Source organism: Paroedura picta, chromosome 1 (assembly GCF_049243985.1).
Source record: "Paroedura picta isolate Pp20150507F chromosome 1, Ppicta_v3.0, whole genome shotgun sequence".
Taxonomy (NCBI): Eukaryota; Metazoa; Chordata; class Lepidosauria; order Squamata; family Gekkonidae; genus Paroedura; species Paroedura picta.
Window position 1 is genome coordinate 73,484,272 of NC_135369.1, and position 144,179 is coordinate 73,628,450.

Consider the following 144,179-nt stretch of genomic DNA (forward strand, 5'->3'; position numbering starts at 1 on the left):
TTGCTTCCACTTCCCCTCATTTGTTCTGATTTTCCCTTTCCATCGTCAGCCACAGTTCATCATTATAGCTGAACCAGACGAACTGTGATTTGCAGTTCTAGTAAACTCTGGTTCACCCAGTTCAGATGTAATGACAAACAATAGTTTAGAATCATTGAATTGGAAGGTGTCATACAGGCCATCTAGTCCAACCCCCTGCTCAATGCAGGATCATCCTAAAGTATACAAGGTAAGTGTCTGTCCAGACACTGCTTAAAGACCACCAGACAGGGGGAGCTTGCTAGTTCCTTAGGCAACCAGTTCCACTGCTGAACTACCCTGACTTTGCTGTTCTACAAATCAGAAATGTTAAAAATATTTAGACTCAGCAAAAAGAACAAAGGAAAATCTCAGAAAAACATTCTGGTATCCTTATTTCTGGAATGTTCTAGACCAGGGGTACTCAAACTGTGGCCCTCCAGATGTCCATGGACTACAGTTCCCATGAGCCCCTGCCAGCGTTCTTTCATGGGAATTGTAGTCCATGGACATCTGGAGGGCCGCAGTTTGACTACCCCTGGTCTAGACACTTCCCCTGTTCTAGACACTGCCTTTGAATGGCTTAAGATAGCAACCACGTGTAAAGCTAGCATATCTCAAAGACATAAGTGGAAGGTACACCAGCATTCCCTCTGGTATATTTTGTATCTGTGTTTGAAACTCTTCCAGAAACTTCATAGTTGGAGAGCTGGGTGAATGAGATCTCCCCACAACAAAAATATGGTCTTTTTTTGTGCAGCATTTGATGAGCAGAAGCATTTAAGGACCAGGGAGAGGACAATGCATCATTATGATCTCCCAGGACTTGCATCAATCACTCACTGGTGCCCTTTAAAAAAATATCCTAATGTTTATTTTATCATATTTTTTCTTATTAGGCTCTAGGGCCTCATCAGGCAGAAAGCTGACATATAAATTATATATATATATATATATATATGATGACATCATTCCTTTTAGTAGCATACCTGATAGTCCTGTGTCTATTATGGAGTATATGAGAACTGGCCTGCTTGAGCCACCAACAGTCATCCTAAAAGGGCAGATTAGGGTCAAGGGAAGCAAGCCTTGAACCCTCCCAAATTCTAATGTCCTCCATAGAGATCCAGTCAAGGATCCTACAAACTTTTTAACAGACAACTTTGAAGGTGAGGATGAAACTATTTGTGCAGCTCTATGATCCATTGTTAGGATGTTTTTGCACTTCAAAGTGTTGGCTTCCAAGGCGTCTTCGTCTTGAGGTATACACAGGTTTTTCCTCATAGGATTAAAGCAGTTTGGGGGTAATTTTAACATGAAACCAGCTTGAGGAAAAAGTCATCCATAGGGCTAGGACCAGACTCCAAATGGCATCTTGAAATTGAACTGCACCCACTGTGGAATCTAAGTCACCACAAATAAAAGCAATTTTATCCACTATATGCATTGCAAAAGTATCTCAGTGAGCCTACATGTTTTCTGGTTCTACATTTTCAGAAGCCTGAGACAAGAGCCCCTTCATGACCTGGAAAAGCTCCACTGGACAGCAGTGCACAAATACAATGATGGTGGAGGAGTCAGCTCCCTTTGCCACCAACACCTCTACAGAGTAAGCACAGTAAGGTGCTCTCATGTGATTGGCCATATTCATTTTGAGTTTGTTTTCCTTCACTTCTGCTCCACCCATCTGCCCAACTACGCAAAATACTGTAAATAAGTGGGAAGAACAAGGAATGGAAACAGGTTAACTTGCTTTGCAGCAGAGATGCAACTGTGAATTGGACAGTTACAAAGGGTGTAAACAGGCTTTTCCCTTGTAATGGTATCTTCTGTTCTATTGTTCTAGCTCCAAAATGGTGCCTCTTGAGGTATTCTATGGGCTTACTTGGATCTCAAGACAGACACAACAGCTGCCTAACATAAAGTTCTTAAAATGTTTATGAAATACTTGTAGAAACATTTTGGATAGGACTGGCATTTTCCAGTGACCATTGCCTTCTCCCCAATGAGTCAATAGTGAACGTCTAGGGGGTGTGACTTTTTCTGCATCTGGACATTCATATCCGTGGGAGTCATTTGTTAAGCTATATTCTGGCCTCATAGGAAATCTGAAGCCACAGTCTCATTCTACATTCTCTGGTTGAATAAAGCCTTTTCTCAGTGATGAACTCATCAGAAAAAGGTCAGGCAGTGATTACTAGTATCAAGTGCAAAATGGGTCCTGTATGTGGCATATGCAGCATGAAGGCACATTCGAATGTCACACAAGAACTGTTATTCCTGCATTAGTAGACGAGGGCTGTGAATCAGTGGTACAGAACACATATTTTGCATGTAGAATATCTCAACCGGAGATCCCTGAAGACCCTTAGTCCCTAGTATTTGCAACCAAGAAAATAAAGCTTAGTGTTCGTTCCATATCAACCACCTGGCCAGATGCAGAACATTAGCAAATGCCAGCATGAATGAGTCATGTTTGTCTCTGAGGGCTGCTGTAACACATTTCCTCCTTTATCCTAATGCCAGCAGCACAGTGTCTCCTCCCTTCGGATGAACGCATTTGGCCCTTCCCTCAGTCTCATGTCTCCTGCTTGCTCTGTTGAGCTGATGTAACTGTTTAGATGCTGAAGATGCTAGATAAGGAGAATACTTCCTTTCTGTCAGTGTTTATGATACACACTGTGGCTTGTAGGATCTTGAGGATTCAGGGCAGTCACTCAGGGGTGTAGCTATGGCTCACCTGGCAGGGGCTCGTGGGAATTGTAGTCCATGGACATCTGGAGGGCCGCAGTTTGACTACCCTGGCTCCAGTTAATACTCTGCCCGAGAATCTAGAGAGATGCTGTCCGTCAGAGTAGACAATACTGACCCTGATAGACCAATGGGCTGACTTCATATAAAGCTATTTTGTTTGGGTATACTTTTCTGCAGTCATCTTTGCCTTTCTCTTCAGACACGTTCTCACTTCATTTGCTTATTTAGATTGGCTACAGGCAACTTTAGAACCCTGCTGATTCACCTACCACAGTCTTCATCACATTACAAGGAACAGTGAAAAATCCAATGAATAAGTTCACCTCACTTTCATTAGTAATGGAAAGTAAAGGAGAAATGAATGCAGTGAGTTCCATTTGGTCAAAATGAAACATATTCCACTTGGCAGATTATCCAAATCAGTGTATCACTCTACCAAGAAACTTTGTGCTGCTGTTTCCTTCCTTGCCCACTTGGAAGCATTTATATATTAATTTTTAAAAACTCTAGCTCCCTCCAATGCAGAGATATAAAGGAAAAGACACATCTCTGTGACAGAAGGAGAGACTTCTTTTTATTAATGAAAGCTGGGGATTCAGTGAACCTGAAATGCTGCTATATTGTTATATCAATATAATATGATTCAGTTGTCAATTTTAATTAAGTGAAACACTTTCTTAGATAACAAAAACTTTAGCTTTAAAAACCATTGGAGTTATCTGCACATTTTACTGTACAAAAAAGGAGCAATTGGGTGGATCCTGTTTCAGAGTAAGGCCCATGCCCAACTACAATATGGAGTAGAAATCTGCAGTTAAAAGATGAGTAGCTTCAAGCCTAGAGGCTGTTCAAAATACTTTTGAAAAGGACTCCAGTTCTGCCTCAGAGTACTACAGGTGCCTTGATGTAGGCTGAACTTAGACTCCTTTCAATTAGGGCTCAAGTGCATGTGGCCTTAATCAGTTACTGGAGAAAACTGAAGACTTCTCCAACAAGCCAACTTTCAAAGCACCATTTTAATCTGTTGCAGAAAGACACCTTCTGGGCTGCAGCTATAACACAGTTTATTATTATATATTATTGCCTGAATCCCTGATTGTCCCTTTGGACAACTCTACACTTTAGACTGGATACTCAATTTCGATACTGGGTCAGACCGGCATACCCTATGGTTTAGACTGATTAAGAGGGATTGCATCAGTTCTTATCTGTCTAGGTTCACCTTTTACAAACTCAGAATTACTTTTACAGCCATCTTCAAACAATGCCAACAGCCATGTAGCCACATCCATATATTCCTGTTGTCCAGTGCCTATTTATTTGTTCTATCCCAGAACTGGAATTTGTTCTAACCCAGAATTGCCCTTCACATCTTGTGCTGCCCCCTTTACCAGGAACCTAAAGTCAAAATCTTTGCAGATATGTTGGCTCACCTAAATCCAAGTCTAATCGCCAAGAAATTATTTATCATTCAGATGACATTTATTAATGGAAAAATGACAATGGAAAAATGGGCAAATAAGAACAAGATGCAATTCAATAAAGATAAGTGTAAAGTTGTGCATCTGGGTCAGAAAAATGAAAAGCATGCCTACTGGATGGGGGATACACTTCTAGGTAGCACTGTGTGTGAACGAGACCTTGGGGTACTTGTGGACTGTAAACTAAACATGAGCAGGCAGTGTGATGCAGCGGTAAAAAAGGCAAATGCCATTTTGGGCTGTATCAACAGGGGCATCACATCAAAATCACAAGATGTCATAGTCCCATTGTATACGGCACTGGTCAGACCACACCTGGAGTACTGTGTGCAGTTCTGGAGGCCTCACTTCAAGAAGGACGTCGATAAAATTGAAAGGGTACAGAGGAGAGCGACGAAGATGATCTGGGGCCAAGGGACCAAGCCCTATGAAGATAGGTTGAGGGACTTGGGAATGTTCAGCCTGGAGAAAAGGAGGTTGAGAGGGGACATGATAGCCCTCTTTAAGTATTTGAAAGGTTGTCACTTGGAGGAGGGCAGGATGCTGTTTCTGCTGGCTGCAGAGGAGAGGACACGCAGTAATGGGTTTAAACTTCAAGTACAACGATATAGGCTAGATATCAGGAAAAAGTTTTTCACAGTCAGAGTAGTTCAGCAGTGGAATAGGCTGCCTAAGGAGGTGGTGAGCTCCCCCTCACTGGAAGTCTTCAAGCAAAGGTTGGATACACACTTTTCTTGGATGCTTTAGGATGCTTAGGGCTAGTCCTGCGTTGAGCAGGGGGTTCGACTAGATGGCCTGTATGGCCCCTTCCAACTCTATGATTCTATGATTCTATGATTCTATGATTATTATGTATGTGCCAAAGCTTTACTGGACGTTTAATTTGATGTGGAAATTTTAATCTCACTCTTTTTAATCAACGTTTATAGTTATTGTTCCTATTGCTTTTGGTTAATAGTGGCATTTTATACGTTACATTTCAGTTTGAGTTTGTAACGTATGCTGTAAACTACTACTTCTACTACTATTACAATAGACAATTTTAAAATAAAAATTTTAAAATCCAGCAAGGGAAGAAATAGCTGTTGGTCTGGTTGATCTATATTGATGCTGTGTTTTATTGTGATGTTTTTTAATGGTTTCATTATTTTTAATGGATATGATGTAGTATGTCTTGTAAACTGCATTGAGTGTACTTGTTGGAAGCAAGTCATTCATTAATACTTTTAAATAAAATAAATGAAGTATAACATAAGAAATGCATGCAATTATAAACCAGCAGTAAATTTTAAAGAGTATTTTCACAAGTATATATGATTGGGAGCAGGGATTTAGAGCAGAAAATAGCAGATTTAAGCACATGCTCTCTACATGCCATGTCTATGTTCCAAATCACCTTTTTAAAAGCATAATCAGGCTACTTTCATAAAGCACTATCAGGCTACTGTTGCATGCATAAACTTTCTATTATTGCTTCATATATTAGATAAAGTTAAATAAGTTTATATAATGGATAAGGTTCCACATGATATTCTTGTTGATAAGTTGGTAATATATGGTATGGATCCTAATTCAGTCAGGTGAATCGATAACTGGTTGACAGATCGTACCCAAAGGGTACTTGTTAATGGTTCAACATCCTCTTGGAGAAAAGTGAGGGATTAGAGGGGGTACTTATTAAATTTGCAGATGATACTAAACTGGGATGGGTGGCAAACACAACAGAAGACAGAATCAGAATACAGGATGATCTTAATATGCTCGAAAAGTAGGCTAAACTGAATAAAATGAAGTTCAATAGGGACAAATGTAAAGTTCTGCATTTAGGTAGGAAAAACCATAGACACCAGTATAGGATGGGAGAGACTTGTCTTGGCAGTAGTGTGTGCGAAAAGGATCTAGGAGTCTTAGTAGACCATACATTGAACATGAGTCAGCAGTGTGATTCATTGGCTAAAAAGGCAAATAGGATTTGGGGCTGTATCAAACGGAGTATCATGTCCAGATCACAGGAGGTGATGGTACCACTTTACTCTGCTCTGGTTCAGTCTCACTTGAAGTACTATGTTCAGTTTTGGGCACCCCAGTTGAAGAGGGGTATAGACAAACTGGAGCATATCCAGAGGAGGGCGACAAAGATGGTGAGGGGTTTGGAGACATATGAGGAAAGGTTGGGGGAACTTGGTCTGTTTAGCCTGGAAAGGAGACAACTGAGAAGGGATCTGATAGCCATCAAGTATTTAAAAGTGTGCCATATAGAGGATGGAGCAGAGTTGTTCTCTCTTGCCCCGGAGGGATGGACCAGATCCAATGGGATGAAATTAATTCAAAAGAAATTCTGTCTAAACATCCGGAAGAAGTTAAAGCAGTTTCTCAATGGAGCAGGCTTCCTCGGGAGCTGGTGGGTTCTCCATCTTTGAAAATTTTTAAACAGAGGCTGGATAGTCATCTAATGGAGAGGCTGATTCTGTGAAGATTCAAGGGGGTGGCAAGTTACAGTGGATGAGCGATAGGGTTGTGAGAGTCCTGCATAGTGCAGGGTGTTGGACTAGAATCAGGGGTAGTCAAACTGCGGCCCTCCAGATGTCCAGGGACTACAATTCCCATGAGCCCCTGCCAACATTCACTCATGGGAATTGTAGTCCATGGACATTTGGAGGGCCACAGTTTGACTACCCCTGGACTAGATGATCCAGGTGGTCCCTTCCAACTCTATGATTCTATGATTCTAAGAAGAGTTATACCCCACTTTTCTCTACCTGAAGGAGAAAGCAGCTTATAATCACCTTCCCTTCCCTTCTCCACAACAGGCATCCTGTGAGGTAGGCGGGACCAAAAAAATCTCTGACAGGACTGCTCTGTGAGAGCAGCGCTATCAGGGTTGTGACTAGCCCAAGGTCACCCAGCTGGTTGCATGTGGAGGAGCAGGGAATCAAACCCAGTTCACCAGATTCGAAACCACCACTCTTAATCACTACAGCAGGCTGGCCAAAGCCTGCTGTTGCCCCCAGCAAATGGTATCCACAAGTATATTTATCTAAACATAAATTTTATTAAGCCATTGTGGCCAACAACCATTGATGGCCCTATTATTCATGAACTAGTAAATAAGCCCACTGCTCTTGGAATGCAGCGGGTGCTAGTGGGGCTGTGGAGTGCGCCTCCCAATTAGTCAGTCCAGCGGCCAGGGCCCAATGGCGAGCCATGCTGCGAAGCGCCTGCCGATTGGGCCCTCCGATTGTCAGTCCGGGGGAAGGAGCCTATGGGCACCCTTCCTCATTACGGATAGGGTCTGCCGCCATGCCCTTAACGAATTATTTAATCCGTTCCGCGGGTTAAAGATGTTTCATGCCTTTCTAAAGCCAAGGCAAGTGGTCATCACTGCATCCTTGTGTCTTATTTATTAGATTTATATATTGCTCTCCCCTGAGACTCAGGGTGGTTCGCATGAAACATAGCAGAACAAGAACGATACAGAGAAATCAATAACCATAAATAGTAAAATAACAGGAGCATCATCATATAGCTGCATTGTCATAAGGCCTGGATGCTGGTGCTCTCATCCAAAAGTAATAATCATAAAATCTGCAGCTCTACCTTGACTGTAAAACTGGGGGGCATGTAAGACAATGCTCTGATTTTTCTACCAAGTATACATTTCATGGTGAGCATTGTGCCTCTATTTCCTTCTTGCTCCTTATGGAATAGAGTCAGAACTATTTTATTACAGAACTATTAGAATCACTCTTATTTCAAAAAGAGTGGATTAACAGGCCTATTTCCTTATGTTTAAAAAGTAAAATATGAAAACAAAATTCGCTCTATAATATGAAAGAATCAGAGTCCAGTATCATCTTTAAGACCAACAAAGATTTATTCAGGGTGTGAGCTTTCAAGTGCAAACTCTCTTCCTCAGACTAAGAACTCCTTACATGATTGTGGGAATATATAGCAAAAATTAATTCTGTTACATTAGTAAACTGTGTCACACATCCAAATACAGCCAACAATAATTCTTTGCCAAAACAGCCAATCAATCCCCTTGAAATTCAGTTGTTATTCACACAAACATGGAAGAAATAAAACTGTCCATGAAAGTGATCAAAAGCTATCACATCACCATATGCTGCTTGCCCCATCTGTTCCCATACCAGTGTGAAATATAATATATTTAAGTGTATAATATAAAGACATTGATGTGATGTAGATTCATTTAGAATATTGATTTAGGATGCTTTGGGCTGATCCTGCGTTGAGCAGGGGGTTGGACTAGATGGCCAGTATTGGCCCTTCCAACACTATGATTCTGTGATTCTGTGATTGATGCTGAACACAGAATTTGTGTCTTCTTGGAGCACAAGAAATTAGACGTAAAAACAAGAGAATCTGAGTACTGAGCAGCAGCCTTTAAATGATAGTCTGTCATGAGGACTATGTACAAAGCACTGAGCAGTAGTGTGAAGCCTTCAAAGCAACACATGTTGGCAAGTGCATGGCCTGCATGACTCCATCTTTGTTACATGCCGGTGCTTAAGTGCCGAAGGTCTTGTGGGTAAACACTCTTTGGCCACTCCCAAGGGAACTTTCTCTCTCATGCTTGTTAGCAACTCTTATCTTCAAAGCCTGGGTTGTATTTTCCACCCATTGGATGCAGGGTGCAATATGGCCTGGCTCATCCAAATATCTGGGATAGCTTAGGTAATAAATATTTGACTGATAGCCAACATTTAGGATAAACTAGTTTCAGTTATGCATGTGGTCTCAGATCCTGGCAAGCTGCACTGTGTGCATACTTGAGGTCCAGCTGACAGAAGTTCAGCCTGCATTTTCTGTAAGTGTTGATGCTTTCTTTAAAGTCTTCTTGTAAGCAAACTTGTATCTTCTGTATCATTTCCTTGAGATTTCTGTGAACCATGAAGCCCCTGGCCAGGGCCCCTTACACTAAGCATACTGTGAAGCCATTTCACTTTCTTCTGGCGGTTCTCCAATGGTAATGAGTTGCAATATGCAAGCCTAAGGGTATAATTTCATAGCAAGATCTTTACCCAATAAGATACAGTCAAAGCACAATCCTTAAATTGTCATCCTTGGCAGGGCTAGGAAATATCGTCACTTGTGCGTATCAGTGTTCTTTAGAAGCCAAGTGAGCAATTGATTCTGACTTCATTCTCCATGCACAACTTGACAGAAGGGCCAAGGAGCAGAGGAAAGTTGAGTATAAACAGTGCTCCTGGAGTCAATGGACTTTACATCATATTTCTGCTAGGCACACTCTCTATTCTGTAGTGGAGAACAGGAGAAACGTCAAACTCGCATAGTTCAGTCCATTGCTTAATTCAAGTTTCCTTCTCTAGTACCTTGGAACAACCTGTCAAAAGTCCATAACTGTGGTGAAGGATTTTCAACTTTAATTACTTAATGGGATATGTGATTAGCTGTATTTTGGGGATCTATCAACTTTTTTCCAGCAACTGAAATCCTTGTGCATGTTTCCAATACGGAACCTGGTTTGCCAGACATCCACTAGCCAAATGCCAAATTTGCCAGCTTCCATTCTGCTAATCCAAACATACTAGCAGAATTAGCACAGGGGAATGGCAACTGCTACAGAAAACCAGCAACAGTTGGAGCAAATATCTTGTAAAAAAAACATCTTTGCTTTAAGGTGCTCCCTTTCACTTCTTGATTGGCTGCAGCTGTCATTGGTTAAGCTGATCTCTAGAAACTCCTTTATACTGCCTCTTGCTCCCTCATGTCATGGAAAACATTGTAATTATTGAAGAACAAACAGTGTCTGAAATTCTGGCATATGTTAGACGATGTTGGGTAATAAAACATTTGTCAGCTGAGATGTATGACAAGCAGGCTGGAAGAAAAGGACTTGCTAAAATGGTCACTTCTGTAACAATTGTTAAAAATGTCACTCATCTTACAGGGTTCCCTATTGAAAGATGTAAATGATTTCAATTAATACAGCAGTTGAATGCATATGAAGGTTTGTTTTTTCAAATGCCACTATTATGCTATATTGAGGACTTTCAAGGCATCTTGTAATAAAGCTCCAAGTCAAGACAAATTTCACCCAGTACCTTAAAAGAGACTGCCAAGTAAACATCCCTAAGAGGGATTTCCAAAGGGAGAGTGTAACCAAAAATGCTCTGCCTCCAACAGAAACCAGCCCAGTTCTAGAAGGAAGAAGCACTAGCAGAGAAGCACTTCCAAACATGATACAAGCTGACAAGCAGGCTCAGATACCTCGGAGGCAGACTGTCTGGAACTTTACAGATCAACATGTCCTCTTTAAATCAACTAACTCTTTAACCCATGTCATCAGGTAGGTAGCCATGTTGGTCTGAAGCAGCAGAATAAAGCTGAAGTCCAGGGGCACTGAAGAAGTGTGCTTGCACAAAAAAGCTCATACTTAGAATAAAATTTTGTTGGTGTTAAACGTTGTTCTTTAGCCTATATAGAAATTATTAGCACTTATATAGCACTTCTCTGCATTCAAAGTGTTTCAAGCATAAACCTTACAACCGCACTGTAAACTAGGCCCATATTATCACCCATATTGTGGATGGGAGTGGGAGGAGGAGTTTACCTAAGCTGCCCATCTGTCCCGACTCCCGCGGGACACTCACACTTTCCTGGTCTTTGTCCCGGGTCCCGTCTGGGTCCTTAAAAGTCCCGCCAGCCGGAGCCCCCTTCCTGCCCCCCGGCCAGCAGGATAGCTGGCAGTGGCACTCTGCCCTGGCTGGCCATGTGGCTGGCCTGCACAGGCACACCAGGCAGAGGCCCACCCTCAGCCTCCACCTGACCTGCGCCAACGCCGCGCAGGCACACAAGATGGGCTCGCGAGAGAGGCGTAGGGGAGGTGAGGTGACCACAGTCGGAGGGAGGGAGGGAGGGAGGGCGAGAGGGAGGGAGGGAGGCCACCGCCACGCCACCGTCGCATCCGGCCTACAATCCATTCATTCTGGTCACCTTAAGTTTACCTAAAGTTTGTGGTAAGGATAAAATTTTAATTAGGAGCCTCCCAGATCACAGCTTCTTCTCTTAACCATTATACTAGTTCCATTTTATATGCTTCAATAACACAGCAAGGAAAAAACTACAGTGAAAGAGAACATGCTCAATTAGAGTATCAAATAAAGGAACATTTCATATGCAATCAAAACTACAGAAGGGAAATAATAAAAAAAACTTGGTCGGGTTCCATATATAAGTCTCTGCAGCTCTGTCTAAACTCTGCAGATTTCTTCATATAATCATAGCATATATCATATATAATTTTAAGAAGCAGGTATCTCTTTGTGAAATTGGTACCTCCTTGTACTTGAGTGCCCCCTAGCAGCTTTTTGTGGCATTCTATATTTCAGTAAAATAAAAATAAAAAAGCGCCGACTGTTGAATCACTAATTTCTCAAAACATGGCGTCTTAATTTTAAAAATGATTCAGATGGATTTAGCAGGGGAAAATGCCAACTGCTGAATCATTAATTTCTTGTAAAGTAGCATCTTAATTTAAGAGTGACTCAGAACAAAGGCTCATAGAAACCACAGCCCAATTCTTGTTTATTTTATACATGTTCTTGCTTTTATGGAATTATACACAATAGATATCATTGTAGCCCTACATTCTGAATAACTGCATTGCACATCGAGCTTAATGCATTCAAATTGAAATCCCATTCAATTGTCTGGTTGGGAAACTCCAGATTCCCCAACTCAGAGAGATAAGTAGACACTGAACTCATGATGGTGAACTTCTATAACGTTGTATATCAGAATCAGCTGGAAGAGACCACAAAGGGACACCCGGTTCAGCCCCCCACCTTCTTGCCAACTTAAAAATCACACATTACTGACAGGAGCTCATCCAATCTCCTCCTAAAAACTTCCAACAAAAGATATTCCACCACCCTCCGAGGCAACATATTCCATCTACAGGCAGCCCTCACAGTCAGAAAATGCTTTCTAACATTTAAGTGGAACCTCCTTTCCCGTAATTTGAATCCATTGCTCTTAGTCCTTGTCTCTAAAGCTGCAATAAACAAGTTGGCCCCTTCTTCATATCACTCCCTTCTCCAAACTACACATACCCAACTCTTTCAACCCTTCCTCATAAGGCATGGATTCCAACCCCTCACTCATCCTAGTCGCACTTCTCTGAACACATTCCAACTTGTCAAGTTGGCATTTTCTCAGACTTGAAATGTAAGAGCAAGATCTACTAGACCTAGATGCATGGTTTCTGAATCTGGGAGCAAAGCCAGAAAGGAAAAGAAAAATTAATATATTTCCCTTTTTCTGTATTCCTCACCGAAATAATCAATGTCAGATGAATCGTGCTATCCAACCTGTATATGTCAATTTCCTGTTATCATCTAATGCTTGTGAAATTAGCAATAACTAAAGCACTAATTCCACATTCAGCAATAAAATACTGTATTTATTTAATCACTCTGTTTCTTCCCAGATCCTGAAATAGGTGAATTTTAGTTAACTGTTTGAGTTGTACTGCAGTACAATAACCCTTGCTGATTTCCAGGCAGCACATCTACAAGGTTCTTCTGACAGCCTATCATTTGAGAATAGCTGAGCTATCCAATGACTTCCAGATAGATGTGTGTCTCCCCACAAGCCCATACTGTGGCCAGTCAACCCCAAGAGAGTCTGAGAAACCAGAATGAATGGAGAGAATAACAACCTCACAATAATTGCTTTGTTTTTGTTAGGCAGAATACACAGTCTGCCCACAAACCCAAATCCATTCCCTTTAGTATTTGAGATGGTGACACGGTTGCTGCCTTCATGGTCTGTGTGTTGAACCATAGATGCAGGGGGAAAATTAATATGGCCTTGCTGCCAACATACAGAACTATTTTAAATGATACAAATAAAACACTAATCAGGCCTTGTTATTTCTATTGCAAATTTCCTCTACAGAACAGTGAAGATGAACAGTAAAAGACCCAACTGGCAGCCCATATAATGTACACACAGCAAAACATATAAGCATACTAGTAATACTGTTTTTTATAATCACAGAATCATAGAAATGGAGGGGGCCATACAGGCCATCTAGTCCAACCCCCTGCTCTACACAGGATCAGCCCTAAGCATTCTAAAGCATCCAAGAAAAGTGTGTATCCAACCTTTGCTTGAAGACTGCCAGTGAGGGGGAGCTCACCACTTCCTTAGGCACCCTATTCCACTGCTGAACTACTCTGACTGTGAACATTATTTTTCCTGATATCTAGCCTATATCGTTGTACTTGTAGTTTAAACCCATTACTGCGCTTCCTTTCCTCTGCAGCCAACGGGAACAGCATCCTGCCCTCCTCCAAGTGACAACCTTTCAAATACTTAAAGAGGGCTATCATGTCCCCTCTCAACCTCCTTTTCTCCAAGCTGAACATTCCCAAGTCCCTCAACCTATCTTCATAGGGCTTGGTCCCTTGGCCCCAGATCATCCTCGTCGCTCTCCTCTGTACCCTTTCAATTTTATCTATGTCCTTCTTGAAGTGAGGCCTCCAGAACTGCACACAGTACTCCAGGTGTGGTCTGTGACATCTTATGATTTTGATGTGATGCCCCTGTTGATACAGCCCAAAATGGCATTCGCCTTTTTTACCACTGCATCACACTGCCTGCTCATGTTTAGCTTACAATCCACAAGTACCCCAAAGTCTCATTCACACACAGTGTTACCTAAAAGCGTATCCCCCATCCAGTAGGCATGCTTTTCATTTTTCTGACCCAGATGCAGAACTTTACACTTATCTTTAAATAGGACAGGGTCCTATTAAATAAAAGAGTAAGGCCACCTGGGGAGGAGTTAGGGCGGGCCCTGTCCAGGATAAAAACTCAGAGGGCCCAATCAGGAGCTGCTTTCCAGCTCCTGATTGGGCCCTCTGAGTGTCCATCCAGGGCCAAGCAGCCAATGGGGAGGCGCGCAAAGTGCCTTCCTATTGGCCCCTCACCAGGACAGACCAAAATTCCATTCACCCAGCCCAGTCTGGCTGCCAGTCTGCTCCTGACCACCAAAGGGAGAGGAGGTCAGTAGGGCTGCCAAGGGGGATGAGAACAGAGGCTTGGATAGGCTGCGCCAGCTCTTTTTGCCCCAAGGCTGTCCTAACTGTCATGTCCAACTGCAAATTGCCTCAGAACCCTGACAGAGCTGGCAGGAGGCTGCAGAGTGCTCCCCCTCCCCCCTTTCAGGCCTGCTGCGAAGGAGCCTCTGACAGCCCCTGACTGAGGGGAGGGAGGCCTTTTCAAGAGCAACGCAGGGGAGCCTGAGGGCCTTCCTTTTGAGGGGGGGGACTTTCCCCTTCTGCCAAACAGTTGGCTGACAGGGAGGCCACAGAAAAGCCCCTTTTCACTTAAAATACTGCTCTGACTGGAGGTTAGACACAGCCAAGCCATGTGTATTTCTTCTTTGCAACTCTCTGCAGATTTGAGGCCACTGCACAGCGTTATTCTGCAGAGGAAGCTGGCTCTTTTGTCTCCTGTTTCATCTGCACAACAACCCTGTGCAGTAGGCCTCAAGTCTTTCAATTCAACAACAACCTGTGTGGGAAGCCTTAAATGTTTCTTCTCTACCACAACCCTGTCCAAAGTAGCCGTTTCTGCCTGGGGAGCTGATCTTTATACTCTGCAGGTGAGCTGTAATTCCAGGAGCTCTCCAGGCCACACCTGTAGGTTGCCTCATTTGGCCTCATTTGCCACCAGGCCACCACAACCTCCCACACAACACACATGACAACCCCATGCCCTTACAGACTGGACAACTCCTCCCCTTCCCACTGCCAAGCTCTAGCGCCCGTTGTATTCTTGGAGACAACGGGCTTTGCCCCTAGTCTTTATTAAATTGCATCTTGTTCTCATTTGCCCATTTTTCCATTGTGTTCAGATCTCGTTGAACTCTGTCTCTATCTTCCGGAGTATTTGCCAGTCCTCCCAATTTGGTGTCATCTGCAAACTTGATGAGTAGTCCCTCCACCCCCTCATCTAGATCATTAATAAACATGTTAAAAGTACCGGATCGAGCACCGAGCCCTGAGGTACCCCGCTACTCACCTCCCTCCAGTCTGATGAAACACCATTGACAACAACTCTTTGAGTGCGGGTCTTTACTATCTGAAAATCCAGATTGCAGTCCTTCAATTTATCCATCAGAACATCATGGGAAACCTTCTCAAAAGCTTTACTAAAATGCAAGTAAATGACATCAACCGAATTTCCACAATCCAGCAAACCTGTTACTTGGTCAAAAAAGGAAACCAGGTTGGTCTGACAGGACCTTTTTATGTCAATAAATGATTTGGATTTGGATATAAGCATACTTTACTCTCTCATGACTGAGAGAAGTTTACTACTTAAATCAGAGTGCCATGCCCTGAAACAGGCCTAAACCCTTGGCTTGTAATTATTTTATTCATTGCACATTAACTGCTCAGATGATGTTGGTTGTGAATATGTGATCTTTCCTCCCCCCCCCCCATCCCTTTCATGTATATGCAGGACCAGCCAGATCATAATATCCTTATCTCAATGTGGCTATTTTTCAGGGTAGCCTAAATATTCTTGATGTACATGTACACAAGAGAGAAGTTTGGAAGGCCAGGTGATCTACAGGAAACAGTTCTCACTGTTTTTTGCCCATCTGGATCAACCCAGATCCAGTTCAAATATATCTTTGGCAAATCGCCTTCCAACTCCTTAAAAATTCTCCCACTTGGGGCTGCTCCTACTTGGTGGTTCCCACCCAGCTTAACTGGATTGCTTCATCTTGTTCCTTCAGTTGTGTTTTATAGGCTTTGTTTTTATGGGTCCTTAAGGATGCTGGCCTGGGCCCATGTCTTCCATGCATTCAGAATGGAGGGGAAAACTTCACATTGCAGGTTCTGATCCCTACGTTCCTGAGCAGCCAGGTAATGAAACTAATATAACACCTACTTCAAAATGGATCCATGGTGAGGGTGGAAATCAAAAGCCCACCAGCATAATATATTCTCAGTAAGCATAATTAAAGATTTTTTCTGAGGAAGATTTAGCACAGATCTAATTAAACAGACCTCAACAACCTTAAAATGCCTTAAGTATGTCTCAAACATGTAGATAAGGATGACAAGTAGATACTATATAACTAGACTCACAAAAAGCTTTTTAACAAAAAAGACAAATTCTCTTGTGAATTATAAGCTGGTTAAAAATAGGAAACAGAAAGTAGGAGTAAACTGATAGTTTTTTCAATAGAGGGAAGTAAGCAGTGGGGTTCACCAAAATTCTGTACTATTTGGTTCTATTTGAAAAAGGACAGGTATATGGTGTTTCATCAGACTGGAAGAAGGTAAGCAATGGGGAGCCACAGGGCTTGGAACTGGGTCCGGTACTTTTCTGCATTTTTATCAATGATCTGAATGAGGAGGTGGAGGGACTTCTCATTAAATTTGCAAATGACACCAAATTGGGAGGAATAACGAACACCGCAGAAGATAAGAGATAGAGTTCAACGAGATTTCAACAGGCTGCAGAAGTGGGTAAATAAGAAGAAGATGCAATTCAATAAGGAGAAGTGCTACATCTGGGTCACAAAAATGAGAAGTATGCTTACTGAATGGGAGATACACTTATGGGGAGCAGTGAATGAGATCTTGGGGTACTTGTGGACTGTACAATAAATTTGAGCAGTGTAATGCATCAGTAAATAAGGCAAATGCAACATTGGGATGTATCAGCAGAGACATCACAGCGAAATCGCAAGAGGTCATATTCCCACTGTATACCACATTGGCCAGACAGCAACTGGGTGCAGTTCTGGAGGCCTCCCTTCAAAAAGGACATGGACAAAACTGAGAGGGTGCAAAGGAGAGCAACAAGGATGATTTGGGGCCTGGGGACCAAGCCCTAAGAGGAAAGGCTGAGGAACTTTGGAATGTTCAGCCTGGAGAAGAGGAGGTTGACAGGGGCTATGATTGCATTGAGCAGGGTGTTGGACTAGATAGCCTGTTGGCCCCCTTCATCTCTATGATTCTATGATTCTATATCAACAAATATTAGCCACAACAGCTATATGGTACCTACATGTTCGTAGTCATTATACCTCTAAATAGACTGTTGGAGAGCAAACAACAGGAAAATAAGCACAAAAGAAGAGTTGCTGGAACTTTTCAATGACCCATCTAGTCAAACATTCTATCTTTACATAGTGGACAATCACTTACTCTAGAGGGCCAACAACAGGGCATCAGGGCCAAGGCCTTCCTATGATGTTGCCTCCTCGCAGTGGCATTCAAAAGTTTACTGCTTCTGGATGTGGAGGTTGCCTTCACCCACCATGGCTAGTAACCACTGAGACCATTTCTGCATGAGGAATTTTCCCCTGCCCAAGCTCTCATTGTTAGCGGGTTTTAATGCAGCTTCCTCATGACGTCGGCAGCAACCAATGGCCATCCACTGGTTGGACTGACATTTTGTCCCTGTCCTGCAATAAGGAAAAGCAGATAAATCCTCTTTCCGCCTTCTTGTCACATCACACAACGAGGTAGGTACTGGGGCAAGCCTGTCAGGAAGAAGAAACACATGACAGTCATGCTAGCGTTTTGCCCACCTTCACACCCTCCCTCCCCTCTCCATTTCTGGAACACCAATTTTTAAAAATTTTAATGGTGAAGTCCACATTGCAACAGGAACACAAACTGATGTTCCCATGTATCTGTGGAAATATCTACGACCATGTTCTCGTCAGTGTGCACACTAATATTGGAAGCAGCCAGAAACCCATATAAACCACATTCATGTTCTTGTTTTCTGGTGGGAGGGCATGAATAGAGAAAGTGTGGGGGGGGGTATTATAAAGCAGACCTCTCCTTATCATTATGGCGTCTGTGTTCTGTACTTTTGTTCTGTATTCTGAACACAGACGGCCATGTTATAAAGCAGATGTCTCCCTATCAGTGTGGCATCTGCTTTATGCATTTTTATTCTGTATTGTGAACACACAATACATTATGGTTTACTTCAATGGCCATAGCTAAATGACCACATAGCTTTAGTCATCTAAAATGGCAGCCACCGCGTGCTCTGTGGAGGGGAGTAACTTTGATAGGACAAAATGAATGCACCTGCATGATCCTCAGGATACAGTCACCTTGGCCAACATACATGTCAAGCCAATCAGGAATCTAGATTCCCAATGGGCGGAGCAAGGTGGGAAGAGAAAGTCAACGTTCACAACCTGTCAGCCATTTTGAATGAAGATATGCCTAGCAAAAATTGAGTCAACCTTGTCCATCAATAGTGTCCATCCTCATCACAGAGACAAATAGAACAAATATCCTTACATCACCATAGTTTTGTCTTTCTTTTAAATTAAAAGCAGTTTGTTGATGGGATAAGCAATGATATCATTTAGCAACCAAAATATGAATACAACAATTGTGGAGGAAAGAAATATGGATGTCTGTGGGCATGGAAATGGAGTTGGCTCCCAGCTTTTTCCTGGAAGATCCTCAGACCTCACACTCTTCCAGGAGTTCTGATGCAGTCAAACTGTTTCCTTGGCCATTAGGCAAACATGCAGGCACATGGCTGGTGGCACTAATCTGGATTCCTGGTTAACCAGAACTTTTTAGAAGCACTCATTGAACTCTGTGGTCATTGCTGTAGTGTGAGTCCATGGAAGCAATTTGTGGTAAGAAGAGAGATGCAGCCTCACATGTATTCAGATAAAGGATGTTGCTACATTATCTCAGCTTTTCTAAGTCTCCTGAGGCAGCTGTTTTTTCTCATTTCCATGGTTCCAACACCACTTTGAGCCAAGCAAATCAGCAAGCTGACTTAATGTTCTTCCCCCACCCCGCCCCCACCGCAGAAAACTTCTGGAGCTACATGATACAAAATTTTGTTTCAAATTCAGAACCCAAATACAAGATTAGCCTTACCTTTCTTCTTCTTCTTTAGCTGTGGTCTGTGATGAATATCAACATACAATGGAAATCCTTCATTAATTGTAAGTCTAGAGGTCAGGAGGAAAGAAATACAAAAGGCCCAGGAACTATAGCACTATAGGTGGCAAAAACATGCACTATCTTTGAAAAGGAAGTATAATTGTAATTTTAAAAGCATTCTTTGATTGGCATCTTTTCAACTAAACGCACGGGCCAATGCCACACAACGGTGGCCGCGCCAGGCTACTGCCGATGTGATGTCCCCACAGGAGGCACATTTCAGTGGGGCACCTGGTCCCATGCTGAAATGTGCCCCACTGGGAAATGCAGTGACAGTTCTGCCACACAGGGGGGCAGCGCGCGGGGGGTTATTTTGCAGGAAGGTGAGATTGCATGGAATCTTGCAAAATAAAAAAAAGCCCCGGTCCACCCCGTGGAGAAGCACTGTGAAGCTGACCAGACTGCTGATTCTGGAGGACTTCAATGTCCACGCAGACTGGCTAGCCTCCAGTCATGGCTTATGCAAATTGTTGCTGGTCCTACCCATCAAGCAGGCCACACCCTGGATGTAATCTTTGACACAGGGATGGATGTGGATCTGATGGCAGCTAATCACTTTCCATGATCTGATCACTATGCACTGAAGGCCCAGCTTCATATACCATCTCCTCCCTGTATAGGTGAAGTCCGTATTTTAGCCCTCCCATAAAGACTTATGGATTCAGATGGCTTCCTCAATGCTCTGCAGCACCCAATGCCTACCAGTAACTCATTAGATGATCTGGTCAGCAACTGGCATAACTGGGTGCTGGCCACCATCGATGAGATCACTCTCCATCGACCTCTCCACCCCCACCTCAAATGAGCTCTGTGGTATATCAAGGAGCTGTGTATGAGGGAGAGGGAGCTGAGATACATAGAGTGAATTTGGAGGAAAACATGATGAACCTATGAGAACATCTTCTAGCAGGGGTAGTCAGCCTGTGGTCCTCCAGATGTTCATGGACTACAATTCCCATGAGCTCCTCCAGCAAACGCTAGCTGGGGCTCATGGGAATTGTAGTCCATGAACATCTGGAGAACCACAGGTTGACTACCCCTGTCTTATAGGATGCTTGTGAGATCCTATGAGATGGCAGTGAAAATTGTGAAATGTGAGTTTTATGCAACTTCCATTGCATCAGCGAGCTCACACCCAGGATAATTACTTAGGGTAATTTGATCTCTTACTGCCCAACAAGAAAGGCATTCAAATAGTGGTAAATTGGATATCAACTATGAGACATTTGCAAACCATTTCGATGATAAAATCTCATCATTCCACCATGACCTCCCACCAACCTTGGTATCACTAAAAGGAATGTGAGGCCCCTTGGCTGCCTTTGGAGATTACGTTTGAGGGCTTCAGATGACTCTCACTGACCAAAGTGGATAGGTTGCTTACAAGCTGACCATCTGTCCTCTGGAGCCTTGCCTCTCTTGGTTGCTCATATCAAGAGAAGAGAGGATAGGAGGCTCCCTCCAAGAGACTATCAATCTCTCCCTGTCAACAGGTGTTCCCAGAGACACAGAATGAGGCAGTGGTTCGACCACTGTTGAAGAAACCATCGCTGGATCTGTGGAGCCCAGCCAACTACCACCCCATTTTGCATCTCATGTTTCTGGGGAAGGTGGTTGAAAAGGCTGTCGCACACCAGCTTTAAGCGTACCAAGAGGAATCTTTGGGTTCAATTCATTCCAGTCGGGCTTCCAACCTAACTACGGGGTTGATATGCCTCTGATTACCCTGATGGATGATGTTCATCACCATTTGGACTAAGGCGGGTTGTCACTGCTCATGCTGTTAGATCTCATGGCAGCATTCAATGTGATAGATCAGGAGCTCCTTGCTCACCACCTCACTGATGCTGGAATATGGGAGACAGCCCTTCAATGGCTGAACTCCTTTTGCCAGGGTTGTGGACAGTGTGTTGTGGTGGGGGATAAGCAATTGTGCCACTATCACCTCCCTTGTGGAGTCCCACAGGGTGCAAGGCTATCTCCCACATTATTTAACATCTTTATGTGCTCTCTTGCTCAGATGGTCCAGAGATTTGGACTTGGGTACCATCAATATGCAGATGACACCCAGCTCTAACTCCTGATAGATGGCTGTCTGGACTCATTCTGGAAACATTTGGCAGTTGTTTGGAAGCAGAGATGGCTTGGATCAAGCAGAACTGTCTGAAGCTCAACCCCTCCAAGAGAGAGGTCCTGTGGCTGGGTAGATAGGGACCAGGAGAGGAAGTATGATTACCCTGTCTAGACAGTGTACAACTTGAGTGTTGTACAATTCACCAGGAATCTGGGTGTGATTTTCAATGCCTCTTTATCTATGGAGGTGCAGGTCACTAGAGTAGCACAGCAGTTACTTCCAGGCTAAATTACTATAACTCAGTCTATCCAGGCCTGCCCTTGTTCCTGACCCAGAAATTACAATTAGTCCAATATGAAGTTGTGTGGGTCCTCACCAGAACACCTTGAGTGGAGGAAGCTGCACTGCCTTCCAATTGAATTCCAGATTAGGTTCAAGGTGCTGGTATTGACTTTTACAGCCATCTACAGACTGGGTCCAACATACCTGAGGGACCACCTGAATACATCCCCCTGAGAGCTCTCCGCTCTGCCAATACTAATAGGCTCGTGATCCCTGACCCAAGAGACATGTACTCAGTCAGGGCCAGGCCTTCTCGGTAATAGCTCTGACCTGGTAGAATGAGCTCATGGAAGAGCTATGGGCCTTATAGGGGCTACCTTAGATCTGAAGGGCCCGCAAAACAGAGCTCTTCCACCAGGCATTTGGTTGAGGCCAATGAGCTGACGGAACACCATCTGACAGCCTCCTCCGTTATTATCCCCCATCCTGGACTAGAAGGGAGCTGTTTAACAAAACCTGGCAGCTATATTGACCCAATATATTTTAATGATTTTAATGTTGCATGGTTTTATTATGATTGTATACTATATTTGTTGTAAACCACCTCAAGATGGCTGGGCCAAGAGGGACAGTCATAGAAATCCAATAATTAATTGATTGATTGATATGAAATTCCATTAACTGGAATTTTCATCCATGCTTAAAACCTATACCTTCTTTAAGAACCAGTTACCTAGGAATGCAGAAAATATAAGCATGATAATCTAAAGAAAGTACCCTAAATGTCTGAAGAACACTGCAACTGCTCCAGAAGAGACAAAGTATTGAGAGCAGCTATGAATCTGTTTTTAAAAAAAGGGAAGATACACTGGTTCAAACTGTGAGACAGTCTTAAAGAGGGTGATTTTGGAATGGAATGGACCAAGTTTCCTAATTATGCCCTCCCCCCCCCTCCGCCCCACAATCTGTGACTTCTCATGGGCATCCAACTTCTATAAAACTATTTTCTAATTCTATGTGTTTTGACTGTGTATGCACATCACATTTTGTACTATATATGCAAATGTGACATGACCATACCTCACTACATGTGTGTTTCTGTTTCCAATAGGCTCTTTGTTTAACCAAAGGAGGGGAAGAGGAAATCTGTATGTAATGAATCTGTTTATTTTATGGAGCTCCCCTAGAGAGAGACAAGGGAGCAAAAGTTATGCAAAGCTCTGGCAGTGGCGCTTGCTGCTGCTCAGAAAGGTATATCTGGTTTTCATTTACATTAATAAGTGGAAGTGGCCACATAAGGCGGGACCTTGTAAACTCCCTGCTGGGAGCGTAGCCCACTTGTGTGGACCTGTCAGACTTTATTTTAGCCATTAGGGCTGAGCAAGTCAATCTTCATGGTCACAGGCTCATTCTGTTGAATCTGTTGTTATTCATTGCTTTTCTTGCCTTCCAGCTGTTCTAGGGAGCTTGAAGGCTAATAGGTAGAAAAAGGAATGCAGAAACTCCCAAACACCCTTCATTTGGGAGTCAGATGTTGTGCTGCAAACTGAAGCCAATTCCAGGAATAACAGAACTGTATTGTCATTAACAAACTCTCAACAAATTGTATGGAGAAACTGCAGGTCACCCCAACAAATCATGCTTCAAAACATGCTTGGTATGTCAAGTGGAGAAGCGGGATGCAATTTAAAGCAAGAAAATGAGCATGTTGGTGGCTGAACTCTTTTCCCCAAAGTAGTGCATGTGGGCACTGATCCCTTTCTGACTTCCATCAAGTGCTTTTAGGAAGTGGTGTAGCCAGATAGAGCTTTGGCCCAGCAAGACTTCTGATTGAAATGGTCCTAGGGGTGGGGTGGTCTGAACCTATGGAAAACAGCTCCTCGCTGGAGGAAGGCAAGGTCACTAGCAATTTTGATCCCCTAGGGGGAGGAGCTTCTCCCCAGGTCCCAGTCTGGATCTGAAGCAGTCCACTGCTCATGAATGAAACTCACAAAAAGGACTAAGCCCCACACAGCCCATAGCTCAAAAATGAGAGAAGAACCCCACAGAGAGAAGGTGAGAGTGCCTGGAATGGAATCTAGTAGTATACCTATGGGAGACCCACCAACCAGATTTGGACCCCAGGACCTGGTGGCACACCTTAAACAGGTCGCAGGCAAAATCATACGAACTGGCTCCACCCCAGAAAGGGAAGAGAGTAACCCACTCAAGGACCACCAAGAAAGGAGATTCATTGTAAGTAAAACAAACCTTCTGTTCTCCAGGGAAGAATGGGGCAGTCTGAATCTATGGGACAGAAAAAAGCTGTATGCCTTGGGGGGGGGGGTGACAAAAAGAACCTTAGCCTGAAAGGGTATGTTGCAAAACCTGTCCAACAATGTGGTAGTGCTTGGTGAAAGAATGCACTGACCTCCAGGGGGCTGCACGACAGGCCAACTCTAGGGAGGGGAAAGCCTGTTAAGCCACAGAAGCTGCTATTCCCCTTACTAAATGGAAGGCCCAGTTGGGGAGTGGGTCAAGGTCTCTGGCATTGTATACTAGCTGAATACACCTCTGATCCATCTGCTAAGTGTGGAAGTAGATACTTCTTTCCCCATAGAGCCCTTCTTCAAGAACACAAACTCAGAATCTGTCTTGTGAAAGGATTTTGATGTTGTTGTTAGTTGCAAAGTCGTGTCCATCCCATTGCGACCCCATGGACAATGATCCTCCAGGCCTTCCTGTTCCCTACCATTCCCCAGAGTCCATTTAAGTTGGCACCGACTGCTTCAGTGACTCCAGCCAGCCATTTGAAAGGACTTAGTCCTTTCAAAACTCAGTACTCTCCAAACGTCTAAACAATGCCAGTCTCTTTCTTGAGGATGTTTTGGATAAAGACAGAAGGATGAGAGGACTAATTCCTCATACCTATGAAAGGTCAAATTCACCTCTAGGACAAAGGCTGAGTCAGTGTACGACTACCCTGTCATTATGAAAAACGCAGAGCTCTTTATCTACAGAGAGTGCCCAAAGCTGTGACATCCTCCTAGCAGACATGATGCCCACCAGGAAGATAGTCTTAAAGGTTAACTCCTTAAGCTTGCATGTAACCACGTGCTCAAAGGGGACTTGAGAGAGAGCTTTCAGAACCATGTTCAGACTCTTGGAGGGAAACAGATAGAAGCAAGTAGGTTTCAAGTGGGACATTCCTCTACGGAATCTCCTGATATGACGGTGATGGGAGAAACTGCACCCCTTCTTATTCCCTCTAACTGTGGAAATAGCAGCTACTTGTCTTTTAAAGGTGTTTGTACTCAAACCCTTATCCAGACCTGAATGGAGAAAGTCTAAGATGTCATCCAGTCCTATAGGGATCTAATCATTTGCCAGAAACCTGTCAAGTATTATTGTAGGCCCGATTGGTGGATTCCTTCATCTGAGGAACCTATTTCTCTAAACTGAGACCGTTCAACCTCCAGGCTGTAATTCTTTACATCTTGGACTGTGGATGGAGCAGGGGCCCTTGATGTAAAAGGTCCTGCACCATCCTTTGTATTAATTGGGTATGACACATGCAGATTAGATCTGGACACATGCAGATTAGAGCATCTACTCCTACAATCATTGTAGGAAGGAAAGCTGCTTTGAGACTCCTTTGGGTAATGAAAAATGGGGTATAAAAACCAACTCTATTTCCTATTATTTGAGAACATCTCTTCCTTGTCATGAATTTTGGAACCAGGTGGTTGATCTCTGATGCAAAATGTGCACCTTTACAGAACTGAATATTTGTTGATTCAGGGACGCCCAATTAAACCCATTTGCCTGGATGCTGGATGCTCCCGCCACATGGACATCTTTGCGGGACTGTAAGGGCGTCTCCATATAAGGCAAAATCCGGGTCACTTCCACATGAAGAGAGCTGGATCTCATGATGCACGGGTGACTGATGTAGGATTTGGCAGTCTTGTTGTCCTTGTGAAAGAAGATATCCATTCCAACCTGGGTTCCAGAAAGCTGATATTCCAACTGGTTGTCTGGAAGTTTGATCCTCAAGTGCCTCTTGTGTTCTATCACTTTCTGTAAGAGAAGAAGGCATTTCTGGACAGGCTGAGCATGAAATCTTGCCCATGGAATTACATCCTGACAGGAGACTAGCATTCCCAAAAGCCTCACCAGAAGCATAACTTCTGAATGGGACTGCTGACTGATCTCCCACATCAGGGAAAGGATATTTTCCCTTCTCTCCTGAAACGATAAGACTTGTCCTGAATGGTATCTATGATGACCCCCGGGTAAAGTATCCTCTGGATAGGTAACATATGGCTCTGCTTGCAATTTATAACAAAACCATGGTCCTGGAGACATATAGAATCATAGAATCATAGAATCATAGAATTGGAAGGGGCCATACAGGCCATCTAGTCCAACGCCCTACTCAACACAGGATCAGCCCAAACCATCCTAAAGCATCCAAGAAAAGTGTGTATCCAACCTTTGCCTGAAGACTGCCAGTGAGGGGGAGCTCACCACCTCCTTAGGCAGCCTATTCCACTGCTGAACCACTCTGACTGTGAAAAATTTTTTCCTGATATCTAGCCTATATCATTGTACTTGTAATTTAAACCCATTACTGCATGTCCTCTCCTCTGCAGCCAACGGAAACAGCATCCTGCCCTCCTCCAAATGACAACCTTTCAAATATATAAAGAGGGCTATCATGTCCCCTCTCAACCTCCTTTTCTCCAGGCTGAACATTCCCAAGTCCCTCAACCTATCTTCATAGAGCTTGGTCCCTTGGCCCCAGATCATCCTCGTCGCTCTCCTCTGTACCCTTTCAATTTTATCTACGTCCTTCTTGAAGTGAGGCCTCCAGAACTGCACACAGTACTCCAGGTGTGGTCTGACCAGTGCTGTATACAATGGGACTATGACATCTTCTGATTTTGATGTGATGCCCCTGTTGATACAGCCCAAAATGGCATTTGCCTTTTTTACCGCTGCATCACACTGCCTGCTCATGTTTAGCTTACAATCCACAAGTACCCCAAGGTCTCGTTCACACACAGTGTTACCTAGAAGCGTATCCCCCATCCAGTAGGCATGCTTTTCATTTTTCTGACCCAGATGCAGAACTTTACACTTATCTTTATTAAATTGCATCTTGCTCTCATTTGCCCATTTTTCCATTGTGTTCAGATCTCGTTGAACTCTGTCTCTATCTTCTGGAGTATTTGCCAGTCCTCCCAATTTGGTGTCATCTACAAACTTGATGAGTAGTCCCTCCACGCCCTCATCTAGATCATTAACAAATAAGTTAAAAAGTACCGGGCCGAGCACCAAGCCCTGAGGTACCCCACTACTCACCTCCCTCCAGTCTGATGAAACACCATTGACAACAACTCTTGAGTGCGGTTCTCTAACCAATTCCCTATCCAACTAACTATCTGAAAATCCAGATTGCAGTCCTTCAATTTATCCATCAGAACATCATGGGGAACCTTATCAAAAGCTTTACTAAAATCCAAGTAAATGACATCAACCGAATTTCCACAATCCAGCAAACCTGTTACTTGGTCAAAAAAGGAAACCAGGTTGGTCAGACAGGACCTGTTGGAGACAAATCCATGCTGACTTCTTTGGATCACCAAATTGTCCTCCAGATGTTTGCAGATCGCTCCCTTTAATATCTGCTCCATTATCCTCCCCACAACAGAGGTCAGACTCACTGGTCTGTAGTTTCCCGGGTCATCCTTCCTCCCTTTTTTGAAGATCAGAATAACATTTGCTCTCTTCCAGTCCTCCAGGACATCTCCAGTCCTTAAAGAGGTCCCGAAGATGATGGACAAGGGTTCTGCAAGTTCTCCGGAAAGTTCTTTGAGCACTCTCAGGTGCATTTCATCCGGCCCAGGGGATTTTAACTCATCCAGTGCAGCTAAATGCCTCTCGACAATCTCTCTGTCCATGTCAACCTGCCACCCAGACACTATCCTTTGGCTACTGCCATCTCTAGATGTGCCTAAACCCTTAGACCTGTGGGGAAAAACAGATGTAAAATAGGCGTTGAGCCTTTCTGCTTTCTCTGCATCCTCCGTTAGAGTTTGTCCATCTGCACCCAACAGTGGGCCTATTGCCTCCTTTACTTTACGTTTGCTCCTCACATAACTGAAAAATCTTTTCTTGTTACACTGGGCTTCCCTGGCCAATCTTAGCTCACTCTCAGCTTTGGCCTTTCTGATGATTGATCTACAGTGCCTAGTAACCTGTAGGTACTCTTCTTTAGAGCTCTGTCCTTCCCTCCATTTCCTGAACATTTCCCTTTTCTTTCTTAGTTCCTCTTGAAGTTCTCTGTTCATCCAAATAGGCTTCTTAGAGCTCCTGCAGTGTTTTCGTCTTTCTGGGATAATCATGGATTGAGCATGCAATAGCTCTTGTTTGAGTAGTGCTCACCCTTCACATGTTCCCTTCCCTTCCAGCATTCTCGTCCATGGTATGACCAACTGATTAGGGCTGCCAGTGGCACTTGGAGGATTCAGTTAATAACTAGTGTTTCTCTTGGTGTCACAAAAAGAATGAAAACATTTCTTCAGTTTAGCCTCCTTACTGCCATATTGCAAGGCTGCTTTCAGACTGCTGTCACCTTCCATTGCCATGCTGCACCCAATTGGGAAGCTCTACAAGCCTCAGACTGAGGGATGGAGTCAGCTCCTGGGTATCTGTTCACTTGCTTCCCCCAGCAGAGTGATCTGTTCCATCATAGGTTTCACCCAACCTGTATCCTCCCCAGCTTGCACAGAAGCTGTTTTAAGTCCTTTTAAATCTCGGTTCTTCATCTAGCTCCACCGACTTCCCTTCTACCTCCCCCTCCCATTGGTCCTTTGCCAAACACTGATGGAAAAGGAATTACAAAAAGGGTGGAACACTCCCCCCCCCCCACTCCCGCCTTGGAGAAAAGCTCTTGTCAAGCTTGAAGGCCTTGACAGGTCTGGCTCTTCTACTTCTTTCTTGCCATATGGAATCTCCAGAATTCAGAGCATCATGGAAAGAAACATGTAAAAGACTTCCTGTGGAAAAGGCAAGTCTGCGTGGTGGTTACTAATGGCACTTTCTTATCTGAAAGTTCTCTCTCCTCCCTTGGGGAGGAAGGGTCTGAAGAATCAGAATTATCAGACTCCTGGCCAATTAGAGAGCTCAAACTTCTAGAGCAGTGGTTCTCAACCAAAGGGTCGGGAGCCCTCTAGGGGTCCAATGACCCTTTCACAGGGGTCATAGCAGAGCAAGCAGCTGGGCCGGGGGGAGGGGGGCACCATCTACACAACAGCCTTGTAGGGTAGATCAAGATAGAGCGTTCATCTGTCTGGAGCAATGGAAAAGAGCGAGATCGGCATGGTGGGACAAGAGGCAGAACTGACCTGAGAAACCCCAGATGATTTCTATACAATCATCTACACGCCATTGGTCAGTTTTGGTTTAATTTCTGAGAAAGAACACTTGCATAACTTTATGGCTGTGGGTCACCACAACATGTGGAACTGTATTAAAGGGCCGTGGCATTAGGAAGGTTGAGAACCACTGCTCTAGAGTAATACTAAGAAGAGATCTCCTTTGGTTTCTTGGAAGGGAGAATAAGAGGATCTTCTTCCCCCACCCCCAGAGTGAGTGGCATCTACCTCTGTCTGGGGGCCTGTTGAAATGACGAAGGCTAGATAGAGCCTCCAAGAGGGATGCTTTATTCTCCTTTTGCATCTCACCCTTAATAATCTAAGATAAAATGTTGGCTAGGGCATCCCCCCCCCCCCAGAGTTCCAGAACAGAGGCTTCTACTGAGTCTGACCCCTGCGAAGAACCTTGGGCAGAAGTAGGAGAGGGGAAGAGAGATCTAGGCCAAGAGCCAATCCCTCCTGAGTTATGTTCTCTGAATGGCCGGCTGCACTGCCATTCCTGCCTATGTTTCACAGGCATTGGAGCGACTGGTGATGTCCCTAACTTGAAAGTTAGAGTCCACATAGCTGTCCCTCATTAAGAAGAAGGTCTTCTGAGTCCATGGATAGGGAAGAGTCGTGTGGGGGGGTTGCACCTGTGTGATTCACCTGCAATGATGATTCCACAGCTTTCTGGACTTGTTGGCCTCCTTTACTTATGAGGAGGAGCCTCGTGGATCAATTTACTTATGAAGAGGAGCCTTGCAACTTGATTCTCCACTGACTCAGATTTTTAAAAGGGGAGCTTGGAAAGACAGGAAGGCCCCAGCTCCCCCAGCTCCTGCCACAAGGCAAGCACACTCTTAGGAGGGGGGGAGAGGAAATACCCCAGGGACTACAAGAAGGGGAGAATGGAAGAAAGCAGATGACACAGTTTGGTGTAGTGAGAGCCCGTTTGGTGTAGTGGTTAGGAGTGCGGACTTCTAATCTGGCATGCCAGGTTCAATTCTGCGCTCCCCCACATGCAGCCAGCTGGGTGACCTTGGGCTCACCACAGCACTGAGAAAACTGTTCTGACCGAGCAGTGATATCAGCGTTCTCTCAGCTTCACCCACCCCACAGGGTGTCTGTTGTGAGCCTACTTCAGGTAGAAAAAAGCATATAAGAACCAACTCTTATTCTTCTACAAGGGAAAAAATAGAAGAGAATGAAAAATAAAATCAGAAATTAGCTGTTATTTAAGGGAATCACAGAGCTCATAAGGAGCTTAGCCATAGACATCTAACTACCCTGCAGGCAAGGCATGGGGAGAAGCTCCTCCCCCAAGTGGTTCAAAATTGCTAGTGACTGACTGCCTCCAAAGAGGAGCTGTTCCCCATAGGTTCAGTCTGCCCCACCCTGAACCATTGGAGAATTGACTGACTGTGCAGATTTTTTTTTAATGTTGCTTGGGCAGCAGCTGCCACCACAGCACAAGCATCTACTGTATTTATGAAGTTAAGCTGGCACAATCTTTTTGTGGCTGACTCTGCCTCCTTTTTTGCAACCATCTTGTTGCAGCACCATCATGACATGCTATAATTCCAGATATTCCCTCAGATTGAAAAGGTCGGGAACCTGCCCTGAAGGTATAACTAGACACTGGGATATTTGTGATTGGTTCTTCCTAGGGGTAGGGTTTAACTTGTCCACTACCAAATGGCTTTTCCAACTAACACGTTAATTCTTACTAAGCTTCCGCCTATGTTGTGTGGTTATGTGTGTGTGTGTTTTACTGATGAAATATTTTATATATATATAAAATATATACCATATTTTAAATGCTATTTTGATGTTTTCATGTTTCAGCGTTCACTGCCTTGTGAACCCTGTTTGGATAAAATGGCAGTACAGAAATATTTTAAATAAATTAAAATCAACTCCTCAATGGAAGAAGGCAAGAGCGGGCAGAGCGGCCTGCAGCCTTTGTCCCAGGAGATGGCCACGGAGGAAAAGGAGGCCGGGCCGCAGGTGGCAGCGCAGCAGCAGCTGCCTCGGCTAGAGGCATCAATGGAAGACTCAGGGTAAGTGCCAAGGTGCCAAATCGCACACTGGCCCCACCCCCCAAGTTGAGGGGTCGCATCTGCTTGCCTGGAACTGGCAATGCTGCTAGGTGGCAGGCGGGGCTTGGAGGTGGGCGCTCACTGAAGCTCCGCCTCCCACAGCCCTTGCCTGGCCAGAAAGAGAAGTGGCCGGCAGGCCCCTGGCCAGCTGCACGGTCCACGGGAGAGGCCACAGACAGACAGCTTGAACGATGCGCTCAGGCCTGGCCTGGGGTGGCTCCAGCTCCTTCCCCCCTGTGTTGCCGGGCCAGCCGCCCTACCCTTGCTGCCAGGAGGATCTACTCCTGGACTGCCCGCCAAGCTGGGTGGGGAGGGAGGGAATGGGGGGGGGGGGAACTGACAGGAATTTATTTTTGCAGAATTGTCTGTTAATTGTCTTTGGTTGTTGTTAAAATACTTTCTTTTTTTACTGATCTGCGAGCAAGATCTTGACGGGCCTGCTTGTTGTACCTACAACTCCCCTTTCTCAGCTGTTACTAGTATTTGAAAGTTTAAAAGATGGGCACTCTCTCTAGATACTATTTCTATTTTTAAAAAGCTGGGAAGAGTCACTCATGGATTTCCCACCATTTGATCTACTTAGACCCTAAGGCTCAGCAAAGTAGCACACTTTCCCTCAGTGGATTCACAATAATAAAAAAGAGCTATGAAGAAGAAATTACTTTAAAAATGGAGCTCGTTGGAGGTCATGTACAGGGCAGAGCAGTCCTGGGACTAGAGTACTGCATTCAAACTTAGTATGCTGCAGCGGCTCCTCTTGCCTAAGTGCACAACAAGTAGCTTACTGCCCTACCTTGCAAGACAGAAAAAAGGACAAGAAAGAGGTGAGTCAGAAATTGCAACAAAGCCTCAGAGGAAAACTCCGAAGGTTTCATTGAGACCAGCCTTTCTCTCTAGACCAGCCTTTCTCAACCTTTTACCCTTGAGAAACCACTGAAAGATCCCTCAGAAACCGTAGAAGTGATGTCAGCAGGCCTCATGTTCTTGTCACACCTACAGAAGTCCCATGTCAGCAGAAGCAATTTCACCCAGACACTCCCACGAGATATGATACCATGCTCTCTTCCCCCTGCCCCCTGCCCAATGCAATTAAGTTAAAATGAGAGTACTTACTGCTCTGGACTCCAGTCACTACCACATGTGACAAGCCCTGGTCAGCAAGGAATTTTATGGTTGGGGCACCACCCCTTTCTACTCCCTCCTGGCCCATCATTGGCCATTTTGGGAGAAGGAGGTGGGTCAACATAATCATATATGGTCAAATCACCTGATAATTAAAAAAATTAAAAAGAAATTAAAAGTAATTAACCAGTCCCCAATTGGTGAAAAATTTCCAGGGCCAATAAAAAACTCCAGAACCATTTCCGCATGAGGAATCTGCCCCTGGAAAGCCTCTGAATGTTGGTGGCTTTTAGAGCCCCCTCCACATGACGTTGCCTACATTCCATGGCTGTCCAGGAACTAGGTCAAGTTTTCGCCATTTTTAAATCGCAATGAGGGAAATTGCCAAAACTGGATTTACCACTTAAATCACACGTACCATTGGTGAACAACCAGGAATAAGCCCACATGGAGGGGGAAACACACAATAGTCTAGGCAGCTTTCTCACACCCTTGCACCCACCTCCCTCTTCCTAGTTCCCAGACACAGATTTTTTTTAAATGGTGCTGTACACGCAGCAACATGTACAAGAATCCACATATAAGTGAAACAGCAAACAAAAAAATCATTTTAAAATTACAGTGGCATGCAAAGCGAACATTAACACATTGCATTGTAAATGAAATGAATTCACAGAAAATTAATTGTTTAAGAGAACGTGCTTATGCTGGGAGCAGGCAGCAGCAATCACCTGTACACATTTATTTGTTTATGTTTTCTTGGAAGAACATGAACAGGTCAGGAGGGAGATTTTATGTGGGAGACCTCTCACCCATCACCATGCTTCTGTGTTACGGGGGTATTTCTCCCATGCTTAGAATAGGGGGGGGGGTCACTCTACTGGCCATGGCAATGCATATGCATTGCTCTAGCACTACATGAAATGACAGTGGCCACATGCTCCATGGAGGACAGAAACATTGCTGGGTACAAATTAAGCTAACTCATGGCCCTTGTGGTCCAATCAACTTGGCCAGCAACACTCTCAACCCAATTGGGGGATGAGAATCCCCTTGGGCGGAGCGAGATGGAAAGAGAGAAGAGGCAACTAGATCAGCTTGCCAGCCATTTTCTGCGAGCAGCTTCATGGATGAGATGGATACTAGCTCACAGGTACCATCGTTTCTCTCGACCTCAAAGGTCACCTCTTTCCCCTCCACCTCTCAGGCTTCCTCCATGCTCTCTACCGCTGGTGTGAGGGGACCTACATAGAGGGACAAAGAGGTTAGAGACCTCCTGGCCATCTTTTCCAATGAGAAAGTGCAAGAGGCTCTCAAAACCTCTCATCAGAACCAGGAGGTGTTTGAGGAGGTGGCACACCAGATGAGAGCTTTGGGGCACAACCAGACAGGGCTTGAATGCCAGACCAAGACAAAGACCCTGCAGCAGGGGTACTTCTCTTGTGTTAACCACAACAAGGTGTCCAGAGCCACACTGGTGACTTGCCCCTACTTTAACATCCTTAGGGGCATTTATGAAAAGGGGGGTGGCACTAGTCGTCCTAAACACATGGCTCATAGCCTGAAGTTAAAGGTGAGGAAGCCTGCCACCAAGGACAGCAGGCGGAGGAATTAGATAAGGGGCCCTCCAGCTTCTGAGAGCAGCCATAGAGGCAAGCCACCTTGGAGAGGGACCCAGGGACTGATTTTGTCACTGTGGACCTCATCCCCATACAGCAGGGGGAACTCCATGGCTATCAGTGCCCCACGCCCTTCACTCCTCGCTGCACGTAAGCCCCAGTGTAGGGATTGGGTGGCCATACCCTTTGATGTGTGCCCAGCATCAGTATGTGGATTTGTTGCTCCGTTGAGAGGGGATACTGAAGGGAAAAAAGCCATTACCTGTCCAGGGTTCTTTCATTTCCAGCTGTGTGTTGGGTCACTGGAGGCTGTGGTTCCCTAACCCTCCAAATCTCTGTATGTCCAACTGGCAGCCATGGGAATTTTTCTGAGCAGCTGGAAACAACCTCTGCTTTTAATTCATAGCACTCTCTCTCACACACACACACACACATAAATCCCAGGAGATGACTCCATGCAGGGAAGACTTGGTGAGTGCTGATGCTCACCAGCTATCCTTGGGAGGGGAGTAGGAAGGCATTGGTTCTCCTGAAAGCTCACAAGGGAGGTTTCTCTGACCAGGAGAAGGCTTCCATTTGAAAAAGAGGCTTCCCCAAACCTCTACTGTGCTCCTCATTGCTCGCTCTGAATTGTTTCAGATGTCTGACCAACCTTTTTTCACCAGACTACATCCCACCAACACCTGAAGCTCTGGCCAGGAGGGATCCTGCCTAGCATGCCCAGAGTTTCCCCTTGGTAAACATCCCGCACTCTGTACAAAACTAAGCAGTGGAGGTCATTCCACTGGATTCTGCCTGAAGTCACACAAGGGGTGACCACAGCCACTGAGCCTGCCCTGCCATGGAAGGGCTAGTCTCTACATTGGGAATAGGCCTGCTGATGGGCAGAGGAGGGTGCTGAGTGCCAACACAAAGAGCACTGGTGTTGAGGATACCATGCTCTGTCCCTCCCCTCCCACCCACCCTGCTTTTTTCTTTTTGTTCAAGTGAACTCAGGAGAGGAGGAAGATGCGGCTGAGTTGCACCTGGAGTAGCCACTGAGTGGCTAGTCAACCAAGTAGTGGCTGCAGAGGGGGAGGGGGAGGCAGAAGCACATCTCCCTCCTCACCCCACTGGATTGTAGCCTCTTGGAGCAGGGGAAAGAAGACATGTGCCAGGCCAGGGAGTTGGGGGAGGAGATGCTCAAGCAGGAAAGGGAGCTGTTTGACCAGGAGGACAACAGGGCAGACGCCATGCTGGTCAGGAAGGAGTTAAATCTTGCCAGGGAGGCCTTCAGCACCTCCATGCACAGGAGCAATGCAGTCCTCATAGGAAGTGTGGAGTCCCTGAACAGGATGGGGGGCCTGTGGAGGGCAGGGAAAGGAGCTGCCACACTGGAGCTTCACACAACGCCCCACACACACCCCTGTACAATCAGCCCTAAACCCCCCCCCACACACACACACACACACACACACTCCTGGAATGAGCCATGGCACCCAGACCAGACATATGGTATGGCCAGGGATCACAGCAAAAAGATGCAGGCCCATAAAGCCAAGGGACAAATATTCCCTTTGACCCCTGAAGCCAGATCTCCCTTTTGTTAAAATAAATAAATAAACTGTTAACTTTTTCCTTACAGCATTGTTGTGTGATTTATTTCTGGGGCAAAGTGGGATGTGGTGGTGGGATTCTGCTCTCAAAGCTGGGGCAAGAAAGGGACAGGCAGTCAGAATCCCTTGCCATGCTTCCTGCATGTTTGATGGTGGTTTGAGGAGGGGACAGGGTTTGTTTGTTTTTTTAAATAAGGGTTCGTGAGGCACTTCTGATTCAGTTTTAACAATTCTTTATTTTTAAATCAGGATAACAGTAACAAGTAGCCCCAAGATCAACTCCAACCCATCCACTCAACCACCCACCCACTCCAAAAATCCCACCACTAACATTAAACATGAAAACAGAACCAACTAACACAACAAAAAATCCTGCCAAGGAGGGTGTCCATTAACTTTTCATGGAAGGGTGTCCTCCAACTCTCCCTTGGGACGCCGTGCCATGCCTCTTGAATTTTGTCCGACATTGCTCCCAGGTCCGGTGGTAGCCCCTTTCTGCCAGCTTGCAAGTCATTTGCACATATGCCCTCCTGGTCTGCATATTTGTGCTGGCCATCAAGCAGGGAAGGCTCCTGGAGTGCAGGACCATGTCCAAAAGAGCCTCGATTTCTGCCCTCTGCCCAAAGGCCCTGACATGTTGGCAAATGGCAGTTTTTCTGGAGAATAATGCATAAACACCCCTCCTGAGATTTAAAACAAATGTATCCATTTTTTTTGTCTTTTGGGGGGGGGGATTAACAAGCTCATCAGGACCCCAGACTACCTGCCTTGCCAATCTCTTCTCCTAGGCACACCACCTTGCTGTGTAGAGCTCTGCCTCCATTGCGAAGCGGAGCTCCAGCACAATCTCACCAACAGCATACTTTGAAGAAAGGCTGGCTCCAAAAGGACACTGATTGGACACTGGAAGTGCTCTTCTGGACCAGGGCCTGCTTTAGAAACCTAAGAGGTGTCAAAGAATATTATCTGGCCTTCTGGTCCATAGAATCGATTAAGGCCCTTAGTGTCCTACATATTTAACATATTAAATCACTGTATGTAAAGGAACAAACTGTATATTTAACATAGCTGTTCTTGTATTTTATGTATGCTGCTTTATTTATTCATGCCTGACCATTGATACAGGCAGGGATGCCAAAATGCATCTGGTAAGTGGTGGCATTAGCATGAATGTATATTTGGATTTTAATGAGTCTATATTTCAAACTATGGATATTTAATATTAATAAATATTACTATTTAATTTTACAACACATTTTACCCTACAGAGGCCTGAGCATACTTTTCCTATTTTGACCCTTTGGGGTGAGCCAAGAATAAGGTAGAACAGGTTGCATCCGGCTGCAATTCTGTCTTTAGTACTGGGTATATTTGGAATATTGCTTGTAGAAAACTAAGGCATTTATAATTTTTAAATTCCACAAATATGGCAAATATTGCAATTTTATAGGCTAAGTAAAGTATAAATTATGCATCTTATATTGTTAAAGAAGTAAAATTGACTTACCTGAAAAAAACACACGTTTTTCCCACCTTGGCTTCAAAATTTCCAGACATTTTACATCTCTAAGACAGGCATAATATTGGATTGTCAAAACACTGAAGTTATGTTTGGGATGAAAAATGTTTTATTTGCATACAAAAATGCTGTGCCCAAAAGCCATTTATTCATAGACGTGGGGTAGGGTTTTCTGAGGTTACTCAGGGGTCGATCCATTTTATTTTATCCAATACTTTTCTAAGGAACTTTTCGAAGGAACTCAGGGCAAAGTACATAGGATTCAATCTAGATTAAACTGGCAATTTTCACTGATTCCCTTTACCACAACATACCTATGGCATGTCACTCTGCTGATGGGAAATTTTGATGGGATCCAACTCTTTGTTCTCCCAGTCTCAGGTAAAGCACAATCAAGAAAGAGTAGTTGGTCTAAGGTTCCCCAGTGAGCTTTATGTCAAAAAGGGTCTGGAAAAACATCTCCCCAGTCCTGAGCCAGGATTCTCAGTATACCATATCACTGTTATAACCTTGTGGGAGAAGAACTGAAGTTACTTATGAACTCCCTAAGTAAATGGAAGATATCTAATTATGTAGCCAATCTATTGAATGTGGTAAAATTAAACTGTACTCTCTGACAATGGGAGAATTCCCGGAGGGATTGAAAGAGGCTGTGGTACGCCCACTGCTGAAAAAAACATCTCTAGATCAGCGAGAGCCTAATAGCTACCGACCCGTCTCACATTTAGCGTTTCTGGGGAAGATGGTAGAAAGGGCAGTCGCAAAACAACTGATGGAATACCTGGAAGAAGCTTTGGTCCTAGACCCATCCCAGTCAGGTTTTCGGCCTGGCCATAGAGTAGAGACAGCGCTAGTCGCCCTGACGGACGACCTCCGCCGCCAGTTGGACCAAGGCGGGTTGGCACTGCTGATATTACTTAGACCTCTCAGCAGCATTTGACACAGTCAGTCATGAGCTTCTAGCTCAACGCCTCATCGATGCCGGAATACGAGGGACAGCCCTTCAATGGCTGATCTCTTTCCTCCGGGATCGTGGACAGAGGGTTGCAATAGGAGAGAGAACATCAGATCGCCGCCAACTTACTTGTGGTCCCACAGGGAGCGGTCCTCTCTCCTATCCTATTCAACATCTTCATGCGCCCTCTCGCACAACTGGTACAGAAGTTTGGACTGGGTTGCCATCAATATGCAGATGACACCCAGCTCTTCCTCCTGATAGATGGCCGCCCTGAATCTCCCCAAGAAGCATTAGCCAGCTGCCTGGAAGCAGTGACGGGATGGCTCAAGCAGAGTCGTCTGAAGCTCAGTCCTTCAAAGAAGGGGGTCCTGTGGCTGGGTAGGAAGGGCCCATGCGAGGAAGTGCGTCTGCCTGCCCTGGATGGTGTACAGCTCTCTACGGTTCACTCCGCCAGGAATCTAGGTGTGATTCTGGATGCTTCCCTCACAATGGAAGCCCAGATCACAAAGGAAGCGCGGCTGGCATTCTACCATCTCCGCCAAGCCAAGCTACTAGCGCCCTACCTGGCCCCGGAACACCTAGCCACAGTGATCCATGCGACAATCACCTCTAGACTGGACTTTTGTAACTCATTCTACAGAGGCCAGCCCTTAGCCTTGACCCGGAAACTACAGCTGGTTCAAAATGCAGCAGCCAGGATCCTCACAGCAACACCATGGAGGTCCCACATCTGGCCCATTCTCCACCAACTGCAATGGTTGCCAGTTGAATTCCAGATCAGACTAAAGGTTCTGGTAATTACCTTCAAGGCCATACGCGGTCGGGGCCCAGTGTACCTGAGGGATCGCCTCCCCGCCTATGCCCCCAAAAGAGCTCTGCGCTCCACCACTACCAACCAGCTAAGGGTCCCTGGCCCTAAAGAAGTCCGCCTGGTCTCGACCAGGGCCAGAGCATTCTCTGTTCTGGCCCCCACCTGATGGAACGAGCCCTGACAGAGCTTAAACAGAAAAGAGCTCTTCCGCCAGGCATTTGGTTGAGACCAGACATAAACAACAGTGACTGAAGGGCCCTTGCTCCCCCCGCCCCCCCCCTCAGAACTCCACCAATATTCTCTGGACCTGTTTGTACTGTTGCATTGTTTTAATGTTTATACTGTTATATTGTTATATGGTTACAACTATTAATATTATTATTGAATGGTTATTCACATGTTATAGACTGTTTCATGTACTGTTCTTATGTTCTTATGTAAACCGCTCTGAGCATCCGGGGAGGGCGGTATATAAATATAATAAATAAATAAATAAATAAATGCTGGCACAGAAATTTATAACATAGCAAAGTGAATGTTTAATTTGTACTCTAAAAACAATCCCAGGGTAAACTAAGATAACTTCTACTCAGTGAAAATGTTCTGTGGTATTTTCCTTACCAATGTGGCTGTGAAATGGAAATAAAACTGCAGAGGTGAACTTCTCATTGAGGTCTAGCAGCTTGAGATCCAGGAAAGCTAAGTAATTTAAACAGACCTCATCACAGTAGAATAAAGCATCTCAAAGGGCTCTTTTACCACAGCGAAAAGTAATATTAGTGCTGTATAATGACTGATGTGCTGAGCGTGGATGTGGAAGACTCAATTCCTATTCGATACAATTAAACAATTAAGTCCAGTGGCACTCTAAATAACATGATTTATTTCAGCATAAGATTTCATGAGCTCTGAAAAGCAAAGATAGTCAAAAGGTATCATGTCCCATTTCCCAAGCCATGCACAGACCACATTCATAATACTAACAGATGATTACTGCTGTGTATCTTCAACTACGTAAGCATCAGCGTCACACTGATAGAAAAACAACTGGTGCTCTTTTAAGAAAACTTTCCCAAGCTTGCTCTTCGCTGCTAAGTTTAGAAAACTTCAGGGAAGGGGGAATTTTCAGAATCCTGAATTTAAAACAAAAGTATGAGAACTAATCAACAAATGACAGCAACGATACAACTGATGTTTTAAGTACCGTACAAAAGCTCTACTAGTACTAGTGATGGGTGGTGGTCTTTAGGGATTTCTGCAGCACCCTTGTTGAACTTGGAAAAGAGTAGGAGGGAAGAGCTGAATCTGCTGCACTTCTTCCATTGATTCCTCCCATTTCCCCCCTCTCAGAACATCTTCTCAGAGCCTTACCGGCAGAAAATGGCTGGAGGAAGGCTGTTGCCTCCTGGTGGTGCCTGGTGAGCTCCCAAAGTTACACGTGATCTCCAAATCACACAGATAATTTCCCCTGAGAAGAACTGCTGCTTTGCATGGTGGGCTTTATGATAGCCAAGATGAATGCTTCTTTGTTTTGCTTGAACAAGGTTCACTATTTAGCATACTGCACACACACAAATGAAACTAACTTATTTAATAAGCATCTTATTGTATTAGTGATGCCATGCACACTGTAAGCATGTGACTTCCAGGGACATGGCAGAGAGGCGTGGCCAGCTGACATAACTCCCAGGGCTACTTGAAGCCTGAAAAATATTTCATGGGTTACTCCATGATCAAAAGGTTGAAAAAGACTGATCTAATAGAACAGAAACTGCTTCTAAAAAGGGGCAAATAAATTTTTGAAAGAAGGAACTTAACAGTGCAGTCCTAAGCAGATACACCCTTCTCTTGACATTGATGGGTTTAAAAAGGTAAAGGTATCCTCTGTGCCGGGTCATGTCTGATCCTTTGGGTGACACCCTCTAGCGTTTTCTTGGCAGCCTCAATACAAGGTGGTTTGCCATTCCCTTCCCCAGTCATTACCGTTTTACCCCCCAGCAAGCTGGGTCCTCATTTTACTGACCTCAGAAGGATGAGTCAACCTTGAGCCGGCTGCTGGGATGGAACTCCCAGCCTCATGGTCAGAGCTTCAGACAGCATGTCAGCTGCTTTACCACCCTGCACCACAAGAGGCTCTTTTTTGATGGGTTTAGAAGGATATAATTCTGTAAAGGACTGTAAAGCACCATAGCGGCATCATCAGAGGGTATAAATATGAATTTCTGACAGATTGTTTGAAAAGTGTTGATTTCCAGTGGTAATTAATCTTATCTTTATGCTAATAAAGGTTTCCTGAATCCTCCTAATTTTATTTAAAGTGGTAGTGATTTCATATTGCAGTCAGCTCATATTAGTTATCCTTAATTTTCATCTTTGTCTCACACATTTTGCTTCCAATTTTCCCAGCTCTAATTTCCTTTTCAGTCTATAAAATGTACATTCCACCTTCTCAGAGCCACCAAAGAGGCTAACAAAACATGTATAATAAAAATAAACCATAAAAACACAGCAAAATATACATATTATTGGGATACATGGTTAATATAGTAGAGTTTGCCCAGTTATAGAAGCATGATATTGGTTGTAATAAATTAATCTTCCAAAAAGATTACTGCAAAAAAAGATAAACTTACATTTATTCAAGTAGATCCCGTTCACATCCAGGTTGCAGTCAAAAGGAGAGAGAGAAGCCAAATCTAAAGAGCACTTTCCCTATCACAAAAGGCCAGCTTGTCCAGCGTCATGTGTGTGGGAGTATAAAGGCATAGCACCTACAGGAGAGGTATGCAGAGACTTGTATCTCCTTAGAAGGCTATGTGGCAAGAGATTAAGAGGACAAAGGAAGAGAAAGGAGGCGTCAGAAGGCAGATCCCAGGTTAAGACAGAGAGAGGCATCCCATTCAAGAAGATAACACCCATATGCACTTATATGTCCAGGCATGCTGAGTCTCTCACTCTAACACATATTAAACACAGAGCAGAAAATTAAAACTTACAAAAAGGAAGGGTCTCTCCCATATTAGCTTCCTTTAAAGTAAAACAATGTTTATCATTTAAAGTTCACATACAAATTAAGTGACTTACAAAAGTAGTAACTTTGAATAAAGATGTGTTCTGTTGTTTTCAACCTATTCAACCCTGGCTAGGATATTACAGATCACAATTTTTCAATTGCCTCAATAAGTCTTTATTGATGGTCACTGTCAACTCCTCCCCTACCTCAGTTCCTCTGCTACATGCAAACAGTTCAGCAAGGTCTTCTCAGTTTGCACTGAGTTTTGAAGCAGTCAGAAGCTCACGTTATTTCCACCTGTCCCAAAGCCCAACATAATATGAGAGAGCACCACTCCCCTTCTCTTCCCACAATGCTTTGGCAGAGGGCGGGGGAAGACTGAGATTATGCTGAGCTTTGGAAAAGCTTCTGCCAGCTCCAATAAACACAGCATGAGAAAACTCTCCTATGGCCTCAGTAAATCACTTGCAGGGAAGGGATGGGAGAGCCATTTGCCATTAAATAGCCTGGAGGGCAAGGGAGATCATCAGAGACCAGCAGGAATTGTCCTAAGCAGACGCTTTGTGGGGCTCTAGGTTCAGAGACTTCTAAGATTACAAGGAATATATCTTATCTCTTGTCCACATTGTCTGAAGTCTCTTGGAGGAAGAACCATGCAGCCATTTCTTATTGCAGGATTAGCTGATAGAGCATTTCACTCATCATGAACTGTAATAGGACAGTGGGAAAGAACAGTATCCTTGAAAGCAAACCTTGCAAAGAAACCAGATACTTAATGTCAGAAGAAACAAGAAACACTTAAAGGCGTCAACAGTGCAATAGTTTTGGGTGGTGCATCCTCTTTTTTTATATATATATATATTTATTTTCATAAAGATAGAAATATAGAATACAATATAAGTTATTAGTACAGAGAATAGTAAAATATAGTCTTCGTTTGAAAATATAAGGCTACACAATGGTATGAACTTTTGCCCAAAGCTTATAAACTTATTCACGTTTCCGCCACGTTTAAGAAGAGAAACCTACTTTGTTACCACCTTTCCAACATTTGTTTACATAGTTTTTAACAATTTTAACGGTCATTTTTGGTGTCCCATAACACCTATAGAACAATTTATACTTAACACAGTCTAAGAGCCATCCACATTTCCACCACATTTAGGAAAAGAGGCCTACTGAGTTGTACAGAAGAAAAATAGAAAAGATTTCAAACATTGCTTCTTCTTTCCCTTCCCCAGTCTTCTATAAAAAAAAGAGATAGTATAAGTTGTTAATAAAAAAATGGTAAAATAAAGTCTTCATTGGTTACATTTACACCTCCTCCATTAGGTGCCTCCTTTTAGTTATGCTTTAAGTTTGGACTGGGAGTGACTGCGGAAATATATTTAATAATTCAGATTCAGCTTGCATAGTAAATCAAAGACCCCGCACTAACTACATAATGGTATAAACTTAGAATAAACAGTAAAATATAGTCTTCATCTGTTCTACTTAAACCCACTCCATTAGGTATCTTTTTAGTTAAGCTTTAATTTTAGGCTGGAAGGCACTGCGGAGATATATTTAATAATACAGATTTAACTTACTTAGAAGATCTTAGACCCCACGTTAACTGCTTTGACACAGTCTGAGAGCCATCCTGACAGATATTTCCAGATTTAAATTAAATGCTTAACATTAAACATTTCTTGTAGAACGATATGAGCTTTGGCCCTGTATCAATACCCTAATAAAAAAGAAAAGAAAGAAGGGAAACCAGATACTTAATGTCAGAAGAAACAAGAAACACTTAAAGGGGTCAACAGTGCAATAGTTTTGGGTGGTGCATCCTCTTGAGGCTCAGAGCAAACTATAAATTGCCCTAGGGATAGCTCAGGGATATAAGATGCCTAGACCTATCTAATTTCACCAAAAGCATCTCGCAAATGCTTTCTGAGACAATAAATGCACCTGATCAAAAGACATGTGATTTTTCAAATGGGTAGAAAGCAGTGCCATATTTCACAATAGTTTCCACCTCCCACAAGTCTCTGAGTAATGGAAATCAACATACAGTATCAACATTCATTGGGAAATGTGTAATAGGGAGCAAAGGGTATGCACATTGATTGGAAATGAAGTAAACTGGTTTGGATGACTTAATTGTCAACATGAACCTTCACCTAGAAAACCTAACCAAGCCAACTTAAAATCTTTGTTCAATTCTCAGATCTACCATTAATATTTTATGAGATCAAAAACATCAGTATTTCCAAACTTTCTCTTCCAGAGGTCACCAACAAGTTTCCCACTTTGGCTAATTTAGAAGGCTCAGAATAACACTGGGGGAAAGATCAGCACTTGTCCAAGCTGGCAAACATTGAGAACCACCAGTAAACTTGGAATGAAATATTTAAAACTGACTGAGGGAATACTCAGGGTCAAAGTAGGTGCTGGAATATCCATGAATGGACCTCTAGCACATTTGTTATTGCTAAATAGCCATGAGTATCCTTAACTTTTATTGAGACAGCATCACATGGGTTTTTCCCATGCCATTCTTCTGTTCCATAATACCACTGTTTCCTCACTGGAAGAAACATACAGATTGCCTTGTGTTGCCTGTACATATCTCCACAATGGAACAAACAGACATTCAGGGGAATGTCTGAAATCACCAAAAAAAGGCATACAAGAAAATGCATGCACATCAAAGCTTATACTCATTAAAACACCAAATTGGAAGAAGTAGTAAAACCCCCAGAAGATAGAGTTCAACAAGATCTGAATATGTTGGAAAAATGGGCAAATGACAGCAAGATTTAATTCAATAAGTAGTTGTTCAGAGTTCTACATCTGGTTCCTAAAAATGAGAAGTCTGCCTACCAGATGGGAGATACACTTCTGGGTAGCAGTGTGTGTGAATGAGATCTTGGGATACTTGGGGGCTGTAAGCTAAATTTGAGCAGACAGTGTGATGTGACGGTAAAGAAGGCAGTCTCGGGCTGTATCAACAGAGGCATCATGTCGAAATTACAAGACATAGTCTTGTTGTATACCACATTGGTCAGACCACACCTGGAGTACTATCCAGTTCTGAAGGCCTCGCTTCAAAAAGGATGTGGACAAAATTGAGATGGTGCAGAAGAGAGTGATGAAGATAATCCAGGGCTTGGGGACCAAGCCCTGTGAGGAAAGGTTGAGGGACTTGGTAATGTTCAGCTTGGAGAAGAGGAGGTTGAGAGGGGATATTACTGCTCTCTTTACGCATTTGAAAGGCAGTCATTTAGAGGAGGGCCAGGAGCAGTTGCTGTTGGCAGCAGAGGATACAACCCGCAGTAATGGTTTTAACCTAGATGTAGAACAGTAACTGCTAGATATCAGGACAAAGAATTTCACAGAGTAGTTCAGCAGTAGAGGTGGTGAGCTCCCCCTCACTGGCAGTCTTTAAGCAATGGCTCACCAAATTTTTAACATGGATGCTTTAGGCTGATCCTGCATTGAACAGGGGGCTGGACTAGACTGCTTGTATGGCCCCTTCCAAGTCTATTTCAATGATTCGATGTTGTTTTATTGTTCTATTTCTATTTTATATCTAGTGTGTATCGTCGGCAAGCGGGCATAACTTGCTGTCTTATGGGGTTAATGATTTTATCATTATGCTGTGATCCGTCACAAGCCAGCCACACCAGGAGTGACGGTATACAAAACCAATAAATAAATAAACAATTAGCCGCAACAGGTATATGGTACCTACATGTTCAGAGTCATTATATCAATAGACCTGCTGAGGACTGAGTTGGTTTTAAAGATGCCACGATTATCAGGAGTACATGACTGGCCAGGACAAGGTCGTATCCCATCTGCCAAATCCAGTCAGTTTAAGGTGAGTTTGTGTGGGTTTCACAGTTCTGTTTTGGTCCTCTGTAGCTTAGAACTGGGATCACAATAAAGAGCTGAAATGAACTCCTAGTCCTCGGCTGGTTCTGCACTTACTTTGTTTTCTCCGTTGTCGATACTGCTGAATTCAGATCGATCTGAACCTGGGTATTCCTCCTTCCTATCCTCCAAACTGAAACAGAAAGTGTTCTGCACTTGATTGGGGAAGCTCAGAGTGGGGAAGGGAGTGGTGGGGAGATTTAACGTATTTGTGTGGCTGCAATTTACTTTTTAAATTATCAGGAAGTCTCCAAAAGAGAAATTATATGAAATTAAACCATCCTTTTATTTTACCATTTGTGACCCCTAAATAAAACATCCATTGTTTTGTTAAATGTGAGGTTTTTCACTTAATTCTGCCCTCTCATGTCAGGTAATGAAAATACTCATTACCTTCCCAAATTAAGGGCACCTTAACAACCATGAGAAACATGAAAAATAAAAATGCTTAATACAGTCATAATATATCATTTTAATTGTGGGGGGGGGGCAAGTGCCATAGAAATGTTATAATCTTAAGACTCATTTACCCACTTTTGGAGCTTAAAGAAAGCATCCAATGCTTTGATTGTTAAATGATTGGTAATTTATTAATTCTTTGTTCCTTTTAGTACCTCTCTTGCAATGAAGTTTATGTTCTATCCCTAGCGTTTGGTTTGAATTTCCTTCTTTATTTCATGTTTGTTTCCCTATATTTTTCTTTCATGCTGCATTTACTTTTTTCCCATTTAATATATAGCATAGTCAGATCTTTTTAAACTACAGTGTTGTAGCAAAATACATTTCAATTAATTTCCCCATTGGGTTTGACTTGTTTACTCTTAGCTTGTAGGAAACCTAATAAAATTATGACTTGGTTATTTTACTATGAAAAATAACCATATCAACTGGGAAAATCTGGAAAACCTGAAATGTAAACATGTTGTTTTCAAAAGACTTGTGCATTTTTAATCCTGAGGCCTTTACTCCCTTTTCCTTCAAGGTCACAGCAGTTGTCCCTAGTGACCAGATCCGTGGAGTCTTACTTAAAATAGTTTAAGAATAAAATGGGAAAGACATTGCCTACTTCCTTTTTTCCTAAAATGGTTTGCGGAAGGGGCTACTATTAAAATGGATGAATGTATTTATTATATTCTGTTTTTCAACTATAACTTCCTTGGAACAGTTAACAGCAATTTAAAATTAACTTTTAATGTTATTGCAGCCTTCCCCAATGTTAACCCTCATTATGAGTCCAATGCTGCTGTAGCCCATCAAGGCATATTAGAGACTATATCTTCTCACCGTCAACTATTGCCTGAAAACTGTTGTCCTTCAGCTCAAGAGCTCTTCAAATCTCCCAGGAGATAAAGCCAAGAAGATACAGATGCTATCCTGTTTCAGGTCAGTTCTGTTAATACTTTCCTAATGACGGGTAGCTAAAGGTTCTTGCTATTCTCAGGAGCTAAAGATGGAAGCAGCCAAGTGTTATTCTTCAAGTATCTGGATATAAAATAGAATTTTGTGACTTCTTTAACTTTGCTAACTAATATCCATCATAGAGAATATAAAAAGGATAGCCCTCTGGACTTCATATTCAATACACCTATAATCGTGTTTTGCTTTCACAATATAACTTGGGAATTATATATTATTATCATTATTATTATTATTATATTTATTCCCCGCCAATCCCTTGCGGTTCGTGGCGGGTTACAACATCCTAAAATCCCTGTTAAAACCCCATTAAAACAATAATTACATTCCCAGCAAAAATTACATTCCCAGCATGATAATATAAACCATTATCAGCCACCAAAGATGTGTAGTTTGGAGGAAGGCACCTTGAACGTGCTAACCTAGGTCACATAGCTGACAAGCAGAGACACCAGACACCAGTTTGCCTAGGACAAGCCTTCCTCTCGTTGTTGCCCATAAGTTGAGATTTGTTTTCTGTCCCCCTACCTCCCATAATTTGTGGCATTGTATATCACTTAACAACCCTTCCTCCTTCAACTCCATGGTCTCTCATATGGTTTCTTCCAGCTACCATGATGTCTCACACAATGGGCATAGGCTAACCATACACAGTAAGGGGATGCTGGAGATATACAACTGTAACATCACAGTATCATGCTTGTGTAATCCTGATCCTGACACAACTGAAACCTTCATGTAGGCAAGACTCCATTTAACACCAATCAAGGCAAAAGAAAGCAAGATTACACTTCTAGTAGAGCATGCGGCCCTGTGCTCCAATCACTGCTACTGCTGGCCAAACACCTTTTCTTTGCAGGATCACAACCTGGATTCATAAAGGAGCATAAACTGCAGATAGAATTTTACTGCAACTCCCTAAATGAGATAGGTTAATGTTGGTCCTCAGGTTTACATGGAGGCAAGAATGCCTGAAACTGCCTTATACAGAATCAGCTAAATATAACTAGGAGGGGTAGGTTCCAGTGAAAAACAAAATTGTGAAACAATACATATGCACTGGGACAACAATGGCAATAATAAATCAAAGAAAAGGAACGCCATTAGCTAAGAGCTGAGATTAATACGACCTTACATACTGTCCAGAGACAAGGTTTTTTGCATATAAGAAGTGTGTTTGAAACACTCATATTTGTCCCTTGATAAAGCCAACAGGTGAAACGCGTTGGGACTTATATGAAGGATTTTGAAAACCACTGAAATTGAAGAGAGACGACTTTTCTTTGATTTATTATTGCCATTGTTGTCCCAGTGCATATGTACTGTTTCACAATTATACAGAATCAGGCCATTGTGCCATCAAGGTCTGTATTGTCTACTGAAACTGGCAGGGTCTCATGCAGAGGAATTTCACATAACCGGATCACCTTAACTAGAGATGCCAGGGATTGAACCTGAGACCTTTTGCATGCTATGCAGTTGTTCCACCACTGAGCAAAGGCTCCTGCCCAAAACCACTGATTACTGCTGGTGTGAACCCATGCAAGGTGTATTTCATGGAGGTAGGCGGAAAACCAGGGCTAGTGGGATGACCTAGCTGGATTGGTGGGTACTAAGCATTTGGCTGGGGCTAACAAAGCTAAGTCTCAGACATGCCAGCATATAAGGCTGCTCCCCCAACTGATGGGGTACCAAACGCAGAGCAGGCAGGGCTCTGCCCCAAGCATGGCTTGAGGAAGGCTCTTGAAGGAGGGCCCTGAAGCCAGTCTCATGTTGTGTCTCCTTTCACCTATTTTTTATGTGCCCCCTTCCCCCTTTACTTGTGGGGCTGCTATGCTGCTCCTCCGTCCTAATAAAGCCATCCTTTCCCACCATCATGTAGTTCATCACAGGGATGCTCTTATCTCAGATCTGAGAACAGGATGTGAAAGTTCCTCCTTTCATCCTTGACTTCACATTCCTTCACCAGGAAACTGCATCTCACTCACAAGCCTCTGGCTATCCTTCTCTGTAGCATTTTATGTAGCCTCCTTTTATACCATCCTCCCCTTGGTTGATTACCCCTCCCCTTCATTCTATCAGGGTGTTCTCCCAGACATACACACACACCCCTTCCTGGATCTCAGCTTCAGCTTCTTTACATGAAGTAGGCACACCATAGTCACTTTGCCTAACCTCCTGACTCCTGCTGACAGTCTAACAAGGCAGATTATATCCCTATTCATGATTCCAACATTCACAGAAGCAAGCCCTCCCTTTCTGGATCCCAGTCAGATTACAATCCTGTTGCTGAGGGCAGCCTGCTGTAGGACCCTGGTGCATTGACCACCTCCCCTGCAGGTCTCTTGTTGGTTGCCAGTCCTCCTGGGGCAAGACTCAGCTTCTTGTTTAGCAGAAGAGTAAAAAGAGTTGGTTCTTATATGCCGCTTTTCTCTACCTGAAGGAGGCTCAAAGCGACTTACAGTCGCCTTCTCTTTCCCCACAACAGACACCCTGTGAGGTGGGTGAGGCTGAGAGAGCCCTGATATCACTGCTAGGTCAGAACAGTTTTATCAATGCTGTGACGAGCCCAAGGTCACCCAGCTGGCTGCATGTGGGGGAGTGCAGAATCGAACCTGGCATGCCAGATTAGAAGTCCACACTCCTAACCACTACACCAAACTGGCTCTACACCAAACTGGTTTACATGCCAGTTGGCCACTTTTGAGTCCCTTGCAGAGGTGCAGGCCCAAGTGGGCTCTCCACTGGACCCATGACCCGCAGTATTGAGGGACACAGGATAATTGAGAGACTTCAGCCCTAAGCAATGGTACACATGGCCTGGCCCAACAGTCCCATTTATGTTAGATCCTGCCCTTGTAGCAAATGAATTTGACACCTCAGCCCTGGAGGCCAAAAACAGGATACAGAGGACAAAGGCCTTCCTCTGTTGTTGCTTTCATCCATGGTTATGGCCATTTTTGTGTTTTCAGAATCCAACAAACTTGTTTCCACTAATTAACTAACTCCTGGATAAATACAGCACCGTCCTATGCCAGTTTTGTAACATCTGGAATATAGACTAATGTAAATACCTGTCAGCTTCTTACACTGGCATAGACTTCCAACTTCCAGTCTAAGTACAAAGGCCTTCATTAGCACAAAATGGCTCCTTTGGCCTGATTCTATTTATCTTGTTACTAGGAAGAAAGCCCCTTGCAACCAGGAATGCAATGGGTTCTAGGACCCAAGGGACACCGGGATGTACAGTTCTCTCTTTGTGTCTCTTTCTCTCCCTCTCCCTCTTGCTGCGTGTCTCTCGGTGTGTCTTGCACCAGGAGGCATAGCAGGTAATCAGGGCTGGTGTGCAGTTTGGGGCAGCTCTCTGTCTGTCTCTCTCTCCCTCCGTCACAGCAGGGGCAGCTCTCTCTGTGTCTCTCTCTCCGTCGCAGCAGGAGCCATAGCAGGGCTCGTTCTTAGGAGTGAAGCAGGGCTAGTCAGCAGCTTGGGGCAACTCTCTCTGTGTCTCTCTCAGCCTCCCTCACAGCAGGAGGGAATGAGGGCTCGTGTTCGGTATGGCAGGGCTCTGTGTGTCTTTCTGTGTCTCTGGCACGTCTGAGAGGAATGTGGCTAGCGTCCAGGGAGGGAGGGCGGGAACTGTAGGGCCAGGGCCCTTCAGGGTGTAGCCAGTGTTGCTGGCCGCACCCTGACTGGCCCTATTCCAAATTGGACACCCGGACATGTTCCACCCCCCAGGCTGTTTCACAAATATATAGAGGAACCATGGATAAGGATATTCGTGACTATCTTGCTTTTCTTTAATAATTTTTAGTGAAAGTAATAAGCTTTCCAAATTTAAAATCATGAAAAATAAAAAATTTTAATAGGCTTCCAACCCCTGGAAAATGAGAAGGGCTCCTACCAAAGTTGGCATATACTTTGCAGCCTTGGGACAGAATTATCTGCACTCAACAGTTAGGATAAAAAATGTTCCTTGATCAGATCTGGAAGTAAACATAAGAAATATTCAAGTTACCCCATGTTTCCAATTTGCCACAAGAACATTTAATTCACAATAAACTTGGCAGTATTACAAGAGCTATGGATCTAGATTAATTAATCCATATTTGGGAGAAAATGAAGAAACAAGTAGATTGCTGAATAGACTAGACTAGGCCCATAAACAGCCATATGCGTTCACTTGAAGCAAGGGAGAGGCTGAGAGAGAAGCGTTTTTAACAAGAAAGTTGAAAGTATCACTTCTTGTAGTGCATAGATGTTTCTATTCTAGAGTCACTAAGGCTATGCAAAAAAACACTACAAAATCTGTTTGGCCATTTCCACACCAGGCTTCAGGTTGGAGTTGGGACACGTTGCCCAGCCTCTACCCGCTCCCACACAGGGGATCATTTAGCCCAGTGCACCTCGGATTTGTGGTCCCACACAGGGGATCATTTAGCCTGGTGTAACTTGGATTTGTGGTCCCACACAGGGGATCATTTAGCCTGGTGTAACTTGGGGGCTTTACGCACCGGGATCTTTGTTGCAAATTGGTCACTGAATGAAAAATCGCCATTTAAAGTAGTGGAATTCGTCGTTATGCATACCTGCCTTTGTGGTGGAATCCAGTTGCGTTTTGTAGCGTTTCCCACAGGCTTCCGGTCTCGGCAGAAATCGCTAGAAAGGAAGCGCTATTGCCGAGCTGTCCCGCCCCTGGCCGTCAAGCAGCCAATGGGCAGCCGTTAGCATGCTCCCAAACAGCCCCTTTCCCTTTAAGAAAGGTTTAAAAAAAAAAAACAGACCCATAGCAACGAATCTGGGTAGATTCGTTGCAACGGAGAGACCCATCCAGCTGCCTGGTGTGTTTGAGCTGTCATTTGATTGTTTGATCGTTGCCACGCTGCCTCCGAGTGAAAAAAAAAAATCCCCCCCCCCTCACGGGCCCGATTTTCGGCTGAATGAATGTGTAAAAATTAATGGGAAAATACATCAGCAAACGGGCTTTTCTGTGGTTTGTGCTTAGTGACTAAAGGGGAAGGACTGAAGCCAGGGAAGCCTCTAAACAGAAAGAGGCTCGCTGGTGCATTTATCCCCGCTCGCTCGGAGAAAAAAAAATGGCGATCGCTTCGCCGGAAGATCAGAGAAGAGAGCCAGGGGGAGGGACTTTGTAGAAACCGCAACAATGTTAACGCACAGGTCTTTTTCGCTAGTGTTGCAGATTGGTTGCAGGAGTGTATCGCTTTCCGGAGGGTGAATCCACTTTTGGGGATTTCCCTGAAAGCGCTACAAGGAAGCGCTTTTTGCAGATTGGTTACAGGTGTGTGGCAGATTGTCGACGACGTCGTGCGTTATGGCAAATCAATAGCGTTTTCAATTAGCAACCATTGTGCGATTTTGAAGGCGTGCAAAAAGCCCCTTGGATTTGTGGTCCCACATGGAAACTGGAGCAGCAAAGTTTCCAGTGTGAAAACTGTCTTTGAAAATCTGGCAAGTGCATATACGACAACTAGCTATCACCTTTCCAAATTACATTGATTTTTTCAAAAACTAGTCTATTATCTGACTCCATACTTCAACAGTATACTGTTTCCCTCCCCCTTATAACTGCCAAGCCAAATAACATTAAAGTGCTTGAACTGCATGTATTCTTTAATGAGTATGCGATTAAGCCTTCTAATATTTTAATTGTTTTTATTTTGAAAACAGAAATAAGAATATAATATAAATATAGGAGAGATACAAATAATATTTTAAAGCTTTAAATTTAAAAAATAAACTATTATCACTCTGGACAGGCTATTTCACACTGAACAAGCAAAGCCTTCAGAAATTTATTAAGTGGAAAGACTATGGCTATGATTATTAATGTTAAAAGTGCACCTGTCCTGATGCACTTGTGAAAGGCAGGAAAGTATTCTATATTCTTGTGAAACCTAATGTTGCAAAATTGCTAAAAGCTTGCTTTGTGGGGTTCCCAACAACCAGGTTCGGAAATTCAATCAGTTCCCATTGGCCACTGAGCCCCCCCTCCCATGAGAACCCCCACCGACATGTCCATCCGTCAGTATGTTACAGTTAAAATTGGATGTTCTCACTGTGGTTGTTCCATTGTTACTGTTCTCCTGTTATGACTCTTTCACTGCTGTTCAATTTATGTTATCTGTACTGTTTTTATTCCAGTTCCATGTAAACTGCCGTGAGCCTCAGGGGATGGTGGTATATATATATATAAATATAATAAAATAAATAAATTTCAAATCACCCGTCCCCACCTGGAGGTTGGCAACTCTACCGTGGAAAGTAACCAAACTTCAACTCTGGCATGAATTCATAGCACACTCCATCCCATGCAGAGTTACTCTGATCTAATCTTACTGATTGGAGTAATTCTGTTAAAAGATTTCCCTGTGCCTGGTCTTAAACTAGCCACTATAAATCAAACTCAACCTGTATGAAACACGCATTTTATTGAGGGAGAGTATGTTTGTGTATAACATCGACTATAAACTAATCTTACTACGGAGAACGATGGAAGGAAGAAGAACCAAACAGCTGTTAAGATACGACTGTTGCTAGTTAAACACAAGCAAACGTGAGGAACAGCCTCTCAACTACTTCCCGGGCTAGTGACGTAGGTGGCGCCAATCACGCGCCATCACCCTTTTCCCGCCTCGGAAGGCGGGGGGAAGGGGCGTACCAAAGGTCAACGTGCGCGACCTGGAAGCGGAAGCGAAGCGGGGGAGAGCTGTGTGATGGCGGTTCTTCAGCCGGTGCTCTCTGGCTGGAGGCGGCTGGTGGCCGGTCTCGTGTGGGGCGGCTGGGCTCGGGCTCCTTCCCGCGGGCTCCGTGAGGGTGAGTGTGAAGTGTGGCTTCCCCTTCCTCGCAGCAGCTGATCACTGCGTGGCTTGCGGGAAAGGGGAAGGGGCAGTTGTGAGAAGCAAATGGGAGAGCCTCGGGCTTCTCTACTTGTCCTTTGAGCCTTAATCTTAATCTTTGGCTGCTCTCGAGGCGAAGCAGAGTTCCTTTTTAGCTTTTTCTCAGAATATTGCCCAGAAAAGGAGCACTCGGCTTCTTCTTGATGGGAAAGAAGAGAGCACGAGCGCGAGATGCGTCTCTTACAGCAAAGCTTCATGACATCTTAATTTATTTGGGCGTTATTTTGTATATATTTTTATTTGCGTATTAGGGTCCAATTCATCAGTAACGGTTCACCATTGAGGGATCTGAGGAGACACTGACCACTTTTTTCTAGGCACCTCTCATCTGTGTGTGTGTGTGAAGAAGATAATCTTTGGTACAACTTAGCCATCACATTTTTAACCAATCATCAGATGAAGTTTGTAATTCTAAACAGATTTACAAGGAAGCAAATCTCACTGAATCTGGGATTTGTTTGGGATTGGTCTTGCATGTACTTATGTATCCTGTACAGAACAGACATGTATACCTGGATATAAAAACAACAATCAAAACATTGGGCAGTAATGAGTGCTAAACAAACTGTAATGGAAGATGGCAACAGAAGGTGATGGTTATCTGGGGAGAGAGTTCCAGAGGTTTTGTGCCACAGCTATTCTAGAATCTACTACCATATGTACTCAGCAGTGCTGAATGTTCATATATTGATATAAAGGCAATGTGGCTGGCCTGAAGCACCTTAGTTATTCTACACATATGAGACTTCTAGAACTTTGAGTGGGCCTGGAGGTAAGGTTGTTGGCCTCCAGATATGTCTTGGAGATCTCCCCAAATTGTATGATTTCTAGGAATTATAACATTTCCAGGTGCACAGATTGGCTCCCCTGGATAAAAAGGCTGCTTTGGAGTGTGAACTCTTTAGGATTATGCCTTGCTGAGATCCTTCCCAAACCCCAGGCACCACCCCCCAGAAAAAATCTGGTATTTCCCAATCCAGAGTTGTAAAACTATCTGGACGCAAAGTCCAGGATTGGTGGGTGATTTAGGCAGGCATTACCAAAGCTTAGCTGTATTGCTTGAGGTATGTATACACCTAGAAGGAAGGGGAAGAGGGCTGAGCTAAAATGCTGGTTTTTCTTTCTCAGCAGCTGGCCCAAAACAAGAAAGAACTCCAGTTGTTTTGGTTTTGGTTGGTAGGCAGCACTGCCAGCAGGTACTTTTGGGAAGCTCACAAACAGGACTTGAAGGTGACAGTCCTTCAACATTGTTTTTTCCTGGATCCATTATTGACAACATTCCTATGGCTTCACAAGTCCCCCTGATTCAGACGTATTTTGACACATAAATACAAGGTAATCCTGGTTGACATCACAATAGAGGACTAGTCTCTAAGCTTTGTGTTTCTACTAAGAATCAAGAGGTGCTTAGAATAAATGACTGCTAAAAATGTGAGACATCATGGCACCTTGGATTTGTCAAGCTCTGTATTTTCAGAGATATTACTGTTTTTGAGCATGGAGGTACCATTGGTATACCTAACTGTTGCATTGCAGACAGGTGACAATGTATTGCTTGTATCTCAGTATTTAAGAACAGATAGGATTTCTATCTTGAGAGCCAGTTTGGTGTAGTGGTTAGGAGTGCGGACTTCTAATCTGGCATGCTGGGTTCGATTCTGCACTCCCCCACATGCAGCCCAGTGGGTGACCTTGGGCTCGCCACTGCACTGATAAAACTGTTCTGACTGAGCAGTGATATCAGGGCCCTGTCAGCCTCACCAACTCACAGGGTGTCTGTTGGAGGGGAGAGGAAAGGGAAGGCGACTGTAAGCCGCTTTGAGCCTCCTTCGAGTAGAGAAAAGCAGCATATAAGAACCAACTCTTCTTCTGTCATGCATCTGTCCAAAGTTCAGAACTCCTGCCAGAAAAAAATGGCTACTTAGTATGGAGTTGTCTTCTGCTAATATGACAAGGGATGGTTTTCTAACAATTAATCTTCTAGGGAAATACGAGGAACAAAGTATTTCTGACAGCTCACATTTTGATACCTACTCAGGAGAGTAGACATGTCTCTCCCTTCTCTATCGTATCATCATAACAGTTTTATGAGGTAGACCAGGCAGAAGAACATCGCTAGTCCATGGTCATTGAGCTCCATGGCTGAATGAATTTAGAATCATTAAGTTGGAAGGTGCCATACAGACCATCTAGTCCAACCCCATGTTTAATGCAGGATCAGCCTAAATCATCCAGAATAATTATCTGTCCAGCTCTTGCTTGAAGACTGCAGTGAAGGGGAGCTTACCACCTCCTTAGGCAGCCGATTCCAATACTGAACTGTTCTGAAATTCCCCCCCCCCCCCGGATATTTAGCCAGTACTGTTACACGTGGGTTAAAGCCATTACTGCAGGTTATATCCTCTGCTGCCAACAGGAGCTGCTCCCTGCCCTCCTCTAAGTGGCAGCCATTCAAATACTTAGAGAGCAGTCATATCCCCTCTCAACCTCCTCTTCTCCAGGCTTGAATATCCAGGCCCCAGATAATCCTCGTTGCTCCCCTGTAAACCCTCTCCATTTTGTCCATGTACTTTTTGAAGTGATGCCTCCAGAACTCTACAGAGTAGTTCAGGTGGGGTCTGACCAATATGATATACAGAGAGACTATGACATCTTTTGAGTTTTATGTGATGCCTCTGTTGATACATCCCATTTGCCTTCTGTTCTGCTGCATTACACTGTCTGCTTATATGTAGCTACCAGTTCACAAGTTTCTCAAGATTGCATTCCTACACACTGCTACCAGAAGTGTATCTCCTATCCAGTATGTGTGCTTATCATTTTTATGACCCAGATGTAGAATTCTGCATTTCTCCTTATTGAATTGAATCTTGTTCTTATTTACCCACTTTTCCAGCATGTTCAGATCTCATTGAACTCTATCTTCTGGGTGTTCACGACTTTTCCTAATTGGCTGTCATCTGCAAATTAAATGAGGTGTCTCCTTTAAGCCCTTCATCCAGATCATTGATAAAAAACAATGCCCAGCCCTGTAGGCACCCAACTGTTCACGTCCCTCCAATCTGTTGAAACACCACTGACAACCACTCTTTTTCTAGCCAGTACCCTATCCACTGAACTATCCAAAACTCCAGGTAAACAACATTAACTGAATTTCCACAATCTTATAAGGCCATCACTCAGTCAAAGAAGGAAACCATGTTGGTCTGTCAGGATCTGTTGGAGACAAATTTGTGCTGACATCCCCAGATCAAATTGTCCTTCAGATGTTTGTAGATCACCTCTTTTAAAATCTGCTCCATTATCTTCCAGGCAATTGAAGTCAAACTCACTGGCCTGTAGTTTCCTCTCTCCCCCTTTTTTGAAGATTGGGGTAACATTTACTTTTCTCTAGTCCTCTGGCATCTCTCCAGTCCTCCAAGAGATCTTAAAGTTCTTTGAGCACTCTCGGGTGCACAGCATCCAGCCCAGGGTACTAGAACTCATCCAGTGCAGCCTGATGCCTCTTGACCATGTCAACCAGCCACCCAGACACAATGCCTTACCTATTACCATCCCTAGATGCACCTATACTCTTCGTGGGGGGGGGGGAGAGGCAAAATAAGTACTGAGCTTTTCTGCTTTCTCTCTGTCCTCTGTCAGAGTCTCTCCATCTTCACCAAACAGCAGGCCTATTGCCTCATTTATCTTACGTTTGCTCCTCACATACATGAAGATGCTTTTCTTGTTATAGTGAGCAGTCTCTTGTTATAGTGAGCAGACCTGAGCAGTCTCAGGTCACACCCAACTTTGAACTCTCTGATGGCTGACCTACAGTGCCTAGTAACCTGCAGATACTTTTCTATAGTGGTTTGTCCTTCCCTCCATTTCTTGAACATTTCCTTTTTCTTGAATCCATGCCTATGGAGTTCTATAGTAATCATTGCAGTGGCTTGCCTGTTTTTTATGCCAGACACAAGAAAACAGTGAGTTGTGATCTATATTGCTTACCTCTAAAATGGTAAATGTGCAGTTGAATTACAGTCAACTCATAGGCAACAGACTACTTACCAACCTCTAAAAGCAGTACCTTTACCACCACTCTAGTAGAATGCTTAATTGTTGTCATCTTTTAAAATCATCCATCCCTCCTAATGTTTCACGAGAACAGTTTTGTCACTGAATATGTCTCTAACATCTTTTTTTTTCTCTACAGTCATAGAAAATACTGAAAATAACACCACTATCGTAAGTACATTTATCATATTTTGTAGTTCGTAGTTCCTTCTGCTTGAGCTTTGCTCCTCCCCTAATAATACTAGAACTCAGAAGTAATCAGTGACGTTGATGACCAATAAATTCAGGACGGACATTTATTTTGGCATGTAGTGATGGTCTTACTAACATAGATTACTTTAAAAAGGGATTTGGTGTATTCATGGAGAAAAGGTCAATTTGTAGTTCTATTAATACCAGGGCATAGCATGAGAGAAGTCCTTGGCCTTTATGTTCTACTAGAAATAAAGCCTGCTGTCCTAAGAATACAGCGGGTACTAGCACGTGTAGGCTGGGGGTGCAGGGGCCATAGGAAGGGGGTGGAGAGGGTGGCCGAGCGTCCCCAGCGGGTGCAGGGCAGGGGATCAGGCCGTGCGGCGGGAAGAAGGCGCAGCCTGGAGAAGCCGAAGAGGTGCCCCCCCCACACACCGGAGCATGGCTGGGGCTTCTCCAGGCCGCAGGAGCGGCCAAGAGAAGCCGGAGAGCCCCCTACCCCACCCTGGAGCATGGCTGGGAGAAGCAGGAGGAGGAGCATCCCGGGCGGAGGACTAACCGCACGGGCTACCAGTTCAGTCTGTGCGGTGAGTTCCCGGCCGGGCGAAGCAGCCAATGGGCAGCCGCGCTTCGCCCTGGATGGACACTCGGAGGGCCCAATCAGGAGCCGCTTTGCAGGCCCTACGGAACTTAGGAAGCTCTTGCAGGGCCCTCGGCTCTTCTGGGAGCTCATTCCATCAGGTAGGGTCAGGACGGAAAAGGTCCTGGCCCTGGTTGAGGCCAGGCAAACCTTCCGTGGGCCAGGTACCACCAGCAAGTTGTTACCCACAGAGTGTAGGGCTCTGTAGGGGCCATAAGGTGACAGGCAGTCCCTAAGGTATGTGGGTCCCAGACCACAAAGGGCCTTAAAGGTCAAAACCTTGAACCTGATCTGAGCTGCAGCCAGCAACCAATGCAGCTGCCTCAGCACAGGCTGGATGAGAGTTTTCCAGGGTGTTCCTGTGAGGACTCTAGTGGCTACAATCTGTACCAGCAGCAATTATTTTTATTTATTTATTTATTTTATTTCCCGCTGCTCCCTAAATAGGTTTGTGCTGGGTAACAATAGTCTTAAAACCCCACATTAAACTCCCATTAAAAGACTTTAAAAATTCCGAACATGGCAGAAAAAAATACCACTCCACCCCTACCAACCACGGTGATGGAGAGTGGCGATGTATACTTCGAACCCCGGGTGGGGCCAATGCTCTACCTCACAGACCCCAGCCTCAACCATAGACCTGGTGGAAGAGCTCTGTTTTACTGGCCCTGCGGAACAGCTCCTGCAGGGCCCGCAGCCCTGGTTAGAAACAAGGTTAGAGGTTCCAGGTTCCTAGTTAGAGACAAGGGTAGAGCAGTGTAGCGCAAGTTACAGAAGTCAATTCTGGTGGTGACCGTCATATGAATCACCATGGCCAGGTGCTGTGAGGACAGGTAGGACACTAGTAGCCTCATCTGGCATAGTTGGTAAAATGCCTGGCGGGCTACCCTTGTGACCTGCACTTTCCATATAAAGGATCACCCCCAAATTCCTAGCAAGGAATCAAGGATCACCCCCAAATTCCTAGCAAGGGGTGTGGTGTTACATTGCGTCCCAGCCAGGTTGGGTAAACACTCTTTCTGACCCACCTGCTTCCTCCCTAGCCATAGGACCTCCATCTTGGAGAGGTTGAGTTTCAGCCACCCAGCTACAGCTTCGAAGCATCTGGTTAATGGTTCTGGGGGGGAGTCTGGGTGGCCGTCCATGAGAAGATAGAGCTGAGTGTCATCTATGTACTGATGACAGAGCCCAAAGCTCTGCACCAGCTGTGCCAGAGGTACAGAGATTTAGCTGAAGAGGGCTTCCAAGTCATCCTTGACTTGTTCTCTGTTTGCACCCATCCTGAATTTCCCTGTACCCTTATCTCAGTAGGAGCCATTTGTTAAAGGTTGGAAATACCTGAAATTCTGAAAGGGTGTGTAACATAAGGAGCCCTGTCTAAAGAGAACATTGCAGAATGACATCTGCAGCTGTTAACATTATGGCTTGGGAAGGGATCGTGCTGTGGCAGGGCTCACACTATGATTCAAAGCTTAATGTTTTAAAAATTGGTTTGTTTATGTTTATGGCTCAGATGTCTATCTTAATTAATGATCTTTCTATACCACCCTTCCATGAGGCTCAGGGCGGTTTACATAAAATGTAGAGGGTATACATTGAATCACAGTACAATAATAACAATAATCGTTACAATGGATTCCCAGTTAACAGCAGGTTTACAACAGTCTATAGCTATCAGTCTATAGCTAACTTTTATAACTTCTAGTATAAATCCATAGGGAGGTTAGTTTGGATTCAGATCATTGTAGAGGTGACTGGGGGGACCAGCGGATGTTGTTTGGTCAATCTGCCTCAAACAAATACCAGGCCCTACGGAATTGTGGGAGTTCAGGAAAGGCCCTGATCTCCTCTGCAAGCTCGTTCCACCAGGTGGAGGCCAGGACAGAGAAAGCTCTGGCTCTGGTTGAGGTCCGATGTGCTTCTTTGGGGCCATGGATCCTCAGCCAGTTGGTGGTGGAAGACGTAGGGCTCTTCTGGGGGTATAGGCAGGGAGGCGTTCAGATATACTGGGCCCAGACAGTGAATGGCCTTGAAGGTGATTACCAAAACCTTAAAACTAAGTTTGTCATAAATGCTAAAAATTATCCTTACTGATTGATTGTATTGTGAGAAGTATTAAGTTTATTTAATACTTTTAATTTTAATTTTATTTAATAATTATTTAAGATTAAGTTTATTTAATCTTATTCATTTCTTGGCTGGTTGGTAGTTTCAGGTGCCCATTCTCTAAAAGAGAGTGTCTATTTCTTGGAATCAAGAATCCAGTAATTTTACTAACTGGGTTAAGTTTCCAGTACTCTACAAAATAAATGTTCTCTGGTAGACATTAGATATCAGAACAGTTAAGAACATTATGTAGTGCATTAAAGGGAGACTCTTGCTGCCTAAAATGCAGGGTCTTTTGTGTGTACAAGTTGGCTGGGAGAAAACAAGGCATTCTCTTTTTGGTTAATTGTGAGCACTTTTTAGATTCTTACAGATTAAAAGTTACATAAATTCTCTATTTTTTAAAAAAACAACTATCATTAGGCCAAGTGAATGAATTTCAAAACTTGATTACATTGCAAAAGCTTGTACGCATAAAATCTACCCAATAATACTACCCCAAAAAATTAAGACAACAGATTTTTACCAGAGGAACAAGAATATTAGCAATATTTTGGACGAACAGAAATTATATTCTATTTTCACAGAAGACTTAAATTTTACAATAAGATTATCATTCAGAGAAAACTTGTTGAAAAAAGTACACATGTAGCATCTGACTCCTTGTAAAATAAAAAATGTTTGAACTGAAAGCAGAAAGAAATAAATGTTGGTTGGTAGAGAAGAAAAGGCAGTTTGTTTTTTTAATTTATTTATTATATTTTTATATTGCCTTCCCCAAAGGCATATGGTGGGTCTGTGTTAGAACTAAGGTGTATTGGAAGAAAGCAATTGAAATGATTTTGACAAGTTTAGGAAGAAAGATCTGTGTGAAACTAGAAATAGGTAGTGCCCCTCCCCCCTAACTTCATTCCCTGCCAATTAGCAAAAAGGGTAGCTGCTTTTCGCGCTATATGCACACTTTGATTCTTTCAAACAAGAAAACAGCCTCAGGGACTGAGTTGAATGCCTATCCTTGGTGGGACATCGTGATTGAAGCCTGATCCTGTGCTCTGTCTAACCTTTGGTGTTTTTTATGTTTTCCCTTCACCAATCTCACTGGTAAAAACTCTGTTGCCACTGGGTAAGGAAGAGAGATTCCTGCTGTGCTGCAGGGGAGCTCCCTGGTTATGCAGATTAGTGACTGCATCAGAGAACAAAGCGTGTCACTGAGTTTCTAATAGAATCTAGCAAGTGGAGATGGCAAATCTACAGCGAGCAGGGCTATGAATTGTTCAGTGCAGAAATAATTGCAGCGTAGTTTTTCAGCAGAGTATATTCAGTGCAGAATAACGATTGTAGTATAATAAAGCGGTCTCAACTGGTTGTTTTTCAAACTGTTTTATTTGGCTCCGTGCAAAATACCTCCAGCTCAAGACAGAAAACTGACCAATTGTCTCCTCAGCATGCAGCTCTCAAGTCTTCCTCTGTTCAGCTGATGACAACCAATTAGGTCTCTTGGAGCAGCTTGTCATTTTTAAAACCATCACACATGTCAATCTGTTTTCTGTTTTCTAAAAATAAAGTGTCCTCTTTGGGCTTGATCCCAGAAGGGATGCTCTACTAACATGTCTTTAAGAAAGTTTGAGGAAGTGTGTGTGAAAATAATGAAAAATGGTAGACAAAACATCATTTATGCAACTGTCTGGCTTATTCTGGATTATTGTACAAAATACTTTCAAGGAAGCTTTTACTACAAAGATAATTTGTAGTAGTTAGTTAATTGCCCACTGGCTAAAATTTGTATTCTCTTGCCATTGGTCCTACAGGAATATAGCAAGGATGAAATGATAAATACCATGTTAAGAACATCACCATAAGTGTTTATTTCATTGTATAGTCTCCATGATTGACACTTGCAGGATCCAGTTTCAATATCCTTTACAACCATGCTACTTGAGATACCATAATTAACCAGCTAGCAGGGTCTTCTCCACTTCCTCCCATGCCGTTAGAATGTTCTTGTTCCCCCACCCAAAAAAGAAAAAAAAAGATGCAAAGCAGATAAATGTATTTTGTCAGATATGCTCAGTTGTTGAAATAACCATCTTGTGGGAAATGCTATCCCTTCAGGCTGTTTAAAGCTTCACTGGACTAAATTTAAGGAATGTATACTACAGGGAACCATCCTAATCTGTTGCAGAAAAACTGTTTCAGTTATGATAAATGAAAGCTGCTCTCCTCTCCCAGAGCTGTTAATAAAAAGCCAACTCCATTTCTGTGTAACACATGAACACAGGTCTGTTGATATTTCCAGTGGGATAGTCCTGAAATCATGACTAATAATCTTGACCTCAATGAAGTTTAAGAACCATGTTTTTGAAGATGAAAAAGTTTTTGTTGTTGTTCTTGTCCTCAAATGATTGCTATCAGTAAGGTGTAAACTCAAGTTTTTGTATTTTAATTTATATAATAAGGATATACTTGCTATAGATGGGGCATTTGTCCAAAATATATCTGGAAGTTTGGAATCCTGATTCTTCCACCATCAATCTCCTCTGTTTGGTTCCTAGATTGAAGGCAAAATCCTAGAAGATAGGGAAGCCCCTGTTCCTCTGAATCCTTCTGGTCAGTGTCCCATTTGTCGCTGGAACCTGAAGCACAAGTACACATACGAGGTAAGTAGAAGCTGAGGTCTTTAAAAGAGAAGAAGAACTGATATTTTTGTGTACCATGATTTTCCCAGAGGTGTCTCAAAGCGGCTTACAATGGCCTGCTTTTCCTTTCCCCATAACAGATGCCCTCTGAGATAGGCAAGACAGAGAACTCTGTGACTCACCCAAGATCACCCAGCTGGTTGCATCTGGAGGAGTGGGGAATCACTGTTCTCCAGATTACAGGCCACCCCTCTTAACCACTACAGCACGTTAGCTCTCAGCCCCACCTACCTTTCATCCTCAAGAGCTAGCTGACCTGTATTTTAAAAACTTAAGTTGTACCAAACATACAACTACTATGTGTTGTAACTTGCTGTTCTGTTACTCTCTTTCACAGTATATAGTTCTAAATACTTTGACCTTCAGGCAATTTCTTGCTTGCCAGAGATGCCAGGAAGGAGTGGTAGGTTGTGAAGTGGAACTGTCTGTGTAGCCGATATAAAAATCTTACAGTTGACTCAGGCAGCTTCCCTGCCATAGCTTTTACAAATAGTGGTTTGGGGCTTGCACATGTCTTTACCTTCACCCTGCGTGCATACCGCCCTTTTCATGTTTGGAGTCTGTGCAATTTCAGGTATGAAAATTACTTAAATTTCATGCAGTAGTTTGCATATTCAAACCCATTACCGCCAGTGATAGCTGTGCACTCAGGCCTTTAAGTGAAGGAATCTGATTTGCCTTTGTAATGTCTAAGACAGAAGGGCAACTATATAGATTTCAAAGGATCCAAATAGATCCTAGTCACTGTTCTGTTTTCAAATCGCATCAAGTTCTGCATATCACATCAAATTCCAATCAGCTTCTGTGTGTTTACCGAATTCTAAACAATGTTAACCTTAATGAAAGAGATTAAACAATGCCGTCTTAAGGAATTAGACCCTTTCAGACCTATTGAATTCAGTTTTGTTGTTGTTGTTATGTGCGAAGTCGTGTCCGACCCATCGCGACCCCATGGACAATGATCCTCCAGGCCTTCCTGTCCTCTACCATTCCCCGGAGTCCATTTAAGTTTGCACCTACTGCTTCAGTGACTCCATCCAGCCACCTCATTCTCTGTCGTCCCCTTCTTCTTTTGCCCTCGATCGCTCCCAGCATTAATCTTCTCCAGGGAGTCCTTCCTTCTCATGAGGTGGCCAAAATATTTGAGTTTCATCTTCAGGATCTGGCCTTCTAAAGAGCAGTCAGGGCTGATCTCCTCTAGGACTGACCGGTTTGTTCGCCTTGCAGTCCAAGGGACTCGCAAGAGTCTTCTCCAGCACCAGAGTTCAAAAGCCTCAATTCTTTGACGCTCGGCCTTCCTTATGGTCCAACTTTCGCAGCCATACATTGCAACTGGGAAAACCATAGCCTTGACTAAACGCACTTTTGTTGGCAGGGTGATGTCTCTGCTTTTTAGGATGCTGTTTAGATTTGCCATAGCTTTCCTCCCCAGGAGCAAGCGTCTTTTAATTTCTTTGCTGCAGTCCCCATCTGCAGTGATCTTGGAGCCCAGGAAAATAAAATCTGTCACTATCTCCATTTCTTCCCCTTCTATTTGCCAGGAATTGAGAGGGCCGGATGCCATGATCTTTGTTTTCTTGATGTTGAGTTTCAAGCCAACTTTTGCACTCTCCTCCTTCACCCGCATCAACAGGCTCTTTAGTTCCTCTTCACTTTCTGCCATTAGAGTGGTATCATCTGCATATCTGAGGTTGTTGATATTTCTCCCTGCAATCTTGATCCCAATTTGTGACTCCTCTAATCCCGCATTTCTCATGATGTGCTCTGCATACAAGTTAAATAGGCAAGGCGACAGTATACAGCCTTGCCGAACTCCTTTCTCAATTTTGAACCAGTCAGTGATTCCATGTTCAGTTCTCACTGTTGCTTCTTGACCTGCATATAAATTTCTCAAGAGACAAATAAGATGCTCTGGTATTCCCATCTCTTTAAGAACTTGCCACAATTTGTTGTGCTCCACACAATCAAAGGCTTTAGCATAGTCAATGAAGCAGAAGTAGACGTTCTTCTGGTACTCCCTAGCTTTCTCCATGATCCAGCGTATGTTGGCAATTTGATCTCTAGTTCCTCTGCCTCTTCGAAATCCTGCCTGTACTTCTGGAAGTTCTCGGTCCACATATTGCTGGAGCCTAGCTTGTAGGATTTTGAGCATAACTTTGCTAGCATGAGAAATTAGTGCAATGGTGCGGTAGTTTGAACATTCTTTGGCATTGCCCTTCTTTGGGATTGGAATGTAAACTGACCTTTTCCAATCCTGTGGCCATTGTTGAGTTTTCCAAATTTGCTGGCATATTGAGTGTAGCACTTTTACTGCATCATCCTTTAAGATTTTTAATAATTCAACTGGAATGCTGTCACCACCACTAGCTTTATTATTGCTCAGACTTCCTAAGGCCCATTTGACTTCACATTCCAGGATGTCTGGCTCCAGGTCAGTAACTACCCCACTGTGGTCATCAGGGATGTTAAGCTCGCTCTTGTATAGTTGTTCTGTATAATTTTGCCACCTTTGTTTAATCTCTTCTGCTTCTGTGAGGTCCCTACCATTTTGGTCCCTTATCATACCCAACTTTGCATGAAACGTTCTCTTCATATCTCCAATTTTCTTGAAAAGATCTCTGGTCCTCCCCATTCTATTGTTTTCTTCTATTTGTTTGCACTGTTCATTTAAGAAGGCATTCTTATCTCTTCTAGCTTTTCTCTGGAATTCTGCATTCAATTGGGTGTATCTTTCTCTTTCTCCCTTGCCTTTCACTTCCCTTCTCTCCTTAGCTATTTGTAAAGCTTCCTCAGACAGCCATTTTGATTTCTTGCATTTCTTTTTCTTTGGGATGGTTTTAGTTGCTACCTCTTGTACAATGTTGCGAACCTCCGTCCATAGTTCTTCAGGCACTCTGTCTATCAGATCTAATTCCTTAAATCTATTTATCACCTCTACTGTGTATTCGTTTGGGATATGATTTAGTTCATACCTGAGTGGCCTAGTGCTTTTCCCTACTTTCTTCAATTTAAGCCTAAATTTTGCAACAAGAAGCTCATGATCTGAACCACAATCAGCTCCTGGTCTTGTTTTTATTGACTGGATAGAACTTTTCCATCTTTGGCTGCAGAGCACATAGTCAATCTGATTTCTGTGTTGACCGTCTGGTGATGTCCATGTGTAGAGTCGTCTCTTGGGTTGTTGGAAAAGAGTGTTTGCTATGACCATTGTATTCTCTTGACAAAATTCTACCAGCCTGTGCCCTGCTTCATTTTGTACTCCAAGGCCAAACTTGCCTGTTATCCCAGTTATCTTTTGGTTTCCTACTTTAGCATTCCAATCCCCCATGATGATAAGCACATCATTTTTTGGCGTTGCTTCTAGAAGGTGTTGTAGGGTTTCATAGAACTGATCAACTTCATCCTCTTCAGCAGCAGTGGTTGGGGCATAGACCTGGATCACTGTGATGTTGAATGGTTTGCCTTGGATTCGAACTGAGATCATTCTGTCATTTTGGGGATTGTATCCCAAGACTGCTTTTCCTACTCTCTTATTGATTATGAAGGCTACTCCATTTCTTCTGCGAGATTCTTGTCCACAGTAGTATACCTGATGGTCATCTGAATTAAATTCACCCATTCCTGTCCATTTTAGTTCACTGATTCCTAAAATGTCGATGTTCAGTCTTGTCATTTCTTGTTTGACCACGTCCAGCTTACCCTGATCTGACGTTCCAGGTTCCTATGGAATAAAAATCTTTACAGCATCGGACTGTCTTTTCGCCACCAGTTACTTCCACAACTGAGCGTCCTTTCGGCTTTGGCCCAGCCGCTTCATTCATTCTGGCGCTACTCGTACTAGCCGTCTGCTCATCCCCAGTAGCATATTGGACACCTTCCGACCTGAGGGGCTCATCTTCCAGCGTCATATCGTTTAGGAGAAATTCAGTTTAGGAGAATATAATTGCTTCAGAGTTCACTGCTAGTGTCTAGCATCAGATTAGTTTTCTTGTTGCTTAGAACAGTACAAATAACTTTTTGCTAAGGGTATGAATCTTAGCCTGTCTGGAAAAACAATTTTATGTTGTCTTATTCTGAAAAGGTGAACTTGTAAGGAATTTGTACTTACATCAAAATCGTAAGATGTCATAGTCCTGATGTATACTGCATTGCTCAGACTGCACCTGGAGGTATGCAGTTCTGGAGACCTCACTTCAAACTGCATGTGGACAAAATTGAGAGGGTTCAGAGGAAAGTGACAACAACCTGGGAACTAAGCCCAATCAGAAAAGGCTGAGGGGCTTGGGAATGTTCAGCCTGCAGAAGAGGAGGTTGAGAGGGGACATAATTGCTCTAAGTATCTGAAAGATTGTTACCTGGAGGACAAGGAAAGGTTCCTATTGGCAGCAGAGGATAGGACCAGCATTAATCACTTCAAACTATGTATAAAATGGTACTGCTAGATAATTGGGGGGAGGGGAATCACAGAGTAGTTCAGCAGTGGAATAGGCTGCCTAAGGAAGTGGTGAGCTCCTCTTCACTGGCAGGCTTTAAGCAGTGGCTGGACAGATACTTAGGCTTTAGGCTGGTCCTGCATTGAGCAGGGGGCTGGACTAGATGACCTTTATGGCACCTTCCAACTCAACAATTCCACTTCAAGAAGCCTCTGTAGTAGGCACGTATTATCCTGCAAATCTGCATAGCTCCAGATCCATTCAGTGTGACAGTTGTTTTAGTGTAAACTGGCTTTCAGAGAAGCACAGAGAGGAAAAGTTAGCAAAAATAGAAAATCTGGACACGTGATACTGCTTTATACTAAAACAGTTCATTGGGATGCATCAAGGTCAGTGTGGTGTACTCAGACTAGAATCTGCTCACTGGAGTCTGAGAGTATATGAAAGATCTCTGCTAACAGTAATTTTTTAAATTGAAGATGCCAGAGATTGAACCCAGGACCACCTGAATGCCAAGCAGGTACTGTACTGCTGAGTTGCAACCCCTCCCCTGTAAAGTTTAAAGGGGACAAAATGTAACAACAACAGTGACAACTAAACAGCTGCACTATAAGTAAAATTCTAAAGTTAAGAGTTCTTTTGAAAGAGTTAATGTGAGAAATAAGCACTGAATTCTAGGTAGCCATTTTGATAAGAGCTATTCAAAGCCTGAATCAGAAGGGACGGGGGGGGGGGGGGTCTGTATTGAAGATGGAAAGGAAGAGAGCCAGACAAGGACACATTATTATTAAAGATAAGGCAACTAAAACAGTGGAATAAGTGAGTGCCAATGTGATTAATAGGCCAGATCTAGAAATGCAACTGGAGGAAAAGAAATGGCTTGCGAGACAGCAGACGCTCTGATGATGAGGGGGAGAATAAGAAAAATAAGGAGTTAGAAAAAAGCTGTAAATATTTTAGTAGTGATATTCTGTTGAATAAGGTCTCAAGAAAGCAAGTAAGGAAATGCTTGAGACATAGAGTGAATCAGTGGAGCTGTATCACATGTATCCCAAGAGGGCTAACTAAGCTACTGCTCCATTAACATGTTTTTAAGAATGCTTGGAGAACTGAGGAGTGTATGAGAATAATGGAAAGTGACGGACAAAGCACCATATATTTAGAAAGTGACTGTGATATTTGCCACATGGTCAGCATTACTTGATTATAAAATAATGTACATCTGAAGAAGCAAGAATGTTGAGCAGTCATGGTGTGATTGAAATGTATAAGGCTAGTTGGAACGACTTCTTATGATTTCTCTAGAATGGTTGAACCTCAGGGCTGAGCCCGGTACTTTTTAACATATTTATTAATGATCTGGATGAGGGGGTGCAGGGACTACTCATCAAGTTTGCAGATGACACCAAATTGGAAGGACTGGCAAATACTCCGGAAGATAGAGACAGAGTTCAGTGAGATCTGAACACAATGGAAAAATGGGCAAATGAGAACAAGATGCAATTTAATAAAGATAAGTGTAAAGTTCTGCATCTGGGTCAGAAAAATGAAAAGCATGCCTACTGGATGGGGGATACGCTTCTAGGTAACACTGTGTGTGAACGAGACCTTGTGGTACTTGTGGATTGTAAGCTAAACATGAGCAGGCAGTGTGATGCAGCGGTAAAAAAGGCAAATGCCCTTTTGGGCTGTATCAACAGGGACATCACATCAAAATCACAAGATGTCATAGTCCCATTGTATACGGCACTACACCAGTTTAGTGTAGTGGTTAGGAGTGTGGACTTCTAATCTGGCTTGCCAGGTTGAATTCTGCACTCCCCCACATGCAACCAGCTGGGTGACCTTGGGCTAGCCACGGCACTGATAAAACTGTTCTGACCGGGCAGTGATATCAGGGCTCTCTCAGCCTCACCTACCCCACAGGGTGTCTGTTGTGGGGAGAGGAATGGGAAGGCAACTGTAAGCCGCTTTGAGCCTCCTTCGAGTAGAGAAAAGCAGCATATAAGAACCAACTCTTCTTCTGTCATGCATCTGTCCAAAGTTCAGAACTCCTGCCAGAAAAAAGCGGCATAGGGAAAGCGGCATATAAGAACCAAATCTTTTTCTTCTTCTTCTTGGTCAGACCACACCTGGAGTACTGTGTGTAGTTCTGGAGGCCTCACTTCAAGAAGGACGTAGATAAAATTGAAAGGGTACAGAGGAGAGTGACAAGGATGATCTGAGGCCAAGGACCAAGCCCTATGAAGATAGGTTGAGGGACTTGGGAATGTTCAGCCTGGAGAAAAGAAGGTTGAGAGGGGACATGATAGCCCTCCTTAAGTATTTGAAAGGTTGTCATTTAGAGGAGGGCAGGATGCTGTTCCCATTGGCTGCAGAGGAAAGGACACGCAGTAATGGGTTTAAACTACAAGTACAACGATATAGGCTAGATATCAGGAAAAACTTTTTCACAGTCAGAGTAGTTCAGCAGTGGAATAGGCTGCCTAAGGAGGTGGTGAGCTCCTCCTTACTGGCAGTCTTCAAGCAAAGGTTGGATACACGCTTTTCTTGGATGATTTAGGATGCTTTGGGCTGATCCTGCGTTGAGCAGGGGGTTGGACTAGGTGGCCTGTATGGCCCCTTCCAACTCTATGATTCTATGAACCTCTAGAATGGTTGAACCATTGGTCCAACAAGACTGGCATCCTGTGTGCCTCAGTGGTAGACCATATGCTTGAGAACAGGTTCTCCTACATTGTCCCTGCCAACATCTTTCCTTGCATTTGCAAGGTGTATTTAGAAAGTGGGCAGGGCCAGATGGGGTTTTTCCCAGTGGAGATTCTGGTTAGCCCTTGGAGACCTGATTAACTGTGCAGAAGTTTTGAAATATTGTTTGGCAGCAGCTTTGCTGCAGAACTGAGGATGTGTAATATGTTGTATAATATATTGCTTGAAGTATTGAAAATTTACTATTGCAATCATACACGCCAGGTTGGCTCTGACTCCTGCAGTCGTCATGTTGTGACTGTGCCAAACACTCTGGGTCAGAGTTGAAAAGGTTAAAAAAAAATCTGGGGGCTTCTGCTTGGGGAGGCCTATGAGCAGGAGCCAGAAAACAAAACCTTCCTCTGTTGCTGACTCACAGCAACTGGTGGTTTATCTCTGAACGTGGAATTTCCTGATTAATGGCCATTGATGGACCTAAGCGCCATTCCTCTAGTCTTCTGCCGACATCTTTCCTGGCACGTGCCAGATGTGTTTAGAAAGTCACTCCGTTCTATGACCATGAGTTCCACAAGGAAATGATGCACTGTGTCCTGAATACACTGCCCATGAACTGAATTGTGTGCTCCAAAGTTCCAGTCTATTGGAAGGAAGGAAAAACTCACTCTCCACTTTCTCTTCACCAGGCATAATTTTATAAAATTCTAATCATATTCGCACAGTCATTTTCTTCCAAACTGACATGCCTAAAACAAAAATACTGTAACCTTTTGATAATTTATGTCCTCATTGAGCTTGCACCTGCAAAGATTTTTGTAGGGGTTATGTGTGTAAACCACTTTGAACGTTATACATGGTTATATAATTGGCTATATATTACTTTTTAAGTTTGTTATACACATTTACCTGTTCTCTATCATAAATAAGAGAAACATTTCTTTGGACAGGTTAGGCTATAGAATTCCTGGACAGCAAGTGTAGTCTAAATTGGCAGTGTGACGTACCAGATGAGTGCATGGACAAGTATCAGCTCTTATGTAGCCCAAAAAATAATTAGAGGCCTCGCATGAGAAAGAGTGAGCTGGTTGTATAAACAGAACTTCACTACTATAACTTTTCAGTCAAATTATTAGGGCTTGTTAGTTCTCCAGGTGGACTCAGGTGCTGTTTCTTCCCATGATTTCAGCTACCCTCTGATTCCAGGGAATGGTCTGTTTACATTTCATGCTGTTTACCCCACAGAAGAAATCAAATACTCTGTGAAGGTACAGGTATAAAATGTTTCTTCCCTTGCTTTGGATATGATGGGTTTGACCAAGCAGTAAATGTCCCCTCACTTTGGCAATACAAAGTCAGGAAAGAACTACAGTCTTTGTTTATTAGTCCTGGATTAATTCAATTCATGTTTTCATCAGATTGTACAGATTACAGGGTTGAGAATCTGGGTTCAGCCTCTCCCAGGAGCTGTCCAGTGATTAAAGCACAGCTTTGGTTGCAGTTTTGGCTGTCCACTAGCACACAATGTTAATTTCATGGAACATGTCAGCAGTTGTACAGCTCTGCCAGAATACTCCTCTCCTTTAACCCCTTTACTTTCTTGTTTGTTTCTCCCTGGTGCCTTAAAACCTGGCTCTATCTAATTGCACTGTCCCTGTGGTTCTGACACATCTGTATTATTATAATGGGAGAATCCCCAGTCTGTTGAACTTTGGATCTTTCTGAAATTGCTATAACCTTTTGTTAACAAGCAATAATCTTCAGCCAAATGGCTTTGGAGTATGATTTGCAGGGCTGAAATGGGTGGGATGGAAATGTTTTCAGTTGTGAAATGGCATTTATAAGCAAGAAGGCAATGGTTGCTCCTAGTGTTTAGTCAAACAGAAACTGAATTGAGCTTTCCTGGTTCACAATAAGAAAGTTAATCTTTTGTTTCATGGCTTTTTCTGATGTAGCACAGAACTTGTCCACCAAGGGAAAAAATTCCACAGTGTTCCTGCATTACATTTATATTTCTGCTGGATATTTCTTGATCTAAGCACTCTGAAATTTGCCATTGCCTTGTATCTCTTCCCAAACCTTTAAAGTTATGAAGAATCTTTAGTCAAATTGCTATACATATGTCAAGGCCATAATGTGCAAATGTGTCCCTCCTTGTACAGATCAAAGTGTCTATTCGGGGCAATTATATTTTACTCTAGATTATTAAATGTGATGCTTTAAGACTCTTGCTAAAGGACTTTAAACCAGACATTGGGCAACTGGTATCACTTCATCACGCTAAATGACTGTCATCTTGTTGAGATTGGATAAATGTGGTTGATAAGATCTATGAAATTATTCCAATAAAATCAGAGTCCAGTAGCACCTTTAAGACCAACAAAGATTTATTCAAGTTGTGAACTTTCGAGTGCAAGCACTCTTGAATCTATGAATTTATTGCCATTCACAGAACTTATCAACCACATTAATCCAATCTCAGCTATAATTGCCCAGTTTCTTAAGCATCTTGACTGTAACCAGCCCTTCCTGGCAACTGTGGTCCCTGCAGGAGTTTCCAGCTTTTTGCAGGGCTTGCAAAATAGAGCTCTTTCACCTGTTATGGTTGAGGCCAGGGCAAGGAGAAGATCTATGGTCCCCCAGCGGCGTTAGGTGGAGGGTTGGTTGCCGCCGTGTTTTCTTGGTAGATTGTAATTTAATTATTGGTTTTAAGGGGATTTTAGGGGATTTTATTTACCTATTTTATCTGTAACCCGCCACAAGCCGGCTCTGCCGAGAGTGGCAGACAATAAATTTAAGTAATAATAATAATAAACCCCCTTCCCATATGTAATGGTTGAGGATATTTTGTTTTCACTATATCTGAAGAAATGTGCTTGCATAGGAAAGCTTATATTTCAATTAAAACTTTGTTGGTCTTAAAGGTGCCCCTGGACTCAAAACTCTGTCACTCTCTCGATTCTTCAGCGTGCTGGAAGAAATTGTCCTGTAGCCTAGAAGGTGGAGCAGATGATCTGATAACATACTGTGCTGTAGGAATTGTTTGAGCAGAAATATCCAAGACAGCTTATCTCTGCTGCTTATCTGATAACAGTTGCAAAGGTAATTAAAAGGTACTAAATCATTAGCCTATGTTCAGATGCTTATTTGTTTACCCTTCTCTTTGCTTCTAAAGGATGTCTTACTTCTAAGTCAATTCATACGGAATGATGGAGGTTTGCTGCCCCGGAGAGTCACAGGCCTTTGCTTGAGAGAGCACAGGAAAATCGCTGTGTGTGTGCAAATGGCTCATCGAGCAGGTAACTCATGTTATTTGAATCCTGTGCCATTTAGTAGGACTTCTTTGGATAGCCATCCATGAGTTGCAGCAGCAACCATTGTTATAGCAGAGCTATCCAAAGACAAAGTCACCTTGTAGCTTTCTGTTAAAAAATATAATGAAAAGAGGGTGCAAAAGGTCTTGGCCACCAAATTAGCTCAGAATTGTGGAGGTTTGCATTAACAAAATGTTCAACATTGACAGTGAATCTCTGTCCTCTGGAGGAAAATGTAATTAGGAAGGCTAACCATTGGCATGTTACATTGCAGATTGTCCGAGCTTTATAATCTAGCTGGAAATTGCTGGCATTATGGGATTGGTATTTGGTAATGCTTCTTTCTAACACCTTTGGTGGGAATGTCCTCATGGAAGCTATTATTGGAAAATGGTAGTATTGATAACACTGTATTTAGAATCCTTCCTCTCCAGAAGAGGCGGTGTTATCCTATTTGATAAAGGGTCCATGTCATCTGCAAAGTCTGGATTAGTACATTGTTTATAACTACTCACATTGCCTTTGCAAAACAGTGGAGAAAACCTGCTTTCCCAAACAAAGTGTAATGGAGTAGTAAGCGATTATCTTTGTTTAAAAATGAAAGAGGTAAAGAACGTTAAACTGTCCTTTCAGATGATTCAGAAAACAGTTAATGCTCTGTCTATTGAGATCAGAGCCCTGCAGGACTTAAAACTGTTCCACAGAGATGCAAGACAGAGCTGTTCTGCCAGGTGAAGGCCTGAAGATTATCTAATGTCTGTTGGCCTCCCTGCCTGAACTTGGCCAGTTACACCTACTTAAGACACATTTTACAACTCACCATTCCCCATCCCCTAAAAATAGGAGATGTTTCTTATTGAATCAGTGCCATTAATTTAATTTTATTTTTAAATTTTATAATTCTTACATTACATGTGTTTTAATTTTGTGAGCTACCCCGAGTGAAGGGTGGCATACAAACAATAAATAATAATAATTAAAATGAAAATGAAAACAGTGGACAATGAAAGTAACAGGGTCACCAAGGGAAGCTCTACGTCAGAGAGAAGATTTGAATCTGGTCCCCCCAGGTCTCAGTCCTACACTCTTCAATAAGGGGTGGCCAAACTGTGGATCTCCAGATGACCATGGATGACTATTACAATGAGCCCCTGTCAACAGGGACTTATGGTAATTATCATCCATGGAGAGCCAATGTTCGGCCACCCCTGCTCTGAGCACAGTGCCATACCAAGTTTTCCCTTATTAGGACATCCAGCTTGGACAGCAGTCTTGCATACACTTAAAAATAAATCTCCTTGATGCTTCAAGCTCTATTCCTTTTTTTTCCTTTTCCTTCCAGGTTTACTGCCAAATCATAGGCCTCCACTTCCAGAAGGAGTTCTTCCAAGAAAAAAACTCAACAGGTCAGTTGTTTTTGTCTTGGGAAGTAGAATCATTCTGTTTTAGAACTGAAACATGATGTAAAGACCACAGGTTTGTCTAAGGAACAAAACTTACACTCTGGCATTTTTCAAGCATGGAATCCAACCTTTCTGGGCCTGGCAAGTGTGTAAAAGCAGGGTTCGCGTCCAGCTGGTAACTTGCCAATATGTGTTTGACTCAGGGGTGTCCAAGGCCATTATACTGATGGCATTGTTTATAGGAAAGGCTGGTGTTGCTGGTTGGTTAGTGCTGCAGACCTAAATTGCCCAATCTCAGATGAATTAGCAGACAAGGATGTAGTGCAGGGATGGCCAAACAGTGGGTCTCCAGAAGTCCATGGACTGCAGATACCGTGCTGGCAGGGGCTCATGGTAATTGTAGTGCATGGACATCTGAAGAGCCACAGTTTAACCACCCCGATGTAGACTCTAGGAGTCAGAAATTAGGAGGCAGCCTCAGAGCTGAGTGCGCATAAATTTGACAAATTCTGCAGTAAAGGGTGCATCTCTGTTTCTGGACTGAATTAAAAAGCATTTGTTTCATTCAGTCCAGAATATGTTCTCTGTAGTAAGTTTGGTTATATTCTTTCATAACACACCCACCTTAGTTCTCTTGGTGACTGCCAAGAGGCCAAACGTGGTTTAAAGGAAATCATGAGCCATGAGACAGACAGCCTGCCTGGGTATTGGCAGTGGGTGGTGGAAGGGACAGGAAGGTGGAGCTCATTAGATTTGTTGTCCTCTTTGTCCTGTTCCTCCTTATGTACAGTTTGCAGTTCACTGTTTGGTTTGCCCTTCCTGTATAGCACTCTTTCACCCTCGCTGCTGAGCAGCCCCCTTGCCCCTTAATGGGAAACTTAAACCCCCTGTTGCCTTTTTTGCTTTGCTCTGTATTAAGAGGTGCTAATCCCCTATTTATGACCTTCGTCTTCTGTTTCCATGGGGATGTCAGAACAGTTTATGAAGTTCATATTAGCAAGCTGTGGGGTTACTGAAGGCCACTGGCATGTTGCTTGGGAAATCAGGCTTCAGGTTTCAGCCTGAGATTCCTCTTGCAGTGTAGGTCTGGTCTTGCATAGTGATTTCCTTCAGAGACAGTTGTTGTTTAGTCATTCTCTCTGAAACTGGGTTTCTGTGTGGAAATTGAGTCAAATGTGGGTATATCTGACACAAGTAGTATATTTGACACGTTTGGGACTCTGAAAGGGGAATTCCTGTTGAGCTTTGCTGTCTGAAGATCTATCTGGGAGTTTCACACAGTGATTTAATAACTCTAGAGTGACACATCGCAGCTGTGAAATAATGCCTGTTAGATTAAGATGAAGTGATGAACTCCAGTCCATTCTGTGGAACAGAACAGGGCTTTGAATCAGGAAACTGTGTTTTGACAACAAAAATTTATGGTACTTCAGAATGCTAGAAGTTGTGTTTTCTTCTCCTCGGTCCTGTGTCCTTGTTTTTGTTTGCTTTTTCTACCTGCCAGAAAGCTGGGGGGGACAAGGATGGACGATGGAAGAGTACCAGAGAGGGTGTTGCAGGGAAGGGATGGATCTGGCAGCATGGTCAGCTAGGAAAGTGGGGGAGGGAGACCGATAGTGGAGAAAGGTTTGAGAAGGGTATGTTGGTAGCATGTTCTAACTTGGATAACCTGATTAGACTTGGATGGAAGGTTGTCAAGGGAGTCGAAGATTGCCACACCAAAGCAGGTAATGGCAAACCACTTGTGTTTGTCTCTTGCCTTGAACTCCATATGGGGGTTGCCGTAAGTCAGCGGTTGACTTGACAACGCTTTATGCCACGTAGGTGATGGGAAGCAGGGGCTCAGAACTGAGGTACATTTAGGGCATTTTTAGGAATGCTGCTGCCGATCACCAGGCTATTGTCACTAACAGCTAGAGGTAGAAAGCTCTATATTGTTGGAGGCCTGCCATCTCTGAACCATTGTAAGTAGCATTGAGGGGCTTGGCTAAGTGCCTACCCCCATCTGCGCCTCCCACATCGATCTCTGAAACAGCCAGTGATGCAGAGGACAGAAGACTTTTTTAACCACTTCCTTCCTGCAGCCATGGGGGTTAGGTCATGACACTCTGTCCAAACTGCCATGTCCCATTCGCCTCACAGCAGCATCAAAAGAGGCAGTTGTGCTTAAACCACAGGCTATGGGCTTGAATGTTTCAGTTCCCAGCTCTGTTACAGTCTGGTTCAAACATATCCTTCCTTTGGTGCTTCATACTCCTGTCTGTAGTATTATGAACCTTAAATACTTAAGGATTGTACTGCTCTACTAATCTGGGAGGCCCTGAATAACCAGAGTGAAGTATAAGTAAATGTTAATGGCTGAGTCCTTGATATGAAATGAGTAATTTGGATTGTGATGTTAATCAAAAGATTGATTTTTCGAAAGCCTTCAATATGAATTTCTTTTTTCTTTCTAGTCATGGAATCTATTGTTCCTGGCTGCCATTGTGTAGCAATTGGAGATGGTTCAGATTAGGCCAAATGAATAATGAAAGGGAAAGTGTAAGGTTCTTGCTATTCCCAAGAGATGCTGCACTTTCTCTTTGTTTTTTACGGGGTTTTTTTGGGGGGGCATGCTTCTGAGCTCTATCAGAGCTCCACTGATGATTTTATTGCTAGGTGGACTGTTCTTGTAATTGTTAACAGAGCTAACAGAGCTGGTGCATGGACTTCCAGCATCTGGGAAACTCTGGTTTGAATCCCTACTCTGCCATGGTAGCTTGTTTGGTGACATTGGTTCCATCACACATTCTTAGCCTAACTTCACAGAGAAAGGAAGAACTCCATGAGCTGTTTTGAGTTTGTGTTAGAAATAAAAGGGCTGGAGTATAAACAAAGGAAATAAAATGTACAATCTTTGTTTCTTTCCTAAGAAACTTAGAGGAAAGGTTTTGAAGTGCAATCTTCTGGCAATTAGAGGTGGTTGTGCCTAGGGCAAGCAAATGAAGATCTTTACCAGCTAGAGGCAAAACAGAAGGTTCTTTCTGTACTTCTTTCTCTACAGTATGTTTATACCATCATGTAAATGCGTAAACTGCTATCTTTGGGGAGAGATGTTCAGTAACTAGCTCCTTATTCCTGTGCTATTTACATATAAGAGCATATTCTTCAAGATGATGACTATATCAGCATCTTTAATATCATTTTGAGTGGGTTTTTTTTGTTATCCTTACAACAAAACTGGAAGACAGAACAGTATTATACCCATATTTTAGATTTCAGATTAGCGTGGTGGTCTAAGTCTACATAACGAGATCATGGCAAAAGTGAGATTTGAACAGGGGACTTTCACATTTGTAGCTCAGTCTATTTACATCAACTACTTAAAAGTTGAAGTTTTGAAGGAGTAGGTGGAAGATAATCTATGTCTGACCTGGGTGTTCTCAACATCTTTTGAGCTATTACTGCTATCAGCCATACTGCTCATGGATAGAAATTGCTCCAGAAAGCCAATTCCCAAAGTCCATCCTCTGTCCTTACAAAGGAGTTGTGGACACCAGTTTGAAAAAACATCTTCATGTGTAGTATCTTTTATACACTATGGATGTATTTCTGTTGACATTTTTTATTGGCTACAAAGTTCAGCATTTCATGGTAAATGGCTCAGCCTTGCTTTAAAGTTGTCGGTCACATGGAAGGGAATTTAAAGATCTCAGTGGATTGAATACAAAGGACTTTCTGTCCATATATGGCACAGAGCTTGTGAATTTCACACGTATGTGAGATCTCCCCCCTGCTATGTCCTTATGTTCTCTGAGATGGATCATTTACAAGTTGCCAGCTGTGTAGTATGTGGCTTCTGGTATTCCTACTTTGAAAGCCTGTTATCTAAATGGACTGCAAGCTGAGAAACAAAGATTCAGAAGGGCTGCAGTGAGGGAACTCACAAGGCATCTCCGGAAGACAGTCCTGCCATGTTTTAATATGCATTTATTGATGGAGTTCTTCCTATAGACCCCTGCTTGTAATCCAAACAAGAGCCCAGTTGGAAATAGTCCAGTCTTGGTTCAGAAGTTCAGGTTTTAGCTGCCTTTAGATGACTCTTGCCTCAATCATCAGAGCTCAGTGGGTATGTCTGCATGTGTGGGACTTTGCCACAACTCAAAAGCAATCACCCAAAGCTATCTTGTCACCATGCACCATGGCTCTTCAGGTGTTTGTTTATTTATTTTTTATATTTGCATTTATTAACTGCCACTCCTGGACCCCTAGCAGTTTATAGTAAAAACAGTAAAACATAAGGCCCACATAAAATACAGAATACAAAATGCCAGATGCTGACAGCAAAATCCAATCTATATCTTCCCCTCCCCACCCACCCATGCCCAACAGTAACAACACACCATCACCCCAGGGGGCTATCTCCTGCCCAGATGTCTGGCCTGTGGGACCTATACAGGGAGGGTCCCAATGAGATTTGTGTATTGATGAGATCTGACTCACCACCCTGAGTCAGCTCTAGTGGAGAGGGCAATTTATAAATCTAAATAAATAAAATAAAATTCAGTGTTTGAGATATGTTGTGTAAACGGGCACATATTAGAGGGGATTGAGGTTGTTGTTTTTTTTTACATTATTGCGAGTATTGGAAATATATAACAACAGGTTGTTGACAGCTACTAGAAGCCAGAATTGCTTAAACTACCCAGCTGCTGCTCCATTACTATAAATTCTATCTATATCTCTCTTTTTTTAATGTAATCAACTAAAGACTGCAGAAACTTTTATTTCCAAATTCATGATCTCTAGGAAACTATTTGTTCTAATCTGGGTTTTCTGCTTAATCATTTCTGTATGAAGGAAAGCTCATGCAGTTCCTTAAATTATACATCATTACTTTACAGTCAACATAATGTACATTTGAACAGCTGAAAAACTTCCTTTGTAAAATAATTTTCCTTTATCCCTTCTCAAACAAATATATTCTAACTTTGCCATTAGCCTTTGTTGGGTTATTTAAACATTAGATGGCCTTTATTCAATCAGAACCAGTTAGCATATGTCCCACATCAGTGGATATCCTGTATGATACCCTTAGTAGTACTACAGCAAGCTCATAAGTTAATTCACATCCAGAATAGCTGTTCATGTTCCTTCCCTCCAGCAGTACTGGTCACTGATACATCTAGCTGTGCAGAATTCATATTTTATCAATGAGTTTTTTCCTGTATAGTGGTGGGATAGTAAACACAATGGTAACACTGCAGCCAGTGTAGTACACTTGTAAGAACACCCTGAGACCGTATTAGTGCTTCCTTCTACTCCTTCTTTTTAAGGTGTTGGAAGTAGAAAAAAGTTAAAAGCTACTTTGTACCTCCAACTAAAGATGCTGTATGGTAGCAGAGGGCTAACATGGCTCCACATAGGTGTTTCTGCTAAGGAAATAATTGGCATTAAAAGTAAAGTGGTGAACTGGTTCTGCACTGGTAAGGCTAGGTAAAATTTTAGCAGTGAGAAAAAGGAACTATAGTGTTTTGTAATTATTCACTGATATGTTTTATATAGTCACATGGTGTTCTATCATAAGGATTTGTCCTTTCTCCTATGTGAAATCATTGAAGCTAAAAGGCAGCAAATAAATAGGGGGCATTCTTGAGTTTATTGACAAAGCAAGTATTAGGAGTAAAAGTAAAGTATGCTCCAGAAATGGAGTGCTTCCAAAATTCTGTTTCAACTAACAATGAAAAGTCCCAGCCTGTGTTCTGTTCACAATGGCAGCCAAAGGGTTGAAGCACAGTTGGATTAACCTGCTTTTAAAGACAAATAATAAAAGCTTTAAAACCTGGCTTTTACTTAAATGTCTTTTCCTCTCCAAAATTGGAGTGTGGGCCTTCCAAAGCCTCTTTTGGAACTGACGGGATGTCAAGAAGCCACTGACTTCTGAACAAATGTCCCTTGTTGCTTGTACATTTCTTGCTTTCCTCTTCTAGTGAGATCATTTTATCTCAGAAGCCTCCTCCTTTTGCTTCTCCACCTACCAAAAAAAACCTATAAAATGTGTTGAGTATTTGTGATGCATTGAAGTAATCCTGGCTTCACTTCTACTGTTTCTGTTTGCTCCATCAGATTGGATTCCAAATGAATTTCTTGTCTTTAGATGAAACAGATTTGCCTTCATGATGAAATCCCAGAACAGCATTTACTGAATGAGCTAGTGTGAATTCATTTGTGTTTTTGTTCATCTTAGAATGACCATCTAACTTCCTGCACTTCTGTCCCAAATTAAAGATGTTTATATATTAGGCTCACCCTTACTGATCCTTCTTGGGCATGGATTACTTCTACTGCAGGTTCTTTGGAGCATAGCTTTGTTGTAATTGTTCTGAAGTGGCTTATGGAAACATGGACTTTATGTTTAGGGTAGATAGCTGCACTGAACTTTACTTTGGAATAGTTTGGTTTAAGCAGCCCAGCTTTGGATACAGTCTGTTTTTCACTTAGTTTGAAAAGCTCTTAGGGATCCTTCATCCTGAAAAGTGCTGGCTTAGTGTGAGAGGTTTTTATATGTTCCATAACTGCTTGGTGCTTTTGAGATTTCTTTACCATTTTATGGTCCCCAAATGCTTGCTAGGTACTATGCTGAGCAAATAAATTACACCAGGCTCCTCCCAAAGCACTTAACCTCTAAATTTGCACATGTTGCAGCAAAGAAGGGATGGCCAAGCTGTGGGATGAAAAGAACACATTTGGGGTCATATGTCTGATATTGCTCACAAGAAGAGTAAGCACTGCTGAGTTACTTAAAAGGTCATAACAAATTTGTGTTAGACCAGAAAGTATTGGTGCGGATTGCTGTGTGATCTTGACCTATCTGCTTGCTTTAAAGAACAACAATGCCTCCCTTCCAGCCTACCCCTCTTCTGTTTAGCCTTTCTCCCAGAGCGGTGCTACACTGCCCTCGTATCACCCATTCTGCTCCCCTGAACTACAGACTAGCTGCTACACCGTGTTGTGAGTTGGAGCACTAGCTGGCATTCTCTTGAACTCAGCTCACTAACCTGGTGCCTTTGATTTGTTTTTCCCTCCTCAACACTAGCCTCTTGTTTAAAAATTGGGATACCTTTAAAAATGATATGGGGGGGGACCCATTTGAGATTAAAGTGAAAAGTGGTTAAAATTAAAAATCCTAAAACCAACGCAACATAACCCAACAAAAAAGCAGGAGCCTTTAAATCTAAAACTACACAAAACAAAATCAAATTGTTTTTTTTTAAGAATCAGAAAGAAAACAAAGATTTCCCCCCACCCCCATATACACACAAGCCACCAGGCAGAAACAGGACAGGAAAACTTGAAATAATTTAATATTTTGAAACAACAGGAGCGGTATAGGTAGGCAAAATAATCCAAAGCACAGACAGACCATAGCAGCCAGAGGCACACCACTACTCCAAAAACACTTGTCTTGAAAGAGACTTAGCTAGGCCAGTTCATTATCTTCATTGCCCATGGTCAGAAAGCTGATGTAGCTCTTCTATATTTATGTCTTTTTGTAGAAAATATCACACTTATCAGCCTTCTTAGAAAAGAATTAAAATATAACTTTGTAAAAGGTTTTATCCAGATTAGGTGACTGTCAAATTATAAAAATAACACTGTTTATATAAAGTTCTTCTGTCTTTGATTTGTTATATGCACCTTCAGTTTAGGCACCAGCACCGCTGTTACATGAAAATCTCTATACACTTTCCTGGCTGAGTGATGTAAAACCCAGCTGTGATTCTGGGTTATCAGAACATGCCCTACAGTGCTAGTAAACAGGCATGTGAAATAAAGCTTGAAAGCAAGCTATCCTAATGCATTGTTTCCCAAACCTGTAGGTCAGGACCCCGAAGTGGGTTGCAGGCTAGTCCTCCTCAGTGGCCACCCCTGTCTTTTCCATTGTTCATGTTCTCCTTTCCCATTTCTTATGTTCTTGGCCCCCCTTTCTGGGGGGGGGGGCTAGGGGGAAGGCTATCCAGCAACTATGTAATGTAGCTAGAAAGAGAGGTGTAGCTGGAAAGAGAAGAAAAGTCTGGAAAGACCTGGAAAATCCAGGGGCAGGTGATAAAGATGCATTTGGGTGCAGCACCTCGTTGTCCTCTACCTACTGTGACATATTGCAGCAAGCCTTTTGCTGCCTACGCTTCACTGGCATCTGCATCCTTGCACACCTTCACCTGAGGGTGCCTCCTGAGTGTGCCCCCTCAAACTCTGGCCCTGCCTCCCTAGCAGAGGAGGAGATGATAGAGAGAGGCCCCACCACTCTCAGGGGTTTGACCTCAGGTGGATCCTTGTGAACTCCCCACTTGGACGAGGAGAAAACTTAGTTATAGCTCCTTCTCCCCACATGTGACATGGTTTATGGATGAACTTTGTTGCGTAATGATTAATCTCTGAGACAATCAGCAATATGTGGGTTAAATCTTTTCTCTTATCACATTACAGGCACTCAGGGCTACGCTTCAGTCATTATACTTAACTTTAAGTAGATTTACATAAACAGTTGTTGTGTAGCATCTGCCCTCTTGCATTAGTTGATTTTTTTTCTTTGCAACCTATTAAAAATCAAGTAAATAGTTTCCTTTGGGTACTATAGTGCGGGGGTCATCAACCTCCGGTCTGTGGGCCAGTACCGGGCCGCCGGCAGCTGCGCCTGCCTCCCCCCCCCCACCAAGAAGGAAGGGAAGAGGTAGGCGCGGCCGCCGGCATGCCAGCAACGCAAATGCGCATGCGCGCAGTTGCCGCACATGCACGTTTGCGCCCCCTGGTGTCGGAAATGCACGTGTGCGGCAACCACGCGTTTGCGCGGCACCCGGGCCGTCAGCTCTCCCCTCACCCCTGGGGGCGGTCCCTGACCTCGGAAAGGTTGGGGACTGCTGCTATAGTGAGTTTTAGACTCTCAGGCAAGATTAGAGGGAGTAAAGATGATGAAGAGGGTGGTCAAAGGCTGGACTGTAGCTTCCATATGCAAAGGATATTGGAATGCCACTTGCTTGAGGGGAGCTGTTCCCTTCTATGTTTGCTGGTTTCTCAAAAAAATCTGGTTAGCCACTATAAATGGATGCCAAGATCATGGTTTTCCTAGGACCCCAAAATGCCTTGGGCCAGCCTTGGATGGGTCACCATACCAAGTAAATTTGGAGTTGTGGGTCACCCTACTTAAAAGGTTGGGAATCATTGATCTAAACCATGAATGCCATTTGGCCATACTACACCATTTTCTGTTGCCTTTGGGTAAAGGCTTACTGTATACAAAGACAAGGCCAAAGTTTGCCCCTGAGAACCTCATATTCTGTGGCTTAGGGGGAATAATGCACAGGTTCAATTTGATCTATTTTAGTATAGTGTCTGAGTTGGTCAGTTGAATTTGAAGGGCGCAGATGAGACCTTTTGATTGAGGTTGGCGGACAGGTGATTTTACTGTCCTCTGGAGTCAACTGGAGCAGTTGCTCTTTGCAACCTCACCCCCCTGGAAGACTTGGTGGATCTGGCAGACTGGGGTAGGAGAAAGGGGGCTAGAGTTTGGGGAGGTTATGTGATTGTACTATTTGAGATTGTGTTACTGTATGTTTTCTTGTTGTTCGCTGCCACAAGACAGCATGTCTGGGAGTGGTGGCATATAAATATAATAAATAAATGCATCTTCAGACATGCTTTCTGAGTAGCTCTAGGGATGGGCAGCTCCATTAGTAAATGTGGAACACTTGGATCATCACTCATGCAGTCTCACTGCCAGCACCTCTTTGTTTTGCGGTTTCCAACACGAGCAAATCCAAACAGAATTCTACAAGAATATTATTATAGTCTCTTAATAGGCATGTGCAAAAATAAATGCTCCTGCCAGATTCTTATTCCCAAGCAAAAATAAAATTTAGCCTAGTTTCTTAGAAAAATAGACTTACTGTCTTTGGAGACTCTCCGATAAATCTGGTGTTTGTGTAGTTGTCTCACGCCTGCTCCTTAAGCTCATTGTCACCATTGTTGTCTTCCCAAAAAGATTAAACAAGTGGAGTACATTTGCGGCTGGTGACAATCAGAACATATCTAGTCTATGCTTGGCTTGTTAAAATCCTTATCCATTGTTGTTCCTCTATATATTTATGAAACAGCCTAGGGGGTGGGACGTGTCCGGCTGTCCAAGTTGGAATAGGGCCAATCAGGGTGTAGCCAGCTTTGCCCTGATTGGCCCTGCCCCTGCAGCTCCCACCCTCCGTCCCTGGATTCTAGCCTCTTTGCTCTCAGATGCCTCGGTGCCTTAGCAGGTAAGGGGAGAGGGCCTCTCAACAAGGGCCTCTTGGCCTACTAGGCTGAGCCTGCTGACGAGGGCTAAGCAGCTCTGTCTCGACCCTGCTAACAAGCTGCCAAGCCCCCACCTGCCCCACTTGATCTGGCTGAGAGCTGCCGCCCAAGGCCACCTTACGCTGCCTGGCCAGGGACCAGGCGAGGGGGCCCTTTCAAGGCCCATTCCTAGGAACGGGCTTTGAAACTAGTAATGAAATAAAGTTGACAGTGACTGGGCTTGATTCGTCTTCTCTAAAGCAGTGGTTCCCAACCTGAGGTCCGCAGCCCGCTGTCAGGCCGCGAAGGCCAGGGCGCTGGGCTGCAGTTCCCTCTCCCCGCAGTAAAAAACTTCCCAGGCCGCAAGGTTGCGGCCCGGGAAACTTCTTACTGCGGGAGGGTGGGGAGAGGGAATCAGGGCTGCACCAAAATCGCGCACGCACTGCACTTTTGCGCTGCTGCGCGGGCGTGGCCATCGCCCTGCCGGTCCCCAGCCAAAAAAAGGTTGGTGACCACTGCTCTATAGAACAGCACCCTGAAGGGAGCAAGTGCTGTGTTTTTCCTGGCACAGAAATGGAGCTGTGCTATTTGAAGATCCTAATCCTTGTTCTGTTCATTCTTTGGTAAAGCAGCTTCCTGTATATATGTCTAACTGCATGCTAGAATAGGAAAGGTGCTGCCCAAATAGCTCAGGTTCCTTTTTGGCAGACTCATAGAATCAAAAATTGCTGCACTAAGCCCTGAGAGGCCATGTCCCTATGCCAGGGGTTCCCAGTGTGGCACCCATGAACACCATAGCAGCCATCAACACCTTGCCTGGCCATCTCCAAGTATTTGCAAAAACATGGGTAGAGTCAAGTGGGGCTCATGCCTAGCATGGTTTCTGATTGGCTGTGCACACTTACTTCAGCACCTGCTGCCACCATAGTGTTGGTTTTATTTCCCATCTTCTTTTCTAGTGCATTTGTAAAATCATTCCTCTTTTCTCCCCTATTTGAACTTCCTCTGGGGAATACAGCTCTGCTGCCACAACCATTTTGTGCTTGTACCCGCTATGAGTCAGAACTTCAAAGGTGCTAACAGGCTCAAAAAAGGTGGAGTGGCATCTGGGCCTACCTATTGTATCCCAAAATATTTTCACAAGTGCTGATTTAACTATTGGCCTTTTTGTTTCTCCTTTATAGGTATCTTACCCGGTATGCTGTCGGCTCCGTAAAACCCATCTTGAACAAAGGCCGCAAGTGGTGCAAAGTCCCCATGCCTGTATCACACCCCATACTCAAAGATAACATTTATTATGGAAAGCCTCCTCGTTTTAATCACTGATAAGGCAAAATGATGCATGCTTAACAGTGGAACTGTGTAGGCTGCTTTTCCTCAAGTCCATTTCTGATATTTTTATTAGTGTTTTCTGCATAGGATCAAGCTTGTATAGCTTGATGGTTGTTGCTTTACAATGTCTTTTCTTCGTTAAAATCCTTGAGATGAACTCTAGTGTAATGTAACGTCTGTACTTTTATATTCTGCTGACATTCAGATGATGGAATAATTTATAACTCACTGTTCATCTGAAATAGTTCATCTTTAATAATCTTTTAAATTTGTAGCTGGTTCTGCAGTTTCTATAGCGCCACCGGGAAGTGGGCACTGAAATATGGGTGAAAATACAGCAGTACATGCTCACAGGAAGAATGCTTGCAGTGATCACACTCTCATTGTACAGCTTCCTCATAGGTTATCCTTCAAGTCCCCCTGCTCTTGAATACACCATAATAGCCAAATTTTTATGCCAGAACAGACTGATAATTAAACTGATTTGTATACTTCATTGACTTCTGAGTTTTGGATTTTTTCATAGATTGACTGACAGAACATTTTACTGTGCTGGAGTTGCTGGACATTATGAGCCAGGGCACAAGTAGGATTTTATATGGGCAAAGTGGAAGGAAATAGAAGGAAGCCATTATTAAGCTATTAAGCCTCTCCATTTCAGAGGCTTTTAGATTTTTGCAAACAGAACTGCGGATATTAGAGTCCGCTTGTTTTTTGATGCTGGTATTTGGTACTAGACTAGGAATTTACAGAGATTGTGACAGAAGGGAATTCACATATTGCCTTATCCTGAAGTGTGAGTTGTCAAAAGTCATTGTGGAGGGATAAATCCTGGGGTAAAATAATCTAAAATCGGTTAATACCTATAATTCAAGCCCTGTTCTGCCAATAGCAGGAACAAAGTTTTTCCCTTGCCTTACTTACTTCTATAGGTACAAATTAGATATAACAGGATCCAAAGGACTGACCATGATGCTGTCATTTTAAAGAGATTACAAAATGCCATAAAAGCCCAGTCCTCATTGGCCACACAACACAGAGCTGAGGTACTCTTATCACCTTCCTGCACCATTTCAAATGCTGACAGAGCCAGCGGGGGGGGGGGGGGGGGGGAGACCAAGAGTGTCTCAGGTCACCATACTGTAGGCCCATCAGGATTAGGCCTTCACAGAATGGTTAATTTTTTTTTAATCTGACATGTAGATGCTAATAGAACAGAAGATGGGGTCATCCAGCTGATTGAGAACTTGATTGGTTTACTGGGCAGGTTAAGCAGTATTCAGTTTGGTTGGCTATAGAAAGGCTTGCATAGCACAAGCCTTTGATGAAAGAAGGGGTGTGACAGTGGCTGTCTCATAAGGTGCCATTTCATTGCACTTAATTCCTCAGGTTTGATCCCTTTTGTCTTAATAGGCAATAACGTTTAACCAGCAGCAATAGTTGAACATATCTGTGACCAGAGAATTTACCAGTGAAGACATTTCTGTCAGCAAACTACAAGGTCTGCTGCTATTGCTGAACTAGTAAAATATTAAAGCTAATGTCCTCCAAGGAACTGTTCTGGGCACTAAGCTCAGCAGGCAGAAGAAATATTCTTGCTGTATCATAACCTGGAGGTTCCCAGGTTCTCATGGATGGCTTCTTGAACAATAGGGTATCAGCAAAGAATTATAGAATTCTAAGGGACCTCCAGGGTCATCTAGTCCAACCCCCTGCAGAATGCAGGAAATTCTGCCCACCCATAGTGGGCAACTACCTGCCCACCCATAGTGACCCCAATTCCATGTCTAGATGATGCCCTCCCCTCCCCACCAAAAAAACAAACCTTGGTCAGTCTGGTCTGGAGGGAATTTGCCATCTGACCCCAAAGTGGTGATTAGAATTTCCCTGGGCATGCAAGAAAGGGTCACAAGAGCCAAGCTCAGACACAGTTCCTTCTGTCTACCCACTTACAGTCTGCCTAAGTTAACAGTATCAGCATTTCTGTCAAGTGGCTATCTAAACTCTGCTTTAAAAGAGTCTACTGGGGGGAATGGTTTCAATTATTAAGCTGCTTCTGTTCGGGCTCTTAGCTTAGACATCTAAGTGAAAGTGTATGATCACCCCAGGATAATATGCACATGGTACCAGTCCAGAGTTATTTTAAAGACTATTGTACGGTAGGGCTGCATTGACAAATAGAATGATTTTGCATTTATTTACTAAAACAAAACATTTTAGAATATAAAGTTTTCCTTCCAAATTTTCAAGTACAAAGTACATAATTTTCTTTCCTCGATTTGCAGCTGAATGGAATCTTCACAACATGAAGGGCAGGTCTAGGTTCTTTTCTCCAGTGCCAAAGTAGATGTAGCCATGTTGCTTAGTATAGGGAACATGGTAGAATGTGAGTCCAGGCCACAGCAGGCTTCTCAGTACCACTATTCTGCCTCCTCTCTCCACTTGGATGCTCCAGGACCCTGCACAACAATAAGATGCTGGATTTTTACCAGATCTGACTAAAAGGCAAGTGTTCTGCTGTAAGACTAATATAAAATCACAGCTGATCATGCCCACTGAAATTTAAATCCAGAACTGAACAGCTGCTAGTATCCATTGCTATTTTATTTTTTAGCTCAAGCGCATCAGGCAGAAGAACCATTGTATTGCCCCCATACATTTATTTATTTATTTTGGGGTGGGCCCTGTCTGTGATGGGGAAGGGTGCCCATTGGCCCCTTCCCCAGGACTGACAAGCAGAGGGCCCAATCCCCGCTTGTCTGGCCGGGGATTGGCGCCTTGGCCCTGGCCTGACAAGTCAGGAGGCACAAAGCGCCGCCCGACCTGCCCACCCCCCCACGTCCGCCGCCTTCCCCCCACACCGCCATTACCAGGATGCCCGCCACAAGGACATACATATACACACACCACCATTCCCAGAAGCTCAGAGTGGTTTATATATAACATATAAACAATCCAAGAAATAATCCATAACATATAAATAACCATAACATTACTACTACTAACTGATAATTGTAACAGTGGGAACAGTGCAAACAGGTCCAGGAGCAGAACACATTGATGGACTTCTCTGGGAGGGGGCAGGGGCCCTGCAGGTGTTGTTGGTTATGCCTGCTCTCAACCAAATGCCTGGTGGAAGAGCTCCCTTTTGCAGGCCCTGTGGAAATGTTTTAGCTCCGCCAGGGCCCTGATCTGGCTGCTGCTTTTTCCAGTAATACAAAGTTGGTTTCTCAATCAGGGAGATACTAAGAATGATAAAATTACTAACACATAATATTAATACTCTCAAATTGTGATGGGATAAGTGCTTCCTGCCATCAAGCCTTGAGGCTGAAGGCATGTTAGTTTTTCAAGACATGTTAGTTTTTGATAGTTCCACAAGTAGACTGGAAATAGCCAGCTGTTCCTTCCTCATATATTCCACCAAGAAGCTCAGAATAGGGTTCTTTCTCACACATATAGACCCATTCATAACCAAGCTGCATTGAGAAATAACCCAGTGTAATTCCTAGCCCAAGAAGAGTTTCAGATCCATGTATTCCCTGTCAATGTCCAGCATTGACTTCTTTTGTTCATTATCAAGATGAACTAGTGGGACTCTTTCTAATGCTATAATTCTAGTCTTCTGTAGATTCCTCCCTCCCCATGAATAACGGAGGGTAATAGCTATGCATAAAGATGCCTAAATCAAAGTGTGATGATATAGAATTAGTTTAGCTAGAGGAATTCCAGAAGGACAGCAGTGAAAACTCCTATTTTGGGGCTTCTTAATGTTCTTCTCCATCTGATGCCACGCTGCTTCAGTTTATCCTGATTTCTGGGCACATTTTTGTGCCTTGAGCTTTCACTCAAGAAGGAGATCCTTTTGTGCCTTTAGTTTTCACTTCTGCTGGTTTGCTTTGTCCTGTCCACTCACACACCCTAAGCATCTTTGTCAACCACTCCGTCTCCTTCCCCAATCCTGAAGATGGTTTTATTTTTAATTGCACTGAAGTATCAATGACATATTGTTGTTATAATAGGTCAAACAGGTTCTCTGAATTCCCAGCTTTCTCTTTTTAAAATGTCTAACACTTTTCCTTGCAAATATCCCCGCAGAGGAAGGGACTATAGACTTAGTTTTCAAAAAATGAAAGCTAAAAATTTAGAGAACCTGACTGACCTAACATTACAACGATGAAATAAAAAACCTATCCCTCAACTTGTGACAATTTAAATATTTAAACAATATTTTAAACTATTTTATTTCTAAGGACCAAACCAAAACAATGTATAGATGTGTTCCGTTTTTAATTATTACTTTTTACCAGTGGTAAAGTCCTCTCTTTACATGATAATTGTATGCTCTCTAATGATTTTCATTCAACAAATCGTCATTTTGACAAATATCTCCATCCCTGTGAGAGGCAAGGGCCAGAGTATGCTATTAATTGTATTTTGAACTATTGAATAATAAGGAATTATTCATTGAATGAAAATCCTTAGAGAGCATACAATTAGACACCATTTTGGTTTGGCCTTTACAAATAAAGAGAACAATATTTGTATTTTTTGGGAAACACTTATTCTTTAAAATATTTCAGTTGTCACAAGCCGTGGGATAGTTCTTTTGTTGTTGTATTCTTACTGCAAATTGTTCCTTGTTTGACCTACCATTACAGCAGTACATGAACACAGCAATATTTTTGTGCCATTTTGGAAAAAGCGCAGCCATGATATCAATAGAAGCATGCGCAGAAAAAGAAATGGAGGGTACTGTGATGTCACCAATGATAACTGCATCCTCCCTCAAAAATGCTGATTATTTAACGTGTGTACAGAAGAAAACAATCATCTCCAAAACTGTGAAAATGCTGAGGGAGAGCAGACATGCAGAAGAACTGTTTCCAGACTGATTCCAAATGCTTGTGGATTGACTCCCAAGAAAACCAGGAGTAAGCTGAGCATGTGGAAGAGCCATTTAAATGTAGAGGAGGAATACTACTACTTCCTCTCCAAAACAAGGCTCAGAGTGAGCTTGATATCATGTATTTTTAATTAAGTCTAGAGGGGTTATTTTCCATAAGCCAAGGCAATAATGGTACATACTCACTGGTTATCTGCATATATTCTCAGGAACAGAAGTTGTCCAGCAGACATCCTTAGAAAAAGAACTGAGATAAACGCCCAAAGTAGTTTACAGAACTGATTGTCCTAGGAGTAGAACTTAGCTCCACCTTTGAGTGGTAGTGTGCACTGAGCAATAAAGGATTGGTTTCAATGCTAATTACACTTCAGTGCAGCTGAGCAAGTTCTGAGAGCATTAATGATTTTTCAGACTGCAGAGGCAATGGACGGCTCAGTATTTTTCTTCTTGAGTGGATAGCCTGAACATGCTGAGTGAACAAAGCATGAATGTTAAAATTGTTTCAGTAATATGACACTATTACGAGAACACCACATTCTTGCATGGAAATTCTTACAAGGATAGGACAGAGTCACATAAAAATGCTTCCTTCTATTCCAATAGGACAGTACAGAAGCATCACAGTCAATTTAGAGATGTTTCTTGGAGTTGCTAGCCTCCAAGGAAATGTGCTACAATATAGATGGGTTATGTGTGTGGTTACTTAGAATCTAAGATACTTAAAAGGGACCATTGACCAGTGAGTCTGGTCATGTTCTGAAGCCAAGTTCCTGTGTCCTCTCCAACTAAATTCCAGCCAATTATCTGTATTTTTCTAGATAGATTTCCACAACACTCTCTGGATATCCTCATGGGGACTGCAATTAAAGGCCGTTCAGAATTGCAGCTGGTGCACAATGCAGTTGTTATCTTTCAAAGAAAGGACAGCTTAACAGTACATTACATTCCTTGTCAATCAAATTTCGGAGCTTCCATAATGTTCTGCTTCTCCTCTTTTAAACTTTAAGGAACTGACTTGAGGCATCACATACCCCAAGACAGCCATTCTCTCCATACTTTACCATTGTATTAGCCATCAACAGTGTTTTGTCTAAGGAGGCTAAAGAAGATTTTATGGAAGATGTGGGGCACATTTTCTATCACAAAATACATTCTGTGTTTCTTCCCTGAGGAATTTGCTCAGCTAAGACTCTTACATTTCAGAGATCAAAGCAAGATCTTCTGCAGGATTTTTCAAAAAGTTTGCTCACATTAAAATGTTCGCCTGTGGTTGGCTACAAAAGGTAGCCAACAGAAACCCCACCTGCTTTTTAAGGTAGTCCTTTAGAACAGCATCTAATAATGTATTACAGTAAAACAGGTCAAAGCCTGAAGTCCTAAGAAAACAGGAATTACTGATGAGCTATCTGGAAAGAAAACTGTCTTCTTAAAGCACAAGCAAAGAACAGAAATAAGGGTCTCTGTTTGCAGTTTTAGCAATACATGCTATTTATCAATCAAGGGTCTCAGATTCTTCCTTAACTGAAAAACAGACTCCAGTTTCAGCAAAGTTTGGAGATTTCATGATGAATTTCTTAAATACTTTAAAGTTCTCAAAAGGTGTCAAAGGAATGTTTTAATGGTAATTATTACAGAGAAGACAGTTTCATATTGCTTTATACCATCCTGAGCCTGGCTTGCTAGGAGGGCGGTATTGAAATTTAATAAATAATTGTGCAGAATCATGCTGCTAAGGTATGAAAAAGTTGTTAATTAATGCTTCATAATGTAATCTTCAAAATGAATTCACCAAAGCTCCTGATTCAGCTTAATTTCACTCATTGACTGAAGCAAATGGACTAACAATATTTTTAACAACAGGTTCTTATTTTCCTTGATTTTAACCATTATTTCTGGATAACCATTCCCTGCCTGTGTTACCAGCATTAGTTTGTTTTTTGGGCAAAGTTGGTTAAACTGCACCAAGCACAAAGCCTTATCTGAGGTGTTGGTTCCAGGGTATTGAGAAACACAGTACTTCACTGATGAGGCAAACTTTCACTAACAGGGATCATGCATACAACACATTCATGGGAGAAGGTTTGCACTGTTATTTTTCATTTTTCAAAGAAGATAATTTGCTTTTTAAGCTGCACCCGCCAGAGCTAGCTAAGCCAGCTGCTGTGTGGACTGGAGAAAAAATTGCTTGTCAGGACTCCAGAAGGGAAAAGAGATGTTGTGTGGGAGGAAAAAGCCTGGGAAAAATATCCTTTGGATGAAGATCTGGAGCTTCCCATTCCCCTCTGGAACAGGCTGCGATCTCCATCCTGCCAAATACGGGTGGGAATTCTGAGGAGGACCTAACAATTTCTCAAACACAGCTCTTGGAACACTTCGCTGTTCAACCAACCACCCGCTCTTTGATGGTCTACCACAGTCGTCAGGTCCCCTGTGCTATATTTTAAATGTCAATCTATCTCAGCTTCTGCTTTCTCTCCAGTATGCCATCAGAATCCACATGTTACCCCCATATCCCAAATCTCTATCTGGGCTAAACTTTGCCCTACATGTAGGCTGCCGAGTTGCTGAACGACTAATTATAAAATGAGAGGGTCTTGAAATAACACAGCTGATCCATTTCACATTCACTCTTCCACAACACTGCTGTTTTGATGTATTTAAATGCTTATTTGAGGGGAAAGCTCTAGTAACTTGCTACTTGGTAAAACCTGCAAAGTCCAAAAGGCTACTACAGGGTAATTTAAAAATGGCATTTATACTACTAGATTAGTAGTAATGGAATTATATCAAGCACAGCTGTGGCAGTGTTCTTTTTTTGCTCCTCATTGTCCTACCATGGCAACTGCAACAGGAGTCAAATGCCAAAGCATCCACATCTGCAGTTCCACAGAGATTTTTAACTACTCCTATTTTCCCTTGCACATTTAAAGCTTCCAAAAACAACATGGCTATCTCCATGATCCTTTGCAATATGTGTAAGGGTGTTGTACTTGAAAAAGTACATACTTGCCAACTATTTGTGCTCAAGACAACAGAAGTATTTGAAAGTAGTAGTGGATCTTACCAAGTGATTTCATTTTATTGTACATCAGATCACCTGTAAAATACAAACATCCCAAACTCTTAGCATTCTGTTTCATATCCAGCAGAAAGACAGCAATCTACAGCATCCACATTCTTGACATCCAAATACATTTTAAGGAGATCTAGCAGCTAAATTAACAACAAAGTGAGTGTTCGTATATTGTGTCTGAAAATTTTTCTGAACAATGAGATATACAGGATCCTGTACGTATAGATGCTAGATATTACACATCACTTATTAAAATTGTAGAAAGATTACACAGTAGTCACTACAGTACTGCTACATTTGAAACTGGACACTTCTGGAGTTTTGAGAAAGCAGACTGGGAGCCACCACAAAACACCTACCAAAAGGAACAATCCCAGAATTGTTGGCTTGGGGTACTGGGTCTAATGACAGAAGGTTGGGAGGCTGCAAGCCTAGCATCCTCTTTTGATGGAGGCATTTGTTTCTGAATGGGTGCTCCCTGCAACCGCAAAGGTGAAGCCTCTTGGGTCCTTTCAAAGCACTTCTTACTTCAGTGAGCAGAAGAAAGCCAGGACAGGGTATATACTTTGGTGAAGAGATGCTTGCTTGAATAAGCAAATGGGTACCAGGTGGGCCCTTTGGGTGCAATTTATCCTCTCAGCCAGTGGGTGCAGTGGATCACTGCATTAATCGGGGGGGGGGGGGGTTGAAGCTGCACAGCTAATACGGCACAGCATATTTTTCCCTGCTAAGTCTTGCAGTTCATATACTCTGGTAGTGAAGTTCCCACCTGGAAATATTCAACTAAAGCATAAACATCAAATTTATTCTAGAAGCAGCGTGTCTGCAGACCTAACTTAACTGTTGGTGTTCTATTAGTTTTTGAGCTCATCTGAGAGTAATAAACTTAACCCATTATTTTAAGGGGGTGACACTGATAAAAAGAGTGAAGAGTTCCTTTGTTATTTTCTTTTAGTTTTGAAACCTTATTGTTCATTTCACCAGAGCTACTGAAAAAACAATCATAACAAACCCTGTGGCACCTTACCTCATCTCCTAAACAAGGTAATTTAATTGTTCAAAAAATAGTAGAGCTATGTTATCTAGACAAAACACAGTGGTCATTTGAGGAAAGAGAATTCTCCAATCAGTTTACATGGGGGTGGGGGTGGGAATACTAGAGAGAAAACCCTAGGGGGGGGCCACCCTAAATTGGGTACAACTTAACAGCACTTTACCTACATGCACAGGCTTTTGTGCAGCTACTATGGATCTAAGCCTCATATTCTTTCTCATCCTGGCCATCATTTCACAGACATGCACATGTGCACGCACACACCATAACTTAGATTCAGGTAGGTAGCTGTGTTGGTCTGAAGCAGCAGAACAAAATTTAAGTTCAGTGGCACTTAAGGCCAACTAAGTTTTATTCAAGGCATGAGATTTTGTGTAAACACACTTCCAAACTATCTGTGAAAGTATGCTTGCACACAAAAGCTCATACCCTGAATAAAGCCTCATTGGTCTTAAAGGCCACCCCCTCCTTATTTCAGCACACTGTCAAATGTTGGGGTTGTAATCACACAACTTCAGCTTTCATGGGGGGGTAGCCATTCTGTAGGAGGAAGTACATGTGTTTCGGAAATATGCAATGATTAATTCCGGATATACAAGTGAAATGAAATGTGACAAGAGTGCTGGGGTAGAAGCACCTTAATTGGCCCCAGTCCAGAAAAACCTCAAGGGGGGGGGAAGTAAAGCCACACAAGGGCAATTATTGCTTTGATCATTTATAATCCAATGTATACAGCACATGGAACAAAAGAAAGAGATGCTCTAGATCAAAGTGGGTGGGTTTTTAATGAGAATTCCATTATAGTTTATCCAGTTTGTACTATGTACATAAACTTGACCCCAACCTCTTATTTTCCATCACCATTTGTAATCTAAAAAAAGAGGGTAGAATGGTGCTATGGCTGGTCCCCCTTCCCCCTAAAAAGCAGAGTCATGTTCACACCTTAAAGACAAACAGGTTTATGGTAGCTGAAGTGTTTGTGCCACTTTACCAGATTCATGAAGGGAAAAGTTTGTAACATATTCTTCCAGAAATTCTAGAGCTACTCAAATGAGATTTCTTCTTTCGGCACCTTTAAGTTATTAATGATTCACTTCTTTCAATTATTTTGGATAGATAGATATCATCACCTTCAGATCATAGCAGCCTAAATAGCCAAGCTTAGCCTGAGTATGTTGGAACTGAGATGCTAATCAGGGTTGATTGTAATTACTTGGATGGGAGACCTTCAAGAAAGACAGGAAATCTTATGCAGAGGAAGACAGTGGCAAACCACCTCTAATCATTTCTTCCTTGGAATGCCCCATGGTCGGCGTTGCTATGAGTCAGTTGAAACTTGATATTCTATTCTCATCATATTTATACTCACAATCACCAACAAATATGTACCTCAATGAAGCGAGTAAGTCAAAGAATTTAAATACTTTGGCTCAAAGAATGAATCCAAAAGCGCAGACCACAATGGTTTGGCCATGTCTGCAGAATGACCACCAGCAGACTCATAAACTCCTCTGGCGAGAACAATCAATTAAATGGAAGATCCAATGACTGTCGCCAAAGAAAACATGGCTTAAAAAGATCGAGGATACCTTAGAGACCAGCAATTGACTATCCACATGGCCAAAACTACTGCCACCAATCGCCAAGAGTGGAAACATATTATAAACAATCCAGTGGCACCTAAAGCAACGTATTGGCTAACCTGCTCTATTGGATAACCTGCTCTACTAACTGCCAGCTAGGATAAAAAGACCACTCACAATAACTGGGTTAATTTTTTCATATTTTGTAAATTCGGATTGAAAATAAGGCTAGGCACTGAGCCCATGGTAGAAATGAAATTTGATGCAAATTCTATATTTGTCCAACATTTTGACTCATTTGGATTATAGTTCCACAAGTATTAACCCATCTCCAGTTTCTAGCATATTGGCAGAATGTGTTACTACAGGTACTACAGTTCAGCAAAAACCATTATCTGGATGACCAGGCTAGCCCAATCTTTTCAGATCTTGGGAGCTAAGCAGGATTGGACCTGGTTAATACTTGGATGAGGAAGGAAGTCCGGGATTGTTATGAGGAGGCAGGCAATGACAAACCACCTCTGTCCATTTCTGGCCTTGAAAACTTGACAAGGTCACAATTAACCAGCTACAACTTGACAGCGCTTTACATACACCATTGCAGTAAAGGTCATAGCAGCTAATTATGCCTCTCAATAGCAAGGCATTAACACAGCTCTCAGCTTACAAATATGTTTGAGCCAATGGGGTGCAGTAGCTGGACTGTCAGCCTAGGATCTGTGAGATCCAGGTTCAAATCCCTACTCTGCCATAGAAGTTTGCCAGGTGGCCTTGGGCCAGTCACTCACTACTTCACAGGGTTGTTGTAAGGATAAAATGGAGGACTAGAGATCAATGTAAGCCATTTTGGGTAGAAATGAAGTAAATACATATTACTAATATATTGATCACAGAATGCGACATACATTATGGGACTATGCTGTGTTGATGACAATGGGTGACCATTCAACATTTACATAGCTTGTGAAGGATCAGAAACACTCTCCATAAGGTTAAACAAGGAACAACAGACAACAAGTACATTTTATCCATACTAACTGAAATGGAAAAGAGTTACAGTGAATACTGGCAATTCTGGAGAATCAATCATAATTATAAAAATGCTTTGCAAATATCAGTACTACCTAAGAGAAATCACTTTCTAAAAATTATCCCATTCATATTGAGGAGTGCCAGCAACTTCCTTTCACTACCTAATGTCCCTAGGCAGCTGGGGTAACCAGGAGCTGTGATATTATAAATCTCAAATTCAAAGGAAGAACATGGCTTAAAAACCATATGATGATCTTAGATCTTTCGAGAATATGTTACCATCATGTTTTTAAGTTCAATTTGCAAATGATTCATCCATAAAGCTCATGTCTGCTGCCAAGCCACATATTCATATATTCTTCTTTGTTATATATAGAAGCTAGCCTATAGACAACTTAGCAACCTTACATATAGTCAACTACTACTAGAGACAAATGGTTCCTAACAAGGTCAGGATGTATTGCATTCTGGTTTTCTGGTCACATTATGTTTCATCATTCCCTAGAATAAAATGTATACCATAGTGGGCCTTTGCAGTGAAATAATAAATTACAAATAATATTTAATTTGGAATCAATTAAAAGGCCTTTAAGGAACCTGAAAAAGAAACCCTGAACTTACATATCGAGTGAGAAAATATTTTTATCCTTTTTCAGCATTTCTAAAGCCTTTAAATAAACTTCCTGGAATATGTGACAATGATTCTGCCCACATTTTCTCTTGGCTAACAATGGGTACATTCCGCCACTAGTCAGAAATGATAAGCAACCTCCTTCAGGATGAACAACCAAGGGTTCTGGATAAACAGGACTCTGGAAGAACTGTCAGGTTTGACCCCAAAATACAATGAATACCCTGATTTATTACATACAGAAACAAAGCTCAAGACACTTTATAGGCATTGTGCTAGAAAAATGGGCATCTTGTGGGTGGTCAGAAAATTAAAAGCAATAAAACTACCTGGTTTGGATCATGTTACTCTGTTCCATAAGAAAAGGCACACCTTGAGGAACACCCTATGATTGAAACAGGAACCTACAGACTCCAGTTGCGACCTCTGATACGAAAAATTGCAAGAGAACCTTCTCTGGACACAGAATGCGATGGTTTTAGGAAAATTACTGAAAAGGCCAGCAAGCCTTCCTGGAAGTTGTGTGAATACGAGCAGGACTGACAGTCTCCTCTTCGCATCCACAGTTCAAGAGGTCAGTATATACCACACACAGTGTAGTTTTTCTGTCCTCACTTCTGTAAAGAGTCCATAGCTTTCTCTCATTACTTCATCCCAGTTTGCTCTTTCTGCCTTCTTTCTCTGAATGCTGACACCACAGTGTCCCCTACTGGAAAACATAGTTGATGTACTAAACAAATGATTCTCAGGCTTTTTGAAATGGGACCCATTTCCAGCTTGCTGTATTTTTCAGAACTTACTTCAAAATGTTGTTTACTTTTGGGGACTCGCTTGTAAATTAATTCCATGTTACTTTTCTCCAACATGCAATACAGGAATCTCACATCAGTTAACACTGAAAATAGTTGTGTTGCTGAGCCAGCAGGCTGTACTTCAGGGTCATTTTACATAATATGTAGCGCAAACCCACGTCTGCTATCAAGCATCTTCTCACACTCACCCTGAACTTCCTCCTCCCTCTTGGTCCCACGATCCAAAGAGTCATGACCCCTACTTTGAAAACCACTCCATTAACCTCCGAATATAAGGCAAAGACAATCCAATTACCTTATAACTTGGTTGCCTGACCAGTTCAATTTACCCACACAAACTGGCTGAGTCCTCCAAAGATTATGAAGATCTACTTGACCTTCATGTCAGAGTGTGATTATTGGATTTTTCTAGCTGATTGAATAACTCCAGGGGACTCACAATTTCTTTTCGAACCAGCAAACTCTCAAGGTCTCCCTTCTTCATTAAACCCTCCAACAAGACAAGCACCACCAGAGTCTATCCCATCCCCCTTTCTTTACAGCATCATTTTCTCTCCAACACCATTACTTCCCCCTTCATCCATTATAGGCCTTTTAGTCTGGATTTCAGTAAAGCAGATTGAAAGGTCTTGTCCCCATGTGGCTCTTGGCAGGCAGAGAAGTAAAGTGCTCTTGCTCACAGCTTTCACAAGGCTGAGGAGGTGCTGCTTAGTGTTAAGCTATGAAAGGGGAAGGCTCAGGTCACATCTGTGAAACGTTAGTGGGGGAGAATGAAGGTAGGTGGCCGGCAAAGCACAGCACTTTGTTAGGTTTTGTAAGGCCACTGGGGAGACAGGCAACCATTTGTCTTAAAGCCACCTCCATCCCACCCCGATAACAGGCTGCCACGAAGTCTGCTGGCTAGCTAGTGGTTGTAAATACCTCAGCAGACACAGGCTCCTTATTCGGCTGGAGACAGTGGCTGATAGGGGATTAATCACGTCAGAAGGAAACTCTGAAAGGGAATTAATTAGCTGTGCTAATGCTTAGAGATAAAGCAGGTTCACATCTAAATCGTCCCAGCACCCGAGGCTTTGCAGCATCCATGAAAGCTCCAGGGAAAGGTTTTGTAAGTGTATTCAGGAAGAAGGGAAACACCACCACGATAAACTACAATTCTGAAAAGGACATTCAGTATACGAACATTTCCATCCAGACAAATCTCAGAAGTATAATGCACCAATATGAGACCCAAAGGAAATATGACAAAATCAGTTACAAGAGCAAGAACAAGTTAAAGGGTCATGTTGCATGTTACATTCTGCAACATTTTGTAGAAGCACACTGCTATTCCACTGTTTCAATACCCATATAGTCATCGTGTTCTGTACATATGTTGTATGCAACGGAATTATCCACAAATATGCAATGTTGGGGGTTGTTATTTGATAACAAATGCAAGCATCATCCATAATTCAATAGAACTATAAATAAGTAGGAGTCATGTCCTGAGATTAACTCTGGTGTACATATATCAATGTGTCGACAAGAGCATTTGTATAGTACATAATTAGTGCTTACAAAGAGATACAAATAAAGGAAGTTTGTGAGTATTGAAATATTTCAAAGTTTAGGATTAAGAGAGGCATTCCTCTTTCTGGCACTTTCCTGCCAGACTAGGGCAGAGTCTGCACTTACAGTATTTGCTGGCGTATAAGACTACGGGCCATTCCGCACTCGTCCAAAATAGCACAATGGTTACAAATTGAAATCGCTACTGTTTTGCTGTTATGCACAACGTCGTTGACAATCTGCAACACTCCTGAAACCGATCTGCAAAAAGCGCTTCGTTGTAGCGCTTTCAGGGAAATCCCAAAAAGTGGATTCACCCTCTGGAAAGCGCTACACTCTTGCAACCAATCTGCAACACTAGCGGGAAAGTTCTGTGTGTTACCATTGTTGTGGTTTCTGCAAAGTCCCTTCCCCTAGGTCTCTCCTCTGATCTTCCGGCAAAGCGATCGCCATTTTTTTTTCTCCGAGCGAGCGGAGATCAACGCACTGGCGAGCCTTCGTTTACCCAACGAGGCTTCCCTGGCTGTAGAGCTGTTTTAAGTCACCAAGCACGAAACAACACACAGCCCCGTTTGCTGGTTTATTTTCCCTTTATTTTTCACTGTATTTTTGGCCGAAAATCGCGCCCGTGCCGGGGGGGTTAATTTTTTTTTTCACTTGGGGGGAGCGTGGCAGCAATGAAACTGCAGCTCAAACACCACCTACTACCTAGATGGGTCTCTCCGTTGCAACGAATCAACGCAGATTCGTTGCAACGTATGTGTGTGTGTTTTTTTTAAACTTCCTTAAAGGGAAAGGGGCTTTTTGGGATCATGATAACTGCCGCCCATTGGCTGCTTGACGGCCAGGGGCGGGACGAGCTTGGCAATATCGCTTCCTGGCTAGCGATTTTTGCCGAGACCAGAAACCTGGGGGAAACGATAGAAACGCAACTGGATTCCACTACAAAGCCAGGTATGCATAACGACGAATTCCACAATTTAAAATGGCGTTTTTTCGTCCCGCAACCAATTTGCCACATAGATCCTCGTGCAGAATGGCCCTACTTTTTCCCCCTGAAAAACATGTCTCCAAGTGGGGGGTCGTCCTATATGCCAGGTGCACTTCAGTTGGGATAGACATAGCTGCAAATAGTGGCCCATAGTACTGTAATGTAATGTAACAAACTCTATATTTTGAGTGGAAATGTTGGGGGGTCGTCTTATAGGCCCAGTCATCTTATACGCCAGCAAATACGGTACTTTATTTCATTGTCAATCCGGTTGAATTCAGATCGATTTGAACTCGGGTCTTCCTCTTCCCCCCTCCCCATTGAAAGTTTAGAGAAATTAGGGGCTTCTCCTTTAAGGCAAGCTTGTCACATGGCCATCTTTGGCCAATCAGGGTGTCTCTACCATGGAGGTTCAAAACAGCCTGCTTTCTCAATCCAGATTTGAAAAATATTGAGCATTAAAAGCACTCAAGATATTGCACAATAAAGGTAGGGTCACTCTGGATCAATCCTTCTTGCTGCAGAAGGAAAATTAAAATTGTCCAAAATCAAAACGGAAATCGCGTTCTGTGTAGACGGCAGGGACTGAATCGACCTGGGATTGGAATAAAAGCTCCGTGCAGTTTACACCTAGGAGGAGGGGTGCCACTCCCTCAGTCCTCTCCATGCTCCTGCCAGAAACTAAGGTTCCAGAGACCTCACAGCAGGGTAGGAGGGAGGGTCCACTCAATGTACAACAATGACAGGTAAGTGCAACCCTGTTTTCATTGTTGTGGCTTCTGTGCAGTCCCATACTGAAAGATTAGTAGGATCGCTGACAGCTAAAGGTGGGGTGAAGCTCTCAAAGGATGAGAAAATGTCTGATATATGACAGTTAACTGCCTGATAAAGAAGCAGGGAGTTCTCCACAAGTGTCACACAGCATGTGGCAAAGAAGAACAGCACTCTTCTGGAGACATCCATGACACATAAAGCATCACTGAAGACAAAATATGATTGCCTCAACCAACCCACAAGGTTGGGTTGTAAGGATGCTGACCAGTCCTTCTTGAAGCCTGAGACACCAATACAAAATAGTGTTGGGTCCCCAGCAGATCAAAACTCAAGAAAAGTCACATTCAAGGAATGTAAGGAATACACAAATATTTGGCATCAGAAACAAGCAACAAAAGGTCTTATAACATTTTACATGTTTCTATTCTATCCTCATTAGAACCCTACAAGGCAGGTCAGTTCGTAAGAATGTGATGGGCCCAAGATCACAAGCAAGTTTTCAGACAGAATGGCATTTGAACCCAGGGCCTCCTAGCACACAGCTTTAACCACTATATCATACCAGCTTTAACTATATATGGTTTCACATAAGAATGACACCAGAAACAGTATGAACCCAGTTAAAATAAGAGCTCTCTCAGAAGAAGAAGAAGATGATGATGAAGATGATGAAGAAGAAGATGAAGAAGAAGATGAAGAAGAAGATGAAGAAGAAGATGAAGAAGAAGATCCGTACTCCTAAACACTACACCAAAGAACCTGGGAGAGTCAGTGCCATTCTCTGAATGAACCAACAGGGAAAACATGCCTACAAAGGGATTGGGCTTAGAGGCGCAGGATTATTATCAGTATTGAAAACACAGCAGCCAAGGAGCCCCACACCATCAATGATGATTCCAAAAGGTGGAACCAAAAGGAATGGCAAACTGCTCAGGCTTGCCTCCAAAAACCAAACTTAGTGATAACTTTTGAGTTCCCCATGGAGATGCCAATAGCTAGCCTTGCCTTTGCATGAAACACCATCTCTGCTGAAAGCTCCTTAGGATTAAACATCAGTGCTGAGAAACTGCAAGGTGGGACTGAGGCTGCTGGTCACTGTGCCAGTCTTTAGAACCAGGCATTACTAATAGAGCTCGGAACAAAGATCACCAGGAATTGGCTCTGACATTGGAATTGAGGCAGTCCCAATGGAGTGAGTGCTAAAATGGATCTCAACAGGCCTTAAGCATAACTCATAACAAGGACAGGCAACTCCACCCACTTCAGCAAGTTGCCAAAGCTATAGGAGTGAAGAGGTCCAAACAACCCCAATTAAAAGGCGCAATACTCTGACACTGAGAACTGCAAGGTTCTCTTAACCCATGCCTCAAAGGATTTCACCTTGGAACTGAGGGCACCCGGAAAGGCTACCTTTCAAGCACAACAAAGCCCTTAAAAGGGGCTCCCATCAAGCCACACCTCCAAGCTTCGGGCTGGAACCAAGAGACATCAGAAAGAGGGAGGCATTCTTTCCATCAGGCATGTTCCGGCCAAAGCCTTAATCAAGAGTCCTTTAAAGCTGAAGCTCTGTCAGGTTTCCCCCCTTGGAGATGACATGGCGAAGGAGGGGACTGTACCCTTATGCAGGCTAACATGCAGGTAAAGCCTTTGAAAAGAGCAAGTGAATCCGAGGCTCTGTCAGACCACACCTCACCAGGGAAGAGGAAGGTGCTTTTATTCAGGCCGGCAGGCAGCCAAGCCTTTGGAAAAGAGTACTTTTGAATCCAGCTCTAAACAAATCATGCCTTCAGGGTAAACTGGCAAGAGGAAAAGCAGGCAGCTCTGCGGTGTGATCCTCCAGGCAGATAAGGCACAGAGAATGGGCATTTATCAGTGCCACTTAAAAGCCACAACTGCCACTATCCTCAGAAGGCCCTTTTGGAGCTACAAAGTGGAAAGCCAAAAACTTCTCTTCTTTCAAAGTAGTTTATTCCTCACGAGAATGACTACTGATGACAAACTTTTGACAGAAACAAGTCTCAGTCCCAAGAATGAGGTGAGGAATAAACTGAAACAGCAATGAAGATCCTCTCTTCACAGAAGCAAAAAGAGAACTGGTCATGTGATCATTTTGGCAGGAAAGCACCAGAGGGAGGAAGGGCAATCAATCCTCATGTACCTGAAATCTTAGGAAATCTTTTGCCAGGCTGGCCTGCACACACAGATCCCCAACGTGTACCTGAACAGAATCCACGTCCATGAATGGTTTGTGAATGGAAAAGGGAGTGTATGCTCTCCCATGGCTGTTTCAGTCAGCACTAGCACAGAAGTCTGTGGTGCTCTAAGGCTGATTTTGTGAATTGTTTTTAGATAGCTGAAGGCATATCTTTGGCTTTTAATTAGATATTCATTATTGCATTAAGGTACCTAGATTTTCACTCTGGCCCACCTTGCTTTATTTTATAAGAAGAAATATATGCATGTGTCATATTATTATTATTATATTCTATATAAAACAGGATGAGTAACTACAGGCCTATGTGCAGCTGCCCAGTTTACTGTAAAAACAACCTTGCTCACTCTCCTGCTTTCCACTTCCAAGTCTCCTTATTCTGTCATCTATTACAAGAATTCCCAAGCGCTTTCTGACAGGAACCCTACCGGAAAGCCGTATCAAATTTATAGCATTCAGTGACAAGCCAAACTGCTCCATGTGCAACCGCTGCTCTCTGGCACTAAGGCTGAGGTGCTCCTTCACCATTCTCAAACCTTGTTCTTCAGGCAGCTGCCCCTGATCTTTGAGTCTCTGTTGGCCCTTCTGCTGCAGTTCCCAGGTAAGTGGTCCATAATTCGGTACCATAGTATTGAGGACAAAGAAGAAGCCAAGTACTGTATAAGCTATATGATAAGTATATAATAAGCTATTTTGAAAAGTACATGGGCCCTATGGGAGGCCCACTCACATTGACTTGGAAGACTGAGGAAAGGGGGAGGAATAGCTGAAACCTACTGAAGTGATTGATTTGTTCCTTTTAGACTGTAGTGTGGGCACTGCAGAAATCTTACTCCCAATAACAACTGGAGTAACAAAATTCATTTAAACCCCTTCTAATCATGACAAAATACAGAACTCAATTAATCTTCATTACACATTCGCATTCTCAATTAATCTTCAGAATCACTAACAAGCATACAGGCAGGCTGTTAAGTTCTACCCTGCCAATCCTACAATGTTATAATGTGAAACAGTACAGAAAAAATTAAGTTTGAACCCAATCTCCTCCAAGATATAAAGTTAGAATTAACAAATTCATTGACATAAAAAGCAATATTGGCTACAACAGGACATACCAAATACATCAAACCCTATAAAAAGCTTTTAAAAAAGCCAAAACTACTCCGATAATCTTATCTTGGTCAGCAGGCTGCTGCAAGCCCCTTTTACTCTGGACAAAATACAGAACTCAGACAGAACAAGGAGCTGACAGAAAAATAGGCAAAGCTACCCAGTATAAAAGGACGTGACGGTCCCTATATGTTTTTGGGGTTTTTTGTTTATCAACATTCTTTCTATTGCAAAATAAATCTGAAAAATCAGGACACAGATAAAACATATAGTGTGTATTCTGAAAACTAGCGTGACACAGTGGTCATGAACACAAGCAGGATGTCTCTGGTTTAAAGTTCAACTTAACCATGAGCTTCCTAAGTGCATAATATTAATTCTCAACATGATCTCATCTGTGGGTGCTTAAATCCAAGATTAGCACCACAGATGGGCAAGACAGAGCTTCATACAAGCTTGAGAAAAGCACCAAACTGAACTCTTAAAAAAAAAACACTGAGCACTTAATACCTACAAAACAATAGAAGCAGAGTCTTTAAGAAATGAATGCCTTCTGAAATCTTAGTGGCTACTGTTCAACAACCACAATGTCAACAGCCTTCAAACTTTCCTTCTCTGTCAGTAAAAGGCAGGAAGGAGGGCACTTTCCAGTGCCACTTTGGGCTCCCAGTCCACCTCTGAGGTAGGATGTTAGGGTCAGAGCAAGCATCAACCACCAGACAACTGGCTACAAGGCAATTTGCTCAACTCACTCCAGACTTGGCCATGTCTGGCAGTGAATACCACACAACTCACCTGAACAACTTGCTACTGCAAAACTTTTGCAGGTTGGTCAGCTTCCCAATGAACAACCTGGGGGCATGCCAGAGGCTGCAGCAGAATCAGATGCTGAGCCCAGGCCAAGTGCACTGCCTCCTGGACATGGAGAAAGGGGATTGGCTGCCTGGTTTGATTGACAGGCAGAAGAGAGTCGCATATAAACCGCGTTGCTCTCTTCCGCCATTTCCATGGGGAGGAGTAGAAGCGTGGAATGACGGCAGAGAAGAGCAAGATAGCAAAAAGGTGAGGAGAGACTGGTAGGCACAATTGTATTTAGCATTACGCTATTCAGCTGGCATAACGCTATTTTAACCATGTGCAGAAATGTCCTAAGATTCACTCTGCAAGACTTTGTGTATGCCCCATGAAAAGAAGTAATACAGGCTTACCTTATATGGTTGAGGTAAGAGCTATGGATAATTTTTTCAGTTTTTTGAACTCTAGAAAAATATTGTTATATGATTACAACTATTAGTTATTATTATTGTATGGTTATTCAAATGTTATAGACTGTTCCATGTATTGTTCTTATGTTATTATGTAAACTGCCCTGAGCCTCCAGGGAGGGTGGTATGTAAATATAATAAATAAGTAAATAAATAAATTGCTACATTTTCTTCTTCAACAATATAGGCCATATGTCTCTTCTTAACTGCGAATGGCAACTTTATTTCACTTCTGCTCCCATTATACATTTTGGGGTATCACTTCCACCCTACCTTTAGGAATATCATGTTCAAGTGAATCCAGAAAGTCAATGGATGGGTCCAAATCAGCTTTCTCCAGAAGGGTCTTGTTCTTCAGGTTTACAGGCTCAGTGAAATGAAAATAAGAACTTAACTTTTTGGCTTCAGTCAAAGACAAACCTGTTGTGAGAAGAGTATAAATCTTAGCAATTAATATCCTTTCACACACATACTGCTAACCTTCAGTTCACTGACTAAGGGCCTTAGGAAGCACCTTTTTATTAATGGCACTAATAACAAACCCACACAGAGAGAGACCTCCAGGAATGCTTTGCAGTATGCTGGGAAACTACTAACAATTCTATTGGTACCACAGTTCTTTGAACTGGCAGTTTATCAAAACAAATCTCTGAGCGGTTGCTGCAATCTTGCTTAATCTGAAAACAAAAGAACCATTCTTCTGTCTATCTCCACAGCCAAAAACACAGCTTGGTCATGTGATAATGTTCAAAGGTAACTCCAAGTCAGAGCCATTCATAACAAAAAGAAACCAGGTATGAGGCCACTCATTTAGACCTATTCTGAGTTCATGCAGAGACAGGGTACAACAGCAAATGTGTCTGTAGACCAATAATGTCAATCTTGTGATAATTCTGATTCATGTAAGCAAATTAAGCATGTATGTCTGCAATATAATAGCCTTTCCACTTCCAAACACAAATGTACATGAATTGATACCTAGTAGCAATTCTTAATGTGGACAGCAAGCAAAAATATGAATGTGAGAATATGCTATAGAATAGGGATCACCACAGTTTCCTCAACTGAAACAATTCTGATTGTCACCTTACCACCACCCCATGGTAGCACCTGTAAGTAGATTCCTTTTCTTCATTTCAGTCTATTTTCATGGCTTGCTAGCAGTACCACTGAGGGACTAGAGAAAGCTTAGTTTATTTGCAAGGAAAACCTTACAGCCTTTTCAATTGTGTTAAAAATGATGGGCAACTGTCTTCTATCTACTTGCGTCCTAACGCAATCAACATTACATTTAAAAAATAATAATCAGATCGTTCAGGAGACAATGACAACCTGAGGGTGAAGAGGGTAGTGGGCAGGTGAACATTCAACACTGAAATATGCAACACTGACAACACTAAATGGCTGTGCAACAGGAAACCAAATTTGAATTCAGAAATTTCTTCCTGGAAAACTGCAAGTTAAGATCCAAACCAGGGGGGGAGGGGGGATTGTTGTAAAGGAAGATTTTAAAACCACAGGGTAAGGGATCATGAAATTCAAACCTACTCCTGGAGAGGCAAAAATTTGTCCAGAAAAGTTTGCATTGTTCAGTTCTTGAAGAACATCAATGTGGGGGTTTGCTCTTGTGCAGAAACTGTAATTGTTACTTTAGCATTCAATGAAGTAGGTATTTTCTACTAACCCAAACATGGATTTACCTTCAAAACTCCTATTTTCATGCACAGGTCCAAGTGGTGACTTTATATATGCACCCCGCGGAACAATACCCACTGCTTTATCTATCTGATCTACCGTAATTACAAGACGGATCTCCTCCTTGACCAAAGCCTGTTAAAGAAAAGACAAATAGTAAGTCTATACTAGCCATTTTCTCCAGAGGAAAACTTGGTCATCTGGAGATTAACTGGAATAGTGGGAGTACCACCTGGAGGTTGAAGCCCTAGCTATGTGTTGTGCTTCATTCCTCACACTTATTAGGCCAGCTTTTAACCTAGGCTGATTCTGCACTTACTTTGTTTTTTTCCATTGTTGATCCTGCTGAATTCAGATTAATCTGAACCTGGGTCTTCCTCCTTGCTTTCCCCCGAATTGAAACAGAAAATGTTCTGCACTTGATTGGGGAAGCTCAGAGGGGGGAGGGCAGGTGAAGTCCAGCCAGCATTAAAGGAGTGTGCTTTATTTCTTTTGACTGCCTGTGGAGAAGCTGAGGCTGCTCATCTCTTTCTTTCCTTTCCTTAACGAGTGGCGGGGGTGGGAAGCTAAGCCGAACCAGCAGCAGCCTCACAGAACGAGGCAAATCTCTGGTGAGAGAAGTGTGGTATTCTAGAGTGCAGTCATTTTAAAACAAATTCCAAAGAAAGTTAAGAGCAGAGCCAGTTTGGTGTAGTGGTTAGGAGTGTGGACTTCCAATCTGGTGAGCCAGGTTTGATTCCACGCTCCCCCACATGCAACCAGCTTGGTGACCTTGGGCTCGCCATGGCACTAATAAAGCAGTGCTTACCGAACAGTAATATCTAGGCTCTCTCAACCTCACCTACCTTCAGGGTGTCTGTTGTGGGGAGAGGAAAGGGAAGGTGAATGTTAGCCGCTTTGAGACTCCTTTGGGTAGAGAAAAGCGGCATATAAGAACCAACTCTTCTTCTTCATCATCTTGGGAGGAAAGTCTTGCAACCGAGAACCAGGAAGTGATGCCCTGGCCAATCAGGGAAGACTGCTTTGCTATGAGGCACAGAGCAGGACGTTAATTCACAAAAAAGGAGAAATCTACACGCTTACTGATGGCAATTTTTCAAATATCGAGGCTTATATCCACTCCTGGATGTCGCAGGGGAAAGGTAGTGTCACTGTGGATCAATCATACATGTTGCAGAGGGAAAATTTAAAGCGCTCAAAATCAAAATGGAAATCAAACTCAGTGTAGGTGTGAGGGATTTATTTGAGCTGGGAGTGAATAAAAAGCCCTGTGCAGACTATACCCTAGCCTTAAATCCATATACAGAAGTTTCTTGAATAGCATATTTAGCTATGGAAGAGAATTCATAACCATGACATAATTTCTATATATTGGCTGATTCTGTATCAATTAAGAAACAAACTATATCTTATGATTTTTAACATACAATACCCAATTTCCCCTAACATGAGTTTGACTCAGCTAATCACATGTCAAATTCAAGGGAACTGGTTTTCCAAAGTGCCCAGGTCTTGTTTTGACCCAGAACCATGGCATAGGGTGGGAAGAAGGAAATTCATACTTCTCCCCTCCACACACACGCAAGCTATGGTTCCAGTCTGAAGCAGGGCTTAAACAAGTCCAGTCTCTATTGGGGCCTTGGACACTTGGGAAACAAGTTCACTTACATCTGACATGTGACCCTCTTAAATCCATCAGGTCAAGGAAAACCAGATACAATTACTACTACATGTTAAAAATGTAATGTGTAGTTTGACCCTTAGATGTACAATGCTAAAGCCCTTCTGTGCAATTTGCCCAAAATAATTAAATCAAGGCTTCTAAGATCCCAGATTTTATTTCACAAGATCATCACCATGAAGTCAATAATATATGTGCTGAACAAAGCAACTGTACATATTAAGTTACTGGAATCATTATTCCCTGACCTGAATAGCCAAGGGCAACCCCAACCCCATCAGATCTCAGAAGCCAAGCAGGGCTGACCCTGCCTTGTGTTTGGATGTGAGACCTCCCACTTTTTGGATAATAGTTCCTTCAAGGAACATTAGATATCATGACATGGAGGCAGGACATGGCAAACCAACTCTGAACATCCTTTGCCTGGCTACCAAACAATCCCTGGATGTCGTGGGTACACTACATGCTCCATATGATAAATAAATTAATAATAATCAAAATTATTCATGGAAGACTCAGATATTTAGAAATCATGGTGAGGGTATGAAACTCTCCATTACATCAAGCTAAATCCTGAACAATGGAAGACCGGAGAGAAGGGCCTGAAGGGGACAACCAGTTCATCTGGCAAATAAGCTCTGCAGGGAACTGGCTGGAAGATTTCTCAGAAACACACCACTCTTAACCTTGTTGTAAGAAAGGTAAGATACAAATGCAGCAAGTAAATCAATAAATGCATTAAAATTGGAAATGACAAAGGAAAGCTAGCACAGGTGCATTACTTTGAAATGTCTATTTTAAAAGTATAAGTGCAACTTTGGACAAATACCATGAAGGCAATTAGGAGACCAAATCTCCAAAATACTCACTCCTGTTTCCTCTTCATATGGCTTTTCACCTTCGTCTTTCTTATCATAGTTTTCATATTCGTATGATGGATCCCCCTGGAAACGTCCCTTTATTCCAGCTGTCACTGAAATCATTTCCACAGCTGGAGGTGGCAGAAGACTCCAATCCACACAGTTTAAACTGTCAAATACACAAACAAGACATACAGCAAAGCCTATGTATTGCAAGTGACAGACAGATGTCTTTCTTCAGATTCTGGAAGTCTCACAAAATCTACAAAGTGAACAGATGACATGAAGACAGATTCCACAATATGCAGACATGAAAAGTGATAATATTTTCATGGTACAAAAATGTGTAATTGTAAATAACATCAGGTTTCATGTGGTTCACAAGGCCATATCCAGTAGGAATGCTTGCAAACTGTACAGTCGGTTATTCAGACACTGAAGGTTTTTAATTTTATATGTGTACACTATTTAATAAATATTTAATGTTGTTATTTTATTTTAAATCTAGATCAAATCAAGCCAGAATTCTCCCTAGAAGCGAAACCATATTCTTCACTTTGCAAGACCACAGCAAGCCTGTTAACGATTGGATGTTTTGGAGGTTATTAATTCATATGGTCACCATAAATCAAATGTGACTTGACAGCACATAGTACACGCACAACATGGAATAAAAGATGCAGGAATAGGGCTGGTTAAAGTGAGAGTGGGAGCTAGCCAGAGAGTGTAGCTCCAAGACCATCTGTTGGAAGACTCTTCTAATAGAAAAGTATTCTAATGCCCTTTCAGTCCAAGGACCGCCTGAACTACATTGCTTTTCTCCTCCCCTGCTAATTTTCCATACACGGCTGTCAGCATTTTCCTGGCTACATTTCCGACGGTCAGAAATTCAACAGGTCAGGTTCCTCGCCCCTCATGCCGGGAAACGTCGTGCCCGTGTGCCTCCTGCAGTCGGGCACAAGAGCCCTACCGGGAGGGGGGAGCAGACAGGAGAGGGCGGGCAAGACTGCTGGTGCCGGGGCTGCATCCCTTCGGTCTGGCAGCACCTGTAGAGGCGGCTCCTGGGCCCTGCCCGGTCCGGCCCCAGGCCCTCGGCGATGTAGTAGGCCCCGCGGATGCCCTGGACGCGTCCCCACAGGCGGACTTGCTCGAAGCGGTAGTCCCGCCGCACCAGCAGGAGTGAGGTCCGCAAAGCCGCCCGCTTCTCTGGGCTGAGGCACAGGCCGCTGCCAGCAACGAGGTCCAGCGCGTAAGGCAGAGTTTCGGCATCCATGGCTGCGCTGCCTGGCGCCGCAGACGGTGAGCGAGAAGGCCCGGTCGCAGGCGTCGCGTTGCCAAGCGACAGTCTCCACGGCAACGCGTTGCCGACCGACGCGAGGTCAAAGGTCCACCCTGGCCCGTCTCCGCGTTCTATGCCTTCCTCGCCGTCCGGCCCGTTGTGTTTTACCATGGAAACGGGGCGCCGGGGATGGAGCAGCGCCTGAGAGTAACTTTGGAGTAGTTACTCGCCTCTTCTTCCGCTCCTGCGCGCGGCAACAATTCAAGAGGCACAGTTTTTCCAGACAAGGAGTTACCTGAATGGGAAAGAATTTGCTTGCTGAATTGTTGTTTGTCGTGAGCTTTAAAGACCAGAGAACTGGGGGAACAGCAGTTCATAGGGTCCTGCCGAACGAATGCCTTAGGAATACCAGCATATTTTAGTGGATGACAAGGGCGGTAAACCACAGAGACATGCAGACTTGCTTGAGAGATACTGGTAGTGAATCTGACAGATCACATAATAGAGCTTACAGTAAGACCTATATTGTTTCTCTGCTGCTATTGCATCAGCTAGTTCAGGATTATCCCAGTTGTTCAAGATGACAAGGCATCTGCAGACTCCTAAAACTGAACCTTCATTGTACTCATGATACCGTATGGGAGGGTAGTATAAAAATCTAAGAAATAAAATAAATACTTTTGTAGGATTTCTTTTTTGCCGATAAAATACCAAAAGTACACTGATTTTATTTTTATTTATTATTTTATGATATTTATATACTGAGAGATTCCACATGCAAGCTGGTGATGGATTGATGAGCTCTCTCCTATTGCTACCCTCTGTCCGTAATCCCAGAGAAAGGAGATCAGCCACTGAAGGGCAGTCCCTCTGATCCCGGAAGCTGGTTGTAACATAGGTCCGCCAGAAGAAATACCTAATATACTATCTGAATCATAGAATCATAGAGTTGGAAGGGGCCATACAGGCCATCTAGTCCAACCCCCTGCTCAACGCAGGATCAGCATCCTAAAACATCCAAAAAATGTGTGTATCCAACCTTTGCTTGAAGACTGCCAGTGAGGGGGAGCTCACCACCTCCTTAGGCAGCCTATTCCACTGCTGAACTACTCTGACTGTGAAAATTTTTTCCTGATATCTAGCCTATATCGTTGTACTTGTAGTTTAAACCCATTACTGCGTGTCCTTTCCTCTGCATCCAATGGGAACAGCATCCTGCCCTCCTCCAAATTGACAACCTTCCAAATACTTGAAGAGGGCTATCATGTCCCCTCTCAACCTCCTTTTCTCCAGGCTGAACATTCCCAAGTCCCTCAACCTATCTTCATAGGGCTTCGTCCCTTGGCCTCAGATCCCTCAACCTATCTTCAAAGGACTTCGTCCCTTGGCCCCAGATCATCCTCGTCGCTTTCCTCTGTACCCTTTCAATTTTATCTACGTCCTTCTTTAAGTGAGGCCTCCAGAACTGCGCACAGTACTCCAGGTGTGGTCTGACCAGGTGTGGTCTGACCAATGGGACTATGACATCTTGTGATTTTGATGTGATGCCTCTGTTGATATAGCCCAAAGAGGCATTTGCCTTTTTTACCGCTGCATCACACTGCCTGCTCATGTTTAGTTTACAATCCACAAGTACCCCAAGGTCTCGTTCACACACAGTGTTACCTAGAAGCGTATCCCCCATCCAGTAGGTATGCTTTTCATTTTTCTGACCCAGATGCAGAACTTTACACTTATCTTTATTAAATTGCATCTTGTTCCCATTTGCCCATTTTTCCATTGTGTTCAGATCTCGTTGAACTCTGTCTCTATCTTCCGGAGTATTTGCCAGTCCTCCCAATTTGGTGTCATCTGCAAACTTGATGAGTAGTCCCTCCACCCCCTCATCTAGATCATTAATAAATATGATAAAAAGTACCGGACCGATCACTGAGCCCTGAGGTACCCTGCTACTCACCTCCCTCCAGTCTGATGAAACACCATTGACAACAACTCTTTGAGTGCGGTTCTCTAACCAATTCCCTATCCACCTAACTATCTGAAAATCCAGATTGCAGCCCTTCAATTTATCCATCAGAACATCATGGGGAACCTTGTCAAAAGCTTTACTAAAATCCAAGTAAATGACATCAACCGAATTTCCATGATCCAGCAAACCTGTTACTTGGTCAAAAAAGGAAACCAGGTTGGTCTGACAGGACCTGTTGGAGACAAATCCATGCTGACTTCCTTGGATCACCAAATTGTCCTCCAGATGTTTGCTTTATTTATTTATTTATTTATTTATTTATTTATTTATTTATTTATCATACTTTTATACCGCCCTCCCCGGAGGCTCAGGGCGGTTTACATTATAACAGAGAACCATACATAAAACAGTCTGTAGAACATGTACACCAATAACCAACAATTGCAACCAAACACAACACAGTATAACAATAAACAATCATAACACAAACAGGTCCAGGGCTTGTTGATGGGATTCTGAGGGGGGTGGCTTATTGATTGAATTCTGAGGGGGGGGTGGGGGGGGAGCAGGGGCCCTTGGTCGCTGTAGATTACATCTGGTCTCGGCCAAATGCCTGGTGGAGGAGCTCCTTTTTGCAGGCCCTGCGGAACTGTTTAAGCTCCGTCAGGGCCCTGATCTCCTCTGGGAGCTCGTTCCACCAGGTAGGGGCCAGAACAGAGAATGCTCTGGCCCTGGTCGAGACCAGACGGACTTCTTTAGGGCCAGGGATCCTTAGCTGATTGGAGGCAGTAGAGCGCAGAGCTCTTTTGGGGGCATAGGCGGGGAGGCGGTCCCTCAGGTACACTGGGCCCTGACCGCGTATGGCCTTGAAGGTAATTACCAGAACCTTTAGTCTGATCCGGAATTCAACTGGTAACCATTGCAGCTGATGGAGAATAGGCCGGATATGGGACCTCCACGGTGTTGCCGTGAGGATCCTGGCTGCTGCATTTTGAACTAGTTGTAGTTTCCGGGTCAGGGCTAAGGGCAGGCCTGCGTAGAGCGAGTTACAAAAGTCCAGTCTAGAGGTGACCGTCGCATGGATCACTGTGGCTAGGTGTTCCGGGGCCAGGTAGGGCGCTAGTAGTTTGGCTTGGCGGAGATGGTAGAATGCCAGCCGCGCTACCTTTGTGATCTGGGCCTCCATTGTCAGGGAGGCGTCCAGAATCACGCCTAGGTTCCTGGCAGAGTGAGCCGTAGAGAGCTGCACGCCATCCAGGGTAGGCAGGCGCGCTTCCTCGCATGGGCCCTTCCTACCTAGCCACAGGACCTCCGTCTTTGAAGGATTGAGCTTCAGACGACTCTGCTTGAGCCATCTCGTCACTGCTTCCAGGCAGCTGGCTAATGCTTCTGGGGGAGAGTCAGGGCGGCCATCCATCAGGAGGAAGAGCTGGGTGTCATCTGCATATTGATGGCAACCCAGCCCAAACATCCGTACCAGCTGTGCGAGAGGGCGCATGAAGATGTTGAATAGGATAGGAGAGAGGACCGCTCCTTGTGGGACTCCACAAGTAAGTTGCCGGCGGCCTGATGTTTTCTCTCCTATTGCAACCCTCTGTCCACGATCCTGGAGGAAGGAGATCAGCCATTGAAGGGCTGTCCCTTGTATTCCAGCATCGATGAGGCGGCGAGCTAGAAGCTCGTGATCGACTGTGTCGAACGCTGCTGAGAGGTCTAATAATATCAGCAGTGCCGACCCGCCTCGATCCAACTGGCGACGGAGGTCGTCCGTCAGGGCGACTAGCGCTGTCTCTACCCCATGGCCAGGCCGAAAGCCAGACTGGGATGGGTCTAGGACCGAAGCTTCTTCCAGGTATTCTGTCAGTTGGTTTGCGACTGCCCTTTCTATCATCTTGCCCAGAAATGCTAAGTGAGACACGGGCCTGTAGTTGTTAGGCTCTTGTGGGTTTAGAGATGTTTTTTTCAACAGTGGACGTACCACAGCCTCTTTCAAACCCTCCGGGAATTCTCCTGTTGTTAGAGATAGGTTTATTATCTCCTGGAGGGGGCCCATTATCTTTATGCCAGCTGTTTTCAAGAGCCAGGATGGGCAAGGATCTAGTGGGCATGTAGTTGGTCTTGTTGTCGCTAGAATCCTGTCCACTTCGGTCAGCGTGAGTCGTCTGAAGTTACTCATAGTTTTCTCCAAAGATGGCCAAGGGGCCTCTAGTTCACTTTTTGTATCTAAGGTTGGAGGGAGGTCGTGGCGGAGTGTCGAGATTTTGTCCGCAAAATGACTCGCAAATGCCTCGCAGCTGATGTCCAATTGGCTACTGTTTTGTTGCCCTTCAATCAGGGCAGTGAGGGATCGAACTACCTTAAACAATTGAGCTGGGCGTGAGTCTGCAGATGCGATAGTAGCCGAGTAAAAATTGCGTTTTACTGACTTCACCGCCATCTCATAGGCTTTCATCTGCATTCTATAAGATGTTCTCGAGGCTTCGTCACGAGTCTTCCTCCAAACTCGCTCTAGCCGTCTCAGTTCCCGTTTCTTGTCGCGAAGCTCCTCGGTGTACCAGGGAGCTCGCTTGAGACGGGGCCGGAGAGGGCGTCGGGGAGCTATCTCATCAATGGCAGTCAGCAGTCTGTTATGCCAGTCACTGACCAGGCCATTGAGAGAAGTGCCAGGAGGCATTGGTTCCCGCAGAGCATTCCGGAATCCTATTGGATCCATAAGTCTCCGTGGGCGAGCTAAAATTTGCTCGGCGCCCAACTGAGGAGGTGGTGGGAGCCTTAGCCGAGCCTTTAGAGCATAGTGGTCTGACCATGGCACGGCTGTTGTTGTGACCAGATCCACATCCAAACCTGCGCCGAAAATAAGATCCAGGGTGTGACCTGCTTGATGGGTGGGGCCAACAACAAATTGCGAGAGCCCTAGTGTTGCCATGGATGACACTAGGTCCTGTCCAGTTCTAGAGGACAGTAGCTCAGCATGGACGTTAAAGTCCCCCAGGACTAGTAGACTGGAGAACTGTAGCGTCCAGGCCGCCACCGCCTCTAGCAGGGCAGGCAGGGCATCTGGTGGTGCATTGGGCGCGCGGTACACTAGCCAGATGGCCACGCTCTCGGTTGATCCCCATCCGAGGCCAACACATTCAATGCCTGGTATTGATGGCGCAGGAAGGGTTCTAAAGGAGAAAGCCTCTCGGGTTAGGATTGCCACCCCTCCTCCCCGCCCCGCTGTCCGGGACTGGTGGAGGACAGAAAACCCAGCAGGGGCTAGATCTTTGAGGGCAACCGTTTCCCCGTCCCTGGTCCAGGTTTCTGTCACGCACGCCAGGTCCGCTCTTTGCTCTACAAAGTGGTTTTGCAGCGTAGAGGTTTTGTTGTTTATTGACCTGGCGTTGCACAGCACCAGTGTCAGAGGCGGGTTGTTTACCTTTGCCTCCACCCTAGTGTCACGAGGGATGGGGCGGAGTCTGGAGGGGGCTCGAGTATGGTTGATTTTCGGCCCCCTTGGTTTGATGTATCTCCGCCATCCGCTGTCCCTGCCTTTGCCCCTTATTATTGTGATCCCTGACCCTATCAAGGCCCCTGCTTTTTCTCCTTCCTCAGTTTTGCTAGGCATTATGAGCTCTATGGACACTGTTGGTTCAATTCTTAGTTCTATGGTTTGGCTGGGGTTGATTGTTGAACCCCGGTTCTGTCTTTGTGTGTGTGAGTTGTGTATCTGTGGGAGGTTGGCCCTGATCGCTAATTACAGCCTCTCAGGGCTTTCCGGTTCCACTTGTGTGCAGTTATGTGCTGGGTGTAGGGTGTGTGTCGTTGTGGGTGCCTGGAGGGGTGGTCCCGATCGCCTGTTGTGGCACCTCAGGGTTGCCCAGTCCAGGGGTGTATGGTGTATGAGTGGCCTGAGTGTTATTTCATGTTGGATTGTGGTTGGAAGTTGTGGATTGGGTGGTGGCTAGTTGGCAGTTAGGGTTGTTTGGTGAGTGGAGGGTAGTTGATAGGTTGGTTGGATTAATTGCTTTGGCTGGGTTCAAGTAACTTGATTTTTTGGAATTTAATTGTTTTGGGTAGGTTGGGGTAGAGTTTAGATTGTTGGGGTGGGGGTTGGTTTTTGGGGGGGTTCGGTATTGGGTTAGAATAGATTAATTGATAGTAGTTGATTGTATATGGTGGGTGGGTGGGCAGGTGTTAATTTAGTGTTAAATCAATCAGGATTAGTTGATTGTATTGGTTTGGGTAGATCTGTTGGTGTCAATTTGTTGTTTTGGCTGGGTGGGGGTGTTGGTTAATTTGGTTTGGTTGGGTAGATGGGTGGGATGGGAGGAGAAGTTAATTTAATTTGGAGTCTGTTCAGTGTGGGTTGGTAGTTTGTGAAGGGAACTCTTCTTATTTCTCTCCTGTCTCTCTCTTCCCTCTTTTTCCTTTTTCCCTTCCCCCTTGTTTTTCTTTTCTTTCTCCCCCTCTCTCCTTGTTTTCTCCTTCTTTCCCCCCTCCCCTCTTTTTTGGTCCTTCTTTCCCCTCTTCCCTTCCTTTTCCCTTCTTCCCCTCCCCTCCCCTCTCCCCCCTTTTTCCTTTCTTCCCCCCCCTCCCCTCTTTCCTGTGCATAACACAATGTTCCTGTCTAATTCTTTGCCGTTGCTGGTAGTTTGGCCGGTGTCTTCTTTTTCGCTCTCTCTGTCCTCTCCCCTTCTTTCCCCCCCCCTCCGTTTTCTGTTTGCAGTTTCTTTTCTTTTCTTTTTTCCCCCCGCTTGATTATCTTCCCGCCCTACTTGTTCCCGCTCAATTTCTGACAGATTGTTTAATGCACCTTCCCCCTTCTTGGGTGGGTTTTTCGCTGTTTAAGATCCTCTCCCTCCCCCAACTAATTTGCTTCCCGCTCAATTTTCTTGACGTTTGTTTGGTATCCCTTCCCCCCTCTGGTGTGAGTAGCGTCCGTCTGTATCCCTCTCCCTCCCCCACGTAATTGAGACGCTATTCCTTCCCAAGACCCCCAGTCGTTCGTGGGCAGTCTGCCCCCCCCCTCTGGGCACAAATCAATTTAAATCATTTATAATTAAATAGTTAATCAGTTGAATTAATTAAGTTGTTGTCCGTTTGAGTCTTTTTCTTTCCACTTCACGATCCCCCCCCCCCCCCGCCCTCCCAAGGTTCGGCACCTCTCTTTCCTTCTTTGTTCTGGCTATGCGGGTGTTCCTTTTCTTCTTTCCCTTTCCCTTCTCCTTACTTCAATATACCGGCCGGCTGCAGCGGGGCCCCACGGCGCTGTGCTCCCAGCGGGCTGCAGCAAGGTTCTGCGAAGGTGGGGAGGCTTTGGACGAAGGCCGGTTTTTCTTGGCCGCGGCTGGGCGCGCAGGTGGATGGCAGCCGGGGCCGTGGGCGGTGGTTCAGTGTGATGGTGGTGAATCAAACAGCGCACGGGTGGTGGGCTCGGCGCAGCGGTGGTCAGCGCGGCAATGGTAGAGCGGTCGGAGCACGGGTGGTGGGCTTGGCGCAGCGGCAGTGGGGTGGCCCTGGCAGGAGTCGGCTCAGTGGATGTAGCAGTCGCAGCCGACCGGCCTGTTGTCGTAGGATGGGTCGGTGGCGGTCCCGCAGCGCTGGCCAGTTGTCCAGCTTTGTTCGGATGGTGCACGCAGGACCAGGTAGTGACGGTTGCTGTCTGGCTCTGTCTTGGGGGGCTGCAGAGGGACTCTTGCAATGGCAGCCTCCGTTTCTTGATGTTGGTGGGCTGCACCAGGTGGTCGACTCCTTCGGTCGCCTCCGTGGGCTCTACGCTCCCCCCAGTCGGGCTCAGAGTCGCTGTCGCTTCCCTCTGATTTTCTGGTTAATTTCTGGTTGAGTTCCTTACCGTGTTTGTCTTTTGTATTTTGATGTTCTTCTTGTTTGTTTTCGGCTTTTGTTTGTGGGGCTTGAGGTCTCGTTACGTTCTTTTAAAGTTTCAGTCGTTCCTTGTTTCGGTTCCGTTCCTTTGAGGTTTCTGTGGCTGAGTGGTGGGATTCTTTTTTAATTAATTTTTTAAAAATTATTATTGTTATTTTTGATCAATTTGGTTGCTTTTTGATGGTTGTTCTTGGGCTAGGCCTGTTTAGGCCTGTTTAGGCCTGTTTAGTTGTGGGAGCAGTCTGATTTCATGACTGCTCTGGCCGCCCTCTTGGAGCAATATTTAATTTAATATCTGCTCCATTATTTTCCCCACAACAGAGGTCAGACTCACTGTTCTGTAGTTTCCCGGGTCATCTTTCCTCCCTTTTTTGAAGATCGGAATAATATTTGCTCTCTTCCAGTCCTCCGGGACATCTCCAGTCCTTAAAGAGGTCCCGAAGATGATGGACAAGGGTTGGGCAAGTTCTCCGGAAAGTTCTTTGAGCACTCTCGGGTACATTTCATCCGGCCCAGGGGATTTGAATTCATCCAGTGCAGCTAAATGCCTCTCGACAACCTCTCTGTCCATGTCAACCTGCCACCCAGACACTATCTCTTGGCTACCGCCATCTCTAGATGTGCCTAATCCCTTTGACCTGTGGGAAAAATAGATGTAAAATAGGCACTGAGCCTTTCTGCTTTCTCTGCATCCTCTGTTAGAGTTTGTCCATCCGCATCCAGCAGTGGGCCTATTGCCTCCTTTACGTTTGCTCCTCACATAACTGAAAAATCTTTTCTTGTTACAGTGGGCTTCCCTGGCCAATCTTAGCTCACTCTCAGCTTTGGCCTTTCTGATGATTGATCTACACTGCCTAGTAACCTGTAGGTACTCTTTTTTAGAGCTCTGTCCTTCCCTCCATTTCCTGAACATTTCCCTTTTCTTTCGTAGTTCCTCTTGAAGTTCTCTGTTCATCCAAATAGGCTTCTTAGAGCTCCTGCAGTGTTTTCATCTTTCTGGGATAGTCATTGATTGAGCATGCAATAGCTCTTGTTTGAGTAGTGCCCACCCTTCACATGTTCTCTTCCCTTCCAGTATTCTCGTCCATGGTATGACAGTCATCATGTCTCTGAGTTTATTAAAGTTTGCCCTACAAAAATCCAGCATCCGTGTCTAGCTACAAGCTTCCTTGCCTCCCCATCTCAAAAGGAATTCTATGAGGACATGGTCACTTCCCCCTTGGGTCCCCACCTCCTTCACCTCATCCACCAACTCTTGCCTGTTGGTCAGTATTAAGTCCAGTATGGCTGAACCTCTTGTGGGTTCATCTACCATTTGATAAATGAAATTGTCAGCCAGTCAGGTCAGAAAATTGCATGACTGAGGACGCTTTGCAGTTTGTTTCCCAGCACACATCTATTTATGTACCACTTCTACCTAATTTCCATGTTGACAAACTTCTAAGATCTCTGGAAACCACTAGTGCCCTGGATCCTTGCCTATTCTGGCTTCTGACTTCATATAAAGTTCACAACAATGAATCCCTAGGGCCTTTTCGCACAGGGATCTTTGTTGCAAATTGGTCACTGAATGAAAAATCGCCATTTAAAATAGTGGAATTCGTCGTTATGCATACCTGGCTTTGTAGTGGAATCAGTAGCGTTTTTTAGCGTTTCCCACAGGCTTCCGGTCTCGGCAGAAATCGCTAGAAAGGAAGCGCTATTGCCAAGCTCGTCCCGCCCCTGGCCATCAAGCAGCCAATGGGCAGCCGTTAGCATGCTCCCAAACAGCCCCTTTCCCTTTAAGGAAGGTTTTTTTAAAAAAAACACACACCCATTATAACGAATCTGTGATGATTCGTTGCTACGGAGAGACACATCCAGCTGCCTGGGGTGTTTGAGCTGTCGTTTGATCGGTTGATCGTTAACACGCTGCCTCCGAGTGAAAAAAAAAAATCCCCCCCCCTCTCACGGGCCCGATTTTCGGCTGAATGGAATGTGTGAAATGTGTGTGCTTAGTGACTGAAGGGGAGGGACTGAAGCCGGGGAAGCCTCTGTTTGAGCTGTCATTTGATCGTGGCCACGCTGCCTCCGAGTGGAAAAAAAAAAATCCCCCCTCCCCCCCCCTCACGGGCGCGATTTTCAGCCGAAACAGTGTGAAAAATAAAGGGAAAATACATCAGCAAACGGGCTTCTGCGGGCTTCTTGTGCTTAGTGACTGTAAACAGCTCTGAGGAGGGACTGCAGCCTGGGAAGCCTCACTGGCTAAACGGAGGCTCGCCAGTGCGTTGATCTCCACTCGCTCAGGGAAAAAAAAATGGCGATCGCTTCGCCGGAAGTTTGGAGGACAGGCTCAGGAGGAGGGACTTTGAAGAAACCGCAACAATATTAACGCACAGGTCTTTATCGCTATTGTTGCAGATTGGTTGCAGGAGTGTATCGCTTTCCGGAGGGTGAATCCACTTTTTGGGATTCCCCTGAAAGCGCTACAACGAAGCGCTTTTTGCGGGTCGGTTTCAGGAGTGTTGCAGATTGTTTACGACGTCGTGGGTTATTCCAAATTAGTAGCGTTTTCAATTAGCAACCATTGTGCTATTTTGAAGCCGTGCAAAAATCCCCTTAGTATTTGCTAGTATCTATTACAAATCATTCACTAATTCAAGGTACCTTTCCTCAACCACTTGAAAATAAAGTTATTCATTCAATTATTTTTTTTTTTTTAAAAATCTACAGAAAAATGATCTGACCATTTATTGTCCTGTCTCTATCCTACCCTTTCCAGGCAAAGTGATTGGGAAAGCAGTAGTTTTGTTAACTCATCAACTCTAAAACAAACAGAGTTCTAAACAGAGTGGCACCTTTAAGACAAAGTTTTATTCAAGGTATGAATTTTTGCGTGTATGCTCATACCTTGAATAAAACCTTGTTGGTCTTTAAGGTGCCACTGGACCAACATGGCTACCAACTTGAATCTATCATCTACTCTATACCATTTGTTTGTTTATTTTCGTATTTATATACTGCTGCACTCCACTTAGAATTGCGGCAGTTTACAATAATAAAAACCAGTCCAATCCCCTAAAACCCCTTAAAAATTGTCAACCTAGTTTCAATATGGTCAAGTCTGTGCTCAATAATAGTAGTCCCAAGAGTTTGGTCAGGGTCATCAAGGAAGTGAATCTACTCATGATCACGTACTTGGACATCTCTTTGGTTTTCTGTGGGCTGGCAGGAATAAGTAACTGGATGTTGTCTGATGACATTCAGGTGATAAAGCCATTGAACTGGATCTAGTGAGCATTTTTATAAGTTTATGATGCAGCCATGACTTTGCGGATATTGCATCATCATCTTCATATTCACAAATGATTTGTCTCTAGAGCTGTACCTGATCAGCAAGTCATCTAACCAGAGGTTTATGTGGATTCCTTGCCTCCCCAGTTTGGTGTAGTGGTTAGGAGTGCAGACTTCTAATCTGGCATGCCAAGTTCGATTCTGCACTCTCCCACATGCAGCCAGCTGGGTGACCTTGGGCTCGCCACAGCACTGATAAAACTGTTCTGACCGGGCAGTGATATCAGAGCTCTCTCAGCCTCACCCACCCACCTGGGGAGAGGAATGAGAAGGCAACTGTAAGCCACTTTGAGCCTCCTTCTGGTAGGGAAAAGCATATAAGAACCAACTCTTCTTCTTCTTCCCTGTTCCTTTAATTTAACAACTGGGGAGATTCTTGAGTCTACTGAGAAACCAAACAGAATTGAATTGAAAATGGACTTTTCCAATGCAGAAGCAGAGATATCTTCTGTACCCTGGAAAAACTGGAATGTGCATCATGAACATTCCTGGCTATAAGAATTCTGTAATGGATAGGAGTGTTTCTCAGGCACTTTGAGAAAATTGGTATAAAATGTTTTTAGATGATATTTAACACCTAAAGGTAAAGGTATCCCCTGTGCCAGTACCGAGTCAAGTCTGACCCTTGGGGTGACACCCTCTAGTGTTTTCATGACAGACTCAATACGGGGTGGTTTGCCAGTGCCTTCCCCAGTCATTACCGTTTACCCCCCAGCAAGCTAGGTACTCATTTTACCGACCTCAGAAGGATGGAAGGCTGAAAGATATAAGTAAAATGTCTAATCAAGGCCTTTGTAAAGGAGAATAATTTTTCCCCATGCAACAATAGCGGCAAGGCTTATCATAGCAACTGGATGGAAAAACTCCACAAGCCACAGATTGATCTGTGGTGTGAGAAACTCAGAGAACTTGCCAGTAGAATTTCAAAGGTTGTCTGATAAATCTGGAGTTAAACCTTCTCTTTTGAAGGAAGGACTCAATTGATTCCAGTTTGATCTTCTTTGATCTTGTTTGAATCTTGACAAGTTGCACTTGATATGAAAGGAAAGACCTCCATATGACTGCATATCCAAATATCTCTTCCACCAGTACTTGTCCAAGCAGTCCCCAAATAATCTGTCTCCCTGAAAAGGGTATGCTGTCGCAATAGACTTCAACTGAAAGTCACTTTGTCTAGCTTGGAGCAATAGGGTTCTTCTAGCTTTGGCAGCAAAAGACAGATGAAAATATTAGAGACTCCAGAGTCACATCTGCTGCAAAGGCTATTGCCTTAAGAATTCTGTTGGATCATCCCTGAGTTATCTATTGGACTCTGGAAGCAGTTGAAGAATCTTTCTTGTACATTCAGTAGCTGATCTGGATATAATAGATACAGTAGTAAATGCTTTGATTGCCATCACTGTTGTCTTATAGGCCCATTATGCACGGGGGAATAGCGCGCATTCAGGGTGGAATGGCAACGACTAAAATCACTGATAACGCACGGTGCGGGCTAAAACCGGCTGCAGATTCGGTGCAAGCCGCCAAAAAAGCCGTGTTAGCGAAACGAGGAAGAAAGCGCAGCTTCCGGGTGACCGGGGCGCAACCAGAAGCAGCGCCGGGGTCGCCGCGTGCATAATCGGTTACTCTAGAAGCCATTCCGCACCAGGATCTATGTAGCAAATTGGTTGCAGAATGAAAAAATGCCATTTTAAATAGTGGAATTCGTTGTTATGCATACCTGCCTTTGTAGTGGAATCCAGTTGCATTTCTATCGTTTCCCACAGGTTTCCGGTCTCGGAAAAAATCGCTAGCCAGGAAGCGATATTGCCGAGCTTTGTCCCGCCCCTGGATGTCAATCAAACGAGCAGCCAATGGGCGGCAGTTATCATGCTCCCGAAAAGCCCCTTTCCCTTTAAGGCAGGATTTTTAAAAAAAACACGTTGCAACGAATCTGCGTTGATTCGTTGCAAGGGAGAGACCAATCTAGCTAGCAGGTGGTGTTTGAGCTGCCATTTCATCGTTGCCACACTCCCCCCGATTGAAAAGAGAATACCCCCCCCCACATGGGTGCGATTTCCGGCCGAAAATAAAGGGAAAAATAAAGGGAAAATAAACCAGCAAATGGGGCTATGTGGTGCTTGGTGCTTGGTGACTTAAAACAGCTCTGGGGAGGGACTGCAGCCGGGGAAGCCTCGCTGGGTAAACGAAAGCTCGCCGGTACGTTGATCTCCGCTTGCTCTGAGGAAAAAAATGGCAATCGCTTCGCCGGAAGATCAGAGGAGAGAGCCAGGGGGGAGGGACTTTGCAGAAACCGCAACAATGGTAATGCACAGAACTTTTTCGCTAGTGTTGCAGATTGGTTGCAAGAGTGTAGCGCTTTCCGGAGGTTGAATCCACTTTTTGGGATTTCCCTAAAAGTGCTACAACGAAGCACTTTTTGCGGATTGGTTTCAGGAGTGTGGCAGATTGTCAACAACGTTGTGCATAACTGCAAATTAGTAGCGATTTCAATTTGCCACACTCCTGCTACAAAGAATCAGTGCAGAATGGCCCTGGGTTTTGCCGCCGTTGCGTCCCATCCCGTGCATAAGCGGTTTGCTTTGCTTCTTCCCCCTCTGCGTTTTACACATGACCTGAAATCGCCGTTTCGGCAGCCGTGCATAATGGGACATAGACTTTTCACAGTGCAAAATCTGCTTTTTTATCTGAGCTGTTGCTGGTGGTGCCTTGGCTACCCTTTGATAGCAGGCCAAGGGACTCTAGTGCTTTAATGGGAGTGTCCACCAATGGAATCTGCAAAAACTCATTAGTAAAAGATGGTAAAGCATACAATTTCTTGATGAACCTGGGTATTGCCTTTTTGCTAAAGGTTTTACCCAATCAGATTTTAATTGCTTTTCAAAGAACTCTGCAAATGGAAAAGTTCTTTCAGTAGTGTCTGTTCTGGGGAAAATTCCTCTACATCTGGTTTTCTGATTAGGGTCTGCAAGGTCTTTCTCCTTGCAGGGAACTCTTGGAGCTCCAAAGCAGTGAGAGTGTTTGACAAGAGGTACTGGTAGTCCTCAACTTAAAGTATCTATTTGACTGTTCAGTAATTTCAATTCCCTCCTCTTTGTCTTTGGGCTTATTGCCAAAAGAGGAATCTGCATCCCAGCCCAACATCTTTTTCACCCTCTTTTGTGTCCCAGCATGACCTTTTCTCTCAGATCTGTTTCTCCCTGTCCTTTTGACTCCCGGTAAAGAGAGGAAAGAATAAGAATGCAAGCTGTCTAATCTTGGTCTTCCCTTAGACATTGCTCCATTCTGGCAGTATTCTGAATCTCCTCCCTCATGGTCTGTCTAATCATAGAAAGAAACCCGGGGGGAGATGAAGAAACCAGGATCTGTTACTTTACCACTTTGATTGCTGGTGCCATTGCTGTTCAAGTGGGAGCCTTGTTCTTCTAAAATTGAGCAATATGCCTTTGAGACCTCCTCTCCAAAATGCTGAAATATGCCAAAATAGCATGACTCCACATCCTCTAGATTCACTGTGCCCCTATAAGAGCTGTTTCCGGGTGGCAAAATAGCTGCCATCATCAGCCTAAAAGCTTGAACCAGTTGTGGGCCCCAGCACATTATTCACTAAGCAGTGTTTTATTCATGTGTGTTTCCTCTCAACAAGGGATTGGCTGCAAGCACTGAGGCAAGCTAGCTGTGGGCCTTGCTGATTTCCCTGGTAGTCTCCCTTGTGCCTAGCATTGAGGATGAATCAGTTTCTCCCTTAGAAAGAAATCCCTGCCATCCTCCTGTGCCATAATTGGAGCAGCCTCAGTGGTCTTGCTGTCTGCCGCTGACACTAAATAGCTATCATTGCTCAAATGCGCTTGACAGTTGCCCTCCACTGCTTTCCCAGAGATCAGGGGACGTGTAAAGGGTTAGGATAGTAGGAGATTTAGAGGAGAGAGATAGGATAAAACAGAAAAATCATTGGAAAGAGTGAAGGACTGAAAAGGAAGTAAAATAAAATGTTTTCAAGTATAAGAAGCCTATTTGTTAGCAGCTCTCCCTGACTGTTCCCACATTTGACACATACCTTGTCTTAGCCTCACTTTGGATTTCCTTTGAATGATGCGAGTGGACACTAGGCTTTTCCACATTCGGGCTTTCCCCCCACCCCCACATTTCCCAGATGGAAATTCATCATATGTTTTCTGCATCTGATTCAGAAGGAGAGTACACCACAAAGAGAGGATGGTTCAAAATTAGTATGATAACAGAAGAAAGAACCTACCCTAGGCTATAATAAACATTTAAACAATTTAACAATAAATAGAAATAGAAATGTCTTATCTCTTCTTTTAATTGTCATAGAACAACCAAAATGGCCTCCAGATTTAAACCGTTTTCAAAGGTATTTTCATCAGTGGTTGTTATCAGTGGTTGTTTTTCTTAAATATAAAAGCATACAATTAGTACATGCTTGTCAACCATTATTTCCTAAGAACAGAAGAGAACATATGTATCTTAACAAAGTAGTTATTCCAGTCTCAAACAATACATACCTCCTATAATTGTTATAAACATACAGTCAACAAATGGCATTGTTTCTTTAAGTATCCTCCATATTCACCTATAAATATAAATCAAAAGCAAGCTTTTTGGCTATTATTATAAAAATTATAAGAGCCTCTTGTGGCGCAGAGTGGTAAGGCAGCCGTCTGAAAGCTTTGCCCATGAGGCTGGGAGTTCAATCCCAGCAGCCGGCTCAAGGTTGACTCAGCCTTCCATCCTTCCAAGGTCGGTAAAATGAGTACCCAGCTTGCTGGGGGGTAAACGGTAATGACTGGGGAAGGCACTGGCAAACCACCCCGTATTGAGTCTGCCATGAAAACGCTGGAGGGCGTCACCCCAAGGGTCAGACATGACTCGGTGCTTGCACAGGGGATACCTTTACCTTTACCTTATAAAAATTATACTAAAGGGCCAAGTCTTACCAACTTAGGATTTGCTGGTGAAGTCCTTCACTAGGATCTAAAATAAAATTACACCATTTTAAAACTCCATTTGAAAATATTAATCCTTAGTAATAACCTCTTACCTATTCTTCTTCACAGAATTTAAACAATATTATATATATATTGGCCATTGGCTCACAGGTATGGGGAAGTTTTAGTCCAAAGACTGTTCCCACTGGGTTGTGAACTGCCTATGGTAATTATACTCTAGCCGAGAAACTTACTCTATGCCACACCTATACCAATTAAAGCTGCAGTCTCCAAATATATGTAAAAAAACCCTAGGGCTCTAAATTCTCACAATTGGTCATGAAGCCTCATCTATAGGATTTAAACTATAATAAAACTTAGTCAAAAGTACCCCAACAGGGCTATTCTACATAACTTGAGCTCAAGATATCACAGCATCACTTTGCAGCACCTGTGTTTGAAGCTGCTGCCTCACAGGAAGCAAGAAAGTTCCAAGCTCATGTTTAAACCCTTAGCGCTCAAAGTTTCCAGGGAATAAATGTAAAAACTTTCACGTTGTCTCAAGATCTTATTAATGTCCATCTTGTAGTATCCAACATTTGAGATTTGTTCAAGTCCAAAGAATTGCAAATCTTCTGGCTTGTGTCCTTTTTCAATGAAGTGAATCACCATCGGAGCGTCCATTACCCGGTGTCTGAGTCTGGACTGGTGTTCCTGGATCCGGACCCTAATCGGACAGCTGTTGATACCAATGTACAGTTGTGCACAGGAACATTTGATACAGTATATTAAGTTTTTACTTGAACAATTAATAAACTGATTAATCCTGACACAAAAACATTACTTGTTTCTCTATATTCCTTGATGGGTAACAAATACTTACAAACCCCACATGTACCACATTTGTAATTGCCTTTACGAAAATTACTTGCAAGTGCTTCAGTATTCAATTGTTTTTTATTTATTAATTCACCTATGTTGTGGTTGTGCCTCCATGCTAATCTTAAACCATTTTCACATCCAGGTAAGTCACTGATTGGATGCCAATGTTTAAATAAAATTTTTCTAATGTTCATAGCAAAATATGAATAATCAAAGGCACAGGTCAATTTCTGATCTCTTACTCTCTTATTGTACTGCAATAAACCACGTCTCTCCTAATTTTTGCCTGCCTGACGATGGATGATAGGTAGCCCCGATGTGCCAGGGTTTTACCCAATTCATTACTGGCATTCTCAGAGGAAGAGGAGTGATAGTTAATGCGTTTATGTCTCAAAAATTGCCCATAGGGTAAATTCCTTATGAGGTGAGGAGGATGAAAACTGTTGAAATGAAGAAGTGTATTGCGATCTGTTGGTTTTAACTTCTAGGGAGAGTTCAGGCTTGATTTTATCTTTTTTATGGTTCATGATATCCAGAGAATTCTCCTCCAACACCACATTTTAAAAGATTCAATTTTCTTCCTATTCACTTTCTTCATTTTCCAATTTCATACAGATACTGAATAGATGCTGAGACTTTAGCTGAAATGAGCTAAACTGGACTGATGTTTTACAAGTAGCTGCAATAATAGCTCTGTAGAAATCTGTTCAGGGTTAGTAGTGATATTGTCTACTGAAAGAATGCATTCACCTTCAATGAGCTTTCCTTGTACCTGAAGAAAATACTACAAAGATGCCCTAAGTGTCCAGTTCTTGCTTTCCATAAGAAACAGTATCTGGAATCATAAAGCCCTTGAATTCATTGAGACTATATATCCTTAGAATTGAACTGCAAATCCTGTACAATGGTCCTGGAAGTTGAAGTGTAAAGCACGTATCAGTGCCATCCTCACAGAATGTCTGTTGAGGGGGAGAGGACAGGAAGGTGATTGTAAGCCACTTTGAGACTCCTCTGGGGTATAAACCAACTCTTCTTCCTCCTCCTCAGCAGAGTCATGCCTTTCTATACTAGAGTCCATTGACTCCAATAGACAGAAGGATGTGACTTTGGTTTGTGTTGCACTGTTATTTTAAAATAGATGGATGGATGAAAATAACATGTGTACTGGTATGTCCACATGAATGTGACAATCATTTTGCTGGTGCTGCTTTATTCTTCTTGGTGCTACACATGCATTCTGTATGGCCCCATTTCTTGCAGGCCCTGCATTGGGCCTCTCTGAAGCAGGAAGTCGCTCATTCATGTTGACCTCTGAAGCTCATGCACTTTAGGGATGGGTCTGGACCCCTCCACAGTAGGTCTTGCAGGCCTCGCACAACCAGCCGTCCCACCGCTCCTCAGACAGTGGACCTCATCACTCTGTCCGTGTGGGCCTTCTGTCCTCACCCTCAATGGGATCTGCAACTTCTGCACAGCCTACATGCTCACTACAGCTCCCTCTCCTGCCAGCACATCTTCCAGCACCTGTTGAAGGTAAGGTCTTGTCAGGCAAAGAGTTCTTTCTGTGTGGCCTCATTACACAGCCTGCACACTAAGCAATTGCAGAGCATGTCCTCCAAATTAGGAATGTTACCATAGTTCGGTGACTAATGATGCCAAGCTCTCTCCCAGGGCCTGGTTCCACACATAGAGCATGTGTCAGCGTACTACCGCTGTCAGCTTTGGTGCAAAATGGTTCATAAGAGCGATTAATATTTCAACTATCGCCATAGTTGTGAGCTGTGCGGGGGCCAACAGTGCTTTAGCTAGATCAAAAGTCAGCACCCCACACACACTCAAGAACAATGCCTTCTTCCTTTCAGAGTCAACAATGCTGTTTGCAGGTCTTCCGGCTAAGATGTCGTTCTGAGAGGGTTGCAGGGCATCTGCTCTGCTATCTCTGAAGCCTGACAGGGGTCAATCGCGCAAGCAATTGGCAGAAAAGAGGAGGGGTACGCAAACCCCACCTCACTTTTCTACCCAGGAAGTTCTTGGGGCCGTCTCCAATCCTTTAGGGAGCATATCTCCCTGGATTATAGGCTGTCAGCGTTTCAGGTCCAGAGGACGACTGCCATATTCTATCTCGGACTTTCTTTTCTCTCTTTAATCTTAAAGCATCTGCTTCAACCCTACACGACGATTTACTGCAAATGAACGTTGTGAACTGAAGGGAGGACATCGGCTGAGTTCCAAAATATCATTTACTGCAAGTATCTCTCGTTTTTTTTTTCTCCGTCTCTCTTCCTGCATCAAAGCCCTTTGTTTCCCCCCTTCTTTTACTCTGCTTTGCCCGAAGCCACCTCGTTATGAGGCAGGCTAATTCTCTTAACTAAGCAGAAGAAGGACTCAAATCAACTCAAATTAATTGGTAAAAGCTCTTACTGCAATTGTTTTGGTTTTCGGAGATAAGAGATAAGAGCTGTGAATGGGAAGATCTCACGAGAACTCTGTTCCAGCACGAGAATATCTGCCTTACTGACTTCAATACGTCACATGCCTGTGCCGGAACATTAGAGGATAAAACAGAGGACCTCTACTGGCCACTTGTAAAATTGTTTGAGGCTGCTGTTGTTTTTTAAGTCAAAAACATGTCTATGTTAAAAAGACTGGCCCATCTAATAGAGAAACAAACCCAAGATTTCAAAGCATTTACAGAAGGATTGGTCAAAAATATTTTCAAGGAGATCCAAGATGGCAAGGAAGAAGTCTCCAACAGGAATGATGGATCAATAACAGTGGCTGAGGACAGCTCTAAACAAGGTGGAAAACCAACAGTAGAAGAGAAATCTGAAATTCTGGAGACGGAAAAGGGGATGTCGGAGTTCTGCAGCCCAGATAAGGACACCCTTTTAAAAAAGACATACAGCCATCTCAAAGCAACAGTGTACAAACATCAATCAAAAGATATATGGATCTGTAGTGAAAGTGACCGATTTAAAGGAGCTCTTTGGGGAAAAAATTGTATTGATACTGGAGTCCAGGAGGTGCAACGGCCTCAAGATTTATTGATGCATATTCTGCGGGAAAGAGTACAACTGCACTTTCTACGCCAAAGGCCAATGGGACAGAATATAAGTCTACAGGAACGACAAGATGTAGCAAGCCTCGAGATGAGACCCCCTTAAGAAGACCGAAAGCTCATATTGTTCTATGTTTAATGTTAAGCATTTAATCTAAACCTGGAAACTTACTATTCTCTGTATTAATAACATATACTGTATTCTATATCTCTATTTTTATGAAAAAGGGGAAGCAGTGTTTTTTTCTCTCCTGTTTCTTTTCTTTTGTAGGCATATAGGTAATATAATCGTTAGTGTTGGAAATATAAAACGGGGTTTTCCCCCCTTATTTTTTATTTTTTCTGTATTAGTGTATTGTTATAGGGCCAAAGCTCACATTGATCTGTAGAAAACGTTTAATGTTAAGCTCTCAACTGAAAATACACCTGTCAGGATGGCTCTTAGAATGGGTCAAGTATAAATTGTTTTGTAGATGTATCTGTATTAAGGATAAGGAGAAGTTATGAAATCCTCTTGTAATTTTTCTTCTTCTTTTTTTTTTTTTTTTGTACATCTTTAAGGCAAAGCCCTACTTTCTTTTCCCTTCATTAGAGTATTGATACAGGGCCAAAACTCATACTGCTCTACAAGAAATGTTTAATGTTAAGCATCTGACTTAAACCTAGAAATATCTGTCAGGACAGCTCTTAGACTGTATCAAGCAGTTAACATGAGGTCTACGATCTCTCAAGTACTATTAACAACTTCTCTTTTGTATATCTAAATAGGCCTTCTTTTTTAAATGCAGTGGAAATGTGGATGGCTCTTAGACTCAGCTCTGGGCAAAAGTTTATATCATTGTGTAGTTAATGTGGGGTCATACATTTTCAAATGATGATTATATTTTACTGTTCTTTGTATTAATAACTCGTACTGCATTCTATAATTCTATCTTTATGAAAATAAAAAAAACGTATATATAAAAAAAACAATGCTGTTTGCAGTGGCATAAAACTCAAGCTTTCCTACTTGTGGGAAAGGATGGGTCAAACTCCTCAAGGTGCTCCTGGGTCGCCATCCCACCTTCATTGCCAGTGAAGTACTCTAAGAATGGAGGCCACTCTGACATTCTTCAGTAACTCAGTTTTATTAATGCTCACAACCACAACTACAATCAGCTGGCAACTCAACAGTAGCTCAACCTCTCTCTATATGTTTCCTGCCCAAACTTCCTGCATGCAGGATAACGCTTAACACGGTTCACCGTTAGATGACCCCAGTCCGCCATACATTACAAACCCAATCCTAGAGACTCCCACAGATCAGGCACGGAAGAACAGAGCAGGAAGGGGTCTCTGAAGGTCACTCAAATGGAAGTGCTGGAGGTCATGAATGGCACAGGCTGCCTGTAAAAGTGCAATCAGAGGACAAGCTCTGCAAAATACAAGCATGTGGTGTTGTCCAATGTTGAGCACAAGCAGGATTCAAAGCAGATGTCGGAGTCAGAAGCTCATTATTCCATAGCTGATTTTATAAATCACTTAGTCACCACTTTGTACTCATCTTGACTGAATATATTTTTCTGTATAAAGAAAGAGAAGATATGCTTGTCGCTTAAGACAAATTATTCTACATTCAATAAAGTGAAGTCAGGAACTATAATTTGCTTGCTTTGTCCTGCCCATCTACTAATAAGCATTGCTAGAAATCAGAAAGTAATTGGCTGCATTATTTAACAAATGGAAGGTCAGAAGCGCTGCCTTTCATTGGGGTTGGGGGTTATCATCACTGTCATTAAACAATTTGAAAATGATCTCTCCTGTGGGATTTCCAGATCTTTCCCAGGATCAGGCTCCAGTTCCTCAAGAAATATAGTTATAGGGAAAATCATGACCCTCTTTTCCTCAGTGCTGCAATGCAACTTCTCCTCTCCCATCAGTTCTACTTTAAAACCAAAGTCCTTTGACAGTGGGCTGAAAAAGGCAGGATCAAACAGACTATTATAGAATTAGGGCATATTGAAATGTAACATTTAGATCAGGGCAAGAGCTTCCTGTCTTTATTTAGCGTAGAGCTCTATCCAATATGAGCAGCCATGTTTTTGTTCATGCTATGTGCTTGGTCCAATACCACAATGTTTTCCATGTGGGGACAGGCTAATACTGTACAACAGTGACAGGGCTTCCACATAGCAGGCTTCCCTAACAGGTTTTTTTTTTTTTACTGTTATACTATTACACCAAAATATATATCAGGCCCTCTGAGTTCTCAACTTTCAAACAATTATCTAGCCTATTTCTCTGTGGAGATATTTTTACCATATATCCCCACAAGGTAAGCAGCTATTAAAAAAATTAAAAGCAAGAACATATTTTGGTATAATGGTACATCAATGTAATGCTATTAAATCGCTAATTTAAAAAAAAAGTGAAAAACCCTCTGCACTGGGTGGGGGGGAGGCTACTTTGGGGGAAAGAGCTGCTTTATGGGCAGGACCAGGAAAACCCAAACTTTTCTACCCACACAGAAGCCACACAGACTTGGCTGTGATCTTTCTCAAAACATTGGATCAAAGCAGATTTGAGAATGATTGGGAAAAATTGGGGAACTTTTTGTGGATAATGATTGAAAAAATTTGAGGAAGAGATTCATAAATACACCACAGTGTGGTAGGGAAGTGGGCAATAGTGTACATTCCCAACAGAACAGTATCAAATTCAGAACAAATAACCTAGGCAAAAACACCCAGGTTTAGAATTAACTGGCCCAAATTAAGTACTCTTCTAGATTATTCAGGCACAGCAGAACACATTCCTTTGTTGCGATTCCAGCGAGACCGGAAACCTGTGGGGAATGAATAGATCGCTACTGGGACTTCAATATTCCACTAGAATTGAAGGTATGCAGAATGACGAAATTCCACTATTAAATATAGTGTTTCTGCATACTGCAAACATTTAACAACATTAGTCATTGTGCAGAATGATACTTGTCCTGGATGCTTTAGACTGATCCTACATTGAGCAGGGGGTTGGACTAGATGGCCTGTATGGCCCCTTCCAACTCTATGATTCTATAAATGTCAAAGCCACCTCTTAATAAGAAAAATCAAATACGGTAATAATAAGTGGAAGACATACAGGAGATAAGGAACACAACATTTTGTGCAAATTAGCAGAGTACACAGTTTGCAAAGTAAACAGAAAAAAACATTTTGTGCACATTTAATTCATTTCCCTTTTTGACTTTTTAATTCATACTTCTTACTTCCATGAATGATTCCAAGTTTCTGTCCAACTTTCAGGTTCTTTAATCAGGCTTCCCATCTGTACATCACCACTTGCATTGTGGCCAGATCAAGTTCTTTCTTTTTCTCATAAAGAGCCATTGTGTTCCTAACTACATGGGTACAATTTGCAAAAGTACTTGGTCTACTCCTGATGCTTTTGCTGATTTCATTCAGTTTAAGTCAATCCTGAATGTGCTATGTTAAAATCCATTTTAAAATAATATTTTCCAAAACATTTCAAAGCTTTTCCCTCCCTTTATATCAATTTGTTTATTTGAACTCAATATCCATTTACCATGTTATTCATGTGTGATGCCTGCCTAACCTCTCAGTACTCAGTTATATGGCTGTGTTTATTTGTTTCTAAGTCAAATATAAATAAGATGTGGCAGTGGAGAGTGTCATCAAGATTTTAGGGCAACCCTGCAGAGTTTTTAAGGCAATACTAGCCTGTAGACAAACATGTATTCTTTGGTTAATTCAAATGTGTTTGGATTAACAGGAAGCGTATTGACATTCATGCTTACCATTTGGCATTGTAATGTGGTTAAAGATGCCTGCAATTTGAAAGATGCTGTAGAAAACTTGTTTATTGTAAATAACAGCTATCTTAGTATTAGAGGGGAGGGATGACTCGTTTCATACGTCATGTATAGATTATGCAAACTAGCTTTGTTCCTGCTTCAGTTCACCCAGTCTTATAAATGTAGCCCTATATTCCACTTGTTTTTGTTAGGTAGATATATGCATTGGCTTGATTCCAGTGATGGATTTCCACAAGTGAAGGGGGGTGATTCTCACTAATTCCTCCCTCCCACTGCAGACCTCTCTCCTGACTCAAGCTGTGAACAGGAGCAGAATTTTGGGTTACAGTGAAAGGGGGTCACATGGATATCCCTCTCAGCTGACAGAAATTATTGCTGCATCAAAGCCACTTGGTACTAGAAAGGGAGAAAGCGCAGCATTAAAGATACCACTAGGTGTAAGCTGTTATTTCACAAAATGGGAGGACATTGCTGTGAGGTCTGGAGGGTAGAAGAATGAGGTCAACTTGCTGGCTTTTGAAAATTAATTCCAAACAAATGTATTTATTCAAAACGGTAATAGGTATGCCCTGGTGCTTTGGTACTGTAGCTCTCTCATATTTTAAATGCTTTATGGGGGAAATTAAATGATAAAACTTTTCTAAATATTCACAAAATGGAGCACTTACTGAGGTGGGTGGGGTTGTGTTACTTATAGAGCTGGAAGGAGCCATACAGGCCATCTAGTCCAACGCCCTGCTTAATGCAGAAACAGCCTAAAGCTTCCATGATAAGGATTTGTCCAGCCGCTGCTTGAAGACCACCAGTGAAGGGGAGCTCACACCCTCGTTAGGCAGCCCATTCCACTGCTGAACTACTCTGACTGTGAAAAATTCCCCCCTGGTATTTAGCCAGTACCATTCTACACATAGTTTAAACCCATAACTGCAGATCCTATCCTCTGCTGCCAGTAGGAATCGTTCCCTGCCCTCCTCCAAGGCACTTGCCACTATCATAGGCATAATTTCATTTGTGTCAGCATATACTACATAGCACTCTCAATTTTGGATTGATGTGTTGGCATTTTGAATGCTAGGAAGCACAGGAAATCACAGAAGCACCATCTTTAGGAAACATTTTTTAAACCCTCACAACAAATCATCCATAACTCTGGCTACAGTATAAACTGATTGTTTGAAGGAAAAAACCTCCTCATTGTGTGTCCATTCACCCCGTATTCTGCTGACATGACTTATAAAATTGTGTTCTGCTCAGTAACCAGCAATGAAGTCTGAAAAATGGATAAACTGCTCATTGACGTTGTATAGGTTCTCTCTACTAACCTTATCTCTGTCTTCTTTTTTTTAAATAAGTTACTACCTTGCTGGACCAGGGAAATATTGTGGATATAGTTTATCTTGATTTCAATGAAGCTTTTGATAAGGTTCTACATGATATTCTCATTGACAAGTTGGTAAAATGTGGTATGTATCCTATTACTGCTAGGTGGATCAATAACTGGTTGAAAGATCGCACCCAAAGGGTACTTGTTAATGGTTCGTCATCCTCTCGGAGAGGAGTGACTAGTGGAGTGTGTCAGGAATCTGTCCTGGGCCCTGTGTTGTTCAACATATTTATAAATGATTTGGATTTGGGTGAAGGAATAGAGAGGCTGCTTATTAAAATTTCAGATGATACTAAACTGGGACTGGTACCAACACACCAGAAGACAGAATCAGGATACAAGATGATCTTGACAGGCTGGAAAACTGAGCTAAAATAAATAAAAATGAATTTAAATGGTGGTAAATGTAAAGTTCTGCAATTAGGATACCTGCCTTGGCAGTACTATGTGCAAAAAGGATCTAGGGTCTTCGTAGATCATGCACTGAACATTTGTCAGCAGTGTGACTCGGTGACTAAAAAGAAGTACAGTGTCTAGATCACTTGAGGTGATGATACCAGTTTACTCTGCTCTGGTTAGACCTCAGAATACTGTAGAGCCTCTTGTGGCACAGGGTGGTAAGGCAGCCAACATGCTGTCGGAAGCTCTGACCATGAGGCTAGGAGTTTGATCCCAGCTGCTGGCTCAAGGTTGACACAGCCTTCCATCCTTCTGAGATCGGTAAAATGAGTACCCAGCTTGCTTGGGGGTAAAACGGTAATGACTGGGGAAGGGAATGGCAAAGCACTCTGTATTGAGTCTGCCAAGAAAACGCTAGAGGGCCTCACCCCAAGGGTCAGACATGACTCGGTGCTTGCACAGAGGATACCTTTACCTTTAGAATACTATGATCTGTCCAGCCACTGAACTATGTTCAGTTTGGGGCATAACAATTGAAGAAGGATGTAGAAAAACTGAAGTAAATCCAGAGAAGGGCAATTATTATTATTATTATTATTATTATTAGATTTATTTCCCGCCTCTCCCGATAGGCTCGAGGCGGGTCACAACAACTAATCCCATTAAAATTCCCATTAAAATATCAATCTACTAACTAACATGGCAGCTAAAAATCCCATCCCTCCCCCAATTATTAAGAGGTGAAGAGGAAAGGATAGGGGAGTAGCGTACACTCCAACTCCTAGGGGGGGAGCGATGTCCCTGATTTGCTGACCCCAGCCTCAACCATAGACCTGGTGGAAGAGCTCCGTTTTACAGGCCCTGCGGAAAGTTGACAAATCCCGCAGGGCCCGCAGATCACCCGGGAGCTCATTCCACCAGGTAGGGGCCAGGACTGAAAAAGCCCTGGCCCTGGTCGAGGCTAGGCGCGCTTCCTTCGGGCCGGGAATGACCAACAGGTTCTCACCCGCAGAGCGTAAGGCCCTGCGGGGGACATAGAGCGGTAGGCGGTCCCTCAGGTATGTGGGTCCCAACCCGCGTATGGCCTTGAAGGTTAAAACCAAAACCTTGAACCGGATCCGGGCAGCAATTGGCAGCCAATGCAGCTGCCTCAGCACCGGCTGGATGTGGGCCCTCCAAGATGTTCCAGTGAGGACCCTAGCGGCTGCATTTTGTACCAGCTGTAGTTTCCGGATCAGGGACAAGGGTAGGCCTGCGTAGAGCGAGTTACAGAAATCTATTCTGGAGGTGACTGTCGCATGGATCACTGTGGCCAAGTGGTCAGAGGACAGGTAGGGCGCTAGTAGCCGGGCCTGGCGAAGGTAGAAAAATGCCTGGCCCGCTACTCTCTTGACCTGAGCCTCCATAGTCAGGGAGGCATCAATGGTCACACCCAAATTCCTAGCTTGGGGCACGATGGTAAGTTGCACCCCTGCTAGGGTGGGTAAACGCGTTACCTGTTCCCACCCCCTTCCCCCCAGCCACAGGACCTCCGTCTTGGAGGGGTTGAGTTTCAGGCGACTCTGTTCGAACCATTCTGTCACCGCTTCCAAACATCTGGCAAATGGTTCCGGGGGGGAGTTCGGGTGACCGTCCATTAGGAGATAGAGCTGGGTGTCATCCGCATACTGATGGCAACCCAGCCCAAAGCTCCGTACCAGCTGGGCCAGAGGGCGCATAAAGATGTTAAACAATGTGGGGGAGAGGACCGCACCCTGAGGGACCCCGCAAGGGAGTCTATAGGGCCGCGAGAGCTCATCCCCCACAGCAACCCTCTGGGACCGGTTCTGGAGGAAGGAGCGTATCCAGCACAAGGCTGTGCCCCGTATCCCCGTGCCGGCCAGGCGATGGACCAACAGTTCGTGGTCCACGATGTCAAAGGCCGCCGATAGGTCTAAAAGGACCAACACGGCTGACCCACCTCTATCCAGCTGGCGACGGAGGTCATCCAGCAGAGCGACCAAAACCGTCTCCACCCCGTGGCCAGGGCGGAAGCCAGACTGATATGGATTGAATGCTGAAGTTTCCTCCAAGAATGCCAGGAGCTGGTCCGCTGTCGCCCTCTCCACCACCTTGCCCAGGAACGCTAAATGCGACACTGGGCGGTAGTTAACAGGGTCCAGAGGGTCCAGCGATGGTTTCTTCAGGAGAGGGCGGACCACTGCCTCCTTGAGCCGCTCAGGAAACTCTCCCGTACTCAGGGAGGAGTTGAAGATGTCTCTGAGCTGGCCCCCTATCTTCTGGCCACCTCCCTTGAGGAGCCAAGAAGGACAGGGGTCGAGGGGGCAGGTGGTCGCCCTGACCAAACCTAGCAACTTGTCCACTTCAGAAGAAGAGAGCCGCCTGAAGCCATCAAACCTCACTACCAATGGCGGCCAACAGGTCTCCAGTTCATTCACTGTATTAATTGTGGCGGGAAGGTCGCGGCGGAGTGACAAGACTTTATCCGCAAAATAGCTCGCAAATGCCTCGCAGCCGATTTCCAATTGTCTGGTGTTTTGGCGCCCCTCAAGGGCGGTAAGTGATCTAACTATCCTGAATAATTGGGCCGGGCGAGAGCTTGCGGACGCGATTTCCGTGGCAAAAAACTCACGTTTAGCCACTTTCACCGCCATCTCATACGCCCTCATAAGCGTGCGATAAGATGTTCTTGTAGCCTCGTCACGAGTCTTCCGCCACACTCGCTCCAGTCGTCTCACTTCCCTCTTCTTCTCCCGGAGCACCCCCGTGTACCAGGGGGCCCGTTTGAGTCGAGGGCAGAGAGGACGTTTAGGGGCGATCTCATCTATGGCGGCCGTCAGGCGGGACTGCCAGTCCCCCACCATGGCCGCAAGTGAGTCGCCAGGAGGCATCGGGTCCCGCAGAGCATTCTGGAAACCGAGCGGATCCATGAGTCTCCGCGGGCGGGCAAAAATACGCCCGCCGCCCAACTGGGGAGGGGGTGGCATCTCGAGCCGGGCCCGCAGGGCATAGTGGTCTGACCATGGCACAGCCAAAGCTGTATCCAGATCCACCTCTATCCCGGAGCCAAAAATCAAGTCAAGCGTGTGGCCGGTGTAATGGGTGGGCCCAGCAACAAATTGCGAGAGCCCCAGTGTCGCCATGGATGACACCAGGTCCCCGCCAAGTCCTGAAGAGGGCGCGTCCGCGTGGACGTTGAAGTCACCCAGGATTAAAAGCCTGGGGAACTGCAACGCCCAGGCGGCCGCCGCCTCCAGCAGGCGGGGCAGGGCATCTGGCTGGGCTTTGGGCGGACGATATACTAGCCAGATAGCCAAGCTCTCGACCGAGCCCAACTCAATACCGACACACTCCACCCCACCGATTTCCGGCCCCGGGAGAGCCCTGTAGGAGAGAGCCTCCCGGACCAAGATTGCCACCCCCCCCTCCTCTCTTGTGGGTCCGGGATTGGTGAAGAACGGAATATCCTGCTGGGGCCAGTTCTCTCAAGGCCACCTCCTCTCCATCTCTCAGCCAGGTCTCCGTTATGCACGCAAGGTCAGCCTTTGACTCCGCAAAGAAGTGTTGCAGAGTCGCAGCCTTGTTCTTGATCGACCTTGCGTTGCACAAGACCAATGTCGGACCCACTTTCCCCTTAGCCTCCACCCTCACATCCCTGGGGATGGGACGGAGGTTAGAAGGGGATCGAGCACACCCAGAGCGCCGGTCGTGTTTCCACGGCCGGGCCCTATACGGGACACCAGTGGTCCCAACCCTTCTCTTGTCCAACCTCCTCCCCCAGCCATAGCGCCCCTGGCCTGTGATCGTCGGGATCCCGGCCCCTCTATATGTTCCCCCCCCCTGACCAGAACTCCCCCTCCATAATTCCTCCCACCTACCCCCCCCCCAAGAGAGGGCACTAATACACCTAGGTCCTTCTCCCTACAACTACATCCCACCCTAGCCCGCCCAGCCCACTTACACTATCACCCACCCAACCCCACCTCCCCCCACCCACCAATTCTAGCAGCTAGCGAGAGGGGTCCGATCACAGGGCGAGATCCCACCTATCTCAGGGGCTCTCTCTGTCCTCTGGCCGATCCTCTCTACTTAGCTGACCTAACCTAATCTCAAGCCTCTCTTGATGAAGATCTCAAAAAAATCACCCTTCCATCCACAGTAAGTCAGTATTGACAGCAATAAGAAGGAGCAGGTCCAAATGATGTTCTGGCCAGAGCTACTGGGTGGAACCAAAAGGGCAAAGCTAAGCCCAGAGACCAAGCTCTGGGAGATATTCCGGTTGCCTCTGGGTGGCAGTCTGGGGACCAAATTCTCCTCTCCTCCAGTCTTGGCTTCGCTCTTAAAGTGAAAGCACCAAAGGCTTTCCCGTCCTCCAGGTTGTACTTCCACCGGTGAGGGATCTCCTTAACGACCGCGCAGGGCCCTGGGCAAGCCGAACTCCGCCAGGGAGCCTCCTCCCGTTCCCACGCTGGTCCAAGGACTGAGGCACGACCCACGACTCTTACAGCAGGCTCCCCAGACTCCAAAATGCTCCTCCGCCGCCGCCGCATTCTGCGCTGCACCAGCCAGGAACCAAGCCAGAGCCCAGAGAGACCTGCCGCGAGTAGTTCTTTCGTCGTGTTACCCTCCTCTCCCAGCAAGCGCCGATTTTCCTCTTCTCCCCACTGCAGCTGGATGGGGGAGGGATACTCTGGGGGCTCCAAGCTTAGGGAAGGGGAGCGCAGCCCAACAGACGGAGAGAAGATCTTTCACAGGGCCCCGTACCGTCCTGGGACCCTGTGCTGCAGTCTGGCACTAGCTCGAATCACCCCCCAAGCTTGCGTAGGTCCC

General features: G+C 43.8%; 2 protein-coding genes and 1 long non-coding RNA gene across 4 annotated transcripts; 1 reads left to right on the plus strand and 2 right to left on the minus strand.

Annotated features, from left to right (window-relative positions):
• Positions 1–8,035: 8,035 nt before the first annotated feature.
• Positions 8,036–41,852, minus strand: LOC143839925 (uncharacterized). Of its 2 annotated transcripts, none has more exons than XR_013231939.1 (3): positions 41,380–41,852; positions 17,480–25,679; positions 8,036–9,533 (listed from the first exon to the last, which is right to left on the minus strand). It is a non-coding gene; the product is annotated as an uncharacterized LOC143839925 (long non-coding RNA). The 2 variants fall into 2 exon arrangements; XR_013231940.1 differs by lacking the exon at positions 8,036–9,533 and having other exon boundaries at positions 16,848–17,817; positions 19,199–25,679.
• Positions 41,853–53,771: 11,919 nt separating this feature from the next.
• MRPS18A (mitochondrial ribosomal protein S18A) lies at positions 53,772–87,680 on the plus strand. The gene is made up of 6 exons (XM_077342703.1): positions 53,772–53,927; positions 58,206–58,237; positions 63,557–63,661; positions 74,012–74,135; positions 75,493–75,556; positions 87,037–87,680. Exons 1-6 carry the CDS (start codon positions 53,828–53,830, stop codon positions 87,176–87,178), a joined length of 567 nt encoding a protein of 188 aa, XP_077198818.1. The 5' UTR covers positions 53,772–53,827; the 3' UTR covers positions 87,179–87,680.
• A 38-nt stretch (positions 87,681–87,718) lies between these two features.
• On the minus strand, positions 87,719–113,893 carry RSPH9 (radial spoke head component 9). The gene is made up of 5 exons (XM_077342690.1): positions 113,464–113,893; positions 112,427–112,586; positions 109,882–110,011; positions 108,455–108,601; positions 87,719–89,643 (listed from the first exon to the last, which is right to left on the minus strand). Exons 1-5 carry the CDS (start codon positions 113,865–113,867, stop codon positions 89,483–89,485), a joined length of 1,002 nt encoding a protein of 333 aa, XP_077198805.1. The 5' UTR covers positions 113,868–113,893; the 3' UTR covers positions 87,719–89,482.
• Positions 113,894–144,179: the final 30,286 nt, after the last annotated feature.

Coding starts and splice junctions, on each gene's coding strand:
- RSPH9 (XM_077342690.1), bottom strand. CDS start 113,867: ATGGTAAAACACAACGGGCCGGACGGCGAGGAAGGCATAGAACGCGGA. Junction 108,602..109,881: donor TGAAAATAGGAGTTTTGAAG/GTAAATCCATGT, acceptor TTCTCACAACAG/GTTTGTCTTTGACTGAAGCC. Junction 89,644..108,454: donor TGAACATGATATTCCTAAAG/GTAGGGTGGAAG, acceptor ATTGTTGTGCAG/GGTCCTGGAGCATCCAAGTG.
- MRPS18A (XM_077342703.1), top strand. CDS start 53,828: ATGGCGGTTCTTCAGCCGGTGCTCTCTGGCTGGAGGCGGCTGGTGGCC. Junction 58,238..63,556: donor CTGAAAATAACACCACTATC/GTAAGTACATTT, acceptor TTTGGTTCCTAG/ATTGAAGGCAAAATCCTAGA. Junction 75,557..87,036: donor CCAAGAAAAAAACTCAACAG/GTCAGTTGTTTT, acceptor TCTCCTTTATAG/GTATCTTACCCGGTATGCTG.